This window comes from Alosa alosa, chromosome 16, assembly GCF_017589495.1.
Source record: "Alosa alosa isolate M-15738 ecotype Scorff River chromosome 16, AALO_Geno_1.1, whole genome shotgun sequence".
Taxonomy (NCBI): Eukaryota; Metazoa; Chordata; class Actinopteri; order Clupeiformes; family Clupeidae; genus Alosa; species Alosa alosa.
The window spans coordinates 15700486-15836977 of NC_063204.1; the positions used below are offsets into that span (position 1 = coordinate 15700486).

General features: G+C 40.2%; 2 protein-coding genes across 3 annotated transcripts in view; one reads left to right on the forward strand and one right to left on the reverse strand.

The window, feature by feature from the left end:
• cdh19 (cadherin 19, type 2) overlaps positions 1-856 on the forward strand; it is a 13675-nt gene extending 12819 nt beyond the window's left edge. Inside the window, exon 12 of the mRNA XM_048266890.1 lies at positions 1-856. This exon is cut by the window's left edge and continues 2010 nt beyond it. The gene's annotated coding sequence lies outside the window, so the exon portion shown is untranslated.
• Positions 857-21370: 20514 nt separating this feature from the next.
• On the reverse strand, positions 21371-97101 carry LOC125309716 (cadherin-7-like). 2 transcript variants are annotated; one of them, XM_048266795.1, is made up of 12 exons: positions 96890-97101; positions 89447-89981; positions 64463-64757; positions 58440-58559; positions 50022-50189; positions 48295-48482; positions 46100-46353; positions 44275-44411; positions 42836-42957; positions 35434-35551; positions 34407-34658; positions 21371-23277 (listed from the first exon to the last, which is right to left on the reverse strand). In XM_048266795.1, the coding sequence occupies exons 2-12, from the start codon at positions 89690-89692 to the stop codon at positions 22754-22756; spliced, it is 2424 nt and encodes an 807-aa protein (XP_048122752.1). In that variant the 5' UTR covers positions 89693-89981; positions 96890-97101; the 3' UTR covers positions 21371-22753. The 2 variants fall into 2 exon arrangements, with proteins under 2 accessions (XP_048122752.1, XP_048122753.1); XM_048266796.1 differs by lacking the exon at positions 96890-97101 and adding an exon at positions 94782-94795.
• Positions 97102-136492: the final 39391 nt, after the last annotated feature.

Here is a 136492-nt window from a genome sequence, read left to right on the forward strand (position 1 = left end):
CCCTTGGGTTTACAGGGTGCAGAGTGGAAACATCTGCCATTAAAGACACATAGTGAGATTGCATTGGAAAAGTAAGAGTCTATGTACACAGATATTCAACAGCTACACTCCCTTGAGTAGGTGTCACAGCCAAACACTCAGATAAGCAATGGCATTTGGACATCACCTGTAAGTTAATGCTGCCATTTGGAGCCGGTGGTATATCTGAAATAATTTGCATGAAAACACCAGTGGAGTGTGGAAATAAAACCGAACAAAAATCCAAGGCATTTACAATGGTACTGACAGAGGGTATGAACTGTGAGAGGTATGTTGCCATTGCTGTCAAAGAAAAGATAGAATAAGCAATTTCAATCGGGACTCACCCATTGTGCATGTGAAATGGTGAGAATTGGCAGTGAATACATTCCTCTAATGCCATTCCGAGGACTGGGGCATCTCAAGCTATTCAGGGAGGAAACCATTTAACCTTTTCAGTGTTCTTTTCCTTTGTATGTATATCCACTATGAATACCACGGTTAATTTAACATGAGAGTTCCTTTTCCATTGCACAATTATGTCCATTACAAGTGGTGAAGGGATTCACACCTTTGGCCAAACCGTGACTTAGGGTCATATTGTCAATTCAACTCCGGCTTTTCAAAGAGCCGTGAATCCAATCAGCATGGGCCATGACAGGCACAATACAAAATTTCATTAGGTCCTCCTCCAGTGAAAGACCTACGTGATTGAACTAAATCTGCACTTGACTGATGTTCATCTCTGTGTCCATCACAAACCCTGATTCTTTAAAAGACCATAAAAGCATGTCTGTGTGCATTTGCTCTGACATATAAAAAAATGAAATAAATAAATGACTAGACAGAGTTGATGTTCTTCACTAACCCACCATGTGTGAACTACAGGAGTGTGTACAGACAGAAACCAAATGAGGTTTGAATGCAATGCAAATAGGTTTTTGTCATCACTCAAACATGCAGAGATACAGTGCTCTGGTCTCTGAAGTGTAGCATGAAATGAGCAGTAATAAGCAGAGATGTGCTCTGCATGCATATGAGTGGAAAGCAGAAAAAAACATCTTTCATGTTAAGGCTTGTTTAATGGCTAATTACAGTGTAAATGCTGCCCTTGATATTTTGGCAAATTGGAGTGTGGTCGGTGTGGTCACAGTTTTAAATTATTACCTGTGTATGCTCCACTCTATTAGTGAAAAGACAATCTAGTGTAGGTAGCATACCGACTCTCGAAAGAAGCATATATGAGTAATGATAGAATGGCACATACACAACAACTGGAATTTGGATTCTTGTTAAGAAAACCTTCTTGATAAAAAGAAGACATGGTCAAAGCTTCTCTTTCAGATGCAGGATTGATGATTTTTCATTAGAGAGGCTTCTAGAGGGATCCGTAGGAAACCTCTTTGTCACAACCCCCTGACCCTTCCTCTTTGTTGTATGACTTTGGATATAAACTCTAACAAGGGATACTGTTCTGGGGGATGCAGCTTCTCTCCTGTCTCTGTACATCTTTTCGACAAGTTATGCTGCTCAGCAACACAAAAGACAGAATCTGTTTCGTTTGGGCCATTATTCAGAATGCAAGGGCTCTCACTTGACACTCAGTGGAGCAAGGAAATGAGAAATGACTCCCATTTTGACTCTTGATTTTTTCCTGCCTTAATACACAGACCTGCAAACCACTTTGCAGCGCCATGACACACACAGACACACACACACACACACAGACACACACACACACACACACACACACACACACACACACACACACACACACACACACACACACAGTTTCATATTCTATATTGTCTCTGTGGTTTGGAGTCCAGATATCGTTTTAAATACAACAAAATCAAACCACTTCGGAGTCACTATAATATTGTTCTCTCTCCCAGGATGTAGGTTTTGACATTGGGGAAAAATGGTCCTAGCTGAGAGCTAATTAGCTGCCATTCATAATTGATTAAAGGCTAAGCCTAAATAATAAATGGAAATCTAATTTTATTTGGAATGTTTAGTCATTTACAGATACCTTAGGCATTATACAGGCAATAGCTAGAAAACATGCCTCTGTAATTACAGCACAATTTGTCAATCACATTTAGTTCGTCTTGTTAAAGGGCAAAGATAGCCAGAATCATTTTCACCTTTTCTGGTTTGACTTTCCAGTGTTTTCTTGGCTGTATAAAGAGACAGGAATAAATCAATCAAATCTTTAATGAATGATATAAGGTCACAGATCTTTGGCAAACAGATGAAGAGTTTGTTTCTTTGAAATACAAATTATGTGTCAAATACGAGACCTCAGGAAATGTCCAATGTTTGCCCCAAAAGAAGTTAAAAAATATGAAAGCAGAAAAAATATGTGCCTGAGTTGCTCCAAACTGAAAATCCATACCCATCAGGTAAGGTTTAGCAACTGCATAACTTGTTTGCTTGGGAAGAAAGTTTCTGATCTGACACTCTAGAGAACAGTATAGCCACATTTAATCTCAAGTAACGTATCCACTCTCACCAATAGAGGCATGATAAATAAAAGCTAGTCCTTAAGGTTTGACAGCAATATCAGTCTCCATTGGGTATGCACATATTGTGAGGGATGGTCTGTGGTGAGGGAAGACAAAGCGTCGATGCAGTCTGCAGCAGTAGCACATCATTAATAACAGGGGGACCTTTGAAGATCCTGCATAAATGTCTAATTAGGTTTGGTAACCTTTAGGAAACTCAAGTGGGTGAATACTAAGCAGATCCCGAGATCTTGTTTTGCATGGCAAACTAAGGGCTTGACATGTCGGGGAGGGTGCAAGTGTTGACATTGAGGAGCACTATCCCTCCCACTTACAAAGGGCACAATAAAAAACACCCTCCCTGGTTTCCAACTCCATGCTTAACACACCTCTCTTTTCCCCATAGTATGATTGTGGAAAACATTCATGGTATTCCATAGCAGCATTCCAACACAGCTGTGATATACATTCTTTAGGCATTTGATCTAACCTCTCACTCCATATCTCTCTCACACTCTCTCTCTCTCTTGGGTCCCTCTCTTTCTCTCACACACACACGCATACGCACAGACACGCACCCTCACACACGCACGCGCACGCACACACACACACACACACACACACACACACACACACACACACACACACGCACACACACACACGCACGCACGCACGCACGCACACACACACACGCACACACACACGCGCACACACACACACACACGCACGCACGCACGCATGCACGCACACACACGCACACGCACACATCAATACTTTCAAAACATTGAGAGAAATCAGAGAGGCTCCAAATACATGTCGACAGCCTGTGAGCACTCAGAACAAGGGGAAACGCAGATACTGCAGTACCTCCTAAAGGAAGAGAAGAAATAGATCTGCTTCCCCAAGCAGCAACTCATAGACACAGGACACAACTGAACTTGCTTTAGATTTAAAATCACTCAGGACTTTCTTTAATGTTAGTATAGTCTTTGGATAAATATGGAGAAATGCATGCTGACAGAAAAAAAACAAGACTTTCCTGGACTATGACTGTCCCTCTGAAATGTTTGAAAGTAATGTGAATTCCCTCCCTAGTGGCGGTGGAGAAACAGTTTATTTTGAGCTTTTTCTCTTTGAAGTGGAAATCAATGGCAGGCACAGGCTAAGGGCTGAAATGAAAAGTAGTCAAATGTTCTTGGCTTTAGACAGTTTTTCCTTAAGAAGCCCGGTGCAAATCCCAAGAGTCATCCATGTGGGACTTTGATGGGAAAAAGATATGAATGTATGAGGGCATGGAGCCACAATGTTTGTTAGTTTTGATTTCAGCCATAAAAAAGCCAATATACACAAAGGTCATTGCTACTTTAAGATTGCATCACTGCAAAATGAATTTGTCTCATTTGTTGTGATTAAGCTCTTCTTTGAAGACCTGTAATAGTGCATGAATATCCACATTGTCCTGGTTGCAGTTCTGATCTGAGGAAAAAAAGTTGTGTCATTCAATAGGATTTCCAGTGGCCCAGTTATATCCTTTGTGGGTCTACTAGTCCCAATACCTAAACAATAAAACACAAACAACTCTCTGACATTTTCCATGAGGTGGTGATTTACAGCAACAACAGACAGATGTCCATTGCATTGCCACCTAGGCAGGGCAAATTTGGGGCGAGATCTATTTTATGCAAATCCTGAGTTACGTAACAATGCAACTACAAATAGGAGTGAGGGCAGCATGACATCCTTGGGCCTCAACTCCAAAAAATGATTGAATTCCTTGTCAGTATATGCCCAAAGGAAAATGTTCTTGCCTCAAAAATGTCTTCCCTCTGTCTGATGAGAAATAAATAAGCAACGTCTTTGCATTGTGCTTTCAAAATAGGTTTTTCTTGGTCAGTGGTGATATGATTTTCAGTGGAGTCAAACTAGCAATGTGTGATAGATTCGCCTGACCACACCTCGTTCATTTGCTATTTAGACAATGTACTGTATGTGCCTGATGGGATAATGAACTACGGTGGCCAGAACCTAGCAAAGACAGTTGCCACTGCAATGTGGCAGGCGTAAGATAGGGCCTTTTATGTTTCTTAAAGATTCGCATCGGGGTCCTGTTCACCCTGACAGGACTTGTTTTCTGATAATGTCTGGTGGACAATACATTATACAGTGATGGCCAAAAGTGTTGGCACCCATGCTAAAGTTGACTGAAAAGAGGAATATAAAATCATCTTTTGGAAATTGATGTTAATGCCTTAAGTGAAAAATGAGGAAATATCTAACCTTTAAGGACACCAATTTTCTTAGTGAATGAATAATGTATCATAAATAAATAAATGTTCTTCCTTAAAATACAGGGGTCATAAGTATTGACACCCCATGTTAAATTCTCATAGAGACAGGCAGATTTTTATTTTTAAAGGCCAGTTATTTCATGGATCCAGAATACTGTGCATCCTGATAAAGTTACCTTGGCCTTTGGAATTAAAATAGCCCCACATCATCACATACCCTTGTGATTTGCATTGAGCTCAATGAGCATCAAACCAGCTAATAGGCTAACTGAAATAACACCCATGCCAATCTATAGGTATGGTGAAGGGTATGTGATTGCTGTACTGTGGCACTGTACATTACTAAGTGTCTAAAGCTTTTGAAATTGTTTTCATAACTAGTTTAACTACTTTTTTTTGTGAGGAGGAAAATTTGATAAAACAAATGTTGAAAGTATTCATAAGAGCAAATATGTTGGCACTAATGATGCCAAATTTTTGTTATGTTTTGAAACGGAAGCTGCTGCAATGAATTGAGAAAGGTTTAAACATATATATAGCAAAGTTTGAATCTGTTGGTCTCTCCTTTGTTGTTTGCTAGTTTTCACAGAGGATATGTTATGTGCGCATTATTCCCTTCTAGAGGAAATCAGGGTCTTTGGGGAGCCCCAATTTTCTGAATGAGCAGTTCCAGAAAGAGCTAATAATATGTTAATGCAGCTCGGAAGACATTGGGGAGGCCTGGTGACAGCAATCACGGCAGCTTAGAGCTTTGTGTCCTTAGGGTCCTCGTCACACAAATAAACCCAGTAAACATAGATCAGGTATGCAGCTTGGCATTTGGGGCACTGGGACCCTCTGTCTAACTGAGGTACAAAGGAATGAGAGAAAGTGAAAACCACGGCAAGACATGCCACAGAGTGTAAGAGTATCTCCTGCCTTTTGAAGCGGACAAAAAAAAAATGTAAGACCCACCAAGCACTACTTCCAAGATAGCAAGAGGCTTGGTGGACCAGTGTCGGCCAACTGGGGGCAGATCTAGTGTCTGTTGGCGCTTTGCCATTGTGGTCTAAACATTTTTTCCTTCCTTTTATGCAATATTCATAACAGGTTAAATTAATGGTGATGGTCTGACATCGGACAAAAGGTGGCACGTCACTGGTGGTACGGTATCTGAAAATCTGTTTTTGCTATCTGGGTTGTATCAATAGTTCATTGTAAAATGGCATTAATGGTTAAACAAAAGCCTTAGTGTTTTGGAATTATTAAAACTCTTTCTGATTTTTAAAGCTATCCGATACTTATTTGAGGTCTGAACAAGAGCAGGCTCTCTCCGTGCAGTCTTAGTAAACCTCAATTGAACATTTTTGGGCATTTTAACTTTTGAAAAAGGAAAATCTAACTATAATATACTCTGGAAAAGGATAAGTGGAGCCGGGTGTCAATGTATAATAAGTCTATTTTTTTGGTTGAATTGCGCTTTATCTGACACACTAGTATTTTATACATTCAATTAACCTTTTCTCAATGACTTTCTCAACAAAAAAAAAAAACATAATAAACAAACATAATAAACTGTAATCACTGGATAGGACTGTTTTTCTTTCATCATACTATGTGGATATCCAGTGTAAATATATTTTGCAGAACACAGATAGGGAAGAACTGAATTATAGTAAGTATGCAACAGAGGCTTCACAAGATCCAACACTTCACTTACACTTCAATACATCACCTGTATTGAATTCAAAGACTAGATGTATTGTTCAAGTTGTTCCACAATACACTTTCTTGTCACAAGGTTTTCTGGTCATAAATATAATAAATGGAATACAATTCAAGTAGAAACAAAATTATAGAGTTTTAGTGCAATGGTTAACTCTGAGCTGACAAGAGAAACCTCACATATTTAGAACTGATTCCAGATCAGCATAAGATGGATGACAAGCCACTTACTGAATAGTTGTAGCTGTGTTAGTTTATCTGGCCCCATCTATGTTGGTTTATCTAGCCAAGGGGTCCAAACTCATATTACTGTAGGTAGTGGGCTGGATTTGTTGGAATGAGACCTCGTGGGTCTCATTGTTATTGTCATGATCATTATCATTTTTCTACATGGGTATCATACAGACAAGAACAAATAATGTACTGCTGTCCTACACTGCTCTTTCTCTCTTGAAATGCCCTACTTCCATGTTAGTTTTTTCCACCTCTTCCTTCCTGAGGATGGTTTGTAGTGCTAGGTTTAATCAATCTATCATATTATAGAGATATTGTTTACACATTGTTGAAGACAATGAAGGGAGGGGGGCATATGAAAGCTGCTGGTGGGCCTGATCTGGCCCCTGGGCCTTATGCTTGACACCCCTGATCTAACCCTAGCTACTGTATGCTGGTTTATCAAGCCCTATCCTCCCACTCCATGCCATATCCAGGTCTAAGTGCCCACTGATCCGATCTGCGGTCATTTCCCGATCCCATCCTATCTCTCTTTCCCACTCGCTTCCTGTCAATCTTCACTGTCCCAGCTAAATAAAAAAGAAGCCTAAAATATACACTTAAAAAAGAAACACAGTACAAATACAATACAAATCACATATACATATGAAACAAGCTGATCTCCCACCACTTTGACAAGCCACACGTGAGCGTAAAATACACTCACACCATTGAATTAAAACATGGTTAACTTCCATTCCAAAACCATTATTGCAGGCCACTGGCAGTAAGGACAAAACCTAAGCGAGGCAGGTGGTATTAGATCATAAATGGAGAGACAAGTGCCTTACTTACCCTGACGACATGTCCCTGATTCATACATTACAGGACCTGTGTTCAAAACAGGAAAAATAATGATAATAAAATTACATTAATATAAATATTTAATGTTAAACCATTTTAAAACACAGCATTACTTCCCCATGATTGTCCTCATTACATTCATAGTGGTCTAAATTCTTTTAATTAGATTTTTGATTGAATTAGTGCACCAGAAATGGATGCAGTTAAGAATTAAATTTGAAGTGATTGGATCGGACTATCAGAAATCAGCAGTGACACCGTGGTCTTCCAGAACTGGCTAGATAATGCTTAATTTTGATGATATCACATTAAGCATCCCCTTGCTTTGCTGATTGGTAGAATGCAAACACTACATTACTAAATGGCTTCCACACCACAGTGAAAACTGATCTGAGAGGTAGTATAACAGGGCTAGGCAGAAAGAAGTGGTCCAAGGGGGAAACCTATGCTTCAAAGACATAATGTCCTTTATAAACAAACATCCTGATTGCAAACTCTTAACTCTGTTCAGTGTTTTGTTCTTTATTTATTGCAATGCAATTTTGCCTCTGACCTCATAACATAAATACTTCAGTGTTAGGGACATGTGAAAATTACATAAGTAAAGATCCCAGGATTGTTACATTATTAGATTAGCCTGACAGTTTTACATGAATAAATGCTTATTGAGGAAAAGTTATCTTTTTTAACTACAATAGAAATTGGGTGCCATATCTAGGCCTTGTCAGGACCAATTAGCCCCCATTTTGCTCTTCAAAAAGAGATCAGAGTTTGCTCAGTGGCTCTGTGTTGCGTGTAACTGTTTTCCGTGTCAACATGATAAACAAACACGAACATGCCTCCCACACACTTCAGTCCAAGCTTGGCTGATGATGACGAACATCAGTAGAAAATGGCTGTTAATTAGAGATTGTCGATTACGCCTCATTTGAAGCAATTGCATAGTGACATGTTTAATCACACTACCAGTACGACTTCTATCTTTGTCTTTTTTCTATACAAATTAAACAATGCTTGGAATGTTATGTTTATATACTTATATATTAATATATATTTATATATTACGAACTGACCATGGCATGTGTAAACAGCTGTTCATTATTATTATTATTGTTATGGTTATTATTATTATTATTATTATTATTATTATTATATACTATTATTATTATTATTATACTAGTGTTAGTATTATAATTATACTAGTAGAAGTAGTAGTAGTATCTCTCATATGGCATTTGGCTTGGTCCAATGAATTGCAAATAAATACTTCTCCTCACAGTATACTACAAAACAGTGTTGGATATAAAGATATAATTATTACAGATACTAAACATATTTAACATATATTTCTTTTGATTTCGGCATGCACCCAGACACCATGCACTCTTGCTGTGTTCTCATGGTTTGTCACTCTATCTTTTGTATCATTGCTCTTTTTTGTTGATAGAGCAAGACCATCAAAAAAAAAAAAAACTGTACATATACTTATTGGAAATGGACTATAGGGTAGGTGACTGAAGACTTTCCTTTGTGTTGCCATGTGTGCTTTCATTCTCTAAAATTTCAAATTCCCTTCCCTAATGTAACCGAGCTTTAGCACTTATTACTATATTATAATAATTCGTCAGTCAGAAGTTGTTGAGAACAGTTTACTGCACGTAGTCATCATCTGTAACACAGTATCCAGAATAGCGCTCTCTACCGCGAGAGCAGGAATATCATTTCACTACGGAAAGCCCCGAGGGGATAAAATACATTCATTATGATACCAGTCTGTTACACTAATATTTCACACTTTAACAAATCGCAGGATTAGATGGCACTCTGTCCATTTTGCCAACACACTTCAAATCTTTTATTTATTACTTACGTATTTACTTTACAAACTGCTTTATATCTCCTGCTTGCTCTGACAGATGCATATTTTAATATTTGACTTTTTTTCCTAGGGTTACAAATCTGCCAACAAATGGTCACAAACACAAGACAAATGGCCCATCCAACAGCAGTATAGTATGCGGCATATTTGGGGTTATAAAGTGGGCACCCTCATTCACCGATGTTTCGTTAAATTAGGCCCACGACACCTCATGAAGGCTGAGAACATGCACAACATTTGTGCATTCGTAAACCCAAATGTGAACTAATGCATCTGAAGTTATACATCTGAAATATTTTCTCACAAATAAAATTATATAGGCTAGATCGCTATGACCATTGAGCATGTTCTTGCACGAATACAAGTCAATTGATACAACTGCTCGAATCTGCTTCTACGAGTTTCAGCTGTTGTTTTCCTTACTGATACTTTTGCAACACGCAAGGTGATATAAATGGTGCAAAAAGATTTGTGTGTGTACACGCCGAGCGAATCGATTGAGAAAACAAGGAGGCCGGACCTGGATCCTGGATCGGACATAGTTATAAAAACGTCTCACAATGAATAACTATCACTGTTGATAATGAACTTATTACTTGTTAAAATAACACCATGCCCGTCTCTTTTATAAACAACGCGCCAAGGGGTGTGGCAATTAACGACCTAAGGAGGGGTCTAGCGCATTATCTAAATATTGCTATGGTAAACTACCTAAAACGCATTACGCCACTGACCAAGAGAAACCTACATAGAAAGAAATCCATGGCAAGTTGTTTATATGGTGAAAAACTCGAGTGTACGATAGGAATAAGCTTTGCGTCGTGATGATTATATGCTCTGCGCCGCGCTTTAGACTATCATGATAGGGTGTAGGCATCGTTTTGGTGCGTTTATTTTTTTAGTTTGCTGACATTTCAATAGAGGACCTTTAACTGAGTTATGACCAAACAATTGTCAAGTTCCTTTTTTTACAAATGTATCTTGCCTCCCTGCTGTCTTTGACCTACTTTGGTCGACCTCATGTATCTAAAGATGCCTCCAGAGCGAGACATTTCACCCACACCTCACAAGAGAATTATTTATACAAAGCTAGTTGGGGCCAGACCCAATTTGTGTGGAACTGTATACAGCCCCTAAGCCTGAAACCTGTGTTGCCGTGAGCATGCATGAAAGCCACCAACCATAAATGCAGGAGGAGGACTACAGAAAAAAAACATGAGCAGGGCCTCTTTGATCTCATTTCTCCTCATCCTCATCCTTTTGAGTCTATGGAGGGAAAAAAAGTCACATGGGCTTCTATGGCAGAGGATCTCTCTGGCCATCCAAGAAAGGTATCAGTCTGATGGGAGGTTTTGTCAGAGGTGATCACTCTCCTCTCATCCTTCACAAGAAGTTCAGACCAGACTTTGATTTTTGAGTTTCTTAATAAAATATTGATAACTAAAATATGCAGGACTTCTTTTCTTTTTTTTCTTTAAAATTATGAACTGCTTTTTTTTTCAGAGTTGAATATATGCCTGAACCATAACAGCATAAGAGGCAGTGTTGGTGCTCTTGGTGCAAAAGCTCATTTTGCACAAATGCATAATGTCATTCAGAATAAATGTTTACCTTCTCCCTTTGGCCATTTTGTAATTGCCTTTTCCCACTGTGTGTGTAAAAATTCTAAAAGCTATGTTTATGAGTGACATGTTCAAAGACATTAACTCTGAATATTGTGCATGTAATTAATGGTCACAGGAATGCTAATGCAGCTGTTTCTCTTACCCTTTTAAACCTTGTTTTCACTTGCTGTGGCTTTGGTCAGAAATGGTTGGTCAGACATAAATGTTAACAATGCTAAACATTTGATTTTATTCTATACCTTTTAAATATCTCACACATATCTATATCTGATTTATGTTGTGTCTACTTTGAAGCCTCCTTTTATTGATGAAAAAAAAGTTGTATTCAAAAGTTTACCAAATAGTGTAACACATTGCTTACATCTAAGAATAGAAGAAAAGAAAAACATATCCTAGACACAAGAGATGTTGCATGTGATGTTGTCAGTGTAAGTTCCGCTGCTAAATTTGCATAAAGGCAAAATACAAAAAGTGTTACAACTTTATCTGATATCCACAGTAATAATTATTTTATATTAACTACCCATATTGTGTATGCTGACAGAGATACATAACCTGTGTGAGAGTGTGAACATTCCATCCTCCCTGGGCCACATCTGACCAAAGGTGGAAATAAAAATTGGATGGAAAACCTTCACTCTGTCCTTTTTCCAGTGAAGACCTCTCAGCCAGCAAGTGTAATCTCCTGGAGAGCTGATTTCAATGCTGATAAAGATGTCAACCTGATAACCCTCTCCCACCCTTAGGGTAAAGTGTTGCCAAGGCTAAAGGGTTGACTTGATACGGCTAAATTAATGTATATTCAGTGATGGACAGCTAAAGGCAAATGCTAAAATATAGGAACACATGGGGCTAAGGCAAAACATCTTAACATTTCATTGACAAGCATAACTGGACTAAGTAAGAATATTAATTTTAATTTTTGTATTCTTTGTTTTTTTTTTGTTGTTGTTTTTTCATTGGCAACCATCAATCTCATCTTCATCAGTTAAAAACCATTTTTATCTTACAATCATGACACTGTCACTGTCAATACTGGTGAATGTTATGTATAAAAAACAATACATTCAGGAAATAGTCAGAGTTCTTCACTTTTTTCACATTTTGTTACAGTTTGTGGTAGCTGAAATTGCTTCAAGATGCTACGTGGAGTTTTCGTTTCAAGTACTTGAGCTGAGCTGTTTTTTTAGTTTTTGTTTTTTTATCTATGACACAAGTCAGTACAAGTCAAAGACATAAAGTCCAAGTCAAGTTTCTCGTCAATGATATTCAAGTCCAAGTCAAGTATAAGGCACACATATTAGAAAGCTAGATACCGCATTGGGCTCAAGAACGTACGTAAATAGCGTCGCCATCTTGGTGGGGGCAACAATAACTGGAGGCCAATGGAGAAACATGTGACTCTGACTGGAAATCAAAAAGGTGTCTCTGATTGCGGTGTTGCTGTCACTCCCCCATAGACAGTTCACTAGTTCACATTCCGTAATTTGCAAACAGATATAATAGCATAATAGAAAGCATGTTTGGCGAAGTCTCTGGCCAGGGTCCTGAAGTGAGGATCGTGGGATCGTGCAGGAGTCAACTGCTCAGGCAGGAGTCGTGCAGGATTCCGCAATACACCCCCTTATTCTTGAACTAAAGATGGGAGGCGTAAGGGGAGGTGGTGGGTTGCAAGCGGAGTGACGCCAATGCTGCAACTTCGGCAGACAGAGAGTAGACTGCGAATAAATAACCTGTCTGATTGAAGGAGGCATGGCAAATTCCGTCATGCTCCTCCCGAACTTCCGTTTATAAACGCCATTAAACATGTTGCCCCCAGCAATATGGTGGCCGCGGTTACGTATGTCACCAAATAGAACTCGAGCCCAATGCGGTGTCTGGCTTTCTAACATCTATGGTTACAAATTCACAAATTCTGCGTTCCAGTTGTCTCGTAAGTGCAATTAGTAATTGGGATTGATGTCACATCCAGTCAAACAAAAAAGCAATTTGTTGTCTTTTGGTGAAATATTACTGAGTATAGATAGGCCTACTGTCTTCCTGTACCAGAATGTTCACATTCTGACATTTTGCCGTGACCATTTATGTGTGAGCATGCGTGACTTACGACTAGTTACAACTCACATCAGGCAACAACAGATGCATTCCAGTTGTAAGAACAAAATGCTAGGGTTTGTTAGCGATCATCTTTGTTAGCGATTGATACCAGATATAGCAATACCAGTTTGTAACAAAGCATTGCACAGTATTGTACACAAATCATGCACATCGTACCAACATAGCAAATGATATAAGAAACACTATTGTTTCTTTGACTGATTTAACACATAGGACAGAACTTTTAATAAACAGTGCATATCTACAGCTCTCATTTACTGTTAATGGGCGCGCGCAGCCATCTTGAGCCAGCTAGAGATAGTGTTAGTCATCACTGACAGGCTGGCAATCTCATGCAGCTGGCACAAATTTGTGATGAATAGTTCAATAAGTCCGCACTCGGTTAAGTGGTTTCATTATGACCGCAGCTAGCACCTATCCAATGATATCTTGTACTACCGGTACTTGTACTTGTCAGAGCTACAGTAGCTGGCAGAATGAATGTTGAATGAATGAATGGATTCATACTGTAGCTGTCTCTCGCAAAGGGCAAAGATTATACCTTGCTGCTATTAATTCCACCAATCAAAATACCAGAAATATGGGCTTTAGATAGGCATTCTAGAATATCTCTGGGCCTTGCTCTGGCTGGCTTGAGCCTTTGCGTGTAGGGTGTGCATCAACTATACGTTTGGTCAGTGTTTTCTTTCTTTCTTTTTTTATTTACTCCAATTTCATGTCTGTCAGTCACAGTGAAAACCGGGGACATTTCCGAAGGACAGCTCCAGCGGGGGACAGGTCACTGTAACCGGGGACATCAGGGATGTTTCAACCAATGAAATCAATGAAACAGACGTTGAGGGAATGTTTCAACCAATACAGGGGGAAAACAAACTTTGCAAACAATTGGATAGACCTAACCAATTACAGCAACAAAATAGCCTACCGTGAATCGTGTGAGAAGAGCCGAAACATTCTTCTTCTCTATAAATGCTTTACGCACCTCCTGAAATTCAGAAATAGCGTTTACACACCTCTAAATTGGGTTTATCCACCTCTAAATTGCTTTTATCCACCTTTAAATAGCAGATCGTTCATAAACAATTCTAAATTAAGCTAATGTCGTTTTACAATTGTCTATAGTTTCATATTGTAAGTTTCATATTGTTGAACCTGGCCTGCACAACAGCTTCTCGAGTGGTTAGTGGTGTTCGTTGATGTTCCAAAACAAGTAGCATAGCGAAATACAGTTTCTGTCGTGTTTTATTTGCCATTTTGTAAAATTTGATTTCTGTTGGAAGACTCATTGCACGTTGATATTACTGCACCACCGTCTATGCTTCAGGCTCAAATATTGAGCGGACGTTTATACGCAGTTGTGAGGTGTCTGAAAAAATAGTTCCACAATAGCAAATAAGACGGCTTATTCGCTGGGGCACGTGCCTTAGTAAAAGTCTCCAGTGCCCCAGTACAATTCTAGAGCTGCTCTCGCTGGAAATGGCATTCATGAGCGCACCTCCGTGCCTGCTTTAGTCATGACTCGAGCCTGTCACTTACCAGCCAATAAAAAAAACAAGGGGAAAAAGAAAGGGACCATAATAGCACAATTACAATACACAGCACATTGTCTCATGAGGAAGCTTCTCCAACACACATATTGCACACTGCCCTCTCCCCACATACACAGCACACTATCCCATCTCCCCTGTCATCCCCACAACACACACACCAAGACCCCTGGCAGTTGGGTTAGCCCCTTGAGCCGTGGGTCTGCCCAAGGTTTCTTCCTTGGTAAGGGAGTTTTCCTTGCCCTGTTGCTCTTAGGTGCTCCTTGTTGGTGCCCCCGCCCAATCCCAATCCTCCCCACCTTTCTTATGCAGCCCTTGCAGCCCCCCATTTCTTACTTCCAGTAACTATATGCATGTGACAATAAACTTCCTTGTATCCTTGTATGCCAATCAGGAAATAGCACCTCTAGCTGGGTTAGATTGAATGCAACAACAAATGAAAATAGCTCACATGATTCTTCCGAGTATTTCGTCCGCTGGAGCTCGTCATATCACTTTGAGCACAAAGTAAGTCGTCCCCTGTTTTAATGTTACAACAAATTCACAACTTGTTTGACAGAAAAAATGACAAGTTGATCGCTGTTAGAGAATGTTGCCCACATAATTAGCATCTGTTTTTCAATGCTTAGCGTCGTAGCCTACATTTAGCAACAGTTTACCAGCTTGTGCTCTCTCCCTCACACACAGACTCACACCATGCGTAGGCTGCATGCACACATGCGGACAATTAATAATAATTTATACGTATACTGGAGAGAGAGTCCTGTAAAAGTAGCCTATACTGTTTGTGAAGCTGTCCTACTGTAAAACTAAACATAGCCTTTTGATAAACTATTCAGAGATGGACATCAGACAATTCTTCCTGAGGCAGAGGGAAAGGAACAGTGAGGAGAGATGAGGAGGACGAGGGAGGTATGATAATTGCCCATATTAAAGGTAACATTTATGCTGGTAATAGCCAGTGCTGTGATTTGATCAATGGTTTAATGGTAAACTTAAATAAGTTTGCTGCATTTGTAAATGTAGCCTATAATAATCTACACAGAATCAGAGTACACAGAATCAGACTCTGATTCTGTGTAGATTATTAGGCTACATTTGCAAATTATCACCAAAAGTCAGTATGAAGGCTTTAGTAGGCTATTTAAGCTACAACGAACTGCAGTATTGCCAGGATGACTATAGGACCCTTGCCTGGGAGGGAAGTATATCTCAATTTTGACTAAAAATAAGCTTCTCTTGTGTATGAAAGCCTTATAAATTCATGCAGTGAGTATACAGTAGGCCTACTTATGCCTATGTGTTTGGATGTTGCTGGATAGTGGCTGCTACAACAATTGAGGGAGAATGCTGGAGGAGGAGAAGGAGGAGGAGGAGAAGAGAGGGGAGAAAGAACACCGTCTGGGCAGTCCAGTACCAGGCAGGAGAAGGAGGAGAGAGACAGGCAAGAAATGGATGAGGACATGATGGGGGCTAGACGTAAAGCCATTAATTCATATTGCGCGCACATTTAAATGTTTTTTTTATATATATTGGGAGTTGGGGGCCTGTGCCCCAGGCAAGCTCTAGGTCTAGAATCGCCCCTGGCTGGAAATCATACATTGCGCCAATATATTTTTTATATACAATTATATACGAACACCACTAACCACTCGGTGAGTTGCACAGTTTTGAAAACGAACGTTAAGGGTTGTTTTAGGACATGTTTGAGCATGCCTGTTGGCAGCCACTCTGACTAGTCAAAGGTAATTCAAAATGAGTCAGAAAAGTCGAGACGGGACCAATCGTCAAAATTTCGGTGTCCACCACTCTAGTTCATCCAAAACAAACCAGAAAATGGACTTGAAGTGCTAAATACTGGAACATTTTTTGTCACATACAGCAAACATTACCTCACCATACACTAGCTGCCTGTGCCCTGACACTGTAATAAAAAACATGGTCTCTGTGGACAGCCCAGGCTCCAAAATCGCCAACAAAAACAACTTGGTCCAGCCTGGACCATAAAAACATAAACTGTTTCAGCCAATCACCTACGAGATGCACGTTTAGGAGAGTTTCAATTGCACGGGAGAGAGGGGGAGGGAGTAGCGAGCAAGCTCTCTTTTGTTTGAACGTCAACAGAAGTAACGTTACCCAACATCGCTTAGAGCACCTTTAACAATATACTTAGATTAATGTAGGAATTGAATAGTGATTGTGTGGCCTATGGAGGAACACCCAGTGATACCCTTGGTACCATCAAATGGTAGCCTATAGCGATAGCCTATAGAAAGTTATATATACTCTATGTATAGTCTAATAACCCTTTTTCAAATCATATCCTGTTGCCTTTTAGTATGGCGGGGCTCTGAACATCCGAGGCTACTCATGCATGAATTTAATTAGTTTGTTCTTATCACAACAAAGTCAATTGCCTTAGGTGGTATGGTAGGCCTAATGTTAGAACATAGCTGGGTCTCTACTTGCAGTCGCGGTTAAGATTATGTGAATTCATCAACTGTACTCTGTGAATATTCCCCCATTGTACTCTGCAGCAGGGTCTGTCTAGACTTATCTGCTATTGTCATGGTTACCATTGTTGCTCTTGCTCATTTGGCGTTATCATTTTACTCCACACCGTTCCACGGAAACTGGCATTTTTCTGGCATTTTTACAAATATTAATTTGAGAGACTAAAAACGCTGTTTATCTGTGGACACCTCTCTCATCAAGACCCTTCTATTCTGTTTGCTCAGTTTAATTAGATCTTGAACTCTAGAAAGAGGTTGTTTCAGACTTCTCCATTCAAGAGTTATGGAGGTCAGACTGTACGGTACTCTTAAAAACCTTCAGTACAGCAGAATTTTATTGTTGCCTTGCCTAGATCTATGCTTTGACACAATCCTGTCTCTGACCTCTCATGGCCTATTTGTTTGCTCTGATATGCAATGTCAGCTGTGTAACCTTATATACACAGGTCAGTGCTTTGCCATATCATGTCCAGTCAACTGAATGTACTACACTAGTGCAGTAGCCCAATTACATGTCTGCAGGTAGGCCTGCTTTAAAAATAGGATGATGGGGAAAACATCATTCCAATTAAGCATTCAATAATGAATACTGAATATAAAATATTGTAAATGTTCAGTGAGCAGAATGTAAACAAGCACATCTTTTCCAATCAAAATGGAATAAGCCTAACAGCTGTTTCGAGTCAAGGCTATATGTTTAGCCTATTGAATAACTTCCTGATAGAGAAGACAAACCATTTTGTAGAATGATGCATCATCATGAAATTTGCAATGATGTGACTCAAAAACAGTCTCTGGTAGCCTATAAGTGACATCACGCTGTCTGCCACTCATTGTCTGTAGCTGGTTCTGCTTTGCATGTGTGGCATTCTGAAACGTCCTTAAGTTCTGGACCATTGCAGTCTGAATTGTTTGTTTATTCTCTAAAGACAGTCCAAAGTAGCCTGGGCTATTTAAAGTGTCAGTTTATTGCACATCATTTTTACGTGGTTTTGAATAGCACCTACTGTATTTTTGCATAAATCATTTTATGCACACTAACCACATACAGTCTTTACTGTTGAGGTCAGACATGATAATTATCCACACATCTTGCAATTGCTTGACTTTTTACTCGTGTAGCCTACACTGATTCAGTTCTGCCAAAGCCCCGCTTCTATCCTCTCTGGTAGCCTAAAGTGCTGTGTGAGAGGGGGAGTGGCTAGAGTAGAGCGGTGAAAGCCAGGGTGTGCTTCTTTTACCGATATATTTAGCCTACCAATATCTTTAAGATAGATTAGATATACTTTGCATTTCTTATCCAAACAACATAAAACTTACCACTGTACTTACACGTGCCCATAGCAAAACACTTGCCAAGTTTGAAATCAGTTGGAATAACAGTTCGACAGATATGCGAATAACACACACACTGACACACAGACAGACATTCCTGTAATTTATAGATAGATGTGTTTGGGCCAAATCATGTCCAGTCAACTGAATTTACTACATGTGTTTGCTTACATGCCAGCTGATGACAAAGTGTAGCATTTGAGTTCCACTAGTGCCCAGTGTTCTCAAAATGACAACTACTGAAAATCATGCCACACAGAATTATTTCTTAAAACTATGCAGAATTGGTTTAGTAAAAGTGGAAAAAATCTTGTCAGACCTGCTCAAGAACAGCTGAGCACACTGTTGTGTGGAATATTCAAGAAGCTGTCAGACATTCCGATAAAGGTTATACTGCCTATTCTGTAAGAGAATCCATGAAACATTGTACAGTCTTTTGAGCACTCTGCTGAGCTTGTCATTCGGACATGTCTCATGGCTGAATAGTGACAGCTGTGTCTTGTTAGCTCACCACACCTTCTGCTCTTGTAGTTTTGACAGGTTTTCCGTTTCCATGGCTGTGTGTGTTGAAGTGATATCATACGCATCTATACTGGAGTATACTGAAATGTAAAAGACAGAGGACAAAATGCCCTTTTATGTGATTAAGAGTAATGTGCAAGACATCTATATCAATCTGTCACTCTTTGTCATTCCTTGCAACATGAATATTAAAGTGGTCCTCTTCAACTAAATGCTGCTGGGCTCAATCCTAAGAAATCTTACAGAAAACATGAGAGAGCACATCCTTTTGCTGCTGGGCCATACATCACTTTTTTCATCAAAAGTCCTTTATTGTGTGTACCATTTGCCCACGTTCAAAGCAGTTGAAACAGAGTCAATACCTGCTAGCGTGAAGTCTGTTGCGTCGTCTGGGTGAAGATATGTACGGTTGTCTTGCATATTCTTGCATCAGAGCTCTTTTAAGGAAGCATCAGCTTCATTCACACACCTTAGTGGAGTCAGAGTGAACCTGCATCCACTCCAAAATAGTGTTGCATCACAAAAATAACTCAATCTTGTCCTTCTCTGCACTGATAGGGCAAAACAGTAGAATGAGACAAGGTTGGTAATGTTTATGCTGCATGGGCAGTGTGACACAATGAGGGTTGATGCAATGCAATGTCACCATAGTGAATGTAACAACACAGGATTCAGAATAATACAAGTTGGCTTTTTTGTTTTAGAAAAGTATTAATCACTCATGTCCATACCATACATTCTAATTCAAAGATTGGTCAGATGCCGGGTCACAAGTACACATCTATCCTTAATGCACTAAAAGCTTCTGTATAAATAACATGTCTGTTTTACTTCATTCATCATATGCATCGACTATTTTGAGTACTTACAAATAACACTTTCCCATTTAACTTTATGAATCACATGCATTGACAATTGTTGAGTACTCGCAGGACTATGTCAGACTATTCCCAGTAAAATATTGTACTTCTGCCACAAATACGATGGTCATGGTTATGGTTATGTATTCATAAGTGACAAAATACATACATAAATAAATACAGTACTGCAATGTATTTGTCCAGACTAGCCAACCATTTGAATATCAGTATTCCTTTGGTGGTCATATATGGCTGAATCTTAGGAAAAACATCATTCCAACTAAGCATTCAATAATGAATACTGAATATTAAAATTGTAAATGTGCAATGAGCAGAATTTAAACATGACACATTTTTTCTGATCAAAATGGAATAAGTCTAACAGCTGTTTTGAGTCAAGGCTATATGTTTAGCCTATGATCGAGAAGACAAACCATTTTGTAGAATGATGCATCATCATGAAATTTGCAACGATGTGACTCAAAAACAGTCTCTGGTAGCCTAAGTCCAGACTAGCCGACCATTTGAATATCAGTATTCCTTTGGTGGTCATATATGGCTAAATCTTAGATTGAGAGGAGTGCACGCACATCTACAACATTTAAACAGGTGCTGGGTATAAGGCTTAGCTGACAATTGAAAAATAAAAAGATACCCGCACACTGTTCTATAAGCTCCCAGAGTGGTTCAACCAGTCTGGGAGCTTATAGAACAGTATGCGGGTATCTTTGAATCTTAGAATCTCCCTATTTAGATTCTTAGATCTACATGTTGTACACATAATTAAGACATCTGAGAGATTGTAGGGCCATTTTTGTGTCCACTCATCCATTCCTTTAACATTTCTTTACATTTTGCATTAACATAATTGTGTGGGATTTTCACAAGATATAGAGGATTGAACGTATTGGGAGAATGTTTAGGCTATTATTTCCCCTGGGAAAATATTTGGCTGGCTCCCTGTGTGGAGGGCTGATCTTGACTCAAGAGGATGGCTTGGCTAATTTGTGAGCCACTGTATAACAGGTCGCTGGCTCTGGAGCCATTCATCACACGCCTCTGCAGGCGGATGGGCTCGACGCTTTGTCTCCTGCTCGCCTTTCAAGTACAAAGCCACATGGAGAGGCACGAACCGTCAGAAAACTCTCTCTCTCTCTCCTACTCCTCATTGTCTGTACGCTCTGGATAGGAAAGATGGTCGCTGGTTTTCATCTCTGAAGATGCAGCTCCCAGCCCTTCCTGGCTGGAAAAAAAAGACAAAATGCCTATTTGTTCCCCTTTTTTCCCTTTAGAAGCCTATCTGGTTCACCTTGATAAGATAATTAAACACTGACATATCATAGCCCTTTCCCTATGTTCAAGGAATTAAAAAAAAAGTCCCTACAGTCTTTGGAGGAACTGAATGTCCCTTTTATTGACATTAAAGAGAATAAAAACATCTGGCACAAGTGTTTTTGCCTATTCAAAATAAATAAGAGTTTTTTTATTAACATGTTGAAGTTCAATGGCAACAGTTCAAAAGGCATTTTGTTTTAAAATAGAGATTTCCCTCATCTCATCCATACTGTATAAGTATTTTTTATCACCACCACACACGACTTCCAAGGATGCCCTTGATTTTGCTCCTCTTAAGAAGCACAGTAACACTTTTGTATTCTGTTTAAAAATGAGAATTTTAGAATCCCCTTCACAATCCTATCTGAAAACTGCAAACACTAACCGTTTAAGTCACACATTTACTGCTGAGTTCAACAAAACATCAGAATCTTCTGTCAAATGTCTATTTGAAGAGTAAAGGGTAAAATCACCAAATCTTTCCCGAACAGAGGAATGAGAAAGAGACAGAAGATTACCATGTGAGGTTTATGCCTCATTGTCCAATTCTCTGAAGGTTACATGACACTGAAACTGACAATAATGAGAATCAGAACTTCAGGTAAGCACCACACATCACACTCATGTTTCACTGTGCCAAATCATAACATCAAAATCTCAGCAGCTTTGATCTGTTTTCATAATTCTCCAAAAGAGCAAATGTACAACACTGGAGATAGAACAGCCTTTTAAGCAACATAATGGCACGGTCTTCACTATAGCTAACTTTAGTTCTTAGCTGCATTGCACCTAATGATTGAACCAATGTTGTTGTTGGTTCTTTCAAGTCAAAGATATTACAATTTGATATAAGGACTGATTTTAAAAATGGAACAAAACTGTACACCAATACATAAGAAATCGCTCCAAGCAATCTCTATATTGACCAATGTGGACAGAGCACTTAGGGCAGGAAAAGTTTTGTTTGTTTTTGAGAACAGCAAAAGCAAAAGGAGGAGAGTGTCAATGCAAAAATGACTGGCTTATGCCCAAGTGTCACTAAGAGAGAGAAGCAATGACACAGTTGTACATCCACACTGCTCCACAAAGGCAAGTTCAAGTGTTGGCCACCGGCCCAAAGTCAAATGTGCTGGTTTCCTCAAAGGTTTTCTTTGTAGTCACACGCTATTTGAAGTTCTTGTGTAAATACCACCAGAAGTTGTTCTGTTTGAAAACCCCAAAGATGGATGTAAACAAACATATCACTTTGATGATAGAACAGTCCCTCACCTCACTGACAGACACTGACAGCATCCATATCTGCATGCTTGCAGATCACTATTATTTACCAAGCAATAAATGAACATTGTGTGTCTCTTTCAGCAAAAAGCAGGGTTTACAAAAAACCCTGATTACCAACAACAAGCAAATGTGTGAAGCGTGAGGCTATGAGAAGAAGCCATTGGCCTCAATGTTGCCGTAAAGATCGGCGAGCTTCTTGAAGCGTGGGCCCCAGCTGCTGAGATAGTCGTAGTTCTGTTCCGAGTCTGTGCTCAGTGACTCAAGCGAACTGAGAGATTCGGCCACAGAGCCGCTCCCTTCGAACGCGTACGTCTGCAGGGAGTCATACGGAGGGGCCGAGGGATCAACATCCGCCTCCTTTAGCCGATCCCAGATGAACTCGCGGAACAGCAGGTTGTCCGGCAGGGTCTTGTAGACAGGCCGAGGGCCCGAGGAAGGGGCCGGGTAATGGAAGAAAGTGGGCGTGTCCGGAGTCACGTCGCGTCGCGTCTTGGGGTCTCGAATGATGTTGAGGTTGCGCAGGGCGACCATGTCGAAGGCCTCTGTGTCTTCCTCTCCTCCGCCCTCGTCATCATATCGGACGATGTTCTCCCTTATGTCTCTCTCATCCTCCAGGATCAGTGGCTCCTTCCTCCTTCTCCTCATCGTCACGATCAGCAGGACCAGTACTACAGGGAGGGACACAAACAGCATTTCACAATGAATTTCATCTGTTTGCTAATGACTGTGTGAAAATAAATATGAAGAGACCGATTATCTTCAGCTTTGCTTATGATTAAACTAAGATGCTGCTATTCAACAACCAACATTTGAGTTCAATTACTCATAAAATGTAAAATTATACAAAAAGTATAATTTCATGGACAAGATGTGCTTTTCATAGGCAGACACTGTTATTTTTATGAGCAATAATTAGGTATTATGCATGTTACCTTCAGGTCATTTTAAAACACAACACTGGATCAATGATAGAATAATATTGCTCAGAGTGTCAAATTATCCCTGCAATATTCATACACACACACACACACAAACACACTCACAGGCTCTTACACAAACGCCCACACAGAACAACAAGCTGTACAGGGTTGCCCCCACAAATACACATATGTGGCCCACACTTCAGATTCTGTCAAGATCTTTAAGAAAATATCAAGAACATGACAGTTAGCTACAGCAACTATACAGAAACTATTCGTGGAGAAAACACAATACAAATCTAATCATAATTTTAGATATTTTAGAACAGAAGATATACAATACAGACCATGTTTATGTCTCTTCTTTTGGTCTATACTTTGTTCCTTTATCCATTAATTACATAAATACAGATAGAACATATCTTTATATTACATAGAACATGTGCCTCTTTATCAGGCATAGAGACCCTGAATGCTTTTTTGACAGAACCATCCCTCTATAACCCCTCCAATCCAGGGATCCCTCTCATCTATTAGGGCTGAAAATAACTATTCGCACCCAGGCAAACTGGCAAACGTCTAATGATCCGCCATCCATCAACGTCGCTCTGCAGCTAGTAAAATATCGCTCCACAGGTTCAATATTTCTTTCCTCGCTCGCGCCTGGCTCCCGTGCCGCTTGAGGAGGAGGCCAGGGAAGTGGAGGCGAAAGCCGCTTCGCACCTCATAATGGGCTGGGAGAATAGCGGGGGTGGGGTGGAGGCTTTGCCATTTGAAACTCTAATGTCAATTGTTGATGGATGGATGCCAAGTACTCTCCCCTCCATGTTTACTATATGCTGTCGTTCTACCAGTTAGAGTGGCACGCAAGGATGTGTGAACTACCCCACCAAATCTTGGCTTAGGATCGATACATGAAGTGTGAATTTGCCCTATGCCTATTCTCACACATTGCTTTTGCATATTCCCACAAAACACTTGGTAAAATTACAGTATATTTATTTGATTTATTTGATGAGGAGGTTAATGATCAATTACTGTAAATGTTTTAATCCCTTTTGAAGCCCCCTCACAGATGGGCTCAAATTTTATCTTGAAAATCCTGCTTTGATCCAGTCCAATATTTTGTCCCAGATAGGCCTTTAAAACAGAGGCAAAACATAATATTTTCTTTCTTATTGTTTTTTTTTATGAAATCGAATAGGTAAGGGCTGTCTGTGATGGCTTAGCTTTGTGAACAGTTTAATAAGGCATTCAAACAGTTTACCTACATTGCCTAATAAACTTTCACCTCTAACATTGGGAGATAAAGCAATGATTCAGTTATATGCTTTGTTGGAAGAGCTGAAAGCTCAAACTTAAAGCTTTTGGTATGAGCTTAAAAGATTTGACTGGTATAACTAAGTGATGTCAACAAAAAAACATTCCCTTACAATTACTGGGAAATCTTTAATTAGTATAGGCACTCAGACACAAAAATTATATCGCCCATATTTGTGTTAATAAATTGACCATCACAAATCTGTCATTGCAACAGACAGACATAATGGCACTCTATCAATCTTCTGAATATACTTTGTAGAAACTAGATGTACCGCAGAGCGGTACAAAATATGACCGCCGCCCAGTCCAGCACATTTTGTCCACAAAAATAAGTCACGCTTGTCAAATTGTGTTAATTTCCTACTTTGTTCCTTTTTTCTGTTTGTAATTGAGTGTGTGCAAAGTGTGTGGTTGTTTTCGTGTATATGCGTTTTGTGTGTGTTTGTGTGTGTGCGTGTGTTTGTGTATGTAGGTGTGTTTGTATGTGTGTTTATGTGTTTGTGTGCGTGTTTGTGCGTGTCATGTGTGTGCGTATGTTTGTATGTGTGGGTGCATGTGTGTATGTGTGTTTATGTGTTTGTGTGCGTGTTTGTGCGTGTCGTGTGTGTGCATATGTAGTGTGTGTGTGTGTTTATGTGTCTTTGTGTGTGTGTGTTTTTATGTGTGTGTGTATGTGTGTGTGTGTGCATGTGTGTGTGTCTTTATGTATGTGTACATAAATAAAGCAAATCAGGGAACCTACTCTTTGCGATAAGTGCCATGGGATCTTTAACAACCATGGTGAGTCAGGACCTCAATTTTACATTCATGCAAAGGAAAACATCTCCTGCAGTACAGTGTCCCTGTCACTGCAATAGGGCATTGGGATTAATATTTGTTTGGTGGCTTTTAGCCACAGGGAAGAGTGCCACATACTGGCCAGCCACCAACACCACTTCCAGCAGGAACCTACTCTTCCAAGGAGGTTTCTTTTCCAACTACTTACTAACTAAGCCTGCTTAGCTTTAGTAATTCAGCAAAGTCAGGGTATCTGCTGGTCTGGCTGCTGACTAAAAACAAAAAGTGAAAGGCATATATGATTCAAACTGATTCTCACTGGTATCTGCTAGACAACAAGTACCAAAACATGATTAGTTCATAGATTTCACACCCATTAGTTCATAGATAAAACCCCACCCCCATCTTGCCTGTTCATAATTCTGAGAAATTCTTGAATTGTGTGCATGTGTGCGTGTACGTGTTTATGTTTATATGTGTGTGTGTGTGTGTGTGTGTGTGTGTGTGTGTGTGTGCGTGCATGTGCTTGTGTGTGTGCCTGTGTGTGCGCCTGTGTGTGTGCATGTGCATGCATGCGTACATATGTCTAATGTGTGTGTATGTGCCATATGTATGATTACTGTGAATGTACTGTATGTGTGTGCATGTGTATCTGTTTATGCATATGTGTGACCCCTGGAGGCAAACATATGCAAACAATTGGTCATCCTAGGCCCTATGGTTCTCAAGATATTCACAGAAAACTCTGTTGGTGTACAATCACTAAATGTACACATAAATTAATTTATTGTATGGCCCCCCAAGAACGAAAGTCCATGAAACTTGGCATGCTTTCAGAGGGTGTCATAATGATCCTATACTTACAATTTGTGCAGTTTTGACCATGTCAGCCAGAGATATTGTGATTACAACACCTAATTATTTTTCTTTTTAATTTTTAACTAGGCGGCGCTATAGATGAAATGAGTGGTTAAGGGATGGGTTGACATGGCCCCTTAAGACCAACATACAAAAAATAGTTGGTCCTCCTAGGCCCTACGGTTCTCGAGATATTCACAGAAAACTGTGTCTGCCCTACCCTCCTTTCGGGGGGTCCAGTCCAGCGGGGGGGCTACAGATCAAAACGAAAAACAATGGTTTCATGCTATCCTTGTGGGGCTACATGCCCACCCAGTCTTTCAGTGTCCCGGGAATCCTTGATGGAAAATTGGCCATGCGGAAAAAAAAAGAAAAAAAAAATTGCTGCGCGGCGGTCATGCTAATATTTTAGGAAGCAGCTCTTTTAGGGACCACAGATGCAAATAACAATCGATTCAGATAATAAATCCTGGATCCATTGTAACTGAATTCTGTAAACGACTTATCAAGTGAAATCAACGAGGAATGATGAGCATCTATTGCACCTTTCTTTTCTTCCTTTTATGTTTGCTTCTAATGAACTGAATTTAAGAATGCAACAGCACTCCAAGTTTAACATGTACATTTGTTAGCTTTCTTCCTTGTGGAAGTGGTACTCATGATCAATTTGCAAGAGTCAGGATTTTGTGTGTTCCTGTTAAAGGACTAAAGCAGTCTTCACATTACTGTATTCTTTCAGCTATAATTTTTGTAAGCTGCCCGCCCCGCGCCGGACATTGACACTACAGACCGCAACTCTCCATGGAGAAAAAAAAAACAATGGCTGCGAAACTAATTGAATCACCTGTCACACTTATTGACCGACAACATGCTTTTTTATGACATTTGTTTTCTAGTACAGGGGTCCCCAACCTTTTATGTACCATGGACCGGTTTGTTTCCTATTTTTTTTTTTCAGGGGGTTCCATGTTCCATATGTGTTGTGCATGCATTAGCCTGAAAAGAACTAGCTCCAGTTATGTATGAACAGTGAAGGTAACGATCTCTTAAGCATGTGAAAAACGTGAACTTGAAGAAGTGAAAATTGAACAATATTAACTATGAATATTGAACAACTTGAAGCTACATCTATAAGTGTGAACATGCTTAACAAAATAAGGGAACAAAACATGGGAACTAAACGTGCATTACGAATATAATCAGTGGGAGCCCTGTGTTTGTTTCCCTGCAACAAGAAGGTTCCATCTGGGGGTGATGGAAGACAGTGACACCCTCAGTGTGTTTGAAATGTCCATTCGATTGCGCAATTTGGTCTTAGTTACAGTCATTGCCGAAAACCTGACCTTGCATAGATACGTGGTGGGAAATGGTAGCAACGTTTTCAGCCCTTTTCGGCTATCTCGGGATATTCTGCTTTGGTTTTGATCCAAAAACCCGCCAGAGAGGTTTCCTTATACACACTCTTAAGACCACCGTCATTTGCAATTTCGATCAACTGCTCTTCCTCCTGCGCTGACAAGTTAGGACTATTCGGAATATTGACAAATGGGTTGCGGACCCACTCATTGGTTTGCCGATCTTTGGAGGATGGGAAGTAACGCTCAAACTCATTTGAAAGCGCAACAAGGTGATCGCGCACCAGCTGCGAGAGAAAGGGCCCTGCCTCAGTCTCTCCCAAAACCCCCACTACTGTTTGGAACATATCAAATACACCCCGGTCCACTTGTTGTCCCCACAAATCAAGCTTGGCTTTAAATGCAGCGACTTTATCTGCCAGTTTAAAGGGACACCAGGCAATGTTTTCGTGTTAATTACTCATCTTTGTAAGTCGGTATATGGTTAAATGACTCATTACAGGGCGAATGAAGACTCTCTCGCCCGCCCCTACTGCCTGTAGGAAGAATATCGCGCTTGCAAGTTCAGTGTATCGTACCCGGCGACCAAAGCAATTTCAGTTTCCATCCCGAATGTCACAAAGGTAAGCAAGTTTTGACACCCAGTCCTCATCACTAAAATGTGCAGCTAACTGTGACTTTTTTTCTGTAAGAAATCTCTGCAGCGGCTCTCGCAACTCAAACACTCTGGCCAGGGACCTGCTAAAGATGCTTGTTTTTTGTTGCTCATTCTAGCAGTTTAGCTAACTTCGTGTGACACTACCATTCGCTAAGAAGATGAAGTGAGCTGACCTGAGGCTGCGCAGCGCTGAAGGCAATATGTAAAAGTGTTAAAGGCGGGACAGGCAGACGTAAGAAAATAGACCTTGCAAAATGCAAACATGCGTGCAATCAAACAACTGCATATAGGCCTATGCCATGTAAAAACGTGACATTATTGCGAATTAAATTTAATTTAGTTTGCATGCATTTTTTTTAAACTCATGTCGTAGGCTACGGCCCGGTTAGGAATGTCCCGCAGGAATGTCTAGTAGACAGTGGTAAAATGTGAAATTAGCAGCAGATAATTCTGAAATTGAAATGAGTGTAATGCTTGTTTATTGCATAAACAATAGCAAGACACCTTTCCAGATTTGTCAACTCATGTGGACCTCTGTCAGAATTGCACCACACTCATTTAGACCCGTTCACATACAGTCTACGATGCCACATAGGAAATGAATGACTTCCGGTCGTTTTGGAGCTGAACCTATGGACTATGCACAAATGTAAATGTGACTTTACTATAAAATAGCATGTTGTTACATAAGCTGGCAGGTATCATATTGTCTTCAAGCTCAGGTAGTATGTACCTTTAAAAGAAGATACCAGTAATATATTACATTAGAAACAAGTACATGATGTGCAAACAAAAATTATGCCTAGAGAGGACAACACAGTTACACTTGAGAATAATATAAATAGCAATGTACAGTATAAATAGATCTCATTTCAATGCCAGGCAACACAGGACAGCTTCACAATGGGAAACATTCAGTTTTAATGCAGATGTTTGTTTTCAATGTCAAACGTAGAAGTCCCCATCATACACTTCCATCATGCCTCCCCTGCAGACTGTGCCCACCCACTGGGCAGAGGCCCTGTGATGGTGCACTGAGGTACCAGTCATCCTCCATCTCTCCTGTCAGCCCAAACTGTTCAATCACACACCAGCTACAACGACAGGCCCGCAAGTGAGAAAGTTATGCAAGGCCTAGGTAAGTGAGTGACACAAAGACAGAGAAAGGAGAGAATGTGTTGTGTGAGAATGGTGAGAATGTGTGGGTATGCAGGAACGCATGGAGGGGGCTGCAACCAAGGGGAATGGGTAGGAGAGAGAGAAGCGAGGCAAATAGGCGCAATGGATAAGAGAAATTGGGTAGAGGAAGGAACATGTGGAAAAAATGAGATAAAGAAAGAGATAAAAAGGCAAAATAAAATCAGCAGAGACAAAAAAGGTAACAAGAAATTGGGAAGAGCAAGGAACAAGGGAAAAGAATGAGATACAGAAAGAGATGAAACGGATAAATAAAATCAGCAGACAAACACAAAAGGGATAGCAAAATGAACTGATGTGAAACCCAAATATAGAAATATGCTTTTTAATTTCACTTGTCAGATGTTGTTGTAGGATCCCTCCACATTCTTGTACATATTAGGACATGTGATAATATGGTATTGTTGGCCTGTTGGGAGCAGTATAACTGCATTTGTACTCACATTGCCTAAACAAAGGTACTGAACAACTAAGGGTTCATTTGCAGTGTGAAATAACAAGTATACAGAAGTCATTGTTTTTTTCTAAAAATAATATTTTATTTATACAAAACAAAAATAATATTAACCACAAAACTAAATAAAAACTATGTAAAATAACTGGTGTCCAGTCATGTTAATTTGCTGTGACAGTCCCAAAAACAGTTCCTTTCCTCTGAAAAGCAGAGACAGACATTGCACTTTGCATAGTGAATCCTTTCTTGCAGTGTCTGCAGCATCCTCTTGTCTTGTTGTCTTCACGAAAAATGTTCGATCGTGTCCTTGCATACATCTGCTGAGGGTCCAGGTGGCCTCTTAGCTCCGACCCCATTTGGTGGACACCTGCGGATGGTCTCTTCTGAGCGGTCTAAAGGCTTTGTAATGTCACCTGTGTTACTGGGCTCCCATTGCTAGAAGACTGTTGCCTGACCTGTCTTTGGTGTGTTGACAGTTGTGCTTGTCTAAATTGGATTAGAAAAGTCTCAATTAAGAGAAATGCAAGTCAGAAACTGTATAATCAGTTAATTATTAAATATGGTAAACACCATGAATGGATTCTTACCAGGGGTGCGTTTCCCAAAAGCATAGTTAGCAACTACTTCAACAACTAACATGGTTGAAACTGTAAGTACTGTACGACACAATTGTTTCCCAAAACGATAGAACTATGGTGGTGCAACTTACATAGTCCGTTCTATGCACATCGTAAAGCATCGTACGATGCTGCACTGATGTTTGTCCTTCTTTACGCTTCTCTCATCCTCTCAAAGGAACCTTGGATCTCATTCCTAGTGACCACTGGGACCTTGGTTACCTGTCTGACCAAGGCCCTTTGTTCTGGATTACTCAGTTTGGCTGCGCGGCCAGATCTAGGAAGACTGTTAGTTGTTGTTCCAAACTTTTACATGAATGATTGAGGCTACCGTGCTCTTGGGCACTTTCAATGCTGCAGAATTGTTTTTGTGTCCTTCCCCAGATCTGTGTCTTCACACAACCCTGTCTCGCAGGTCTACGGACAATTATCTTGACCTTGTGGCTTGGTTTTCACTCTGACATTCATCAACTGTGAGACCGTATATAAAGAGATGTCTACCTCTCCTAATAATGGGCAATGAATTCATTTAGGCACAGGTAGACTCTAATCAAGTTGTAGAAGCATCTCAAAGACCATTGATAGAAGTAGGAGGCACCAGAGCTCAATTGCAAGTGTCATAACAAAGGGTCTGAATACTTATGTAAATTGAATATTTCAGACTTTTATTTTTTATAAATTTACTAAACACTCCAAACACCTGATTTTGTGTTGGAGTATTGTGTGTAGATTGATGAGAGAAAAAATGAACTGAATCCATTTTAAGATGAGCCTGAAACATAACAAAATGTGGAAAACTTGAAAGGGTCTCAATACTTTCTGGTTGCACTGTACTGTATATGTACTAGCAGTGTGATTTCAGGGGGAACTAGGATTTGGCTGCAAATGAGTTGAACAAGCCCACACCATCCATGTGTTTGTTGTCGCCACCCACAATGTAAAGCCTCTCAACTTCAGTGTGGGACACTGGGTGGCTTTATTCCAGCGTTGACTCTTTTGCACAGGTTCTGGGCCTTGACACACATCAAAGTCACAAAGCATGCCAGAGATTCCAGTTCTTACCCACATTTTGAAGCCCTATGGCCTATATTTCTTAATGCCACTGAATTTCCTCCGCATCATCATCTGATCCACAGAGGTGTGTTCGTTGGGTGCCACCTGCATGCATTTGTCTCTGAATGAGTCAAGCCATGGTCTGAGTTTCCACCAACCACTTGTCTTTCTTCTCTTGTCACTTCTTCTCTTTCTTTCATCTCTGTCTATACTTTAACCCTGTCAGGTTGTTTACAAAATGTACTGATGCAACCAGAGATTGGAATCTGTTGCATGACATCACATTAGAAACAGGGGCACAACGTGTGTCTGACTTATCCTGGGTGTTCCCATGCTGCCTTGCGCGCGATTTGATTCACGCTGCTAAGGCAGCCTGGAGACCATGGAGCAAATTTTCGCCTGAGATAGGGGACCAATCACAGAACAAGGGGGAAAGCAAGACGATGATGAGCAATGCACAGACGCATTTGATAGACATCCGTGGCACCCAATAAACGGATCTGGGCATTTTTTTCAAATACAAGAAAATTAACGTTTGGTTCCCAGACCACGTCTCATTGAGAAGTGGTGGCGCTAGCCAGGCTATGTCTGATTCCCAGTAGATACGGACTCTAGACATTTGCATCAAGCCCATCTTCATGCCAATGATTTGCTCAATTGCCTTTTTCTATTAGTATTTATAGATGTTCCATTCTTTTGAAAGCTGTACTCACTTGTGTTTTCTGTCAAAGCCTTAGTCCTGTCTGGAAGTCCACCAGTGGTGGAAGGAGGAAACAGACCACTGGTGACTGGACCAGAGAAATCAGGAGAAGTGATCAGCGCCCAGCGATATGGTCTGTGCAGTTGGGGCATGGTCTGATTACTTGGTTGACTTGGTTCGGGTGGCTTGATGTCCACATAATCACCAGCTGGGAAATCAGTGGGTTTTTGATTCCCTTTGTCCACTTCACTGGCATCTTCATCTACATCCCCATCACGAGAATCACTGTTTCCTTTGAGACTCCATCTCAAAATCATTCTTTCTGTTTTGGATTAATAACATCCTGTAGATTGTAGAAAAAAAACCCCTGCTTTTTGCAGATGGCACTCTGAAATGGAAAGGATGGTGGTTAGAGTTAGAGTAAAAGTTCAGGTCAAATTATTCCATCATTTGCATCAACCATTACAATGCAAATTAATCCTACATTCCAATGAAGTCACACAATACTGTCTAGCTCTCATAATATCCTCTCTACTTAACATACGAAAATGCAATATATATGCAACTCTCCATAACATTTACATTATCACATTCCAGACCATGGACACCTGCTCCTTAACAATGCAACCTACAGATAAACCCCCAGAGCACTTGCATCTCCACATTCCAGAACTTGTGCACCTGTTCTTGAACCCATGCATTAGCTCAGCCATCTTCTGAAATATTACACAACCATGTTCTGCCTCCTGCAACAATCAGATGCACCCCCAAACACACACACCGCCCCTAAAAAAAATGACATGATATTTTTTTTTACTGATGATAACATGCAGGTAGTTTCTGATACTGCTACAGAGAGAGCTTGAAATACTGCATTCATGTACATTCATGGTATTCATTCAGCACAAATCTATCTGCTCTAAAGTCTAATTATAACATATAACCCACAATTGGAAATTGTGAATCATCAAAGACATTCTACTTCTATAAGCATTTTCCTTGTGTGAAGATGTGAGGTGCAATACCCCCATGTAATATGAAATGTAACAAAAATATAACAAAGACATGCTGAGCTGGAAATCTGATTTGATGCCTTCATTCTCCAACAACTTTATGTTCAAAGTATTCTTCAGGTCACAAAAAATATTCCAGGTAATACTTACTTTGAATGTTGATCCAGTCCAGTGAACCAGAGAGATGTGCTTCCAGGAAAGTTTGCAGCTTGTGTGAGCTCATGGCATGATGGCAAGAGTCAAGACCTATACATGTACTATTCAATAGCATTGTAAGGCTATTCTCATAAGACCCACCAAAAAAACATTGCAGAACTGTCTTTAGGAGAGCTTAAAATGATGTTATGATTCTACAACACTGGGATTTACAGGGATAGGGAGACAATGAAACAGGGAAATATTATTGATGGGCATGGCCTTGAGGAGATTGATAGGCCAAATAATTGTACAGGTCAACATACTGTATGTATTTCCACTTCACCATTTTGAGCAATGAAATTGCATTTAAAATGTCATCTATGAGAGAGCCAAGAAAGTGTTTGGTTTCTGCAAGTTTCTTTCTCTGGGTCTAATTGAGAGAACACCACTGGTCATCTCACAAAAAAAGCAGATCGTGCTTTGAAGAGAAAGTAAAGACTTTAAGAGAGCTTGTATGATTTATTTTAATCTTGAGCATTTTGGGTAATAAATTACATGTATTCAGACTGTATATCACTATTTTAGAAAGCGAGTTTATATTGACTTCTATCCAGACCATTGCATTTTAGGGATGCTATCAGTATGTGTCCTCCTTGGGAATAAAAGGGAGGCCCTTGGCAGCCCTTTCCGCTGTAAGGGCGCGTTAAAGGTCTGATCCACAGCCATTCTCTTACCTAGTAGTGTGAGAATGCAGCCCAAGATGGCCAGCAGAGCTCCAGTGCTGAGACCGGCCGGTAGAGAGTAGGCCACCGCCCCACATGCCTGGGGCACGCCGTCCGCATCACAGTCGCACACCTGCACCGACAGCGTGTTGGTACTGCTCAAGGCTGGCGTACCGCTGTCCACAATCAGAACCGGGAGGCGGTACAGAGACTGCTCCCGACGGCGGAAGCCCCCGCGCTTGGTGAGCACTGACGCCGTGTTATCTGGAACACAACAAGTTTTGGGCATGGCTTGAAGGACACCAACGTGATATCAAACCAGTGATGGATGAATGAATGTCAAAATGAGGTGTTAGATCAATAGCGAACAAAAAGAAATTGCTGGAGGTCTGATAGACTTTCTCATGCATTCCAAATCATTCTAAACTTGATCAAACTAAGCCAACATTATTCCGGTTCTTGTTTCTTTTGAAATTCTCTGTCATGGTTCAGGATTACAAAGAGCCAAAACAAGGCATACAATTTAGGCAAAATATATCTTGTTCCTACCAGCAAACATGGGTGAGGGAGAAATACTTTTATGTACAAATGGAGATGATACGTTTACAGATTAAATTATACTTTCAAATTGAGCCATTATACTTAAAAGATCAGATCTTTTTGTGGCTCTCCTCTGCTAAACCACCAATTAGCATTCAAGGGCATTTTAATCCATAAACGCTATTCAGAGGTGAAACAAACACATTTAACAGTATCCTTCCTAGTCCTATTCTCTACCTCCCCACAATGATAGCCTCTTAGACATATAACACCCTGCTAACACAGCACAGACTGGGCTGAACATACTTTTAAATGTATGTATTTGTATTTAAATGTATATTGAAAATACTGTCTATTTTCTAAGATATTTTCCAGGGCTATATATATATTTTTCTTTTCTTTTTTTTTAATCCATGGTCTTTCAGATATTTCCTATTTCCCACTGTGCAGAATGCCCAGTCTGAAGATATGAAAGCTGTGGCTGCTGAGATATGAAAACCTTTGTTGTCCCGGAGGGTGAAGTTCAGATTGCTAGTGGCAGGGACAGGCAAGGAGAAGTAGAACCTGTGGCCACTGGGTGGCTCGTCCTTGTCCACAGCACTGATGGTCTGGATGACCTGAAAAGATTCACAGGCGTCATCGGTCAATCAAAGTGCTCCCCCCAGAGATAAATAAATAAAAGAAATCGATAATACACAAAATGTGGTATCATCTCAAATGATATAGGGTACAAATCATCCTTCAAACATATTAAACACTGTATTTAAACTTTAACATATGAATTCAGGAATGTCTGGCTCCTTTACACTCCAGGACAACCAGGAGCAGACTGGACACTAAGGACATCACTGCAGCTCAGCACTTGTATTTCATCCCTGACAGTCATAAACAAAGCATATAGAACCCAACAGAGCTAATGGCAGCAAATAAACCTGCTCTTGATTTATGTTGCATATTGAATCAGATTCTTTTTATAATACTGGCCTTAGATTTTAGTGTGGGCTACATCACTTATCACTTGTACTTGCAGTAAGTGCTTATTTGGCAACGGCATGGCACTGTTTTCAAGATGAGATCTTTTTTTAAGGGATAAATCTCAGAGAAAGGCCAGGGATTGATTTTTTGTGATTAACTTATGGGGACATTATCTCTCCCTCTGGTTGCACCACTGGGTTAGCTTGGCATTGATTCCAATAATAAAGCAATGATAAAATGTGATACACACAGGAGATACACCCATTGAGTGTCATCTCAAACAACCCCAGGGGTAAACCACAGTGACCCCAGAGATATCTACAAATGTACTAATCCAATCTACCTTGCTTCGGTATGTAATATAGAAACCCCCTTATCACTAACCCAGAGGCTTGAAAGCAATGCTTAAGGCCCCATCCAGTGAACCTTTGCTGCATGTTGGGCATAAGCAGATATGTATGCCCAGAGACACACATCCAGCTCGTTTCCTCTATCGAGGCTTTTCCGTCTTTACTTCTGTTTCTGGTTGTTGCTATGTCTGATATATTTTTGTCATTATGTTTGCAGTTCCAGTTCTTCGTCACCTTCCTCTGTCAAATGTGTCCAAAAAGGACACTCAAGGGATAACTGTACACTTTTTGGCAGTCAGGCAGCCTTGCTTACGAGCACATTAAGAGACAGAGAGGAACGTCATCCAAAGGCTGGCTGGCTATCGTTCGCATAGAGGTGATGTTCAAGAAGATGTGTATCCCATTACCCAAATGTTGCAGGATAAACACAATAGGTCTTGGGTGTGGCTGTAAGTTGTCATTTTCGTCCGTAATGTCTACTCATAACTCCCTCATTCTACCTCTGTTTTCTTCTAAAACCAACAAGCTTACAGCCAAAAGAGGGAGGCTCAAATGCCTAATGATATTTTGTTTGCATTATGTTTGTCGGGAGTTACTGTTCAAATAAAATATACAGTTTAAGATATGTCCAGTGTGCTGTTGGGGAGGGAAGTAATGACATATTAACTGTCAAATATAAACACTGTGCCACCACTTGAGAATTCATATAAGCATACCTATACATACATACAATAAGAGGCTGCATTCAGAGTCTGAATTTCTAGGAAATAGCTCTGCAGAGACACTGAAATGCTTTTGTTATTGTAGTCATTATTTCAACAAACAAAATTGAGAAGAGACCAAATGTCCTCCTGCATCAGTCTGCACACACTACCACCACATACTACTTTCATTACATTAATATAATATTTTTTCTGTCTGTGTAGTTTTTTTATTAATATTATTTTCATCTTTTGTGTTAATTTTCATTGTTTGCTGTTTACAGCTATATCACTTTGTAGGATAGGGTCGTTAGTGTGAGGATTCGGAAACTCTGCATCCCCTGACATTCACATACATGGCAATGGCACAATCTGTTGAGTACAGGCTGAGTCACCTTTACAGTCTGATGTACTGTACCAACAGAATGTTCTACTTCAGACACAGTCGTATCTGAATATGAAAGAGACAAATAGGCTTTTAAACACACACACACACACACACACACACATACATAATGTACATACACACACACACACACACACACACACACACACACACACACACACACAAACACACACACACACTAAAATGTAACATCCACTTCACCACTTACAGTCCTTGTAAGACACACATACTCAATATGATATCAATATTGCATAAGGAATATATCGATTTATGTTTGGATCCCCACTGCTGGTGAATTAAATATAATGTACAGAACAGTGTTTGAGCAGATTAAGTACAACAATCAGTATGCCTGGAGACAACCATATAGGAATATGGTTTAGCTTTGGGTAGGATTGATTGGCAGGAGTGCAGTGAATGGAGGCTGGTGGATATCCAGGGGAAAGCCAGCCTTGTTTCAAATGACCCAGCAAGACCACAATTTCAAGGAGCTGTTTGCACAGTGTGTGCTTTATTCCTGAAATGTGCAACTAAGATTCTGGGCACAAGTTTCGGGCTGACAATATTCATATGGTTTGACACATAAAATATTATAACAATGTTCACCAGTAGACTAACAAAAACAAAACATGTGATACATTGCTGGATGCTTTTCTGTTGACAATACACACACTGCAGTTTGTCTATTTGGAATTGTGATAGTGAGTTAATTGGTAGATAAGTGAGCCAATGGGTGTCCAACTAAAGAACCCCCCCCCCACTTAACAAATCAGCACAAACAATATCGAAATGAACAAACCAAGGCACACACATTTTCATCACAGCGATGCTCAAAAGTTGTGTCGATTTCGGGACATAAGGGACCTGTTATTTTATTCTTTCTGAATCTAGCCATCTGTTTTTAACAGCGGCAACAAAGCCCTGGCTCTGTCAGTATAATTAATGCTTTATTGCAACTTAATGTCTGCACTGTGCCTTCTTTGCCCTGAATGCTCTCAAGAGTATGGCAAGAAAGGGCCACTGTCACATAAAAGTGTCGTTCCGACAGCAATTAAACTCCCCCTTCTGACTCACAGAGTTGACACAGACAATCACGCTCATTAATTTGATACGGTCCGAACGTTTCCAGACCAAGGCAAAGTCTTTCATCTGTCCCATCTCCTCCACTTTCAGATGGAGCCAATAATGCTCCTTTCAGAGCGACGCAACAAGATAACAGCAATAATTGAAAATTGTATAAATAATGTCATCTTAATGGCTGCTGGCACAAAGCTGTTACTATGGTGACAGAGGGCATGAGAAGCGGGCCCTGTCACCCTAGGCCCCAGATTTCCAGAGTTTATTCCCAAGGGAGTGTGGCGGTAATGACTTAAACAACATCAATGGCAGGGAAGATACACAGCCATGAAAACAACAGGCATCTCAACGACCGGCCCGTGGGGTCCACTTCTTCTTTGGCTTCCAGACTAAATGGCTTCTCATTTCTGAACTTGTTTCTTAGGCCCTGTTTACACTTGGTTTTGAATTTTGCTTCGGGTGACTGTCTCAAATGGACAGCCAAGACACATCAGCATTTACAACTGTCTATCATGCATCTCCAGGGTGAACAACCAGAGAGGTTCCTAACAAAATATGTTTATATTTTAACACATTTTAAAACCAGGGGTTTTACTGTATATGCTTAAACTGTAAACAAACCGCTAATCAAAGTGCTAGAAACCAATGAGAGATTACAACTAAATATTCTTTATTTTCTAGTATTCTAAGTATTTGCAGTATTTTTTTTTTAATGTCTAGTGTTGTTGCACTGTTCTGTTTTCCAATTTCACTTAACTACACAAAACTACACTGCATTACTCTTTCCATCTTCTCCTATACCTCACTAAGCAGCCATGGGGCATGGTGTGGTGGATTACAGAAAGGGTAAATGACAGTCTTGCAAGAGAGAGAGGCAAACCACTACGTGAATGTGATTTTATGGTTGTTGTTGTTTTTATACCTTTTCTTTGCACCATAGATAATTTGTCATGTGAGGTGTTCATTGATCCCAGGTACAAGTTTGTAGAGAGAGTGAATGTAGTGTATTTTTATTTATAGCCTTGCTCATGCTTTTTATAGCTATTAACTATTTTATGTGGTCCTAGTCATTAACTCTTAGCCGCTAAACTGATGTGCTATTTTCATTTAGTTACCACCCACTCTTGATGCCTTGGCTTACTAATTGTCCATGACAATGATGAAAAAAAAATCCCCTTAGCATACACATTGTTTGAATGCGGATAAGAGGACATAGTTATCCACACAATGACTCTAAATATGATAGCAACAGCTCATGCTTTTAATCCAAAGCCAAGCGAAAAGCTCTGAAAGAATAATATCAATGAGTTATGATTTGGACAGCTAAAGGGAATTAAAGTCTTGCAGTCCAACACTACAAAACAGATTGTTTCTTTAAGAGTGATCATTTTTCTATTGTGTCCTAAAGTCTATGAAACACCAACGGCTAGGAGCTTCAGTTAACATCTCTACTGTCACAATAAGCACAATCAATTCCATATAAACCTCTGACAAGGAATCAAATGATTCTGTAATTCTGTTTTTTTTTTTTTTTAAGGGCAGTGTCCAGAAAGCTGAGCAGAGGTTGCATGAAGTCTCATAAGCCAGCCATGCATGAAATGGCGATGACGACTGCTATGATCACAGTGCATGACCCCTCCTCCTCCCTCGTCTCTGTCACCCTCCGCCTCTATCCCAAGCAGCCACCCCAACCCTGCTCGCCTCGACATAATATCAATTAATATTATGGCAGAAGACAGACGCACTGGTGATCCGTAACGACTGGCGTCTCCATTGAGGGGGCCTCGTCGCGAGATGGCTTTTAATTAGGCTCTGAAAGATGGCAGGTTATTACGAGCCCTGGCCCAACCCGTAAATCTGCAGCATCACAGAGCCACAGAGCAGCTCGAGCAGGGCAAACATTAGTATTTCATCTCTTTCTACACTGACCCTACAGCCATCACAGGGGACTGTGGGATGGGATTCATAAACGTGCTACCCAAACAGAAGAATGTCTTCAATTACTTACACATACACAGTATATATGACCGCTGTGCATTTAAAACAAATAATAATTTTGTCACATTTCCAAATATCAGTACAGCTCTGCTTCTAGTTTCCATTTTCTATAGCAATAATACAGAATCTTGGACTAGATGAATTTGTCAGATTTTGTCTTACTCTATGGCTTACCTTTAATGATCAATAGAATATGATGATGATCAATAGAAAACAGAAACCATAAAATCCAAGTGAAGACCCAAGATGAGGCAAAAACACTGAAGAGCGCACTATAATAATGTGCCTCACATATAAGTGTTTTATTGTGTAATTCTGATGCTTCAGAGGAATGAAGACACTACCATTAATGTCATTTACACCTTTCACTACACTGAAAAGATGCTATAAAGAGCAAAGGCAAATAGCAACGGCAAATGGCACTTCATCCAAAAACAAAACAAAACATAAAGCCGAAGTTCATACGCTTTCTCCGTGTAACAAGCAGCACGAATCTACACTGACAAATAACCATAAAAGCACATTTAAGGCTGCCTAATGGCCATTTTCAAATCAATATATCATTTTGATCAATTGTTCTTATTTGGTTTTGCAATCTGGCTTTCCCTCTCTCCCCCTGATTGTATTTTCCAAATGCCAGGAGCAGACAAATCACCATCAGAGACATGTTTAGTCATTTAGCATAAGGCCACATGCTAAACAACCCCAAGGCAATATAATGTGATGCTCTCCAAAGATATGCTTTAATTCCAAGAAACAGCCTTGCTGATTTGACAGCATGATGCCATGATGCATGTTTATGTACAGTTGCCCTTCATGAGGAATCTCTGGCCAGCACACACCCTGAATGTGGAGTGAAACCTGGCACAGCCACTTTTAAAACTATAAACTGCGATTACAATTAGGCACTATCATTCAAAGCAGTATATTACTCTTGATGTTTTACAGTTTGTGATTATATATTAATTAAAGTAAAGAAAAGTTGGCAATTAGATTTTCACTCTGATTGGTTATAAATGTTGCTATCATAGATGGTATGCCAACTGAACGAGTTAACACTATGGATGCCAATTAAAATAGCCTGGGTTTTCCTATGCTGCCTTACGCACGCGATTTTATTCACGCTGCTAGGCAGCCTGGATTCTATGGAGCAAATTTTTCGCCTCAGTTAGGGGACCAATCACAGAACGGAAGGAGGGCAGCAAGACGATGACGACACACCGAAGCCATTATGAGCTACGTACAGACACATTTGATAGACATTCGTAGCGCCCAATAAACGGCTCTGGGCATTCGTAAACTACGTTTCAAATACGAGAAAATTAATGTCTAGTTCCCAGACCCCATCTCAATGAGATGAGGTCTGACGTTAGCCAGGCTAAAATTAAAATGTATTTATGCCAAATACAGGTGTTCAAAGTGTAACTGAAGGACACATCATAATGAAATATATGCACCAAGAGAGGCTAATCACTTGGGTAATTGAAAAAAAGTAGTTTAAATCAATGCATACAAGCTGTAGCACAACAGTCTGAATTATACATTATATTATCAGTAAATAAGTGCACTGCACAAATGGCTACATCAGGGGTGTCAAAGATAAGGCCCGGGGGCCAGATATTTTGGGTTGGAAGGGGAGAAAAAAGTAGAAATTCACACCCAGTGGTCATGGACTATGTGTAATAATTAAACCTAGAAGTACAAAAAAGAAAATGTTGTTTGCTGCACTTACAATTACATTATGTTGGTGTAGCCATTTGCTCTCTATGCTGGTGAAAAAGAGAAAGACTGACATGGAAGGTAGGGTATTTCAAAAAAGAAATAGCAGTAGCCTATATGACAGCAGCACACGATTAACCTACAGTATTCCTTGTTTGCTCATAGGTGGGTGTAGTAAAGGAGTATATCATCAAACAACAATCTGACACCCATGGAGAAGAATGATCATGACCAATGATCATGACAATGACGGTCCCCACAAGGTCTCATTCCAACAAAGCTGGCCCACTGCCACTGTTGAACACCCCTGGACTAAATGGAGAATTCTTAATGTCTGTAAGAATATTTTGTCAATATGTTAATTTGTCCTTCACATATTATTTTGTACACAAATGTGACCCACATGGTAGCTGATTTCCGGGTGGACTACACATTATATTCACCTACACCACACAAGCTATTGTGTATTCTCAATAATTCCAAGCAGTGAGCCATAACATCCATACCATGAGCAAATAGCCTACCGTTATATCCTTAAATAGTGGAGCAGCTATCAAGCTGACAGCATAGGCTAACATGACATTTTTTTTTTTTTTTTGAAAATATGGTTCAAATACCTTGGATGAAGTGATCATAAATAGAAACGGTTGTTATGAACAAGTGATTGAGGCTTACCTGCCCCGGTGCTGAATTTTCGCACAGAAGAGTTTCATACTCAATAGCAAACATGGGGGCATTGTCATTGATGTCCATCACTGTGATGACTGCCACACCTCTCCCTACTTGTGACGGGTCCTCTAGAACAAGGAAAGAATTTTGAGACAAAATAAAACATATTTAAAAAGTGCACTGGATTCTGACTTGGGGGAGAACACAAGAGGATAATGGTCCTCAGGAATTCAATCATCCATTAAAAACGACGGTGTGGGCAGAGATGACAATTGTCATGGCAACCTGTTATTAGCAAACATATTATTAATATACATCATGTCCGTAAGTGCTAAAAATGGCTGATGTCAGGGGTAATGATTAGAATGGGCCTTCTGGACAAGAATGGTGGATGTTCAAAAGCATTTCATTTGGTACAGTCAAATTAACCAATTCCAATGCCAATGACACATAATAATAATAATAATAATAATAATAATAATAATAATAAAAAGTATCAAGAACGCAATGATCGACCATGGGGCCCTTTGATAAGGTCACTTGTTGTTACACATATAGATTCAGTACTTGTGGAGGTAATGGGCAGACGAAGAGCCGAGATTAGAGCGTGTTCTTGCCCAAAAAAGGTAAAAAGGTATCAAGACCTGAATTCAAATCAGCTGCCAATGTCATGCCAATAAATAACAGAAAAGGGAAAATGTTATGACTTCACCAAGACCATATCATATAAACCCAGTTAAGTCTTTAGTGCTCACTGAGAGAAATGTTTTATTGTAGAGCTCAAACGGTATGGTGCATCTAAGACAGAATTCATATTCAGGGCAACCATTTGTAAGGTAATGAAAGGCAATTTGTAAAGTAGCATTAACCATGGAGTAGTAACAGTCTAATTGGCTGTGTTCCACAGAGCAATTATGATCTGATTTGTTCTGACTTTCAAAAAAGTTAACTTTCCAACCCTGAGGTTAAGGAGAGTACAGTATGCACACATTTCAGATGAAAAAAAAGGTAGTTGTGGAGTCTATACAGTGCCGAGGGTACACAAGGAACACTGTAAATGCTGCATGAAAACAAAGAGAAGGGAGAGGGAGGTCCTCTGTCCTTGAGACTGGTGTCCTTAATGTTGAAGTCACCTGCCACCTCAGGCCATCACATTTACATGAACAGCGGGTGAACACGCCCCTGTGGCCTGACTCAGCATCTCCCTCATTGAGTGCCACTCAACGAGGCCAAGGGGTCAGAGCCAATCCCAAGCTGGAGAATTAACATTCCCCAACAAACTCATCATGACCTAAATGTTAACACAGGCGGAGGGCCAAGTGTTGCATGACAATAAACAGAGGGGTGGAAGGGGGGAGGTAAAAAAATGCCGTAGACATTGAGACCTTTATGATAAATGCTTACAAAAAAGTCGGAGCGAGAGGGACACCTGGATGTGTACTTACGGCTCTCCATAGCGAAGATAGTGATGTTATGGACGGAGTTCACCTCCCGGTCCAGGGGTTTTGCCGTGCTGATGACTCCTGTTGCAGCATCCACATTGAAGAAGCGTTCCAGGTCAGTGTTTCTGTCGATAGAGTACCTGCAGAGCCCAACGAAAATTAAAAAGTGAATAGAAGTGATCACGGGACAGGTGTAGCGTTGGTTTTGGAAATCTCGGATTCAAAACAGGCTTTTACTTTATAGCAAAATAAATGCCAAACGAGTTAATTGTACTCTTGAATTCAGTTCATTGGTGTCATCCCAAGGAGCCATTCCAATAGCTGAGATGAGCTTTTGTAGGGAATAGATGAGCATTTGTGGGGGGAACCCGTTTAAAATCACAGCCCATGCATTACTCGACTTTTTCAACAAATGCTAGTCAGTTCTCATTTCTTTGCCAGAAGTGACAGTCATTATGGTGATTCATGCCACAAACAAGCTTTAACATCAATACATTTACCACTTTGAGCCACTTTTCAAAATGTTCAAAAGTTGTTTAGCAACAATGTTTCTAAAGAAATTCTGTCATTGCACAAGTAATAATGTATCAAAAGTATTTTCAAAAGCAGCAAATAAATAAATAGCCAATTAAATAAATAAATACATAAATGCACGCTTCTGACAATTAATGCTATTAATCTAAAGCACATTGTTTCATGCCGTGTGCCCCTAGAGGCTCTACAAGTTCCTGTATTGTAATGTGATTTCAATCAGGAGAATGAAGCGTGGGGTGAAGAAAGTGCATAAGCAAAAGGAGGCAATTTACAACCACAATGGTCGAGTAATTTGATTTTCTGATTAAAATTACAGACAATCATAACAGCCCAAGTGAGAGCCCCATGCAATATTCTTTCAATTAGCACACAATTTGAAGAGGTCCCCAGTGTAAATGGGACCATGTTTTTAGCAGAAATGCACAGATTGTGATTTGGAATGCTACAGGTCTTTATCACATATCCCTCAGTGGGACCCCACCTGCGTTTCAGTTTCCCTATATGGCAGGGCAACATGCCAGCTGGTCTTAGTTCGCTACCACAAAATATCAACAACAAAATATAGAAGCTGCAGAGAAGACAATATTTTTTATATCTGAATACAATTATGTGGCATTGGATTAATTAATCTCTTCTTATTTGGTTGCAAATATAAGCATCAATTCTGACCTTTACTTGAATTCCATTAGAATTTACACAACCTGTGTGTGGGTGAAAGTCTTGTTGAAGATCACATCTGATCTGGCATGCATTTCTGGTGGTTATTATTACACCACTGGGGAGTTCTGTCTCTTTCTCTAACAGACTATCAGCCATGGCCAGCAAATATTGGTAATGTCCTCTATAGTTGTGGAACATCATTGCTGATATGCTTCAGAGAGCCTTGGAGAAGAACTGTAGCCAGATTAACTGTGAGAAAGCTGAGAGCTGTTTTGAATGCTGGTACCTACACTTCAGAAAATCATACAAGACAAAAATTGTCCAGTCTAATAGTGATTTGTAGTCACTACAGAGGTAGAGATGGAAAAGAAGTGATTGTCTCTGTGTGTGTGTGTGGTGTGTGTGTGTGTGTGTGTGTGTGTGTGAGTGTGTGAGTGAGAGAGAGAGAGAGAGAGAGAGAGAGAGAGAGAGAGAGAGAGAGAGAGAGAGAGAGAGACTTGCTATTCCACTACTCACACATCCTCCTGCCCTGTCTGTGAACAAATCCACTTAATATACTTATATATTATCATGTCAATAAAAGAGAGGGGGGTCGTAAGGAATTATTGATTGATTGATTGATTGATTGATTTACCTGATACCACTGTTGGTAACGTCTGGATCATGAGCTGAGACGCTCCCGATTATGGTGCCAACTTTCGCAGCCTCTGATACCACCATTTTACTGAGTGGTGTGGAGAAGATGGGTGGCTCATTGATATCCTCTACTATGAGCTTAATGATGGTTGTGTCACTGAAAGGACCATAGGTCAGAAACTGAGGGTCAATGTAGCGATTGGTGGCTTCCACTTTGAGGGTGTAGCTGCTCTTGGTTTCAAAGTCCAGAGGCTGTGGATGAGAAATTCAGATTACAAAGTGTCAAAGTTTAAGTGAATGGTGAGAAACCAAATGTTGTGCAGATGACACATCAAGTGAGTATACAGGAACACACAGTATAAAACATGCAGACTTGAGCGCAGAGACACATCACTAATGAGAGCAGTATGCCCACATATCCACATATTCCAGTTAAACGGAAATAATATGTTTAAAAAAATAAATTAAAAAAATAAAACAAAGTTCATATCAACGGTTGATACGGTTGATTGACCACCATCACTCACCCCAATTTAAACCTTCCCTACCTTCCCACTATGTCTCATGTTACAGCGTTGCCCCCCACCTCCCCACCCTTTCTCCTCCATTTCACTAGTAGCTCTGAGCTCATCTTACCCCTTATCCATATAGGGGTAATATAAGTCAGTAGACATCACTTGCATGGATTTCCACTATTGGCATTCCAGTTCATAGCAAGCAACATGATGGGCAAACTAGTAAAAGACCTTCAAAAAGAAGGACCTCCAGCAAATACCTCCAAGGCTCCTTCAAGCTGTACTGATTATTTTGGTACCTATTAATCACTAAATCTATTACATACAAGTAACCTTCTGGACGATAAAAATAAACATCTTTGCTATAGTTATTGTCTGTCACATGGAGACAGTCATTCAATCCGAAAGCTGTCAAGCATCAGACAATATTGCTACACTTCACTTATTATGCAGGGAACTCTACATCTCCAGCAAGATTTGAATTGTCAAAAGAGGATGGGGCGACTGAAGTGATAGCTGTGGTACATCCCTTACAATTTCAATGTTGGACATCAATTTATTTTTCAGTGGCAGAGTAAGGCATTGGATGAGGCATTAAGAATGTTCTATATTTTAATTAGTAGCAACTACTTTATTTGAATAAACACATTGATCTCTACTGTACAATCAATTTGAGGACATCTGTTACTTTCTATATTTTTGCAGATGACATGCTGCTCAGACAAACTACAGCACTCCATTCAAAAGCTTTAAAATTATTGTCACATTTAAAATGAACTTTAGAAAATCTATACTGATGTCTATAAATTGACTCTTGGTTGATTTAGGCTAATGGGTTTCCCGCCAAATGGCATTTTTAATTGAGATATATTGAGACCCTCTGAGTGATGACTTAAAATCATGGTCAAAATAATTAATTACAAAGATTTTGAAAAAACAGAAATGGCATACCAACTTATACATTTTAAAATTAATTACAAAGATTTTGAAAAAACAGAAATGGCATACCAAATTGTAAATTTTAAAATGCACAACTACAATCTGTAGTGGACATATTTTGGCGCCTGCTAATTTCTTATGAATAACTTTTACTTATGAAAAAGTAAATGTAACAAGTGTCCAGCCACTGCGGTTCGCTCGTAAAACAGGAGGATAATTATGAGAATGAAAATCCAAAATAGCAAATCAGCTCCCTCAGTGGTCCACGTGACAGAAAAGCAGCACTAAGACATTCTTTATCTTCTTCAGCAAGATGTGGCTCATCTCTATAGATTTTTATGTCCATGTTCTCTACTGGCTGTTGTCAATTTAACAGCAACCTTGGCCCTCTTTGACAACACTGGCTGAGCTCTACTACAAGCATAACCCGATTAGTTGTAAGCTCAGTGATACATGCTCTTCCTCCCTCCCTCAAAGAGCTGCTTCGCTGTATTATTTTTTCCATCATCTGATACATAGTATGTCAGTGTGTCAAACTAGGGACTACAGAAACATGCATCATATTCGCCCCTAATATAATCTGTCCTTGAAAACAAAACCAGCTGTTACCATTACTTTTACTCTTCTCTACATGAACCCTCTCAAATAAAAAAAAAAGAACTTTAGATTCATAGAATCTTAATTCATAGATGAATGAATATAATAGTCATGGTGAAATAATTCATTCTTGACGATCTACCTTTTGCAAAATGATAACTCCCTCCTGAGTCTCTTCGTCTGTGGTGATGTTGAACATGCTGGGGCCGTCTCCATCCACGATGCGGTAGTCCATTTCAGCATTGGAGCCCTCATCATCATCTGCTGCCCTCAACTTGGCCACCACGGAAGCCACAGGCAGAGATTCCAACACAGTATACTGATAAGACTCTGCAAAGATGAGGAGTGGCTGAGTGTACTTATTCAATATGCTACTTCTTGCCTAAGATGCAAGTAGTACCCATAGGGCTATTATTACCCATAGGTGATAATTCACAGAAAATGTCACGGTAGCTGTTGAAGAAAGTATTTTAACACATTTCAGAACTAAATAGGTGGATTAAAACACAGGTCTCATATTGCAGAGGTGTGGAGCTTTGTGGAGCTTTAAAGTGAATCTGTGCAAATATAGTATTAAGAAGAATTCAAGACCTTGATGAAGTATGAAAGGATAAAACTGCAGAATTGTTGCTTGAGGTTATTGTTGTATCTTTAATAATTCCTTGTGTCTTGAATGCATCTGTTTTCCGAGCCCCTTCAAATTCACACACCTTTGTTCCCAGATGTCCCCACATGTCTCTAAACCTTCAGTAAACCTAAACTCATGATGCTTTCATAACGTTCTGATGATTTGGCACATCTTAATTAGGTGGCCGTGGCCTACTGGTTAGGGCTTCGGATTTGTAACCGGAGGGTTGCCGGTTCGAACCCTGACCAGTAGGAACGGCTGAAGTGCCCTTGAGCAAGGCACCTTACCCCTCACTGCCCCCTGAGCGCCGCTATAGCAGGCAGCTCACTGCGTCGGGATTAGTGTGTGCTTCACCTCACTGTGTGTTCACTGTGTACTGAGTGTGTTTCACTAATTCACAGATTGGGATAAATGCAGAGACCAAATTTCCCTCACGGGATCAAAAAGAGTATACTGTATTACTTCATCATGTGGCTGCACAGTCTCAGTCTCATGGCAAAGCTATAGACAGGGAGTCAGCAATGGTGTTGACTGCATACCTGTTGTAGAAAGCTAAAGTTTGGTGCGTCTCCCCGCCCTTCCAAACCCCCTCTGGATTCCACTCCCTTCCTTTCTTAGGCTCAGCGAAAGTAAGCCAACTTCCTAACAGTCCGATGGGCAGCATTACAGAAACAGAGCTGCTGGTCGCCAGACTATCAGCGGCGAAAACGATTACAGGAGCCTGGGATTATCACACTAGGCACCTTCGCCCTCCTGAATCCCTGAGCCTCGCCTGAAACCCATTAGCAAAGCCGTGAAATAGGCTGATGATGAAGGTGGTGGTGGTGTGTGTGTGTGTGTGTGTGTGGGAGACATAGGAGAAGAGTAGAGCTTTTTGGGCTCTTCATATTTGATGTATTTGGGAAGGTTTGATAATAAATGAGAATGTCCAACAAGTCCTACCATAAGCAAATGTAAGAGAGAGGATCAGAGGGATGTGGCAAATAAGAGTAGCTTGGGACACTGTTGTGTTCAAAACCAATGTGCTTTCATGCATTTACATGTTGGAAGCACTGCAGAGAGAAATATCCTGTCACTTTCATCTTACAATATTTACAATGCACCTCATTAATTTTTACACTCTCTCCTGTGAGTACATTCACATTTGATTTTGTCGTCAAATTGATGGGATGCTAATTAAAATCTGCAAAGACTGTGTAATGTAACACTCAAACAAACAAACAACACAAAGGGTGCCTTACTGCGTGAGAAGCGCGGTGGGTTGTCATTCACATCTGTCAGCAGGACCGTCACAGAGGTGGTTCCTGACAGGCCTCCCATCTGACCAACCATGTCTTTAGCCTGGATCACTAACAGATACTGGTCCCGGGACTCACGGTCCATGTTGGGAAGGGCTGTCCTCACAATGCCTGCAGAGCAGAGATTTTTCAGGGAAAGATTACTAGATCCATACATATGTGTTTCCCTAAAACATTCCTAAGATTAAGCATAAATGGTGTCTGGTAAGTCTTATTTGGCATATTGTGAACTGATTTCATGAAATAGACACATCAAATTTATTTTTTTTTTGCAAATGGCTGTTACAATACCCAACAAAGATCATTCATCATAGGAATTCCACTGAGGAAATGTTATACAAGGATACAAGGATACAAGGAAGTTTATTGTCACAATTAATGTCTAGTGTGCAGTAAAAAGTGCAGTAGAAGAGGGGTTTAGTAGATTAAGTGACAAGGGCTGCATAAGAAAGGTGGGGGAGGATTGGGATTGGGTGGGGGGCACCAACAAGGAGCACCCAAGAGCAACAGGGGCAAGGAAAAACTCCCTTACTAAGGAAGAAATCTTGGGCAGATCCACGGCTCAAAGGGCTAACCCAACTGCCAGGGGTCTTGGTGTGTGTGTTGGGGGGATGACAAGGGAGATGGGATAGTGTGCTGTGTATGTGGGGAGAGGGCAGTGTGCAATATGTGTGTTGGAGAAGCTTCCTCATGAGACAATGTGCTGTGTATTGGGGGGGGGGCAGTGTGCTGTAAGTATGTTGGGGATGTGTGTTGGAGAAGCTTCCTGATGAAATAATGTGCTGTGTATGTAGGGGAGAGGGGGGGGCAGTGTACTGCAAGTATGGTGAAGGGACTTACTATTGCAAGCAGAGTACTGTATGTATGATATAAAACAATGGATTGGTATTAATATAGACCTTTGATAACTCAAAAATGAGTTCCTCAAGCATATCTTAATACAAGTTTCTTTGCACATAAAAATAGTTTTTTAATACCTGCTCCACTAACTTTCTTGTAGAAAAATGCCTTTTATTACAGAAGACCACTCTCTCCGAATCACACACATATATCAGGCAGCTGGTACATAAAGTAATTACAACAGGCCCTTGGACAAAATTGCTTGTGAAAGAATATCTACTCTAATGAAATGAAATCATAACTTTATCTCCAATTCACTGAAGATGAAAATCGGAATAATCCCATAAAATTACTGAAAGGCTTTAATGCAAAACATCATTCTAATCCCCCTTCAAGCAATTATCATTGGATTCAAAGTTAATGAGTTTCAAATATTTATGCAATTTATTTGCAAAGTATTTAATGTAAAATCTCATTGAAAGTGGGAGATTACTATGCATGTAAGAAAGCGCACATTACTCTTTAATAAAATGTATGACATCCTCTCTTCGCTATTTTCCTTCTCGTTTCTCACTGTCAAAATAGACATGCTTTCATCTGCATTATGCATTGGTCAATATGTGATTAAACCATTGTTAGTGTATGATCTTGATTTCATGTTTAAGGCTACTACAAAATTTCACACAAATCAGTTTTAGTTCATTACCTCACAGTGAGAAATCACCAAAATGGCCAGACAGATGCTGTAGGGCACAGCAAACGTCATGACCAGAGAACCAAAGGTAGCGAAAGTAAGAAATGACAAACAAAAATAAACTACAAAATGCTTTTGCAATGCACTATTTGAAAGGCCAACATATTGATGTAATGAAATACTAAAAATATCTTGGCATTTCACTTAATTAGAAATGACTTTTTAAAAATCCTGTTAAGTCTTTGACAACAATACAAAATTAAGTATTGATAGACACATATACCCCTCTCTCCCTCTCTCTCTCTCTGGTTCACACACATTCCATCTTTTCACTATAATAATAATACACTATTTTTAGATTTAGGAAAGCTTTTTTCTACATTTGCCGTAAGATCTTTGTGCACATGGCCTGTCTCTCTTACACATGCCAAGCCTAATGCAAAGACTTGGACTCCATGGTTACTTTTTAATTAAAAAAAGCTCTTCATGTGTTAATTTGAAATCAAGGCAAATATCTATTAATCTTTACCTAAATTCCTTGAACTCAAGCCCACCGGCCCCCTCTACAGCAATACAACCCCTCTTGCCAATTACTGCCCACTGATGTGAACCCAAGGTTTTCCTTCAGTGAGACCTGCAAGCCCTGTGTCCCTTGCGCTTCAGGAAGGGTGCCCTCATCACTGATCAAATGGTCATGGTGCAAGTGCAAAAGTGGGACAGATTCAGAATGATATCTCAGAAGACCTTGATACTGTACCTTTTGCAAAGATTTATACAGGACTAGAAAGAGACTGAGATATAGCACATAGGAAAAGTAGTAGTAGGTAATCGATATACTGTGATGTAGTATTAGCTGTAGTGGATAAACTGTGAGTAGTTAGCTGTAGTGGGTATACTGTGATCAACCCCAAATGTTAATACGTATCCTTGCCTATTTTAAGTAGTTGATAGTGATAGTGATGCTTTTTAAGTGGGTATACTGTGTAGTCCTGCATATCACATAGACTACACCACTTTAAAGACCTGCAGGTTTACTAGGGAAGAAGACTAATGTGAACTTACAAAATCCTGATTGCTATAATGATGTTGCTAGACATACCGGTATACACATGCTTGATCTTGATATTCATTTTTGTGATTTCAGTGTGTTAAAATTAACACAAACAGTTTATTTTAAGATCAGATAGACATAGACTAGCTACATTTAAAAAAAAAAAAAATAGTTTCAAATCTTTAAATTAGCGGCCAGACCTGTGAGTGTGGACTATATGGCAGAATTCTGATGGCGCTAAGGGCGCAGTACATTTTCAATGTGAAGAGCATATGCAAGTGGAAACATAAAGTGAATGCCCCTATTAAGCCAATATGCCTCTCATATATCGTCTTTATTCAGTCTCAGTGCACAGTTTCTGAAGAGTGCAGGTTTAATAGTCATATGAATTCCTTTACCAGTGTATTGTATTCCCTTTCAGCCTCCCTCTCTCTCCTTTCTTTGTCTACCCTCTACCTGAAAAAGCTCATATTTCTCACAGTACGATACTGCTAATCCCCTGCCATGACTTTTTCTTTTTTTTTTTTTTTTTGAGGAGACACCATGCCCTGCTGTCCACTGTCCTTCTCTCTTTGCCTCTCTGTCTATCCTGTTCATAACCTCTCTACATACCGCTGCTTCGGGCTTCTCATTTAATTTTCTTCCTGTCCTTCCTGTATATTCCTCAATTCCTCAATGCATAATCCTCTCTCTATCTTTCTTTCTCCCTCTCTCTCTCTCTTTTTCTCTCTCTCTCTCTCTCTCTCTCTCTCTCTCTCTTTCTTTCTCTCTTTCTCTCTCTCTTTCTCTTCCCTCTGTATTATCTCTGCATCTTGTGTGCACCGGTGTCATTCAAGGAAGTGGGGGGAGGTGTCTCAATGATTAGAAATCCCAGCATCGGCACTGCAGTACAGGCACCCATGTCATGCCATCACACTTCGCCTTCGGCACACAGCCAAACACAGTGCAGCCAACATGCATTTATCTGCCTGTCTCCTCCTTGCCAACGGTGGCCAACTGGAGAGAAGGGGGGGGGGGGGGCTCGCGGTGAGAAGGATTTCTCTGGAGGAAGCACACCATCCTTGACATTTGGCTGAGAGAGGGGAAGCAAAGGAGATGGGATGTGTTTGAGAGCAGCCTAGGGGTCTCCGTGTGTGTGTGTGTGTGTGTGTGTGTGTGTGTGTGTGTGTGTGTGTGTGTGTGTGTGTGTGTGTGTGTGTGTGTGTGTGTGTGTGTGTGTGGGCAGCTGGGTAAGGCCACTTGTGGGAAGCAGGACATCTCAAACATGAGAGCTGCTCTTTGCCCGTGCCCCTAGGCAGTCTGCTTCCGTATACTTTATCCAGTTATTGAAATGCCAAGGCCTCAAACTGGGAAATCCGTGCTCAGTTCAACTGGGAATTTACCTTTGCTGTATGTGAGAGGACCTGAACATGTCCTGGAGAGTATGTATTTATCAGTGCATGCGTATCAGTGGGGTTGTGGAGGAAATCCAATTTTTCTGACAAACACCATCTGTCAGGCACCGAGTCAATAAATAGCCTCCTAGTTAAATCGAAACTTGGGAGAACCCAAAATAATATGTCAATTAATATTCAAAATCCCAGTAAACCATAGAAAATATATAAATAATAAGATAATACAATTGAAAATATTATTTCTGCCTGCCTCAATTATAAAATACAATGTACTGTACATAGACCTATTTAACTGCCCTTATTATAAAATATATAAAACCCTTTATTGAAGGTTACACATTATCATCTGAAAGTACACTTTCATGTCAGTTGTGACAAGTCAGACAAGATCACTTTGACTCAGTCAATACATACATTAAAAGAATTCTAAAAGACGTGAAAGAAACATACTCTGTCATGATGCCTCACTGAAGACATGCACAGTGTCATCAGAATGACAGTGGCCTTGTTCAGTATAAACCATATCTTTAATAAAAACTGTGGAGGCTGGATGCCCAGAGACTAGACCTATATTTTAATAATAGTGACATTGGAAAATAGATACTCAAACTATATAACCGGATATCAGTAGGGCTGGGTCTTTGCCTTTCTCTCTGTACTCACACTGAATTCAAAACAGCTTTCTTTTTGACGAGAGGAGCCCCAGAGATAAAGGTGAATCATTAAACACCCTCAATATGAAAAGTATCAGGTGTGTCCAAATTGAAATGCTCCTCTTTACCTTCATGTGCAGGCATAATGACTTTTACTTGAGGCCTCCATGGCCTCTTCACTTTACGCCATCATTAAGAAATGAGAGGTTGATCTAAATCAACCTTGCCAAAGCACATGATGTGGGATCCTTGTCCTTCTCTAAGTGGAGGAGAAATGCTATAATTGTGTGTGTATGAGTGTTTGGATTCTGAATATTCTTGCTTTGTTACGGCTGTCTGTATGGAAAGAGATCTCTTGAGTGAGTCTCTGCTCTTAGTTTTTCCGACTGCTAACATAATTTGCTAAACAGGCACATTCAACAGGAGTAACTGTCCCCTGGGTTCTCTAATAAATTCATACCGTTGGCCAGTTAGTGAAGTGAAGCTTCCCAGGATTAAGCATTTTTCCCAAGGACACCTTGAGGATTCAATTTGGGATTAAGGACTTTGGAAAAGAGACTTGCTGAAGCAAAGAGAGCCAGAGACACACAACTTCAACCTCTGGGTCACAAGCCCCCTCCCCTGCCCAAGTCCCTTTCCACCATACCTCATCCACTTAATCACTTTAGAGCTGCACCAGTCTGGGCATTAGGTCAAGCTACCTAGACTTGGCACTATGTCAAAGACACCAAGGGGACCATTCCCGTTTTCACTTCAGAGTCCACTAATTTGTTATCAACATTAACATGTAATATAAATATATATAGAGAGTACCTTTGTGGGACTAATCTAGAGAAATATGAGGGGTGCATAATAATAATAAAGCCATATTTATTTTCATTCACGGTCTTACTTAACTTTGGTTTCTATGGCCTGTTCATCATCATTCAACAAGGTGAGCTTAATATGGGGTTTGAAGCATCAAGCAGTTGAGACAGCCAAAGGGTAGCCATTATTAGAATGAAATAGGATAAAGAGATCACAGTCACATGCAATGTTCAAACACATGCTGTTTCTTCCATGAATCATAAAGTCAAGTAGGACTGTTAATTGCATTACAGTGTGTGGAGGGCTTACTCAGAAGATGACCATGCCAGCCATCAAACCACATTACTGTCTAAAGCTCCTCTCATGTGGCAAATTACTACTCTAAGAAGGCAATTTGGACCCCACACTGGTTAAACATCTCTCAATCAAATGCAATTGAATATTATATAATACCTCTAGACCTCTACTTTTGTGCCAGGTATATCTTCACATGAGCAGACTTTCTTGGCAAAAACTTTGGCAATGACTTTTTTTAACTCTATTCAAAGCAAATCACTTCTTTGAAAACTAGCTCGCCCTGGTCTGGCTATACATATGCTTTGATGGACTGTGAGCTTATCAGCCAGAACTATCCATATTGATTTCAGGCAGTCAATAAACATGCATTTTGATGAATACTCTCTGATCTTTTTATGCTGTACTTCATTGTTTTGACTGCTTAGATTAAGGAAATATGTTCCAATAAATCTGAAACCACCCTGGATTTCCAGGCAATAGTAGTTTCACTATGCTTCATGAATTTAATACTTCAGCTCAATATATTGTGCTATGGAGCCACATCTTAATGTATGGAAATGTTGTTGGGTGGTCTACAGGAACATAATTTGTTTCTTGTTAACATGTCTCAATATTGGAATGTTCAATATTGATTCATATGCATTTTAATTGTGTTTTTGCATATGAGATTTTCTGTGAAACAGAAACGTGTGTGCTGAATCTAGCCATGGTAATACAGATTCCCGGAGACACCACACTGAGCCCTTGTCAGACTGTACTCTTGTCAAAATGTAAAGTCACTAATGTGGCAGTGAGCAGATTGGTTTCTAGAAAGACGAATATATTAGCTGGCAAACCTTCACCATGGATCTGTTCCTGGGAATGGGGTTAAAAAACAGTGTTGTGCATGCATTAGTGGAAACATTTGGCCTTCGTCTTTGACACACAAAACCTTTATTTTGGCACAGAACTACTGGAAAAGGTACTTGAAGTGAGGGCACTGAACGTGATCTTAGCTGATAAATTGCTATATCACTTGCTGAAGAATAGTAAAAGTCACCCATTTAAGCCCAATCCATTGAAGATAACAGATAGCTCTGATCAGTGTCCATATTTCTATTTCATATATTCAACAACAGCACAAACAGCACACTGTTGTACCTACACAGCCATGGTGTTCCACAGCATCACAGGAAGACTGCCTATGACAGTGTATATGTAAGGGTGACAAGTTGCTCCGTAACAAAAATGACGTACCATCACTTGTACACAAAACAGTCTCGATATGATTCTGAAAAGATAACTGAGGTTTAGAGTTTGTTATGTTATCTGAAATACCCCCAGCAGCTATTCATTCAGAGAGGCATGTTGCACATGCTCCAAACATCTATAATGCACCCAGTCTGTGCAATGAGCATGCTTGATCTTATACTATTACTCAACCCTGGCAGCCAAGGTTGAGCCATCGCACTTCAATAAGACAGGAGAAACAGCACTCTGCAGCTGAGAGACAGCACATGACCTTTACTTTCCTTGGACTTGTTTTCTCACATTTTCCCACTTACTCTGACTACCTGGCCTAGCTGGCGATGGATGTAGACACCTTCATTATTTGAGGATGATTTCAAAGAACATTTTACACTGAAAATGGCAGAAAACTAATATTTGTATATCAAGTTTGAAAAAATAATAGAGGAAAAAAGGGTCTGTGCACGTTTACACTTTAAGGCGGCCCAATAGTGTCCGGAGATGAGAAACATTTTGGCTGGAAAGGTTAAGCACATCTTGAACGTTATGGAACAGAACGATGCTACAGTGGTAAACATTGTGATGAAACTACCATTAATCTGACTCCATTAAATTAATAAATTGACCTCCAATATCACCAAGTAGTTTATCAGGTAGTGGCCAAATAATGTCCTGGCACTCAAGGAGATATAATGGTGAACTAATTAACAATTCATTAGTATTTTACTGGTAGTAAAGCATAAACTGAAATATAACCAATACCAATTAAACAAGGTGCAAGGTCAAATCAAGTAGGCAAGTACAAATACAAGTTAGATGTCAGATGGACAAAGTAAACTTCCCAAGTTAAATGCCAAATCAATCAGACAAATCAACAGTGCATAAAATGTAAAGGAATCAAAACAAAATCCAAATAAGAGAGAGAAAGAAAGAAATAAAAAAAAGAAAGAAAGAGACCAAAGAGCAGAGGGCCTTCACTCAAGGAGAGTCAGGAAAGAAAGGAGGCAAAAAGCAAGAGCCTGAATCTCCCTAGATGGATATTTGTATCCTCCAACCCATCTACAGTACATATGCCCTAGACCAGTCACAATGCCCTCCTACCCAACTGGTCTGTGATTGGTCAGCTGGTATGAAAGACTGTAATTAGTTAAGCTGAGGCCAGGGCCTTGGTATGGGCCTTTAGGTATGGGAGGCTAGACTCACAATGACCCTTTCTGTGTCCAAAGATAAGAGCATGGTCTGCTGATAAGATACTATTCGGCAGACGCTTGGGTAAATCTTGAGGATTTAATGCAGGTTTCAGTATTTTCCAGTCCTACAACTCTATTGCCTACTAAACTCATAACCATGACCATTCAATCATAATAGCCAGATGCAGTCAGTGGGAGTTGGCATTACCTGTCTTTGGCTCCACTGAGAAGTATGGCTGGCCCTCGATAATGCTGTAGATGACCCTGGCACTGTTCCCATATGTGGGGTCATCTGCATCCGTTGCGGTCACCTGGACCACCTGGGTACCTGTATGGGCAGGACACGCCATGTGAGTTTCTGTTACAGCACAAAGAATAAGGGCAAACATTTGATCACATGCGCATAAAGAATCAATTACAAAGAAACTAGTTAGTAATGGTCTTAAATGGTAGGCCTACACTAAACTGGCAGCCATTACTTCAGAATTTAACCATCAGTGCAAGTAGGATTCCACTTTAAAAGAGGCAGTTAGAGATCACCAAAGACAGAAACATAACCTTGGGCTGCATTCGCTTCCCTGGGTGCTATGTTTCCAAGTGTGACACAGGCCGATGAGCTAAATGTTTACATATTTCACTTTAATATCCACACCATCCAACTCTAGCTGTGATACAACGGCTACTGTTTCACATAAAAGGCACTGTCATCTTACAAATTGGTTACATTTAATTTTACAACTACCCCCTGTTGCAATCTAATATAAACTCAAGCTTTCCACTACCATTTTTACAGGCTTTTTACCAAATGAATTGGTCATAACATGAGATGATAGAAATCGTGAATTTAAGTCGTAAAGCACAATAAGTAAGGTCATCAAAAGTACTGTGGAATTGAGCATAAATCTCTCTATAGACCATTTATGGGTGATTATAAATCAATTGAACAGTACAAACAAGGACAGACACAAGCTGAGCACAGTCGTATGTTTGTCCAACTGTAAAATGTCCAACCAGTATTATGATAACTGGATAAAACTGTAAATGACTGTAAAATGATCTCAGCTCATCTGAGCACATGCAGCATTGCCCATCATTATTAAATATATTTGTTTTAAGAACATGCACAAGAACATAAGCTTCACACAGGTTCTGACAAAACACATTGCAAAGAATAGAAAAGCATTAAACTGATGGACAGGTAAACCTTTCATCATAAATCTTTTGCTGACTGCTATAATATGAATGCTTTTAGTTTGATTACAGTTAAGTGTATCACATAAAAATAAGTGAAACTTCCTCTTTGAAAGACTTTAACAGTGTCAGAGGTGACATTTAAGCAAATGCACAAATTAAATCAAGCCTTCAAACCCAGCAAAATCATTTCAACTTCACTCCCACTCATAATTTCAACTATTTGATTCTCTAAAAAGACTGTACGAACACACCCACAGGTTATACCAGTGGCAAGCAACCAACAACTAAACTCTAGCTTCTCTGAGAAAGAATGTGAATGTGAAGAATTCTGTGTAAGGAGTGAGTATTTTAGTGTACTGACAGAATGTTAATCAATCAAATCAAGTGACTCATACTGTACATTGTAGCCAATCTAAAACCCTTTTTCAATGCTCTTTTGTCAGTTAATTAGTTAAAGCATTAGTTAAAGCATATTTTGAGGACATACAGTTGTGCTTCAATACAGGTATCGTAAAACCACTAAATACCAACCCTTTCTTTCGTTAAAAAACAATGTGTTTTAATACTTCAAAATAACATTTGATAAATGAACCGTACATTTTTCAGTAGCCATAGGTGTGTAGATTTGAATAAAATCTAGTTTGGTCCTTACCGGGGCTTTTACTACCTAAAATATACGATTTTGTTTACCACGCTCGGAGTTTAGTGCTGGGCTGGTGGGTGCCTATTTCCAACCTTTCTCACGGCACATGAACGGTTAGGCCGAGAATTCTCATCGCAAATCAAAATTCCACTGGAGCTCCAAGCGGATTTGTACGCAGCCTTACAACACTGTTTACAGCTCTTCGAGTCACGGTAAAATGTCATTTTTGGTACATAGCTAATTTAGATACACTTATGGTGTGGGTGTTTTGCTTTCTTTAGGAACTACCGCCTTGGTTTGAATATTAAGTGACACATACACGTAAGGGGTTGGAAATACGGGACGGTTGGTAATAGGTGACGTTCCTATAAGTATACCACATCCTGGCAGCATTTGGAGGTTGGCATCATGGTACGATGTAGGCTACCCTATCACCATTGGTTTTCACCTTGGCAATGGAGGTAGTTATATGCGCATCAAAAGGGGTTGTTGGAGGTGAAAGACTAGATAGATAGATAGATAGATAGATAGATAGATAGATACTTTATTGATCCCCAGGGGAAATTCAAGGAAGACTGCAGGATGGCACTCATCTACTCCCATCTGAGCCTATATGGATGACATGACAACACTGACAACAAAGGCTCCATGCACAAGTTGAATGACATGTCTGAAATAGGCAAGGATGAAGGTGAAACCTAGCAAATGTTGAAGTTTATCTAGGGGGAAACTGGTGGAAAAGTGTTAGGTAAGTGACAGTGGACAGATCTTGGGGAGCAGTGGGCTATGGATGCTAACCGCATGAAATTCATTGTCATTCTTCCAACTCCATAGAACCTCAATCAATGGGTGGATGTAAGCTATGAATGGCTCATGACTCTTTAAGGCATAATTTCTCTGGTTGTAAAACTAGCATGACCCAGGGTTGCTACACCATGGGACATAATCAGGTTTTAAAATTACAGGCGGTTTTGCTTGAGAATAAGAGAGTTAAGGATAACTCTTGCTGGTGAATGATAGGAACAGTAGACTAAAGTTTGTGAAAGGCACAGAAAAGTATCCATCAGGCAAATACAAGCAATACAGGAAAATGGGGCAACGCACAGGATTGTAAACACCTGGTGAATTTTGGAAGGTAACTGCAAGTTCAACAGTGTATTTGTGACTGCTTTGACACCAAATATGGTATCGTTTTCAGAGAGTGAGCACATTGTCTACTACTTTATTAGGCTAACTTTTGCCTTTGAATGTGTGATTGAAGAAGCCTTTGCCAGGAAGAAGTTTAAGTATGCAGGACTTGTAGCAGATAAGGGGAAGTAGCTGGCAAACACACACAAGACTTAGCTCTGGTGTACGTTCATTTCAAATAGAGTTGTGCAACCTTTATACAAAATGTATAATAAATGTATGATTTCCCCCCCTTAAATGACTCTCAAAGTTCTCTTATAATAACTGGTCTCATGAGTGCATGCCTCTACTCACCTGTCCATTCTCATTTCTAGGCTGATCAGACATTTGCATTTTTTAGAGATGCACTATTGTTGAGGAGGCGGTGGGGAATTTCTAATCAATTCCGCATCTTGGGGGTAAGCAATTGTCATCAGACTGTAATGAGAATGAATAGGCCTCCACTAATTCCTCATGGCATGTATTCATCAACCACATCCAAACAAGAGCTGACTGGGAAGAATGCGACTGGGAATATCAATTACCAAGAGAGAAAGAACACCCACTAGTACCAAAATGTGTTCCTTTCTGTGTAAATCAGAAGGCAAGTCTACTAATACTGAACTTTTGCTGCTGCCGTGAGCTATTTTATATTCTTTTGTCAATAAATATATCTAAATAAATAAATAAATAAATACATAACTAAATAAATAAAAACATGTTCTTGTATAAACTGCTTAAACTATTTTACTGAGTGTATTTTATTATATCTTACAGAGAGGGAGAGAGAGCAAGAGGGATAGAGAGAGGGGGGAGAGAGAAAGAGAGAGAGATATGATTAGATTAGATGATATTAGATTAGATTAGACACATGACCAAGGCTGGACAAATTTGAAGTAGTAGACCTTTCCCATATTTTCACTATAGAAACATATTCCATACAACCACAAAGGCTACACCGATGAATGGTAGACAGCAGTGAGGAGAGGACTAGAGGACATCCAGCTTTGCATTCCATAAAATCTCTGTGCATGCAGAGATTGATAGAAACATGCACAGATGTATGTTGTCCTTTTCAAAGCTTTCAGAAATCTCAATGAGCACGTTTATTTCCCTGATTTTATTAATTTGGTTAAAAAAACGTGTTAGCGATGAGGATTGTTGCTCAGAGTGATGCAGCAGTCTTTCATAATTACTGCAATGAAGTGAATAACAGATATCTGTCCTTAAATAGAACCGACGTTTCGAACGTTTTGAAAACTTAAATCATACCATGGCTTGAGAGCAAGAGAGATGTGGTTAATATTGGGAGAGAGAGAGAGAGAGAGAGAGTTCAGAAAAGACAGCTATTTCACCTCGATCGGAGCATTCATCACACTGAAGAGGGTGGGGATTCACGTCAGGGTTGGATCTAAAGGAGGCCTTCATTTGACACTGCGCCATTTCCATTTGTAATGAGTCAACCGCCTGCCCTGATCAGATGCCCCTTTGCATGCCAGACCCCTCGGAGGCTCCGTGGCCTTGTCCTCAAGTCCTCACCTCTTTGACACAGCCAGAGTGATGAGGACAGAAGTCTTTGGCAGTCCTCACAGCCAGAGGATCTTGGCACGTAAGGGTCTCAGCGCAGAGCCTAATTACTTTAATTAATTAAATTCATGATTTCCCCTTAATTGAGGTCATTCATCAGCCTCGCTGCAGGTATTTGGCCATTAATGATTTAAACACATCCATAAAGGAGCTATAAGGTACGGGAGGTGACTGGCCAATGCGCCATAATGTACCACACTGTAAATCACACTGTGCAAATACTACAGAGATCAGGCTGATGAATTACCAACAGAACTCCACATAAACCATGTTTGTGGTCTACTGTGAGGTAAATAAAACAAATAAACTAGAGAGTGTAAATGCAGGGTGGACTCTGACAAGACGCTCTAAGCACATTGCCTGTAGAGGTCCTGCTTTTGGAGGGCTCTCTCTGTCAGTCTCTGCCCCTGGGTGTGCCCCTCTCCCTCCCCTCTTTTCTCTCTGTCTCTCACTTGCTCACTCTTGCTGTCTGATGCCCATTGGATCCGTCTAAAAACTCTCATTCTTAATCCACTACTTATTTACTTCAGAGCTGGGTACCCCTTGCGGACCCAAGCCTGGGTAATCCTCAAGAAATCTCAGTGCTGCCGTGTAACTGTGCTGCAACTACGCGAGAGGAAAAAGTCATTGCAAACCCAATTATGTGGAGACAAGGTCGTTCACTCTGGAGTGGGAAGAAAGATGTCAGTTGCAGGTGCACCAAAACCTTCAAGCCCACTTTGCATGAAACTATTCTTCCTTTTGCCAACTCCCTTCTCCCACAGAAACAGTAAAATAAAGGGCAATGTCTGTTTTGTCTAGGGAGCACTGCGACTATGAAGTATCAGAGCCTGAATGTATTTTCAGCTGTCATATCAGTTATCCCAGACGTTTTGTGACACTGTCTGCCACATAGTAGCTGTTACACCTTCCAAGGCAGATTGCCACATGAATTTTAAATGGGAGCTTAATCCAAGCTCCCTGTTCCGACAGGATTGGTTCACAGATCCCCAGGCAAAGTACATTAAGCTGCACCTTGGGAGGTGCTCTGTTAAATGTCCCATCAGATTTGAATAATCTTTGCTGTGAACTTGAATTCTCCAATGTTCACTCCGGGCTTCCCTGATCTTTGTTTTACTTTCCCCATGGTTCAAACTCTTTTTTGCCGTTTGTCTCAGTCTCTCTCTACAAGGTGAGGATGATAAATTCAAACTCCAGTTAAAAGTTATTAAGTAAAACACAACATTACAGTGTTTTTAAAGTAATATTGTTATGGGCTACTTTAGTTGGCTGGATTCACACGCTTCTCACTTTCACAGATGCTTCATGGGAAAAACAATATTATTTTGGTCCTCATTGATCAGCAATTAGCACAAATAAGCTGCTGCAGCCAAACAGGCTACTTCAAAAGAATCGGCATTCCCTGCGTGGTTGGAGTCTTCATGATCTGATGAAAGTTAATAAAGCACTACTAAATGTTGTTCTAGGTACATTTAACCTGCACTCAGTGCTGCTGTATTCAAAACTATGCATTCCAAATGGTCCTGTTGCTCCTGTTCCTATCACTGTAATGCCATAAGAACTAATTTCAGTTCTGCAGTTTACAAAAAAAAAAGGAGAAAGACTATAAAAATATAAAAAAGGGTGAGAGAGAAACTTACCAAGAGGAGACATCTCAGACACACCAGCTGTGTAAGGACCGTCAGGGAACTTGGGTTCGTTGTCATTGATGTCTTGGACTTTCACAACAAACTCGGACTCAGGTTCAACTGGCCGGCTGGTCAGGCTGTCCACCGCCTGGGCCCTCAGTGTGTAGTAGGCCTGAACCTCCCGATCCAGCCTTTTGGTCGCATGAATGTCTCCGGTGTTCTCGTCAATGGTGAATATTGAAGAGGCTCCCTCTCCCGAGAGAACATATTTCACATTCCCCTCCCCGTTGTCAACATCCGAGTGAAGCTAGGAGAAAGGGAAGACACAACCACACAATAGATAAATATGCTGAAAAGTCGACCATACCTACTGCATAAGGAGTAGTATTGAATAAAATTCCAGGCATGGATTACCATGGGGAAGTTTTTTTTCCCCCTACAACCTCCAACCTCTTTAAAGAATATGCAGATATTCAACTGGCCATTGATGTGAACACTGTAATAGGGCCGAGGGCTTTGCAATGAAAACGGCAAAATGTCCAGCCCTTGGGGCAGTTTGTGGCTGAAAACATAAAAGGCTAGCAGTTAAGATAAAGGAGCACCACGAAAAGAAAAAAAAAAACACCCTATTTTTAAAAATACCTGACTTAAGTACATAAAACATAAAAAGTCAGCAGTGAACAGGTGATGTGTTATGGTAAGTGTTGTGAACTAAGGAATGTACTAATAAATTAACTAATGACTTAAGTAAATATATTTTTTTCAGGGTTTTAATGCTAGAGACCATTTCCAAGGTTTAGTCAGTGGTGCACAAATGTTTAGAGAAGACACTCAATTTTTCTAAAATGGTACAACTGGAAAAAAAATAGTTGACATTGTTTGACAGTAATTGGGTTGAATGAATACTCTGTTAATTAGTTAGATTGGTTAACTCTACCTTGCATGATGAGAATGACCAGATAATATATATATCAGTTATTGTAAGCCTAGAACACAATATACTACTATGATTTGATTGGATTACATAATTCAAAATGTTTGATTACACAAAATGAATGGCACTTGCATAATACACCACATACTGTAGGTGGGCTGTTTGCTAGCATCAACAGACTATCCTGTCTGAATTTAATTACAGGAATACATTTGATGCTCATGGTCCGAATGATCTCTTGCAGGTGAACCTAAACCAGACCAGGAAGTTTTGGAGGAAAAAGTCTTGTCAGGGACCTCTGTGTAGATTTAATTTTTATCATTATCATGGGTGTTATTTCAGTTAGCCTATTAGCTGGTTTGATTTGCATTGAGCTCAATGAGCATCAAACCAGCTAATAGGCTAACTGAAATAACACCCATGCCAATCTCTAGGTAGGGTGAAGGGTATGTGATGATGTGGGGCTATTTTAATTCCAAAGGCCAAGGTAACTTTATCAGGATGCACAGTATTCTGGATCCATGATATAACTGGCCTTTAAAAATAAAAATCTGCCTGTCTCTATGGGAATTTAACATAGGGGTGGGAATACTTATGACCCCTGTATTTTAAGGAAGAACATTTATTTATTTATGATACATTATTCATTCACTAAGAAAATTGGTGTCCTTAAAGGTTAGATATTTCCTAATTTTTCACTTAAGGCATTAAGATCAATTTCCAAAAGATGATTTTATATTCCTCTTTTCAGTCAACTTTAGCATGGGTGCCAATACTTTTGGCCATCACTGTAGATGGATATTCGGATATATAATCAGCAGATTGAACATTCTCAGATAAACCAGCTCAAAGGAAGCAAGTCAAATCGAAGTCATCATTTAACCCATGTGGAGGTAATGTTTTGAGGTAGTAGATCCAGCACGCTTCACACTGAAGGATCATCTGTCCTGTACAGCTCCTCCTACGGGTAGAAGAGACTCTACCCATTCCTAGATAGATTTCTAACGTCATTGTGTATGGTTTGCACTAATGAAGGTCTGAGGACCGAAACGTTTGTACATCACCTCACTTGGTAGCACATTGGTTGATGGATTAAACACTTTGTTTATTTATTTTTCAACGGCAAACAATGGTGTGCAAGTTTTTTTTCCTTGGTAGTCTACTTTCTGATCACTCAACAATAAGGAGGAAACCTTCTAAAATGAAGTTCATTGTTTTACATATTATCCTAACACAAACAAATGTGTTTATGATTCATTGATCAAATTTGGCTTATCAAATTGGGACCACTTGACAGCAAATTCCCTGGCTGTTTTTTGCTCCAATCTGCCTCTGACAGACTGAGCCATTTCAGATGGTACATTTGTTTCTGTGTCTGTTCACTCGAATTGAATGTCTATTAGTAAAACATGAGTAAGGGATGGAGGAAAAAATGGCATGTCAACGGCCAGCAATTTTAACCACAACATTTCTTGGACATGACATTTTGGAAAGGATGGAAGTTAGAGTTGGCTGTAAATGTCAGCTGACACTGTCACCCTTTCAGGAGAGTTCCATTATCAGCATCATAGTTGGCCCCACAAGACTTCCTTTTTAACATTCCATATGTTATCTTAATGCAGAGGAAGTAGATTGGGGCCCAAATAGAATGTTGAAGCATTGTTTGTGTTTACCTTGTTGAAAGGGTCCATAGAGCACATGCTTTATTCAGGAGGATTCCAATGATCCAAAGGCTATTCATTATTATTATCATCTCCATACTGTAACTCATGTTGCTACTTGTTACAATTAAATGCAAATAAGATACCAATTGATCTTTATACTTCTTGCCCTATGGGCTGCTTTTTTTTTTTGTTTAAATTGCAGACAAAAAGTGTTCAAAGACAATTGGGGGATGTCAAGATGCTGTGTGAATACAGATGATGATCATTCTCTATACTAATACCACTGTACTAATTAATGTGGAAGGTATTAAAGAAAGTACAGACATGTATCTTCTAATCAGGTCACTTCTTAAGCCTAATGTTTTCCAATCTCTTGTCCATCTAGTACATTCAGAGTTCCTAGGGGTGCCGACACAGTGTAATGAGATGAGAGCAAGTTTGCTTGAGGAACACCAGGCTTGTGGTGGGTTTATTTCATTCCTGCAGAAAATCCATAATATCTCAAAAGACTAAAGTGTTAAAATGAAATGAAATCAGACAAAAAAAGTAATACTTTTCTGTTCTTTTTCCATATACTGTACTGTATGTATGAGTTTTGAGAAGGAGAGAGAGTGTGATGGCAGATGTTCCGTGATATCCAGTCTATGAGATTCTGGGTTCCATGGGCGGGCAGAGCATTGGTTGTCGTGCCTGCACACCTAGGAAGTACCGACTATTAACCGAGGTTTATCCATTGATTTTGCAAACTTTCTTCAGGTATAAGGTTAATACACAGGCCCAGGCTATACATGGGAATGAATTTATTTAATTAATTCTTCTTTCTTATTAAATCACAATCTGATTCTGAGTCATTATAAAATAATGTTTCATAAAATAATATACAGGTGAGGTCAATACACGGTTTTGTGTTTTTATTTGCATAAAAACACTGCCCTGCGGTTTATAGGCGAGCAGATAATACTCAGGAAATTATTGTACAAGGAATCTGAACGGTGGAACTAAAAATGTCAGTGTTAACCACAAAAAAAGTTGAATACTTTTTGGATTATGATGGGTTGCTCATCAAAACAAAGGTTATTGCACAAGTATTTCCAACCAGTTATGTGTGAAAAATGTATGTCTGTCTGGTGTCAGAATTAATAGCCACCCCACCAGCCAATCAGAAAAAAGTATTTCTTCTCTCCGGGTAAAAAAATAAGTGTAACCTACGGCCTCTCGGGGCTTATTGCATTTAAATTAACTCTAATCACCATCCAAACAGCATTTGTTGCTCTATTCAACCAGAATGTATGTTCCCCTTGTGTCTCATTTGGTTTGGTCAGTTATTTGAGTTCAGTTGACCTCGTCTAGGTCCAGAGACACTTTAGTTATATTATTCTTTACTTGAAGATTTTGCTTTTTTTTGCTTTTTTTTATTTTGCTTTTTTTTTATTTTGCTTTTTCATTGACTCAGCTTTTTGTGAATGCTTCTTTGAATGTCTATATCTGTGTTCTGACAGCGATACTTTACTCTGCTGAATGCTTCTTTGAAAGTCTATATGTATGTGTTCTGACAGAGATACTTAACTTTCCTGGCTGATCCCTCACATGGAACTGGACAGGGCAGTAAAGAACCAGACGGCTGCATTACAGTTTTGCTGACATGTCCAGGTGGAAAACTTAATTCTGCCATCACTGTCAGGTTAAGAATTACTTACAGTTAACTATTTTGCAGCTGTGCTGGAGAGGCAGCAAGTGGAAGGCATGCAGAAAAAGAACATCTGGCACAACTTCATGGAACCGTCACCACACACAACTCCAGATGGCTCTAACTTTTGTTGTTTGAAATATATAAGGATTAAAAATTAAATAACGCATTATAAAACATCATGAGCGTATGTATATCCTTGCGTGTGTTTCCTTTTTTATTTTAATTCCCGGGCATACTGAGAGAAAATGTGAAAGGGCAACGTGAACCAAAGACACGCTGAATCAATACTGACACTGATTGTCACTTTGTATGCAAATGTCCTCTCAGGGCTGACTTTTTGCTCTTTGCCTTAACTCATTTTCCAAGTTACTGAGGAAAGATTGGGTGAACTTTATTTATTTTGCATCAATACAAAGGCCTTCTAATCTTTGTACTGTAGTACATGTTAAGTACTGGCATTTACTGGCAGTGCATATGTCAAAAGAAAACACTTTTATTTGCAGCACAGTGTTTTGTGGTATTTATTTTCTGAAGTGTTGTTGAGTAGCTACTCCAAGAGGCTGCACTAGGTACAACGTTTTGAAATCAACAAACAGCACAACATACAAAGCCTGAAGCAGCCTTTGAGCTACAGCAGAGGTCTCCACTAACTGACAAAAAAAACAAATAGATTGATTTTATCAACAATCGAAGGGTAGAAAATACTACAAGAAGTTTGATTTGTGTGCATGGCAGAATGCTGTTCCTGTCTAAAGTGAACCTTTTCATGTTTGTTTGTTTGTTTGTTTTTAATGTTGTCACCAAGACAAACAAATACATTCATTAATTGTTCATATATCCATGTATCAGTTCAGTGTGCACGGAGCAAATTCTTACCGCATCACTAAAACCGTGCAAATAAAAAATTATAACCCCAGGGTCACAGTTCATAAATAGCTGCAAGTAAAAAGCCTTTCCTCATTGATTGAAATAATACCTCTGATAATGCCAATGTGAAATACACACATAAACAGCCTACAGTCTCATAGTAAGAGGGTGGTAGGTGTGAGAAGATATTTCTGGCTGCTATCAGAATAAAACATTTAACAAGCAAACTTTACTGCCTTGACCCAGAAGCTTGGCTTCTGCAAAGCTCGATGCTGTCAGAGCAAGGTTGGATTAGCCATTACAGCAAATGTAAAAACCCAAGATAAGTCTCCTCAGAGCATAACCCTGAGCGAAGTAGAGACAGATACAGATGTTGGCAAATTGATCGTTAGCTGTGGAGTCTGTTGAAGAAGACGTTACTGTAATTACAGCAAAGCTCTGTGCTAAAAGGCGTGAGCTCTTGTCTACTTTGTAATGTGAAGCAACATGAAAACCAACCCGTAAAGAGTTCCCCGTCATAAAATTTCAATGTGTCATCCAGCAAACAGTGAAATATCCGGTGGGACGGAGTGGTGGCTACATAATTTCCAATTAGATATTCTCAGCACATAATGAATTGATAAATAGTTCTGGATATGGAAATGTGGAAGTCGTAGTCAGCGTGTTACTTGATCAATTAAATAATTACCTATTTTGATTGCATACCAAGTACCAAGAGATAAATCCATGATATCCATGTTGACCTATTAGCTTCTTTTGAGCAATAGAGAAATTAATATATTCATATAATTTGTCCTGTGGATGCATTAAAATGGCATGATTTATGTAAATGTATGTATGTATGTACATGTATATATATTGTTATGCATGTGTGTGTCAGTAAAGGATAAAGGGGACTGGGGCTGGGGCTCTGAACCCTCATTGTGCCTTTAAAGCGGTCACAGGAAAATTAGTAGTCACCACCAGAACCTGTGTCCTCAGCTCTCCCTAGCAAGTCTGTGTGGGTTGGAGCTTCAGTTGGATACACTGATATCGTTAGCAACTCCGTATCTTAGTAATTATTTACATGTGTAATATAATTAAGAAACAAACAAGCATTATATGTGTAAGCATTTTTCAGCACATGGCTCACAGCAACCAATACACCATTAGTTGTTTGTAAGGTGCAAAATATATTTTTTAGGATTGACATCATGATCACTTAAAGGGAAATCTAAAATATGTTTCAGCACAGACAGATTCCCCTTAGTAGCTATGATAATAATGGGAAAGCATTCTGTGCACTGCCCCAGACAGCATCCTGCCTAAAAATATGTATGAAAGCCAGTGGGGGGTTTGGTTTTGAAGTGCATCTTGTAGTGGGGTAGAGAAGGATGCATCATTCGTTTATTCACAATGGTGCAGAGGGCGAGAGAAAGAACCCATAAGAGAGTAAGAGAGGGGGTGGGGAGAGAAGGAGAGACAGGGAGAGGTCATAATGCAGCACAAAGGAGCTAAAAACAACAGCAGCAGACACATCAGCACAGCTGTCCCACTACTCCATCACTATGCAAGATTGTGCAGTTTTTATTCATGCAGTCAGCACTGTTTCGGTGATCAGCCCCAGGCTCCGGGGTGTATAGGCCACATACAAGAAAGCCTGAAATATTTAGAGGGTTTTTCCATTTAATTGTTTTATTTTACAGTGGTACAGTATTTTTCTGTCCACATGGAAAGATGAACTAGATGTACCGCATAGCGGTACAAAATATGACCGCCGCTCAGTCCTGTACATCCGATCCGCGAAAATAAATCACACTTCAATTTGTCTCCATATTTTACTCCATCCTCCACTCTTGAAACTTTTGTGTATGCTTGTTTGGCATGCCTGAGTGTGTGTGTGCGGCTGCACAGAAAGTAGCCTACTGGTGCTGAAAAGGTGAATAGATTGTAGAATAGCCAAAGAAGATGTAGCATTGTTATAAAACCTTTAAAATCTCTAAACAATCACAAGTAGGGCAGTTCATCACAGTTCATCCATTGCAACTGGATTGATGAAAGGTCACTTACACCTGTAGGCTACATTGTATTTGGGAAAAGCAAAAGGTATCAGCATAATGTTATTTATTTATTTATTTATTTATTTTTTATGTATTTATAAACAAAAACATCTCTGTCAGTTCCATGCCGTTTTCAACAGCTATCAAAAACAAAGGTCATTTTTGGATGGATGGATGGATTTTTTGTGAATATTTCTTCTTCTACATAAGATTTTAGTCATCTTTAGTTCATGTAATACTTTATTGTCAATGCACAAATTAAGTAACAGTAGTCTGAAACGTTATTGTTAATGCACAAATTAAGTAACAGTAGTCTGAAACGAAATGCTGTTTTACATCTAACCAGTGGTGCAAATAACTGACATGTCCAAATGGGCCTTGATGAAATGCGCCGCTAGACTGTTCATACACATTTTAACGGGCCAAAGTTGAAGAGCTTTTGTCCGTTATTGTTAAATTGCAAATATAGGCTGATTCATGTTCCCTTGCATTGTGTAACTGAGGTCCATGGCTAGTCTGGCTTTCATCAGACCAAGCTCAATCTTTTAAGAAATCAAAAATAAATAGCGGGCAGATCAGGCTGGGTTCACCCAGCCTAGTCCATAGGCACCCGATATTGTTTAATTTTCAGATTGAGATATACACGCTCTGGCTATTCTAAATGCAAAAATGCATTAGGGAGTTATGACAAAACTGTAACTAACAAACTAGATCCTAATAGAAAGCTGTTAGCTTCCCTAAGCTACAGGTAGGATTATAAGGTAGGCCTATTTACAACATAAATTGTCAATAGGCTATGCTGGCGACACAAATAAAATCTCCTTTGGAAACCAATGGCTTACGACTTACAGTATCAAGCGGACTTAAACTGCCATATCGTGGCGAAAAGTTGTAATAACATTCACGCAGCTCCATGAGTCAAGGAAAGCGCGAATGAAGTAGCCACTTCTAAATGGGACCCACTACACATAGCTTAAGGTGTTTTGCTAAAGCAGCCATAATGAAATGAAGGTGTCATTGTTTGGATACTTCACACACACGTGCTTTTTAATTTCACAGACTACAACTACCAAGCTGTAATCAAAGCACATCGATTCCCCTCTCACACCCTGCACGCACTTAAAACTAAATAAACAGGCGTCTCAGTCTCACGCATGTATAGGCAAAACTGTATCAGACCGGTGTAACGTTGGTAAATCTTCCATTGCACAGAATGATTTTGTAGCACGTGCAATAAATGACAGTCGAAAGATACAAACAGTGCTGCTATCAATTTGCTTGGTATAACCGCATTTATAGTTTTCTACAAATGCAATCAATCAAATGGGCCTCTACCACTCAACCAACGCTAACGGTAACATTACCTAGGTCCTTATTGATATTACAAGATTAACGTTACCTGCAGTAAAACCAAGCATGTCCGATAAACATCCTCAGATTTATTTCGGCTTCAAGAAGAAATGGGAATTAAACTTCATGTGAACATCGTCCTGTCCTTATTAGATGTTAAGCTGCTGTAAATTACAGTCCTTGTAGGAAGTGTCCATTGTTTTCCCCAACCCACTTTTAACTTCCAACAAAATTACGTCTCACTGCAACGATCGCCATCTAGTGGACAAACGACTACTTATCGCCAATACTGAAAATGCAGCCATGATGATGATGATGAATATTTATTTTGGCTTTCTTTTGATCCTACTGAATTTGTAATTATGTATCGGCCGTTCTAATACCGATAGTATGTGGGTGCCTGTGTGTGTGCATGTTTATATGTGTGCACCGCCATTTACAGGCCAATGAGTGTACAGTCACTAAATGTACACATAACCTAATTTTTAGACCCCCATGGATGAAATTCTACTGAAACTTGGCATACCCCCAGACCCCAAGAGAATGCCAGGTCAATCATACACATAAAATTTGGTGCAGTTCTGAACATCTTAACTGAAGATAGGGGCGATTAAAGCAGAATAATATTGCATTTTCATTTTTTACCGGGGGGGGTGCAAATCACAAATGAGTGATTATGAGCCAGGTTTATGTGGGCCCTTGAGACCAACATACCATAAAAGAGAACTGTGTCTGCCCACAGAGAACTGTGTCTGCCCTACACTCCTTTCGGGGGGTCCAGTCCAGCGGGGGGGCTGCAGATCAAAACGAAAAATGACGGTTCCATGCTATCCATGTGGGGGTACATGCCCACCAAGTTTTGTGTACCCCGGTCTTTCAGTGTCCCGGGAATCCTTGTTGGTGTACGTCACTAAATGTACACATACGTTATTTTATTGTAGGGCCCCCATTGACCGAAAGTACACAAAACTTGGCATGCATTCGGAGGGTGTCATAATGATCCTACACTTTTAATTTCGTGCAGTTTTGACCTTGTCAGCCAGAGATATTGTGATGAAAACACCCTAATTTTTGCTTTTAATTTTTAACTAGGTGGCGCTATACATGAAATAAGTGGTAATGGGATGGGTTGACAGGCCCCCTTAAGACCAACATGCAAAAAAAAGGTGGACCTCCCCAGGCCCCTACGGTTCTCGAGATATTCACAGAAAACTGTCTCCGCCACCTACAGGCCAGTTGGTGTATAGTAACATAAATTAATTTATTGTGTGGCCCCCAATGAACGGAATTCCACAAAACTTGGCGTGCATACAGAGGGTGTCATAATGATCCTACACTTCCAATTTCGTGCAGTTTTGACTATGTTAGGTCACAGATACCTACAATTACAACACCTCATTTTTACTTTTTTGTGTTTAACTAGGTGGCGCTATACATGAAATTAGTGGTTATGGAATGGGTTGACATGGCCCCTTGAGATCAACATACAAAAAAAAAGGTGGTCCTCCTAAACCTTACGGTTCTCGAGATATTCACAGAAAACTGTGTCTGCCCTACCCTCCTTTCGGGGGGTGCAGTCCAGCGTGGGGGCTACAGATCAAAACGAAAAACGATGGTTCCATGCTATCCATATGGGGTTACATGCCCACCAAGTTTTGTCTACCCCCGTCTTTCAGTGTCCCGGAATCATTGACGGAAATTTGGACATGCGAAAAAAAAAAAAAAAAAAAAAAAAAAAAAAAAAATCTGACTAAACCTATATGACCGCCCGCCCAAGGCCGGGCGGTCATAATAAGGAGAAAGGAGACAACCAACCAATATCAAAAACCAAATACTGTCTGTATCAGAAAACAACCCTTACAAACTACAGTATAGTCATGTCCATTGTGTATACTGTAAACTGCAGGACAGTGTTTTATGCAAAAAAAAAAAAGTATTAACCGCAGTGCCCAATAGCTCAATGAATCAGATTCAGATCATGCTTTAATCATGAAGAAGTAGGTAGAAGAAGAATGTATAGCCTGTTCCTGTGTATTAACCTCATATCTGAAGAAATTTAACAAAATCAATGTATTAGCCTTGGTTAAAGGTCAGGAAATTGCACTAGGTGTCTGACAGATCAGTTAGAAGACAATTAAATGTATTAAATTGAGCTAATGCTTTAATGGAATGACCTGTCTTTGGGGACATTTTGGGGGTGAGGGCTCAACAAGACATCAGGATGGAAGACCAGGGCTTGGTCTTATCAGTCAAAGGGACACCATCAGGGTTATCACAGGAAACATATTTCCGTGTGATATATAAAGCAAATTACCACTGGTGCCATAACGTTGCGCCTGTAGAAGAGGTTCATTTGTCTTTTCCCATCACAAGACAGCAGGCAACTATACAGATTAGAAAATGGCTGCATTGTGTGCTTGTTTGTTGTGTCTCATGCCATCATCATCATAAAACACTGTGGAATGCAAGAACTGCTATGAACTGAATAAGTCAAAGCACAAATTCAATGCTATGGTGAACCTGGACATTTTCAGTTAAGCTCTTTGTTGACCCTGATGTGCCATTGAGATCTCCTCATCAAGCCACCAATGGTGCATTAAGCCCTTCAGAGAGGGCTGACTAAACGCACTATGGAAAAGACATTCAGGGCCATATTTGCAAGTGGTCTGTAGCTTGTGGAACTAGTCAACATCTAAGACTTAAACACGTGTCAAACATAGCTTCCACACATCCCAGAAAGTGGCCCAATTTGATGGCATATTCCAACTGATACAATAAGTTTATCAATCAACAATTAATTCATTGTAATAACAAGCTTCAGTTATTACAATATTATTCTGATTTTTTAATGTTTTCCTATGCTTGTATGTACATAAAAAAATAAAACGTTAGTTTAGTCTTCATACTGTAGAGTTATTGCAAAGCCTCACTGGATTTCTGATGCTGGTGATACAACATAGCTGGTGATCATAGGGACCTACAAAATATTGCAGATAGCCTACAAGGATTCAGTGGTGTACTAGTGTTGTTCATCCACCCTTCCACATCGATTTCTAGCATGATGTGGTAGCTCCTTGGTTAGCCTGAAGGATGTCAATGGAGAAAAAATAATATAAATGCAAAATTGCATTATTTTATTGTACATTGTGCTCCTTGTAGACATGCATTTCTTCTGTCAGAAGTATCTAGGATCATTGATCATATCCCAGTAAATAGATAAAAGGGGGAAAAGCCCCTAAAGAAAGTATCTAGGAGGCCAGTTAGAAGACAGAAAATACATGTACACTTTTGTTTTCCTCCCTCATAACTCTTTCGAGAGAATGTCTGTTGAGGTCCACTATATTTGTGGCAGACGCTGGGAAAATAGAGATGTGCTGTTGAATGTGTGTTGAGCACACAGGGACATAAAACGAGATGTGTGTCGTGATTGCCTGACTTTCAGCTGTGACAGTGAAAAACCGCCATGGGAGAAAACATTCCCCACCATGATGAGGTATATGAGCGAGGATACAGACTTGGGGGGATGGAGGGCACAGGGGGTATTAACGGAGCCATGAGGTGGGAATACATGTGTGAGGGCCTGAGGGTCTATTCTCATGTCTAATTAAACAGCACATGTCACTGCTGTTTACTCTCATATTTGAAACAATTCCTTCAGAATCAGGGCAACAGTTCAACCCTGTCTTCTGGGCAAGGGTGGTAGAAGTGGGAGTAATTATGAATACGACTAGATACAGTTTTTTACTTCTTCGCGTATCTTTTTTTCTCTTATCACAGTCTCTAATTTGTGTTTCCAGTTTTGTCGTTTCGTACTGAATGCAAACATCAACACTCACTGGCCCTTCTACCGCAAATGATTAGGCTCTTTAAAAACATGAGGATATGAAGCAGTGTTTATGCAAATGCAATGCTGTAACTTGAGCTAAAGTCCTACTTTGCGTTACAATTACCACACATTTTCCATGCTCTTCAAACTAAACATTGACACTGTTGGACAGTGGCCCCAATTTAATGAATCTCAACAAAAACAATTTGTATGTAAATACCTAATGAACTTTCACTGCAAAGAGACAAACAACTTGTAACAAACTATTGATAGTAATTTACATAAGCTTGCATGTCCCATACTTCTGACATGATTGAGTGGTGAACTGTATAGTAGGCTATGCTGTCCTGATAAGCTACCTGTGTACCAGAGAGAGTCCTCATCATGTTTGCACAGCTACAAGAGGACACTCCAGGACAATGATATCAGCAGTGTCCTGCTGTACCCCTCATGCACACTCATGGGAATAAAACAGATGAAAACAAACAGCTTTTAAAGTCAATGTTTCTGTTTTTCTGCTGTCTCTCAGCATGCCACTTATTTCGCTCCTGTATATCACACGTAAACCTGTGTTGATTTCTAGATTGTCTTCCTAAGAGGCATAATTTTAATATAATTTAATTAATATAAACTCGCTCTGCTCCACACTGACCTCGTGTCTAGACGAGCTGTGCCCTCTTACCACAAGGCCAGCTCGATCCAAACATTCTCATCCATGGCTAAATGATACCCTCCGATCGCAGCGCACCAAACTCAGAGCCGAGGAGAGGAAATGGCACAAATCCAAACTAGCTGACGACCTCAAAAACTACCAGACACTCCTGACCTCCTTCTCAGCCAGCATCACTGCTGCTAAGACTGCTTTCTACCATGACAAAATCAACAGCTACAGACACTTTCGAAAACTTTTCTCAACCTTCAAATCGCTACTCAACCCTCAGCTGCCTCCTCCTCCATCCAGCCTTAATGCAGATACCCTCGCCTCATTTTTTTACAAACAAAGTGGCGGCAATCAGCAGTCAATTCTCTACATGCCCACTCAACGCATCTGACTCAGATACCGCGACTCCTACAACCTCTAGGGACTGCTGGAACATCTTTTTTCAGCATTCACGCCTCTCTCCGAGTGAAGTGTCCAGACTCCTGACATGCAGCCGTCCTACCACATGCTCGCTGGACCCTATACCTCTGAGCCTACTTCAGTCCATCAGCCCGACCATCGCTCCAGCTATCACACATGTGATCAATGCCTCGCTAACCTCTGGCACATTTCCAACAGCGTTCAAAATGGCCCGGGTAACACCGTTACTTAAGAAAGCTTCTCTCAACCCTGCTCAAGTCGAGAACTACCGCCCTGTCTCACTACTGCCTTTCCTATCCAAAGGCATTGAACGAGCAGTCTCCAAACAGGTCTCTGACTTCCTTTCACAGAACAAACTTCTGGATCCAAATCAGTCTGGGTTCAAAAGCGGCCACTCTACCGAAACGGCTCTGCTGTCTGTAACAGAAGCCTTAAAAGAAGCCAGGGCGACCGCTCGGTCATCAGTACTCATTCTGCTTGACTTATCGGCTGCCTTTGACACGGTTAATCACCGTATCCTTCTCTCTATACTCGTGGTACGTTTAACGTACCATGGCTTGGTCAGCTATCCGCACCTCACCATCTCACCACAGGGGTCCCCCAGGGCTCAGTGCTGGGCCCCCTCCTCTTTGCTATCTACACCACCTCCTTGGGACAGATTATCCGTTCGCACGGCTTCTCATACCACTGCTATGCAGACGATACACAGCTCTATCTGTCCTTTCCACCTGACAACCCCCTGGTTTCAGCACGGATCTCGGATTGCCTTTCAGACATAGCTACATGGATGAAGGCACACCACCTCCAGCTGAACCTCTCAAAGACTGAACTGCTGGTCATCCCAGCTAAACCTACCATACACCACGACATCAACATCAAATTTGACTCCCTGTCTGTTTTACCGACCAGGACTGCAAGAAATCTAGGAGTTGTTCTTGACAACCAACTAAACTTCTCAGATCATGTTGCCTCAGTCGCCTGGTCATGCCGTTTCGCACTCTACAACATACGGAAAATCAGGACTTACTTGACTCAAGATGCTACCCAACTTCTGGTTCAGGCAATAGTCATCTCACGACTCGACTACTGCAATGCCCTCCTGACAGGTCTCCCAGCCTGCGCAGTGAAACCACTTCAGATGATCCAGAACACGGCGGCGCGCCTGGTCTACAACCAACCCAAAGGGGCACATGTTACCCGCTGCTCATCCAGCTACACTGGCTACCTATGGCGGCCCGCATCAAATTCAAGTCTCTAACGCTTGCCTACAAAGTAGTCTCGGTTCTGCTCCCACCTACTTGAATTGCCCTCTTACAGACTTACACTACCTCCAGACCGCTCGCGCTCCTCTGACCGAGCGGCGTCTAGCTCTACCACCCGATGCGCTCAAGCCAATCAAACTTTTCTCATCTGTTGTTCCTCGTTGGTGGAACACACTTCCAGTTCCTACAAGGGCAGGGACATCCTTTTCCACTTTCAAAAAACTCCTGAAGACCCAGCTCTTTAGAGAACATCTACTCTCATAGCAACACTTACAACAAGTCTTACTGATCCTAGCACTCACCAGCCGTTTTAAACTGACAAGTAACTGTTAAAAACAGCACTCACCGACGCACTTATTCTTACTGTACTCTAATGTTCTTTTAAACTGTCCTAAAATTGTGAGAATTGTTCTAAAACTTACTGTTTACCATGTTGTTAGTCGCTTTGGTTAAAAAGCGTCAGCCAAATGTAATGTAATGTAATGTAATGTAATGTAATATCGCTCCTGAGCTTAACAATAATGAGTCATGTGTATTGGAATATTTGTTTTGCCGTTTTCTTGTGTAGTGTGATGATATCTGATGATGGCAGAAGTACTCAAACCTCATCACTCCTCAAGTAAAGAACTGAATTATCAGAGGAATTCCAGCAACTATAAAGGACATGACCGTGTTGACATGCCCTTTCTGTGTGACACAGATACTAAACAAACCCATGGAGAGACATAAAGTATTAGTGTATATGGTTGACACCTCATGAACTGCTTCACAACTGTGAGCCATTTAAAAGTGAACAGAGCACACAGAAGTGCATATGACAAATAGATGTACAAACATATCAGCAGAGTGCTCTGATTGTTTAGAATACCTGATTCCAATCACAGCTCTATTCCTAAAATAGAGAACCTTAACACGTATGTCACTGCACTGAAATTTGATCAACGCTTAGACTGTTTACCAATGTTTGCCGGTTGACATTTGCTGAAAGTGGCCTTTAGTAAAAGTCACAGCATAGCCGTGGATAGCCTTGGTGATGAGGCAGTGTGTAATCTGTATTTTGTGTGTGTGTGTGTGTGTGCGCGCGCGCGTGTGCGTGTGTGTGTGTGTGTGTGTGTGTGTGAGAGAGAGAGAGAGAGAGAGAGAGCAAGAAATAGAGAGATAAGATAAATATATGCTCTGTGTGTCATTTTTCTGTGGTTTGTATAATTAGTAGTAGGACTACACATATTGATTTTGATATTGTTGATCTTGATAGTCTTCATGGAAATTGATATTCTATTATCAATACAATTGAAATTGATATTCTTGTGTATTTCCACTATATGCTATATATTGCCATCTGATAGTAAGTGACAACAGCAATACCATGACTTAATAAACTGGAGACACCTAGAGTTCTGATTTGTAGGACACACAACACAGCAGACAAGTCCATCATGACATGACCTAAAGCTAATTTCCTTGCTAGGCAAAATCACTTTGCTTATTTAATACCATTACACTGAGGGTGGGTCAGCACAACACTCGGGTGTATCCGCATGTAAATGAGGTGGTCCGTAAATGAATTACTTCAACCCCGCACTATTTCTGTGAAACTTCTAAGAAACAAAGGAGACCAACTCTCATTGACAGTCAACCTCCGCCATGGTGTTGCTCTAGAAGTGCTACTAATTACTCAATCTATTTATGCTTGATTGTTCCCAGTGTCAATAAATTAGCAAATATTGGTCTCATTGCTTGTTCTAACTGAGTGGTCACCACACATTGCAGTGGGTTTGGGGTGCACGTTGTGGTTTCCAATTAGAGCCCTAAGTTGTCAATGGACACAAAATGCTCTGTATGGCTACAGAGGAAATATGCATAAAAGTCATGTATGTAGTATTGTTGTATGTTCAGTGATGTTGAAACTGGGATCAAACATCACCAAATCATCCAGGGCAGCCCATTTTTGAGTTTAGCATGGAGTGAAATTTTTCAGTGGGGAATCAAATTGCCCACTAGAGATTGGGGAGCTCAAGACGCTCAGACTCAGAGGTCCAGAAGCAGAGCTCTCTCTAGCTCCCCCACAAATTAAACCCTGATAATATGTATTTGTAGAGCATTTATCAGGACCTGCTATCTGGCTCACTCTTTCACTATCTTATCTCCTTTCCCTGCCTTCTTTGGAAGGCAACCTCTCCTAAAAAACTGTTTCTCCTGTCTTCCTTGTGTTTTTAATCACAATCTAAATAACAAGCCCATGAGTTGGTATTATTTGATAAAATCAGATTCTGAGTCAGATTACAGTGTCCACACATCACGAACAACCTATATTCAAACACTTGCTTTCAAGTTGTGCAGCAGACCTCCAATCAAAGATCTACAATATCCCATCTTAATCAATATTGATCCAAATAATATTTGTGATATTATCAATATTTTTGCTAAAGATTTTTTGCAAACTAATCTATTTGTTGTGAGTAACACATTGCAAAGTGATGCAAAAGACACTTTGAAATCCTATTTCAATAGCCAGAACATTCAGATTGAAGGCCATTATACAGAGATTTCACAATAATCATAAGATGCCATTCCCTTGTGTAAACAGAGGTGACGGAATGCATGCATCATTATGCTGTTCAGACTATCATCAATCAGATCAAATCTGAAAATTCTATAAATCAGATTAGCGTGTTAAAGGGTAGTTTGCACATAGCCTACATCCCCATTCAAAAAATTATTCCAGGCTACAGTAGAAAGTTAAATAAGGTAGCAGAAAAATAACTAAAAGAAAAGTACTCAAAAGATACTGTAGCATGTATCCTGGCTTCTGACAGTGGACTATATATGCCATAGAAGGCTGATTCAGCCAGCACATCTACTTCCTGTGGAGAGTCAGTAACGACATCTTCTATTATATTCTGCTCCTTTCGTGTCCACTCCGACACTAAACATCTTGTTTATGCCCAACAGTGCAACTCTTTATTCAACTTCGACACAAGCATAGGTTCTTCCCAGGAACAATGCAGGTCATGGTCCATCGGAAATGCTTGTGCTGGCTGAAAAGCCTTACAGGAAGTGCATGGCATATAAGCAGTTGCCGACAAAGATTCAGGAGCGCTACGATTGCTGATTAGAGCTAAAGATAATGGAGCATTCCCCAAAAAGAGGAACATTAAGAGGAACATCAACATTAAGACAAGTCAGTTTAATGGCATGCCTATGTAGGCGTAAGGTTACTGTAGGTCTATGTTCAACTTCCATGAGAAGCAGTTTGTGGAACGAGAAAAAACCCCATCAAGAATAATGGGAGTATTTCAGGCAAACTTTCTATATTATGCAGTAAAGCCGTTCCCTTTGATTCCATTTGACTCCAACACTAAAGTGCCCCCTCTCATAATGAAATACCATAAACTTCACAGTGAGAGAGCCAGTAATGTTATTACTAACTGAGAAAATGTAAACTTATATACAGAACTCAACAGCATTGATTGATTTTGTGATATTGAATCACATATTTATCTCACCTCAAATAAGAGTCAAATAGGCCTACAGGCAGAGGATTAGAACAGGCATAGACGCCAGTCCTGTGAAAACACACAAATGACTCATCACCCACTCGGCTTTCTATTTGGGCAGTATGCCACTGATAAAGGGGAAAGAGTGTGCTTGTTTCACACTTTCAGAAATGGACTTCTGGGTACTACACCGTTTATTGCCAATACTGCACCAATTTGTTTGTGAATAAACCACAAAGAAGTCTTGAGTTTTGCAGAATTTCAAATAAATTACAACCTCCAGCCTCTGAGCTTCGTTCTTTGCAGGTATAACCCTGATATATAAAAGCTGGAACAATGTCTGAGAACTTAACATTAATTATTCAGAAACAGATGATCTCTTTAAAATTCTGTGGAATCAATACAGCTATGGCTTTGCCCTAAAGCCACGGAGCAGACAGCACCGAATACCTGGCTTGCACCAATGAACTTGTCACATGATTCCTTTCCAACTCAACTATCCTGACAACTTAACAGAATTTTGTTGAAGCAAAGATTAAAGAAACTGGTTTTTTTTCCTGATCTGTTACCTAGCAACTCACACGTTCGAAAAAGTTTGAAACCTGTGAGAATGTAGTGTCCTTATCCTTCAGAGAAGCTAACAAAATGTATGCAGACTGAAGCCCTGGAGTGGATCCCAGAATAATTCATAATAAGAAAATCAAGACAAAGGTCAGCATTGATTGGTCAAAGGTCAACAGTTACTGCAAACTAAGCAAAATCCTGAATTTATCAAATTTGTGCTGTAGGCTACTTAATATTATGAATGACAACTGCTAATTTAGACACTGTGCTTCAAGACACTGTGCTTCAACCAAGCTGCATGCCTTGCTTGTGATAGTTTCTTCCTTTCAGCAAATGTATTCTTGGGGATACTGCACCATCCTTCATGATAAATCTATACAAGACTCAAAACCTACAGTGTACTGAAATCACCATACATCAGGTTCAGGCTACACTGGACAAACTGCTATTGGAATGTCAAACAATTCAGAAGTAAGCAGTGATAATTTAAAATTTAAATGTGTGTGAAAATGAGACCATAATCATTTACCGAAACCAAAGAAGGTTTAGAACTGAACTAATAGATAGAGATAGATAGATAGATATTTTATTGATCACCAAGGGGAAATTTAAGAGAATGCAGAGAAAGAATGTGTGACTGTGATCGGTGCAAGCTTTTAAGATTCCACAATGATCTATTTGAGAACTTCCCCACCCTTCAAGAAATGTGGGAGTGGTTCACAAGGATGAATGGCATGTCAACTTTGATTTAGCTAAAGTTAATTTCTTTGACTCCAGGCTGTATGGTATTTTTGTTTTATTTTATCTGTCTTAATTATTTCTACAGCTACTACAGTCTCTAATATTCAAGTATGAATCAGACCATAACTGTGAGTCCTTTTGGGAGTAACCCAGTTGAAACTGATTGAGGATGCATTGAAAAGACTTGTTGGCCACTGACTGTGTATAGAACCCATTTGAAAATAAAGTGCGAAGGCCAAGGTCAGCCCTGTTTTCCACTCCTGCCTGCCTCTTTCTTGATGTGAGTGAGTGTTCTGCCCTGAGGGTTGATGGGGAATGCTCTGGAGTTACTGAAACGTGAACACAATGGAGGGAGGCATCTGACTCAACCAGGAGAGGAAACATATTATTAGGCATACAAACATATAAATAAATAATCTTTGACCCATTGAAGTTTGTGTTCTGGAAATCATCTTTCTAAATAATTGCTTATGCAACATCATGCATATCCTTCATCCATCTCCTTTTTTAGATACATCATCATAAAGGTTTTATCATCATCACTTTAAACTTCAATGTGTAATCTGAAAGTGTTATGCAATGGCATTACTTAAACCAGCTGCTGCAGAGTTTGGGTTTGTAAAACTTTTTTGGCAGGGTCACATGACTGAATGAGATGGCAATATGCTCATATCAACATGTAAACAAGGCATTACTGTGTGCTCCTATTCATTTCTACATATGTTATGGTATTACTAATCACTATCCATAAAATAGAATGGAATCCCATAGGAAAGTTTAAGCCTTCAAAGATGGATATTTCATAACTAAGGAGACCTAAATGTAATCTCATTACTGTTTCAATTATGAGTTAATTTAATCAGACATATTTCTTCTAAAATTCAATAGCAAATGAGATTAGGTACTTAATTGTAAAAAAAAAAAAAAACACCTCAACAAGATCTCCTTAGCCACCACTCTCCACAACAGTTTTGAACAGTCTTCTTGTCATAGGGTAGTTAAATCTGAAATGCAGATGTTTTGCTCTGCACACTTTTGTGTCCTGCCTTTGAGTGGGTACTGTGATCTTTGGAAAGTTAAGACGGCGAACTTTGATTTCCCAGCTTCTCTAGAGCTAACATGCAATGCAACTTGTCATAGGTAGTTAGCTTCAATTAACACCCGGATCTCTTTATATGGGCAAAGATGGCAGCGTTAGTTCCTTTTTGTAGGCAAATTTCAGAGGTATATTTGCAGCTGTGCCAGTCCACGTACTACTATACGTCATTAACCACCTTAGTCCAGACTACTGAAGTTTGGAAACTATCATGGTTCAAACTTACAAAGTACTATGTTAGTACAACAGTTTTGGGAAACAGCCGTAATTTTGATGCTGGTTAGTTGAACGATGCATCGTACCATGTCAGTAAAAAGCTAACCTCCATATAGTTGCATGGGAACCGCACCCCTGGTTGGCAGGCAAAGAGTAAGGCACTGATCTCAAAAGAACGTTGGATAGAGTCAAAGTCCTTTTAGGCAAGTCCCCTCACTCGGCGGCCATCTTGCAATGCACTTTGGGCTCGTAATCAGGCAACCGCACACCGCACGTGTGCAAGACTTCACAACACCAAGCTGTGAGATCATAACACATGATTGGCACAATGTATTCATAATATATCACATGACTGTCTGGCACAGTGTATTCACATGTCGACTTTTGGTGGCAGAAGGTGTGGGATATGTATAGATAACATACCTTTCTGTGAAGGATTCTTTGAGTGCTGTGTCTCCTCATTAGAACGTTTCTCTTATTCTAAAACTGACACCACAGAGGCGGCCATGTTGGGACCACTTCAGTTATTGCCTATTTACTTAGAGGCCAGTGCACAAGTGGAATGTTCATACGTGTATGGGCAGAACACTGGTGAATTACAGACAAAATCCCATTGTTTGGCCACTGAGGTCAAATTTTTTATTTTGTTTATTCATCTATACTGCTTCCTTCATTTTGAAGTTTCTTTAAAGATGGCATAAAATGGAAAGCCGTTTTTATCTTTGCTTTGTTGAATAAGGAGAGTTCAGTGCATGGCCACATGCAAGCCATCATGAACCGGAAACATTTGCAAATTTTGGACTTTGAAATTACCACAAAAAAACGGGTGAATCTGAACAAAGACAGACTGTGACACAAATACAGACTGTGATGTAATCCATTCTTCTGACTATCACCCCCTCCACATGTTACATTATCACTTTGAGTTGGAGATTCAGGTAGAAGTTGCTGGAGGCATTTGTGAATGGTCTTTGGCCACAAAGAAGCCAATCAGCATAAAGCTTACTTAAAGGTGCTCTAAGCGATGCTGGGTAACATCACTTCTGTTGACTTTCAAACAAAACAGAGAGCTAGCTTGCTCTTTCCTCCCCCTCCCTCCTGTGCTGCTTCCGTGCAATTCAAATTCTTCTAAACGCGCATCTTGTCTGTGATTTGCTGGAACAGTTTGTTATGTTTTTATGGGCTAGGTTTGCCCAGGTTGTTTTTGTTGCCGTTTTTGGAGCCTGGGCTGTCTACAGAGATCACTTTTTTTTTTACAGTGCACACAAACAATTTACACCTGTCAAAAGCAGCCAATCAAGTTACAAACCTCCCTTCAGCAGCCTACAGCATGAAAGTAGCATGTAGCATGAAAGATCAAACCAATCTTAACATTAAAGGAACGGAAAGTAAAATTGCTTCAATAAAATAGAAGATAAAATATAAAGCTTTTGTGTCACTTAGAAATATTACAGTTTAATTTTAAAGGAGAATTCCGGTGTGATATTGAACTTAAGTGTGTTGAAACATGATACCGAGTGTGAACGTATGTCTCATAGCTCACCTCGGCTTGTCCCCTGTACTCAGAAATCTGCCGCTAGTTAGCCAATGCTACCAACAGGGTTTCGTTGTGGTGCCTCGGGCATCGGCCTAGCCATGAAAATAAATCACTGTTTTACACCATTTACGAGGCTCAAAGTAGCCTAATAATTCAGTGGAAATGCATGGATTCCAGTTGCTGCTACTGGAAGCAACTGAATCCATGCATTTCCACGGAATTCGTTTTGGAATCTGACCCCTTATCAGTGGCGTAACTATAGTAGGTGCAGCAAGTGCAGTCGCACCAGGGCCCGTGACCTCCCGGGGCCCGTCGCTACCCCCGCAATGCATTTGCTGGAAAATTCTATACAGGTCCTTTCTGACTACCGGCGTGCCTTTGACCAGGCCAAGGCTACAGCGCAGACGCTCGCAAACATTTGAAAATGTTAGAGCACGGAGAGTGAAGCGTCACTTGACGAACTATCGGAAGATGAGCGCTTAACCGATGCAGAGAGATACTTCAAAGTGCAGGTATTTAATGCAACTCTGGACATCTTAATCAGTCAGCTCTCCCAAAGATTTGCAAGTATGCGGGAAACTTGTCATGTGTTTGAGTCTTTACGTCCTATAACCCTTCAACTCGCAGGTGATGAACTGCTTGAAAAGGCAAGACGTTTGTCAGACCATTATAGCAGGGACATTGCACCGACATTCTCAACACAACTACTCTAATTCAGGTCTTGCTTTAAAACAGAGATTTCACAGAAGTCATCTATTTTTCCACTTGCCAAAATGCTGGTGGTAGATTATGACAGTGTAACATCCACATTCGGGGAAGTGTGTACTGCTCTCATGTTGTTTCTGACATTGGCTGTGACTGTGGCAACAGTGTGGCGATCTTTTTCCAAACTCAAACTTATACCTACCTAAGGAGCAGCATGGGGCAGGAGAGGCTCAGTGGGTTAGCTATCCTGTCCATTGAAAATACGAGAGCCAGAGCATTAAATATTGCGAACATCGTTAACGATTTTGCACAACGAAAGGCTCGTAAGATGGCCTTCTAATAGCCTAGATCACGCATATTGGGGATTGTATGCATATGAATGATTTTATTTGGTTTCTGCACGGTTAAATAAGTTAGGCTACATTAAGTTTTGTTTCTGCGCAGTGTGAGTTTATAAGCAAGCAATCTACGCTTGCAGTTTCAGCAGAGTGTTGAAGAGGCGCATTGAGTGCATTGAGTGTTCCCATAATTCCATGCGAGTTGATGTTAATGCAGTAATATTAGATTACCCTGGCCTGCAGGCTGTTAATAAAATAATTTTTAATGTTTTTACATGTAATGGATCCTATGTAGTCGTGTGTTACTACTATGTAGTCGTGTGTTACTAAACTACTTCGGTGCCTCAGGCCCTTTGCATTAAACAATGGAAGTCACCCTGGGCCAACCATTGGTTTGTTACGCCACTGCCCCTTATCATTCCCTGTTTGTTCGTACTCGTCGCTCTACTTATCGTGACTAAATTCAAGATGGCGTCGAATGATAAAATTCCTTAAGGTACTGTCTGTATAAATCGTCTTGTAAAGCAATCTACCAGTGGTTTTTCAAAGTTCTCCATGTCCCGTTTTAAATGTCAAGGCCCTCGGAAGTCTACCAATGAAGTATGGAGCTACTTTGAGCCTCGTAAATGGTGTAAAACAGTGATTTATTTGCATGGCTAGGCCGATGCCCGAGGCACCACAACAAAACCCTGTTGGTAGCATTGGCTAACTAGCGCCAGATTTCTGAGTGCAGGGGACAAGCTGAGGTGAGCTATGAGACATACGTTCACACTCGGTATCATGTTTCAAGACACTTTAGGTCAAAATCACACCGGAATTCTCCTTTAAGTAAATTATTCCAGCAGATGCTAGAAAAAAGCATTTTTGCATTTTTGTTTTTATTATTTAAATAAGTAACACAATTGTTGGAGACAGTTTCCTTAATTATTTTCAAAGATTGATTTGATATGATTTTACCCTATGTATTAATTCTCTAATCTCAAATTGGTTATTAGACAACTTCATACATTAACTAGATAATTACATTAGACTTATAATCAAAATGGACATGGCATAAAAAATACAATTCACTTCACATATTCAATCTACAACTTTCTCCTCTATCTAAAGGAAAGTGTACAAAGGCATAAGGATTGGCCAGGCAGTTAAATTAAGGGGAAACCATGTGATTTCAATAGTTTCCAGATATTTTTGTTGTGGCATTGATGGATATATTGTTATTATTATTGATATATAATTGTTTTGTTCAAACTGGTTAGTATCAATTTGTAAGTTATTAAGGAATGAATTAATTATAATATTAATCCCATGTAATCCCTTTTAGATCCATGTCTATGGTAAAAAAAGGCTAGCAGAATCTGGATGACCAACAAAATTACTTTAGTCAGTTTCATTGCTTCAATATTTTTGCTCATTAGTGCCACCTCAATGTCTCTATTACCCACCCTGCTTTAATTTGTACACAATCCTTTTGAAAGTGCTTTCCTCTGAGCATACTGTTTTATTTAGATCTTTACTTCAGTCTCATCTGAGTATGGCATCTAATGAAGACAGATCTTTGCATAAAGATGAAGATAAAAATATCTTACCTTGCCAACATAAAGAGGATCATTGCCTGTGTACTCCTCCAGAACGAAGAACTGATTCCACACCCAGCTTCTTTTCTGCCTGTGGTGTGTTTCCCTAGAGTCCTCATCTGCTTGTGGACCTGACTGAAGAGCGTCAGTATCAGAGGTCAGACCCCAAGACCCAGTGTCCCTGAGCGAGAGCAGTGCGGCCAAAAGCCAGACCGCTCTGCACACACAAGGTCCACAAAATCTCATCTGGTGGTCCATCAGCAATCACCACCACAGTTGAGTAGTTCAATAACAGTGTTGACTGTCTCTGCCCCCAGAAAGAAAAATCAAGGGGAAAGGACAAGATAGGTTGATGATTCTGTGACTGCTTTAGATGGTCTAGACCTGGGAGTTGCGGAATTGTCACTCTGAGGCTTTGATTGTGGGTGACAGCAATGAAAATATTGCCCGCTTTGAGAACAGGAGACTGTCATTGAGTGTTGAGACAGGGAACGGCCACTGATGAGAAAGTCTTCCTTCTTCACAAGAGGGGTGTAGTAATTGGCACCTATCAGAACAGAGACAGAAAGACAGCTTGTGTGAGACAGAGAAAGTGGGTAGGGTGCGGTGGGGGTGAGGGGGAAGCTGGGTACTGCCATCAGCAAAATTGCCACGGTGACCGCAGTCACTTTATACAAGTAATATGCCTGCTGATGCAATGATAATGGCCTTTCCTACTACTGATGAGGGCTGTGAATGAACAGACAGTAGGTGTGGTAAATATAGTCAGAACACTGTCCTTCAGGTATAAGCACACGCCCCCGCTCTCTGACTTTGACATCACAGAATTGATTGAGGTTAAGTGTTAATAAGCATAAGCGAAAATGAACCACCGTCTCAGTGTACACAGCACAAGCAAAGTGATTTGTGTTATATAAAAACTGGTGCAGGGCACAGGTGTTTGGAATACAAATTGAGAGACGTTCAGCTGTTTCAGTGCCTGAATACCCCCATTACCTGAGAATTACCATGCCAAGGTCATTAGCTGTGTCACATTCTCTCTCCTTGTTGAAGAGCAGAGAGGAATGGCAGGTTTGCCACTCAAGAGTAACAAGGCACATGATCTCTCTGTGTGTGTGTGTGTGTGTGTGTGTGTGTGTGTGTGTGTGTTTGTGTGTCCTAGTCCATGGGATTAAAAATAAATCTGAGCTGTCAGCAACATGACGGACTCTCCCTTGACATCTACACGGACGTTCTCCCTTGACATCTACAGGAGTGTGTCAGTGTGCTCTAGTGTTGGCTGCACTGTTCCCATCTACAAAACACACCATCATTAGACACACATACTGAGAAGGTTGCAGGCCATATCATTGGTTTGACAACTAACTTTAACACAACTGACTAGTATTCAGTGGTCTCTTCATTCCACTAAGCTACAATATATATGACAAATGGCATGTATAGGATACATTGCTTTTCACAATGGATTTTGAGTGAGGATGTTGGTTGTTCAGCACATACTGTACACATCATTTTATAACCAGTTCACAAGTGTTTTTACCCTGTTTCTCTTGTCAATTTCTTGTCAAGTTTCAAATAACTGCCTTTCCTTGAATAACTGTCAGAAGATATGGCCCAGAACTGAATGATTTGGCAAATCATAATCATTTGGTAATCATTACTTGAACAGATTTCGATGTTTGATGACATTTTGATACTATTTGTTTTCTTAATATTAATTCAATTTTATTATATATAATGTATACTCCCCTCTATTTTGCAAGGAAAGTCAACATGATAAAAATTAACAAAGCTGCAGACATTCTCACCAATGCAGTGTTTATTGCTGTCTTTGTAAAGTATTTAGCAGGTTGCACAGATTTCTGAATGAATGAATGAGCTAAACATTTATGAGAAAAGGCTCTAACTGAAATGAAAAGATAAGAGTGTATAATCAAACCTCCCTTTTTTATTTACCACCCCTTGCCTCTGTTGAAAGAAGAACATGAAGGAACAGACCAGAGGCCAATTTAAGTCAACCAGAGAAAGAGCACTCAAAGTTCACACAAGAGAAATCCCTGGAAGGGGGCTGTATTGGCGGAAGCTCTGTGATGCCCAGCTCTCATTTATTTCCTCCCTGGCCTCTCTTTTTCACTCCTCTACATATTGGCAGGTGCCTGGGCCGTGGAGATAATTGCCTCGGCATAAAGTGACCCCTCTCTACCCACACATACACACGCTAGCTAAGTCCTTTCTGCAGTTTCCTGCCCCAAGCTAAGCAGAAAACAGCAAACACCACATCCTGTTGAAATTTATATGGACATGCTCTTTTTGCTTTGCTTAAACACCTTATATTATCATATTCTCCCAATTAATCCTTAGATGCATGACATACCAACACCTACACTCTTCCATGAGTGGGGTCAAAAATAACCCCAATTAGAATGAATCCATTTTATGCTGTAAACTTAAGAAATTTCTTTCATTTTGGCTAAAGATGATGATTTGATGATGATAATGATGAGAACAATAATAATAATAATAATTTTTATGTTTTTAATTTGGATATATTTTTAAGATTGCCTCATGGCAACATAACGCAACATACCATAACGGTAAAAAGTGAAATAATTCCTATTTTTAAGAAGCTAACTTATTATTTTAAAACACCTATCCTTATAACTTAACACTAACACAAACATATTTATCTGGTTTCCAAAGCATTACAAATCTCATACTTAACAAAAATCTCATTTTAAACTCAGTTTTTGCCGCCAGACAACATTGTACCATTGTGGAATGAAAATCAATATTTTACAGATTGCAGTTATAATAATACAAATTATCATATGAAATCATCAAAATCACTGTTATTTACTAGTTAAAAGCTCCATAAATATCCCCAAACATTCTCAGGTACAGTAAACATATACACACACAACCACACACACACATCCATGAGTTTGCATACTTACTGTATGCATGTACTGTATGCGTACTGATGCACACTCATGCACACACACATTACAACATCCACTTTCTCTCTGAGATCTGCACCTGACTTTCTGAAAGTTTAGTAAGCAATTTGTCTCAAAAGAGAAATACAGGGGGTAGGCCTATAGCAAATAGAGGGATCAGGCCTCAAACTTGGGGCTACAGGATAGCAAGTCTGCAGTTTCACCGCAACACCAAAAAGGCATGCATGTTGGTATGATAGTCAAGGCACATACTCATGACATTCTATAAAACTGCATTAAGCACACTCATGCACTTCACATATACAGGTGCTTCCCTATTTAGTATATTTGGTATGGCCATATGTGAGTCCGTTATGGTTCAATGTTGCCTCAGGGCAACATGTAGTTTTTTCTAATTTCCTATGACACCTACATTGATATGTAATGAAAAGTTGATGATAATACATCAGTAAAAGTATACCTGATAGTCAAAGTTGATAAAAATATTCCTAGGGTTAACCTTTGAAATTCCATAGAAAATGCTTGGGGTCATTTTTGACCCCACTGTATGGAAAAGTGTGGTACTGATACAAAAAAATGCACCAATTAGATAAAAATCTAAATGGCCTCATGTCAAAGACAACCTATTTGAGGAATACATGGAAGATTAAACGATAACAATTTAAAATTACCAAGATATTGCAAAAAAAACAACCGCTGGGGTAATTTTTGACCCCACTTTTGCATCTAAGGGTTAACAGGCGTATCAACATTTCCAACTGGGGGTGAATGTGTGTTCTCAGAGAGAGAGAGATGATGTGAGCTACAGTGTTAGTGCACCTCCTCAGGGTTGTAATCCTTTCTTATCAACCTGACTGCCGCTGCCCTGGCCAGAACTGTCAGTATTTAGGACACACATGTTCCTTTTAATATTTTTTAAGACAGTTGCTCCCAATTCCCAGTCCACCGATTTTTTGACCTGCTGGAGACTTTCAAGGTTAGAGTTGTATCACACGTTTTCTTGGTGTGAAGACCAAAAACTCTGTGGCACAGTGTGGAGGCGGGCCATTTTTCAAAAAAATAGACACTCATAAAAAAAAAGAGGCAAACTTTCTGATTTGGCTTCGACATGTAATGATGTGGGTAGAAAGTGGAGCAGAACTGGCTTCAGGGCACTGCAAGCCCACTGAAACAGTCCATGGTCTGGGTTTCTGTATCAGAGCATTTATAAGGACGTCAAACTTACAAAAGCCAGTGGTGTATTGGCCTTATGCTGGACCTAGTCAATAGGATTGTAAACCACATGCCAATGGTTTTATTGTCACATGTTGTTTCTCAGTGTAAAAATAAATCTTGTATCTTAGCAAAAGATAAGCAAGGGCTTTCAAACAAGACTACAGCATAATTAACATAATTAACTTTGGGTCTCATGGCAGTGAAAGAAAAGTGTTCCTATACATCTCATCCAGGCACGATACTTATCGTCATTAGTCATTTATCCAGATATATGACCACCCTAGGTCTCACATGTGTACACAAAACAAGACTTGAACTCCAAACATCGGTGTTAATGAGATTTATAATTTCTTATTTGCAACAACCTTGTAAAAAACACCAGTTTGTGAATTTTCTCTCAGCAAATATAAACTCAGAACCAATAAAAGTGTTTTATATAAAAAAAATAACATGATAATGAATTGTTAATGCTGTGCCCTTGCCTTTAAGGAGAGTCCTTGATGGAAGCTGAACACATTCTGAAATACATGTTCTGTGAACCACTGGCTTGGGAGTGAAGGGAGAAAAGATGAGATGTAGGCCTATCGTAAGGGAAAAGAAAGAAATGAGAGTTGAATATATAAAGAAAAGGAGTAATAAACTCCAGAAAAGCCCCATATTCCTCACACCACTCTTTCCCTCTGCTTCCTCCGTTCCCCTCTCACTCTTCTAATCCCATTCGCCAGCTTCACAACGGGATTACTGGTGCTTAGTATCCGATGGTTCATTTTCCCTCTTTCATGTGCCCCTCAACAAGCTTGCTCATTTCACAGTCTGAAGGCAAACAGTGCGAGGAGGGACCATAACCAAACAAAACAAATGTACAGTCAAGAAAGGCTAAGCTTAGCTTAGCTTGTCTTACTGTCAGCTTCAGACCCTGACATATTCATATGCGCTCTAGGGCAATGGAAAACATAACATAAAATCCCGCTTTAAGCAGAGCGGAGGAGGGACTCCTTTTCATCATTAGTCATTTCATGGCACCATATAAGTCACCCTGACACCACCTGTTCTATCAGTCTCTCATCAGTCACTGTCAACATGCTTAAATTGGAAAAAGCAATGGATATCAGGTCAGTTTCATCACAGAGAGAATTCTAGAAACAGCCGCACAACAAAAATTCAAAGGTACATACTTAGGGTGGCTCCCCTGCTACTGTACATATTCTTCTGAAATCTACAGTGAGATCAGTGGAGAGAGAAATATTGTTAGGCTCGGTGTTTCTTCACAGACTAAGGTTGCATGTGATGATTTATGATCTCAATCACTCCAATATAAATATACCTTTAACTTACTTGTTGCTTCTTGTCGTTACTAAAAAGTCACATACAAAATCAACTTGGATCCATCACACATTGTAAAGAGCAGGCTTTCTATCCTTAATAATGAACAATTAGCTCACACTTCAGCTTTGATAAACTTGGGCATTTCCTAACCTGTCTATTGCTCTATGAGTCTATTGGCCATTTGCCAGAGGTCATTTACCACATCATTCCAGCAAATTCACCAACAAGGCAGACTGAATGGAATCCAATGAACCAATGAACTAAGGCATTGCCTGTCCATAATGACCTGTTCTCATCAATGGATTGGACATGGCAGTCCTTCAAACATGGATTTCATTAAAATCAGTAAATAGATAAAAAAAGAGGTGTCAAAGTAAAATGCATCAGTCGTTCAAATGGGGCAGATTACATATATATGGTCAAGATGAAATCCTTAAACGCCTAAGCAAGATACCGCTAACACTGCAACTAATGAAAGTGAAGAAGAGTGTATGGAACCTTTCTGCACTATATCAACAGGACAGGATCAATAAACAACGTCTGAGTGTGCAAAGCCCTTATAAGAGCTATCTCTCCTAAACGATGAGCTAAAAATATAATATTTTATATCACAAGTAGGATTAAGGAGGAATAGGCTACCCATAAATGAAAAGTGGTTGAACCTTCTATTAGGAGGCACATAAATAAAGCTGAATAAAGAAAGACATGTTGGTTAGTCTCTTCAATATGAAACATGCACATGATGATATTCAGGCAGATGTTGATTAATAGTTAACTTAATTCCTGACCATGGACAAGATTATTACCTAATCTTCTTCGAGTGTTTCCACTAATGCCTTAATTAAACAGACACAGATGAAACTGATGAAGGGCATTGTAAAACAACTATTTTTTTCTATTATTATTTGTATGCTACGCTACTCTGTATGGTTAGAGGCCAAGGCCTACACTGAAATCATTAGGTACCATCTGTTCCACATGTTATCATAACTTTCTTTTCCAAAACTGAAATAATATGTGAACTTTTCCTCTGAACATATAGTCTGGGATCATCATATGCCTATTATATCAGGAAAAAACTAGTCAGATATATTAAAACTACAAAGCCCTTTGACCCATAATTCCACTGCCTGTGATCTGCCTGAAACTGGGTGCAGAGATTATATAGTGCCCTATTCTGAGTTTGCAAATGGGCTACTACACCAACTCATGGACGGGATGCTGCTACACACACACACTGAGCAATGTCGCAAGTCCACAGGCTGTTCCTTCAGTAAATTGTTAGACTATGTGTAAAATGCATTTTCGAAATAATGTTTTGGAAAATATGTTATGTCAACAACAAGCGCGCTATTTTGGTGATTCTTGTGACGACTGCGTTAAATATTTTCTTTATTTTATTCCAGGGTAGACAAATGTTGTTCAAGCATGCTATTGATTCATGACCGATACAGCTGCCTGTTGTTTCAGATGCATTTTAAGTTGTAACCTATTGGTACATAACACACACGTCTCCATGAAGGAAGTTGGGTTGAATTCGACGCACCTGTTCAATGTTTCCGCGACGCTCGGATATATTATGAGGGCAGTTAACCCCAAAAATAGTTAAAATAGCCTATACAAGCGGATTCGACAGCGTTATATTATCTACGCTACTAAATGGAGAAATATACAGAGGATAGGCTAAATGATCAGTTCAGTACTAGTCTCGCTGTAAAATAAAATATTCTTGTCCGGAGCGAGCAACTTCATTCTGCAACAGCCCCTGATAAACCACTCAAAAAGAGCTGCAGAGATACCGCCATCCACAGAATACTAATTGTATAATAAGTCACCAATCACACCATGTATTAGCCTACCCTTGAAAATATTTCGTAGAAACATCTTCTTCCGGCAATACCTCGAAATTGAGCTGAAGGCATTTGCTACAACAAACTCCACTTGATTAGGAACTTACCTTCTGCCACAGCGTCGGGTTTAACACTGAGAAGTTGATGGGAGCAAGATGCTATAAAGTTACGCTCTTATGGTCAGTCCTCCTTACAAGACGCACTGTTGCAAAAACATGTCTGATACTACTTTAATCGCCAGATAATCATGAATTTAGAATAGAAACAGGACGATAATGGAGTGCTGGCAGTAGAAATCAAAGAGGGTAAGCGCAGCGCACGTTCTGCTTCAGCCAATGGTGTGTGCAATGTTCAAGTAAACTACTCTCTCTCTCTCCCTGTCTCTCTCTCTCTCTCACTCTCTCTCTCCACGCCACATCATACCACCGCTGTACGCGACACAATGTTTATTGTACATTTTGAAGCTGTGGGACCGTTAGGACTTCCGTGTCTCAGGTTTACACATTTTCAGGTTACCTAAGTCAGCTGTGTGATATGTTGGATTGAAAAGGGAAAAAAGAAGGTGAACGGCTTTTTCCCTTTAATGACACTTTCATTAACAGACTTCAATTCTATCTGGACAGTTACCTACTAATTTTCACAGACCTTAAAACTGATCAACAAAGGTACATCCATGTAGGCTTAGGTGTGTATCTTGTTATCCCATTGTCTGTTTTTTGTATCATTAACAGAATAATCCACTTTACAATAAGAGAGGGCTACCTTTGGTTGTGCTATTTGTTCTTCAGGCTGCAATCTAATGATCAATAAGTTGCAGTTTATAGTAAAATAACTGATATTATGAAAGCACACCTTAGAGGATGTGCTTAACGCATGTGATCACTCATTAGTAGGCTACCACTGAGCCTTTTAATAATTTAGTTGTGTCATGAAGTAAGAACCTCTGTACTGTTAATACCATCAATATAACAGCTTTAAAGACAAATTCTTGTGTGTCTTCTAGAAGACTTCAATATATCTATATTGTATCCACAAGTACACACCTTAATTTCTGAACTTGTCTATAGCTGAGAGTATTCATTTCAAAACAGAGAAGACACTTCTTCTTTTTAGTGTGCAATGTTGCTTTAGTGCTGCACAGCACATCACTGAAGTGACCCAAACCAGAATGCAGAGCAGCCTCTGTCTGTCAGAGGGGGTAAAACAGGCAGGACAGAGGAAGACACAGAGAAAGGCTTGGTAGAGAAAGAGTGATAGGTAAGGGCAGGATGGAGAGAAAGAAGGGAATGATGAGGCCAGAGGAAACAAAAATGGGGTTAGACTGAGGGCAACAGAAAAAAGGGGGCAGACAAAATAAAAATAGATAAGAGAATGAGAGAGAAACAGGGGAAGAATGGAATCAAGTGGAAGAGTAAATGCTTCCCTTAGTGAAGAAGGAGGGCCTGTGGGACCAGAACAGAATGAATGACAGAGAGGGAAAATAAATTGCTGCTGAGGAGAGTGAGAACACGGAGGGAGAGCTGAAAGAAATGGCCGAAGACAGCTAAAGACTCGGAGTGAGAGAGAGGTGACATCCTTGGAGAAAGATGGAAAGAATGGAGAGAGAGAGAGATGAGAAGAGAGGGGGAGCACCAGGTCAGTGTTGAGAGTTATTTAATTGTAGGCTGACATTGGGAGCACTGCTGCTCTGCTCTCCCCATCAATCACATGTGCTCGTGGGGTGGCCTGCAACAGTGACTCCCCCCCTGCCCTGTCCTCCCCTGGGTCTTGCCACTCCCTCCATCCTCCATACCTCTCCCTGGCACCACACCTGGCTTGCCGAGCCGGCTCAGACACATCTAGGATACCCCTCTCCCTGGTCTGGTGGTCTGTTAAGTGGTCCCAAACGTACAGTTGTACTGTAGTACTATTTCCCATCATTACTAAAATAAGTTTTCCAAATATTCTCCTTCCAAGTGTCCCCATATTGTCGAGTACAGCACAAACTATATATATTTGTAGTGTACATATATAGCACATATTGAATCAATCTTAAACCTTACCTTGTTGGACAACTTTAGTGAGATAGAGCTTAGCCTTCACAAGAACACCATGTTTAAATCGATCTGCTGCTGGACAAATGACAACAGGCTTTATTTTTTTATTATTATTTTTTATTTGATTTTTTTTAATAACCGCCATTTAATGTCAGTGAAAACAGATGATTGTCACATTGATTGCGCAATTTAAACTCCAAATAGAGTATTGATTTCCACCAAGGGCAGTTCATATTTTGTTTGATTGGTCCACTTGTCTGTTTTTTCAGTGTTGTTCTGGACTGCCCCTCATTTTAATTCCACAAAAGCACATCAAAAAAAAAAAAAAAAAAAACATAGACCCACTGGCAGATGCCTCCCACAAATAATCATATTCTCATAGGGTCAACATCGAAGTACGACAGAGGAAGAGCTTTTATAACCAAAGTTCTGGGATCCACAGGGAATGAGTTTGATTGAGCATCCGTATGGTAAAGTAACTTACTTGATTGTCGCATAGATTTGTCTCCCTGGGGTAGGTATTGCTGCAGTAGACACGTTCATGCACTTGGGATTATGGCATTATTATAATACATTCAGTTTCATGTCTCAAGTGACTGATGTAAGTGGACCAGAGTAGTATCAGACATAGAAGTAATGTACTGCTACTAGAGTATGTCTTTCAATTTGGTCAGTAGTACTCTCAGTGGACAAAATATAACAAATGAATATAAAATGAAATCTACAATAGAAGTTAGAATCGCGTATTGAGAATGTTTCTGTCACCAGTTGCATTCAACTTTTCTTCCTCACAGTTTTTTCCTGTTTCCTAAACAAATGTAGACCTTCTTGGAGTACTGCATTTGTGAACTATTCTAATTTGTCATAAATCATACAAACGTAAAACTTTACAGCACAAGTTTAGATCTGATAGAAATTGTTAACTCATTCATACCATTTAAACATTGACATGTCTTCAAAGGCATATACTGTATGTGTCTAAAGAAATTGCTCATCAAAGAATTACATCATCATCTATCACAGTGATGGAAGTTGCAATAGACTTGCAAAAGACTAAGAAAAGCAGAGAGAGAGAGAGAGAGTCTGCTATAGGTTTTTGTCAGGGTGTTCTTTGCGCTCACAGGGGTAAGATGTGTGCCTACATGGTTCAGTGATTGGGCTGAAAGGTCCTGGCCTGTTGCATTCATCCTTACACATCCGCGATAGTCATGTCTGGTTTCCTGGCAAAGGAAATGTTGCCCTCCTACCGCCATTATTTCTTAGACTCTTTTTTGTCTCTTACACTTCTCTCACACCTCTGGTATTTCCATTTATTTGAGTTTTTTTTGTATTATTGAAGCAGACTAAGGTAATTCTGTGCAGTGTAAAGAAAAACAAAACAAGCCATCCCTCTTTCTTCCGATTCCATGTTGTTAGAAAAGGGGAATGACAAAAGGAAGCCAAGAAAAAAGAAAAAAAAAATGAGCTGAGTTTGCCCATGGTGAGCCTCCCTTGGACAAACACTGTGACAGTTAAGAGTTCTGCTTCCTCTAAAGGATTGAGAGCACTGGGATGGGAACAGAATGTGTTGGGGAGGTAACCAAAGATGAATTCTGTTAAACTTCCTCAAAGCAGGACAAATTCAGCATTAAGCTATTCAGCATCAGAAAGGGTAAAACACCATATAATGAAAGTATGAAGGGAATACTGCATAATAGGAACTTCCTAAGCTTTGTATATCTCATTGTTGACATATTTCATGCTATTATGATAGGCTCGTAGACAAGTTTGAAGTGCAAATTGAAGTTCAGGAAAGTGGCATGACAGAAGTTAACTAGAAAATGTAATTTCGAGGAAATGACCAGTGCATGAAAATGCAAAACATACTGTATATTAACATAAAATGCAAAACAAATTTTATTTGGAAACAGTTGTGGGCAGAGGAAACAGTTGGCAGGAGTCATAGTTGATAACTGACAGTTAAAATGGCTGAACAGTTAGTTGAGTAGTTTAAATAGTTACATTATTTAATAGTGAATTATTGTAGTGAGGACATTTATTTTTAAACAGTTGTGGGCAGAGGAAATAGTTGAACAGAGTATATAGTTTAAATGTAGATAGTGTAATGGATGTTGATAGACAGAAAGTTCAATGGATGTTGATAGGCAGATTGTTTAATGGATGTTGATGGGATAGTTTAATGGGTGGATGAGTAAATGGTTTGAAGAGGATGAATGGATAGAAAGTTGGATGGAATGTGCCTTATATCCTTGTAGAATGGAGATACACAGAGAGAGTTGGCTTAATTGAGCAGAAAGCAGTTGATACAGGTGCAATCAGTTTAACTGGCTTTTTAGATAGATAGATAGATAGATAGATAGATAGATAGATAGATAGATACTTTATTGATCCCCAGGGGAAATTCAAGATGGGACCTGAGCAGCTTGAAGTTGATACAGGTGAAAATCAAGTTAATTAGCCCATTGTGATGTCATAGTATAAAGTTTACAAAAGTGAAAAATACATTCCTCAAGTGTCCTTTTCAAGACCTACGTTACAAAGTTTGAACGAAGTTTCTACGTTAAATGGTTGAAGCTGAATTAGACACAGAAATTTGGTGGGAAGAAGAAGAAGAAGAAGAAGAAGACTTCGGATAACAGAACAGTGCATTTTCATGCACTGTAACTAGTAAAGTTAGAAACTGTTTGTGTGCAATATCTAGAGTGTTGCTACAGCTACAGTTAAAAGTGTATTCCACGTTCCTTATCCTTATCACTTTTTTAATCTGCTCCTCAAACCCGATCTATTGTCTGTGCTTAAAAAAACTGTGTATACACACTCTTCTGTAAATGGAAAACAAAGTGGGACCTAGTTGATGGACAAAACAGATGGTGGGAAAGGCAGCACCCATTCAAAGGCATGTTTCCCCTCAAATATTTGAGTCTATTTGTTTGTTCTTGAATTAAATACTCAGTCAAAAGTTGACAAAGGTCATCCATGATGTACTGTAAATGTACAGTAGGCCTATAGTGTCATTTGTCTTCGCTCAGAAATAGTCAGAAGGAAAAATGCCAATGCTACTAGTGCATTGCATGCATGTGTTGTTCACTGCTTCTCTTTTTGTTTTGTGCAACAGGGTGCATGAGCTGCCATTTCCACCTGGACCCTAGTGGCCTGGTGGCCCAGGTGGGTTTGTTTCTTTTCGGCATTAATGAAATGAATCTGTCTTGGAAATCCTTGAATTGACATGTACAGTACAGTATGCTGGCAGGCTTTAAACAAGTGGATAACATGTGTGAAGGGGTTTAACCTTTTAAAACATTTTATTCTTTTTTTAGAAAAAAAAGGATATGTGTCAGCTTCAAGGATATCCGAGATAGATTAATTTCATTAACCCACAACACAGGCTTGCTCTTGCTTCCTCACTAAAACAGTAAAACAAAAATAGGTTGAATAGGCCACTAGGGTCCAGGGGCTTGGAAAAAGCCATAAACAGGGGTGCACAATCAACCCGTTACTTTAGGAGCACAGGCGAGAGGGCTGCAATCTGTTTGCCTGTTGAACTCGAATAACAGCCATTCACTAGAATCACAGACTGCATCTTAAAATCTCCACTAAAACATGATACAAGAAAACAACAAGGGACCAAAAAACAAGCAGACAGACAGATAACTCAACTAGGTCACATAAGGCTAGACATGAGGTTTAGCATTTGCTTCAACAAAGGTAGCATAATGCAACTTAATTTTCCTTAAAATAATGTTAAAATAAGCTTTATTTATCATTGTCTCTGTACTTGTACTCTGCACAATGATAATAAAGTGGAATCTAATATAATGTAATCTAATCTAATCTCATTTATAACTTTTGCTGAACCAGAAGGGTCAAATGATCTAGGCTCATCTAAAATATGAGATGAGATAATAGGAATACTTGTGTCTTTGATTGGAGGAACTCAAAACACAACAAAAAACACAAAACTTAACTACATAGTTCTCAGTAAAACATTTTTGCCTGGAAAAAAAGTTTTTGCCTGAAATTGCACTGTGCCTATTTACAAGGGCATTGTTCCCACCTCTTTTGGGGTCAACCATCAAGTGCTGGACCTCTATAGAAAGCTAAGAACCTGTAGCTTTCGTAGTAAGCAGACAAGATAACTGTGTGATGTACTGACAAAGAGCTACAGAGGCTAGAATATAGTTTTTTCTTACTGCCGGATTACGAGCATCTCTGAACTGACCACATTTCAGCCCTCTAGGTCACTTGATATCCCTTAGAAACACAACTGAGCCCTAGCACCAGGTCTTGTGAAGCTGTGTGCAAAAGTTGATCAATATAGAATGAAAATATAGATAGATAGATAGATAGATAGATAGATACTTTATTGATCCCCAGGGGAAATTCAAATATGAGTGCTTTAGACTATTATTTGCCAAGGTATGCCCATGCGTTTTGTAAAATGCCTATGGATACTCCCCATAGGACTTTTTGTTATCCAAAATGCATACTGACAATCAAATGCTTACTGCACATGAACCCCTTTGTGTAGAAGCATAATCCTTGTCTCAAATGAAAGGTAACACTTTGAGGTTTCTTGTGGACTATTTAGATTGTATGTCAGGTGTTCTGATATAGACTGACTACACAAAATATGGAATAATTACAAAAAAGTCTCTATTTTTGCATTTACTTTGTTGGTTCAATGAGTGTGTATAAGATAGACTATACATCTGTACAACTAATATTGGATAATAAAACATTCAAGATTCAATTTCTATGGATTCTTGTGAATATTTCAGTACCCAATATGAGGCATCTACTTATTGTGCTGCAGCTACACTGCAGCCAGAAGTCAGGGTATCACCAAAAGTGGAGGAGGGGGAGGGGGGCATTTTGGATCAAATTTAATTGAGACATAATAAAATGTATCTGAGAATGTAAAGCACTATACAGATTGTACATGAAAAAAGTTGTCATTTTTGGATTCCCAAGAGCCAAAGCTTTGAAATAGTGTATAACATTACTATGCTACATAGCAATATGGTGCATACAATTGATGTATAATGTTGGGGGGAGGGGGGTAACCGTCCCACCGGCGGGACACTGAAAGTTATTTGTTTTTAAGACAGTATGTTATTATAGTATACTTTGTATTTTTATGGTTGGATATAAAATGCATAAAGAAATAAGAGTGTTGTCTGTTTCAATCATTCTGACCTTCACTGTGTCAGTGTCACCCGGCCCAGGTAGTCACAATTTTGACATTCTTTTTCTCCCCATATCCAGCAGTTAGACTAAAACCAATGTCAATCATTCATCCTAAGTGTGTGAGATAGATGGACATATTTGCCTTTATGGAGCGGAGTTGGCCCTAGTGTCTGACCTTCAGGAACTTTCGAAAGACCATGTCACCCAGAGTGACAGGGGTTGATGGTCAGTCATGGGGCAGTCACCACTATTTCATTTACTCTGTCATGCTATTGATTCACCATGAACAACATAAAAGCAGTCCATGCTCTCGTTTGCTAGAAAGGATCCTTAACTTTGAATCTGTGTTTGTATGTACGAAACATTTAAGATGTCAAACATTTACGGTACTGTTGTCTCCATTTTAATAGCATAAAACAAAAAGAACCATTTCAATGTTTTCTGTTACACTGTCAATTCTATACTTGAATAAGCAGGGGCGCCTTATTACCACCTGAGGCCCTTGGGCTATATGTTTTTAAGCCCCCCCCCAACCGCAAATATTAATTATGATATAATGATACCCGGCCCGCGATCTGACACCGCCTATTTACATAACGTGCGCTTCTGGTTAATATAGCCTAACATGCAGTGTAGCTTATCATTATTGAGCCTATGTAAAAGCTTTACATAAACAGGAACAGAAAGCCCTCCTTAATCACGTCAGCCCATGACATCGCTTATCAAAAAGGCTAGCCTGCTGCATGAAAACAAGCGTTGAACTTTTACAACACTGGATGGCTAAGTTAAGAGATGGGTTAGGCTACACATATGGACGTTTCAAGCTTTTCAAAAGTGCATGTGTTTGTCGTGTCAGGGGTTCCACACACTCTTAAAACAAATGTGTTGTCCCTATCTGGACACAGAAATGTGTTAAAAATGTGTTATTTTCAACCCATATTCGGTAACAAATAAAAAATGTCTGGACACAGAGATGTGTTAAAAACAACACAAGTTGTGTTGTTTTCAACACATTTGTTTTAAGAGTGCAGGAGGTTTTTTGAAATTCTGTCCACTTAACACACCATTTTAACGCAGCGGGAGAGACAGGAATACTTTTAGCCTACAGAACAAGCAGCTGGCTCATGTGACGTGAACATATTGGCTACCTTATGCATTATCACTATCTACCCTACATGGAGCCATATCTCACGTTAACAATGGAGAAAACATAGGCTATTATTTGTGCGAATGGGTTAGCCCAAACTTAGCTTTTGGTGAACGGAGATGCAGATCACTAATTCATTTCTTTGCGCAACAGCCCATGTTCTGCGTTCACTCCAGTGAGACAAGTGAAATACATGTTTTTAAAGCCCTTTCATTGCCAGGCTATTTGCTACGATATTTACCTGCTATGCCTTCTGTTTTCATGGACAGTTACAGGAATCCACGTCATTCGTTTATCGTTGCTTCAATCCTACCCACGTTATCTCCAGAGTTTGTAAGTTTGTTAGTCAGTTTCAGCCTCTCCTCTAGCTCCTCTACACACCCGTTGGGATTTATTAAGTTTTGTTACATTTTGTTACACTTTAGAAGAGAAGACAAAGGGGGCCTCTGCATGGATGTCATTGTATGCAGTGCGATGTGCTCAATTAGGCTATAGCTCCAGAAGCTATGACTGACCCCGCGAATACGGACACGGCCGTTTATTATTAAGGATTATCATTATTATTATTAGGAGGCCCCTGATTGGTCAAGGCCACTGGGCTGAAGCCCAGGTAAGCCCCTGCATTAAGGCGCCAGTGTGAATAAGGTCATCTAAAGTAGGTATTGTACACTCTAAAGTCCTTTCATAATCATCTAGCAACCCTATTGACCACTATCATCCAAAAAGTTTAAAGGAGCTACAGTATGTGGAATTCTGTAGGCTTTAAGTTGTCCTGAATGCAGCCATAGGGCACCCTTCGATTGACTTTATTGCAGCCACACGTGGCAGAACCTGGAACTATATGAGACCGGGGCTGGCGTGAGCCGGTATAATAACCCAATTGTGGGTTATTTCTGGATGTTTTGAACTAAAAGAAATCTCCAGATAGCTTCAGATAGATCTTCATCAAACTTGAAATTTGAGGGCCCAAAGGTCAAGGACACGTGGGATCCTAAATGTCATACAGTGTTTATGTGACATCTCCTAAGGGAGTTGAAGGATGTTCATCAAATTTTACACAGCTAATCACTTTGCAGTTATTAATTACTTAAGATCAATGGGTCAAAGTTCAAGGTCACACAGAGGTCCTACATGTAATGCAGTTCAAGGTCTAGTCCACTTGAGGGCCTACAAGGGCCTTGTTTTTTTACATGTTCAGTTATCTGTCCTGTATTTTGTATCTTTTATGGGATTTTTTTTTTCAATTATCATTACTAATTTTATACACCCAGTGGCAGTTGCTCAATGTTTTCTCCAATGCTGGAATCAGTTGTCACACTGATGGCATCTACCCACATAATATGTGTAACTTGGCCTTTTCTGCAGACTTGAGCAGTCCTGCGTTGGTTTTCAGATGAATGGCACAATACAGAATTGGAAATGTCAACTTTCAACCAGCTTGACATGCTGTAGCAGAGCAGAGCGAGCAGTAGTTTGTATCTGTGACAGTACGGGCTCACTTTTGGTGGGTGAAAATGAGAAGTCATTGTGAGAAAGTGGAAACTAATGTGGGCTATCAATTTGCACCCGTTAAAAAATGTGACATATTTCAGGATGACAGATTTTAATTAGACCATCAATAGTCTGGCTACAGTAGCTAATGATGCAACTGACATGGCCTGGTCACTTTTTAAAAGAACATGCTGGTTGAGATGATTCTCCCCCTCTCATATTTTAATGTAAGTACATATTTATAGTTTACTGAGTTTCTCAGTAAAAGTTCCTATTTTATATGTAATATGTAGCATTTGATATTATATTCATAATGCAATGTTTAAATATATTGTATATTATTTGTGTGTGAACTAACCTTGGTTAGGGATCTGGTCGTCCAAATGTAACACCTAAAGGTTATGAGTTAAATCCCAGGGGCTGCCATCGTTTTGCCCCAGAGGCGCTTGCCAACAAGTTGCTCCAGTCCCTGTAGGATATCCTTTCAGCTCTCTGATACTATCTATCTATCTATCTATCTATCCATCTATCTATCTATTTACTATCCATACATTCATCCATGATGCCTACCACTCCTTCATTAGAGAAGTGCTTTATATACTGCTGTGTGTTTGGTACTTGTTGCCCCACATGATAAGGAAGGTAAATGAAAGCATGCATCATTCAATGGGGTAAAGAATCATTTCACTCCCCAGTCTCCCCCTTTTCCTGACAGCTTTACAACTTTGCTTGGTATTTTATTCTAATTGGCAATCATGAATTAAGCGAACGAGGGGGCTCTCTCATTTTAGCTGTCTCTCTTGTCATGGCTTTTAATTGGTCTGACTTGATGAGTTTCCAAGATAAGAACAGACAATACATCCCAGTGATTGGCAATTCATTTGTTTCCCTGTAATTAGGTGACTATGGCAGTAAACTGATGACTGGTACTCCTTGTCATTCTTCTTCTCTAATCAGGGTTGACTCTGTTATGGTCAAGTATGGAAAAATCCATGGAATAATAAAAATAACCAGATAAGCCAGAGATAGCAACAGTGAGACTGCTGGAACTGTTGTCATTAACTGTTTGGTTCTTGAGTTGCTATGCTTGATGGAATACATTTTATTGCTCAGTAAACATACCTGTAGAGTGTGAGTGCTTCAGCAGTTGCAGAGTTTAAATAGCATGTGCTGTATGTATAATAGTTTATTTTGCATTCTCACAAGCATTAGTAGCATTAGCAATTTCACTGATATTTGGTGGATAATGTTTGACACGCACAAGGCAAGGAATATCAATCTGGTACCCAACAGCCCCAAAAATGTACCCACCAAAGAAACTCCTTCACAAAAGGTACAAAGGGTAAAACGAAACGCAAAATCCACTCACGCTGGGCACTCGCACATAAAATCAGATCAAGAAAAACTGGCAAAGATTGTGGAGTTTGACACAGTAGCATGCCGTGAAGTCCAAGGCAAAAAAAGGACTTGGCAAAACACGACAAGAAATGGATTCACTAAGAAATCTTACATGAGCTTATAATCTCTGACAAGAAATAGCTACAAAAAACACATAGCTTGCCTGGCATGAGCATGGCTAGAGAAATTCACTTCCAAGTACACCATGGAAGACTCATAGAACACTGTCACAAGCTGCTTTCAGACCTACAGTACTGCATGTGTAAGTCTGCATGTTCTGCGGATGTCAAGCGGTTGGGCCGCTTCTAATGGCACTATGAAAAGGATTGCTACTCGATAGACTGCACATTCTAGACTCATCAGCAACAATATTTTGGTGGTCAGTAGCAGACTGATAAAAAAATATATAAATTATTCCCACATACATTTTCTTGATGCAATTTAATTTTAATTCATTCAGTCTGTGTGAAAAAGTCTGGTGAAATCTATTCATATTTTGGGCAGTTAGTTCTTTGTAGTTTTTTTTATGTTGATTAGCCTACCCATGGGCATTTTATATTTACATACACCTATACTTACTCATATGCTTCAAGGGTTAATTGTTCAAAGGCCTCCTTGCTTAAGCTCAATGTGAAATAAGGGAAGAAATTAAACTTTAATGTGGCAGTGAATAAATACCACATCTTCTCATTACTCAGCACTTTCTTTGGTGTTCCCATTGTACAGTGAGTTTAATTAAGACTTCCTGGAGCTCTTTTGCACAAACACATTATTTCCCTTCCCCCAAACCCAACCTGCACCCTGCACTCCTCACTACATCCTATTCTCCTCCCCTTTACTGTTTGCGCTGAAATCGATGCTCAGATTTCGTAATGAGTGATAAGGGTAGAGATAAGTCACTGAGAAAAGAATGCTTTAGACGCCTCTGGGTCACCAAACTTGCCTGTTTCACACAAAAATACTTTCCACATATATTGATAAATATGTTTATGTGTCTACATGATGTGGTGTGCATTTCTGCATGCATGCCTATGCATGTTGTTTGTATAAAATCGAAAGGCATTGTTCAGGCGGTTTTGTTACCCCCTGTAAATCTTTCGAAGTGTTTATCAAAAAAGCTCAGTATGATAAAGGTGACTTGAGCCTCAGAGTGACCTGCTCCCTTTCACTCGCTTATTTTCTGCTTTGTGCGGCATGACAAATTCTCATGGTGCCCTTCTGCTCACCTTACATTCTCCTCTCCATCATCAACACTTTGGAGAGCAGCATCTATTATTGACGCAGGAGACTCTTCAGGTGTTGTAAGGGCCAGGTTTGCTCAGAGCCACATGCTGCCTCAACTGGCTTCCAGTGAAGAGGAAGTGACATTTTTTCTTCAGAATGTATATATTTGTTTTAAACGTTTATAAAAAAAAATAGTGACCAGAATGACAGGCATGTTTTGATCTCATGTTGTTTCATCAGTGTGTTTCCATGAGCCAATTGTTTTCCTCCTTGATTTATTGCTTTTTGCTTTGTTTTGCCGAAGACAAGCAATGAAATATGGCAATCTTACTAATAGAGAGACAGTAATGTGAAATGGTTTGTGTGTGTGTAATATGTTATGCCCCCCCCCCCCCCATAAATACACAAATAGGCTGACACCAGACATAATTTCACTGCATTTCTTACTTCCAGTAACTATATGCATGTGACAATAAACTTCCTTGTATCCTTGTGTCCTTGTATCCGTGTATGTTACAAAAGGGAAAGAGACCAAGGGCAGACTAAACAACTGGACTGGCTAATGTTTAAATTGATTACAATACAAAAACAGCTGCTTAAAGGAATTATCCGGAGTAAAATGCACTTTAGATCGATTTACGGATGATTGGGAGTACATACGTTGAGTTGACATCCAAATCATGTCATTCGGATGTGTTTTGAGAAAGTTTGATGTTACCGTTTTTAGTCAAAGCTCGTTAGCGTGGAAGTGAGAAGGGCATATTATTTCGCCGCTACAAAACCCCATTTTTTTTTACCTCTTCTACAGTTCCAAACAACATTGCACTTACGCAGTAGTGAGTAGAGGGTCCCTAAAGCCAAACCGAAGTATCCCGAGGTCTTTATGTGGTCGGATAGAGAGTCCAGAATGAATTTCATCAAGCCAGTACCTTTCCGGAAATGTTGCCATCTTTGCTGCCATCTTTAGGGGGAAGTCCGTAGGAGTCGATTGCCAAGTGTGCTCTGGAAATTCACAATTTCGTCGCCGTTTAAAAAAAAAAAAAAACATATTTTTGGACTATGTTTTTTTTTTTTTTTTAAACGGCGACGAAATTGTGAATTTGAGAACTTTCTCAAAACACATCCGAATGACATGATTTGGATGTCAACTCAACGTATGTACTCCCAATCATCCGTAAATCGATCTAAAGTGCATTTTACTCCGGATAATTCCTTTAACTACATGGTGCACAATACAAATGTCAAGTTTTTGCCTGAAATTGCACTGTGCCTATTTATGAGGGCATTGTTCCCACCTGTTTTGGGGCCTACCATTAAATGTTGGACCTCTATAGAAAGCTGAGAACCTGTAGTTTGTGTAGGAAACAGTCAAAATAACTGTGTGATGTACTGACACAGAGTTACAGAGGCTAGAATATATTTTTTTCTTTCAGAGATGCTTCTTACAAGCATCTCTGAACTGACCACATTTCAGCCCTCTAGGTCACTTGATATCACTTAGAAACACAAGTAAGCCCTAGCACCAGGTCTTGTGAAGCTGTTTGCAAAGGTAGATCAATATAGATTGAAAATATGTGTGCTTTAGACCATTATTTGTCAAGGTATGCTCATGCGTTTTGTAAAATGCCTATGGAAACTCCCCATAGGACTTTTGGTTATTCAAAATGCATACTGACAATCAAATGCTTATACTGCACATGAACCCCTTTGTGTAGAAGCATAATCCTGGTCTCAAATGAAAGCTAAGTCTCACTGTGCCACTATGAATTCATAAAGCAAATTCATTATGGATTCTCAGTATGATATAGATACTCTAATTTAGACAAAGATTCCTGGTGGATATTTGAGTAAACCATGCATCTGTAACATACACTGTCTGTTTAATGTTTAATATTATAATAGTCTAATTCTGTTTAATATTCTACACATCAATCCTAGCCCTCTAATAACAGAAAACATGGCAAATAGGTTTGTAAAATCATATACCCTTTCCAGCTGTATTCTGAACATTCACTAACTACAAGGCATAAAAGATTGCTACTCCAGCCCTTAGTGAATGCAAGGTATACTGCATATTTGCTGGATATACATTGTTGTGTAATTATTAATTATCTGTTTTTACATTGTTTCAAATCAAATTACACATCCTATTTACATATTATTGAGTTTGATAACTATACACCTGTAACATAAGAGTTACATTATTTATTCTGAATATTTTCATTCAATGTTGGATTGGCACATGTGTAACATGTAGTTTGTTGTTGAATAGAGAGGATTGTGTATTTGTTACCCAGCTGAAGAACATTTTCACAAGGACAAAAACAAAAACATGCCTTTACAAGTGCAAAGTAAAAAAGGACAGAAGCAAGATGGAAGAGCAAAAAAGAACACGACATATGATACTACAAAAGAGGAATTCATCTTAAATCTGCAAATGCTCCAAAGCACAGTTCACACACAGTCTTCACACAGTTAAATGTGTGATTTATCGGTGAGATACCTGCGCTTGGGCCTCTGGGATGTGTGGAAGGGTCAAACATGGCAAGGTCAACAGCAGTGGTGCAGCGTAGCACGCCTCAGCTCTGGGAGGATATAGCTTTGTTCTGCATGTGAAGTCCTGTTGCCAGTGGTGACAATTAGGAGTAATCGTTGTGTGTGTGTGGGTGTGTGTGAATATCTTTAGAAAATATTACGACATTGCGCCTGTCATGATTTGCTGCCTTAATTAAATGTTTGACGTGTCTTGGCTGTTCTATGAACTCTTTGTGCAAATGTCCAAAGTGTAGTTTCAAGAAGTTAATTAGCGCTTACTTGCATAACTGCATATCATGCTATGTACAGCAAAGAAGAACAAAAGTATCAATATTGTGTGTAAAAAATGACATTGGAGAAATATGATTGTAGACGTATGTTGTATTTAAATTATATTATCAAAAACTCTTTGCAATGTCATGGTCAGCCTGAGTGACAATGATGGAATCTGATGGGGTCAAACATAGGGTGGTATACTCAACCATGCCCTTCAAAGGCCACTGATAAAGGCATGGAATAAGAGTGGCCACACATATACATGTCTAGTCCACTGATCCAGTGAGCCTGCCTGCATTGCCTCTGATCAATTCCATTCCAATTCATCTGTTTGCTGACTGAGGTCAGAATACTTAAGAGTTGATATAGACTCACGCTAGCATACACAATTACAAAAACATACAATCTTAGTAGTAGTAGGTGCCAGTGTATCAGAGTGGTACCATGGTCTTTCATCTTGCTGTAGAACTGAGATCTAGAATGGACAGTGAGAGGGAACTGCGTTCGCCCTGTGATTAATTCCATGTTTTATTTTTAAAATAAAACATGATAGCACTACCAGATACATATAATGTTTAGGGCCTATATAATATAATTTTGAGGGGTGCCCAAACGGCTTACCCCTGAAAGTGGCACCCTACTATGCCTAGAAACACTCCTGTGTGCGAGGAAATGACTAGTGAAATGACTAATGATTTAGTTGATGTTTTATTTAGACACCAATCAAAACTATAATATCAGATCATCCAATAAGCCTAAAAGAACAGATGTGAAATCAGCCAAAACCCCTCAAGCAGTCAGTTGGGCTCTTCTGTTACACTTTCCTGAAGCACAGGGAGCCCTCCTCACTCTTTTCTCCCCTGTGAACCCTGCAAATAAGCAGACAAATGAAAATGCTGAATTCTTAACAAAACCAAAGCCACCTTCCCGTATCAGCCAACTCTTCGGTCTAAAGGCCTCTGATAACAAGAGCAGAGAGCCAGCCAGGCTTTCTTGCAAGAGGGGGAGTTCAGTTTGTATCACTGTGGATAATAGTAATCAACACTGGCCTGCTGCTGTGTTTGAGCACATAGGAGTATACGGTATATGCCTTAGGGAAAACGGAAATTACATTTCAGAGGGTACAGGGCAAATGGGTCCTAGTTATTTGAGGCTTAAAATAAATGAAAGCCATGCCAACTTTTTGGGAAATTACCTTATTTGTGGTCTCCACCAGAGTTAGATAAGAGGATACTTGCCCTTCTCTACTCTGTGCGTGCAATAGCCCAGGCTGACACCCCCACTGTGTTGCTTTATGGAAATTTGGACATCAAGTTAGCAACCCTTTCCCAAGCTGACAAAATGGCAATATCATCTGAGTACTGTAAAGGCATCCACAGTGTTCTCAACATCAGAAATAAAATCAGGCTTATATTAAATTATGGGACAGTAGAATACACTATGAAGGTAAATACTGAAGAAATATATGATTAATCTAACTCCATTAAATAATTGAATGACCTCAGTTTATTGATGCAAGTTCAACAAGTAGGCTACTGCTGATGAAAATATACCCCGTTTTCTAGCCTCTCGGGGTAGGCTACCAGCTATCAGAATTACACGTCCCCCATGCAAAACAGTTTGACCATGGTTATCCGTCGGGGTTTTTTGAGTTAATAAACTCCATAAATAACCATTAATTTGTCGTTTTATGCCTGCTCCCTGTTGTTTCCTATGGAGTTGTCCGAGCTGATGTCCGAGTCCCATTGAGGCTGGACTGTCATTGGCTCATCAGCGTTCTAAGTGTTAGCGACAGGTCAATTGGTGTAGGCCTAGACTAAATGTGTAGACTAAATACATCTGTGAGCAAACAAATCTGATAAAACAAGACCTCCTAATTCGGACCGCCTTCAAAGCCTCCACCCCCAAAGAAAACATAGGCCTACATTTTAGCCCCCAACTTTTCATCACCAACATTCACAGCCACACTTCAGCACCCACCAATCCCCTGAACATAATCACCCCAAACTTGGTTTAGGCCTATGCAAAGGTTCACCTTTCACCTTACTTTCACAAACTCTACATGGGTGAAACTGGTAACACATCACGCACACGACTGAAACAACACTTATACTACACAACATAATAAATATAACAGACATATCGTACAACATTTTCAAACACACAACATTACTTACCTGAAGGTTGTGCCCTTGATGGGAATCAGGCTGGACCACCCGAACAAAGAGCGCAGAACCTTTGTGCATTTTAATAACACTTTTTCCGACAGGATTGAATAAGAAATTAAATTAATAAAGATAACAATATGTTTTCAGTCTTCATGGGTATTTTATCTAAAATAACAATATATTTTACTGACCTACTTACTCCTTTTATAGACTTCACAGTCTAGAGAATCACCTTTTTATCCTCTATTTCTATCTTTATTCATTATTTATTTATTTATTTCTGGCACAGTACTATGTTTTAGGACCAGTACCTTCCTTTTTTTTATTTACTTTAATTAATAAATATTTGACCCACCTCACACGACTTGTATCCATGGTTGCAGTGTTTGTACTGCCTTTTGTACTTTGTGACTTTTTATGCACTTTATGACTTCTTAGCACTCATTCACTTTATAATTATAGCACTTAAGTACTGGCTGGCCCACACATTTTACTGAGTGAAGACTGCTTATGAATTTCCCTGGACCCCACCTCCTAACCCCCCCCCCCCCACCCAACACACACACACACACAGACACATTCCTCATCCGTCCCTACCATGCTACTGACCCTTACTATTAAAGCAAGGGGAATCAGAGGGGGTACCAATCGGCTAGTGCACTTAAAGGACAATATTCAACCCATTCAAAACTATCCTTTACTAAACCTAACCCATTTACATACCTCTGAAATGTCAGAAATAGAGTTTATACACCTTTTATTAGAGTTTATCCACCTCTCAAAAGAGTTTATTTACCAATTGCAACTTTTAACATTAAAAAATTCCACATTCACAATATGTACACTCATCAACACTCTAGAAGCCATTACCCCTGGTATTGTTATAAACATTGGACAATAACCTCCACCATCATCAAACATGTTCTGAATGCCGCAATGACGCAGTCTACCTCACCGAGATCACAGAATTCATAGTTTACCCACCTCTTATTTTACCACTATCCCTGATTTCACCAACCCTAACTCTTTGATTGACAGACTGGAGCTGAATAGGATACAGGTGTCAGTGAGGCTGATTACTATGTAGAAACTAAATCTGGTCTCAGTTAAACAACTTTACAATATACATAGATTTTACAATTGACATCACTATCATTGGACTACTAACCACATTGTCAGTATCAATTAAAGACTAACATCTGTTGAATTACCATTTGTTCCTAAGGTCAGACTTTGGACATTTTTATACATTTTGACTTTGACAAAACCCAGGGACTCTTGTTAATGGAAATGTGTATCTGCACTGTGCTGTACCTTGGTTTGTTTCTTGGGCGATTTTGTAAAATGAATGCAAAGGTAACAATAGAGATAGTCTATGTGAGTATCATAGGATATTTACAATCGGAAATATGTCAGTTAAAGCAAAGATTCTGGAAAAAATATGCATGAGAAGGATCTGATTGATTTCACCATTCTATGTTCAAAGCTTTGATGGTAGTCTGCAAATGTTTGATGTGGGTGAAGGAGAGAACTTTTCACTTTGTTTGTATATGAAAGCACTTCAGAATTTGATGGCTAGAAGACACCTTCGATGAAAAATGCTTATTCTTTGATTCAGGCTTTGTGCTGTGTGTGACAAACGTTCCCAGATTTAATTGTATTCATGCATTAATTGTCTCTTTTCATCTGCCAGATTTCATTGTGCAGTTTGTTAATGAATGACAGTGACTTCTCACTGAAAAGGGATTGTAGATACACTGCACTCAACCAAACAGAATCTTGACAGAGCTAAGTAGCAGTTTATGCTGATCAAGGGAAATTGAACATCAGAAAAAAAGAATAATCTATAACAGCTTTTCATTAACATGCACTGAGTTTTTCATAAGTGAATAGTTTTTTTGTAAAAATTCTAGCGCTGGAAGAAATTAATCTGTTCAATTACAAAATATGTTGGAGGTTGACATGTGTGATAACAGGTTATTGATCAGCACCATCAAAACAGCTATTTGTTTTATGTTACTTTAGATATAAAATACAGTACCTCTCTACTCTTAGAGAAAGAAATGCAATCAGGTATGGTCAACTTGTCTCCATAAATAACGGAGAATCCTCTAATGAGTTGATCTTTGGCTGTCTCCATCCAACTTGTTCACATATTTATGCGGATTCATGGAAATTCAGCCAAAGGAAATGCCTGTGCACGTTTCCATCAACTATGAACTGATTAATTAACAGGCACTCAAATCAAGGGAGAGTGGAGAACAGCAATGGGTCAAAACATGAGCTGTCCAGGGAAACATTAACAGAAACAGTGCTGATACAAATGAACCCGTTTCTGTTTACTATTACCATATGCCAGTCAGGTATGAATCCACCTGCATGCTTCTAGTATATAATTATTAAATATAAAAATATTAAGTTTTATGCCAATTTCAAGCATTTTCACTTTGCATTCAATAGAAATCATTTCAATGTATCATTAGGTATGATAACAAGATATTTATGGTATATGCTAAAAATGTATGAGAATTACAGAGATCATGTATGGTGACCTAACCTTTTTATCAATAAAGCATCTAATTTTCACACATCAATATGTATTCTTTCATTTTGGTTCTACCTTACCTCAGTCTTTCCTAGGCTTACTGTTAATTAGTCCCGAGTCATACTCGAATCAGATTCTTGGTGACACTGCAGAAAGGATCCATCTTCAGTGAACCCCCATGGCAGAGAACCTGGGAACGTTAGCAGAACCCAGAACAGCACTGGAAAGCAGCACACACCAGCATAGAATTAAGGCAATTGGGCAAAGGCCATTTGGGCAGTTTTACTCATCTCCAATTAGCTGGAAAAGGCCTTTAATTAAAATGCAGCCCTATATGTGTCCCTTCCCCTCATTATCCACAAGCCTAATTTTCCAATAGAGCTTGTAGGATCTCCCAAGATATGAGTCTGGGATTTTAATTGCCACCGCAGTGCCTTTGCCAGATAATTTTTGAAGGACAGGAAAACAGAGGATGGATGTTTCAACCTGGGATGTAGAACATAAAAAGGTAAGAATGAAGCAGACAAACTCTCTTATACCTTTGTATTATTCTGTTTAAAGAATAAGCGTGTGCATGATGAAAATGAAATGGCACATAATGAACAAAACACAAGGTCAGGGCATAATGAAAATATCTTGCTGTTTTTTCTTTGAGGTATAAAGGCTTCAGGAAGGGAGGGAAAATTGAATGTTAGCCTTACAGATAATCATAAGGACTGTCATTTGCTTTTACCAAATAATAGGGAAAGTAAACTGTATTCTTTATCAGTCTGTTTCAGTTGATTTGTAGGTTCTCATACAGCTGAAAGTCGAGAAACTACTCTATTATCAGGATAACAAAGACTGTTTGCAATGTTTTTCTTACAGGGACAATAGTGTCTATGCCACAAAATGTATTAATTGAACACTAAACACAGCAGAGTCTTCCTTTTTCAGTGAATGCATTTGTGTTGAAAGGCTTCTGAAGAATGGTTTTGGATCAATTTTGCAAAAAAAAAAAAAAAAAGCTCAAGCAATCAACCTCTTACAAATGCAATAGCTTAGTTATGTCATTTAAAATTTCATCACAGAGACATCAGAGAAGTGATGAGACCTCATGGTGACAGGTGGATGAGACAGGCAAACAAGATATTTTGGCAACCAGGCCCCTGAGACTTCTATGGGTATGCCCTGTCTATATAACTGAATGATGAAACATTTGAGTACATTTTCTGGATTGGAGGGTTCTTGGGAAAATTATGGCTTCTGTGGATCCCAATACCCCATCCCTTGTGACAAGGTGTTGTCCTAAAGAGGGAACATAACCTGGAGACCAGGACATAAGGATGCTTGTGCCAAGAATAAGGTGGTAAGCCTTGTCTTCAGGTCAATGTTGTCCCAATTGGCTCTTTCCCAATCAAGCCCCTGTGAAATGACTAACTTCTACAAAATGAAAATCTGTGCTGTCATATTGCCATTGCAGAATTGAACTTGGTGCTACCTTTAAGGCGGGGATCACATTAGTCAGCGGCAGGGGCGCAGGAGATATTTTGAAAGTGAGGGGGACCAAATTGTGAACACAAACCCATAGTGAGATGAGATTTCCAGATATCGGATCGTCACCTCTGGCCCACTTTCGACCATAAACTTGCCAGAATATTAAGATAATACCATTGATTGATTTCAAAATATTTTTTGATAAAAATGGTCAAAACTGTGTAACTCCACTATGTGTTACAACTATATGTTTATGCAACATTAGAACATGTTGGCTTAACAAGTTACCAGTCCAGAACACACAGAAAATTGCAACAGAAAGTTGACCTTATAATCAACTACTATTTGTTCCAACAGCAACAACAACAAAGCATTTATAAAAAAAAAAATAATAATACTGTTACTGTAGTAACTGTACCACATTATCCCAAGCTTTAAAGAGCTCCCCACGTCTGTGACAGGCAGACGTGACACCGCTAAATTCTCAGCTTGTTTATACCCCACACTAAACGTGTAAGAATGCTATAGGCCCATCACTCTGGGGTGTGGTAGCCTGCTCTCTGGGATGTAAGCACAAAGGTAACTGACGTATCCAATTTGTGTCTTGAAATTATGTTTGAAATAAATGTCTTAGAACAAACGTTGGGTATAGACTAGCCTAGTGAAAACGAGTTGATCAGTGGGCTAGTTCAGTTTGTTATCAATAAACATAACAGCTAATGTCATGTTGAGCATGAGACTAGGCAACCATAAATCCTCAAATTATGCCCGATTGATTCTATTTCTAGCCGGACAAATAATGGCAGGTTCCCAAAGCCTATACAAGACGGGGTAACAATTGCCTATACCAACAATTGCCATCAGTCCACCAGCACTAGAAGACATTGTTTCGATTTAAGTCAATGAAATAACACCTCTTCTTAATATTTTATTATATTGTTGGTTGGATTAATAGCCTACGGTTGGCAAAGAAAAGTCGTTTTCCTACCATGGGTCTCCAACACACGTTCTCAAGCTCACTCTCTTGCCGCCCCTTTGAGGTTATTGCCAGACTGAAGCCTAGGCTACTACATTTAAACACAATTGTTGCGCGAATTTTACGAATTTAATAAAAAGTAATAAATCATGCATAATTAAACAATAACTCAATTTAGGCTACTTGGCTACGCAAAAAGGTTTCTATTAGGCTACAGCACAACCCCTATTCAATGAATGGCTGCCTTGTCTCGCAATAAACAGTGGCACTTGTTTCACTTCAATGTCACAATCCCGACACTTTTTCAATTGCATGAAACATAACAGTGAACCTGTCGTGACTTTTATTGACATATATCCTTTAGTTTATATATCTTTTATGTAGTATCTTCATTCTGTGTAATATCACTGTTTTGTGAAACTGAAGTCTGTAGTATGTTCAGTGTGGGAAAGGAAGACTGGTTTAAGGGAAAGAGCAGATCTGGCTGACAGGGTCATCAATAAGGTTTGGCGCCAGGAAATGTGATCAAAACCTAAAGAATGTAGGAATAACAGGATGAGAGGGCAAAGGTGAAGAACCATATATTACTTGGTCAGTTATCTGTAAACAAAGAGTGTCTTGTCTGGGATGACTTGAAGGGGTATAAAGGCTGGACAACAGCCAGAGGATGCTAGCTTACTGAGCTTACTTTGCTCACTGCTCACTTTCTTACTTTGCTTAGCTTAGCTTGCTTCACTAACTAATGCTCCGGAGTGCATTAAAGCCATCATCTGCAGTATACATCCACAGTGTGCGGACTTTTTTTGATGTTGTATTATTTAATGTGGATTTGACACCACAAACCATCAAATATCTCCCAGATTGCAGTGCCCATCAGTCTTAACATTTTCAAATCAAACAGTCCAAAAGTAAATTAAATCCCAAACCAAACCGAAAATGTTATGCTTTTGATAGCCTACCGGTATGCCGCTCCAAACGAAACGCATGTCTAAATGCAGGTTAGAAATTAAAAAAGCCTCGAATAGCCTACCAGCTTGCCTCAAATAAAGATGCTGTGCTTTGCAAAAGACCCCAGCCATAATTTGAGGATTTACGCTAAGCAAGTAGCCTGGATTCTTTTACGGAGTGTCTATTCTTACCCCTTGGCCACACAACTGGGCTATTCACACCCTGTTACATAACAACAAAAACATGTTGCTCGCGTGCCCAAAAAACATGGCCGACATTCGTTTTTTCGTCAGCAGAAAGTGAAGAATTCTGAACGGTTTCAGCACTAATATCTGTTCAAATTAAACTTGAGATGGAATAGTTGTGTTTTATTTTCAGTTCAGTTTGTTAGCTAACAGAAATTTTGTGAGTATGACGTTCAGTCCTATAAACTATAATTTTACCTGCAAACCTCAATTCCTTGTGGAAGCGGATAGTGCAGTGGTCACAGCCAAGGGCTGGCACGTGGGAGACTGGGATTCGAATCTCGTGTGCTGCGTTTTGGCAGAGTGAGTGTGCATGTGTACCAACGTCTCTGGAGAAAAGGCGCGCAATTTGAACAAGAAATCGGTTCTCAAACGGAAGTTTTGATTGCAACAATTAGCTAGTTCATGCACCAGGTTAAATAGCATGCAGTACTATAAACACCAGGGTACGAATAGCATCCACTTCTAACTGTACATTGATGCAAACAGCATACCTTATTCAGAGTGTCTATTACACAGCTGAACACTCTGTTATTCACACTCTGTTATGTAACAACAAAAAAACATGTTGCTTGTTTTAAAAAAAAAAAAAAAATATTATTACATTGTGTGATCAATATGCCAGATTAAATGCACAGGGATGCAGATAGCATACACTGATATTTGTACCAGACAAGGTACTAATAGAACACATTGCTGTGTGCACCGGGGTACGAATAGCATACATTGATATTTGTACCAGACGGGGTACTAATAGGACACATTGCTGTGTGCACCGGGGTACGAATAGAATTCACTTCTTATTGCACCAGGGTACGAATAGCATACACTGCTAATTTTACCAGGGGAGTCTTACCCATTATTTTATGATGGTTGTTAGTAGACAAACTGGCTTCAGATATCCAACAGAGTGAATATGAGATTGTGCCGTTTTACACTGTAGATGTTAATGGGGAGCTTTACATAGTTAGCACAAATCCTATATGTTATTATTTATTTAGCTTATCTATAAGGCTTTTTTCCCTTATCAAAAGAGAGGGGGACGACGGCCGTCTCTTCAGCACTGTGGGGGACATATCCCCCACGTCCCCCGAGCCTCCTGCGCCCTTGGTCAGCGGAACGGTGGCAACGCTGGCGTAATGCTAGCATTGAACAAGCTGAGCGTTGAACTTGGTTCAACTTTCAAAGCGCAACGCGAGCGTATTCAATTGACAATTTGTTTGTGTTGCTTAGGAGCGAGATTATGGTTTTATTACGGTGTGAGCGTTACATTACGTTTGCCGCTGTCGCTTGCCGCTGGCTAATGTGATCCCCGCCTAAGTGGTGAAAAGATGAGGCATCCTATTAAATTAATTGCTGTAGTATAGTCACTGTCTCAGTATTTATTCTGTAATGTTGTTTTACCCATATTTACCCATATTATACACATATGTAATCTGACATCATAACTTTCCTCAGTTAGATGTCAGATAGGAACATGAACTCTATTTTCTTAGAATATGTCTTATCTGTGGAATTATGTCTTCCAGTCATTTAAGAGTGTTATGAATGTTGTGTGTAATGTCTGTATGCTACTGAGACCTTGAATTTCCCCTTGGGGATCAATAAAGTATCTATCAACAGAGACCAAAGCAGTTGCCCGCCTAGGGATTAATAATGTTACCTATCTGATCTGTTTTACATATACACACTTACACACACATATGCACACATAATGACCTTAATGAACTAGTAATTTCATTCAAGCACTAGTAAAGTCATTTCAATATATAAGTAATTGCACAAGTCATTTTGCAGTCATGGACTCCTTAATCTTTTTAGTTTTTACAGCAACACTGCAGGATTTTGTTTTCATCCTCTTCACTCTGAGCGAAGACTGCATCTATACTTGTTAAAGGGAATCGTTGTCCAGAAATGACTGCCAGTCTCCCTGGCCCTACTGGGAATAGGTGTTTCCCTGTTGGACGTGGAACTGCTAGGAGGCATCATGGTTTGACTTGCATAATTTAGATCAAAAACAGGTGGTGTACAAGAGAGGCTAGACTTTGTGATCCACTGTCTGCATCACAAGGTAATCAGGCTCTGCTTCCCAGTTGATATTGTAGCAACCAACCTCAGACCTGAACTTGTGCTGTGGTTGGTCTCACTGTGTCTCATTTGCATTATCGGAGGATGCAGTGGAGAAGGCCCTCTATGAATCTAAGGTACACTGAGTTTATAGTTGATGCCCAACAGCTGGCTGGACGGCAAAGGTCTGACTGGTTGACAAAGGCTGCAGTGGGTGTGTAGCCACATCAACATCAGGTTTACTCTACTAGTGGTGGGAGTTCAAGGGAAGGCCCTGCCCCCAGCAGTCAGTCTCTGCTCAGCTGCTGAAAAGGTCAGTTAGTGGTCAACCTGGACCCTCACATTTGTAAATGGCAGCTTCAGTCCTTATAGCTTTGATGAGGGTCCCACAGAATAAACTTTAACACCATGAGAAAGATCCTCAGCACAAACATCAGCTAAAAGCTGTCTCACACCAACTTTTCTCATAGACTGCACTTTTCTCATTCAAATTAGGGCCCAATATATATAAGCAACTTCACTTTGTGCACCACCCTGAGAAGGGATGCAATGTGACAGATATGTATATTTGTGGCTCACAGTCACGGCAGTCTGAATATTAGCAATAGGGATGAACATTTGAATTGTTTAGAATAAAATTAACTATTGTGCATGGTTCAAAACATGCCTGACAGATTCAGACATGCAGTTTGAGTCCTTCCTGCAAGTTACAAAGAATGCTACCAACAGTAGTTGTGCATGCAGTCCTGGACATAGACGTTAGAGGAACAGTCAGTGAGCAAGAACAGCAGATACAGTGACTTTGTGAGTCACCAAATTGCAATCATAAGGTAATAACACCAAGCTCTATTCCTGTGAAGGTGATGGGAGTTAGTTAAACAGTTTGAGAACAAACGCTGTGAAAGTAAAGAAAGGAGTACCCCTAAACACTTGTCAGGTTGAAATGGCATACTGCTTCCCTCAGAAGAATGGTTTTCCATATTTCATGTGGAGCTGTCTCGCAACAGCACCCAATCCACATCTTGACGGGAGGAGACTTTTTAGATGTTCTTTTTCACGGTGCCCCTACTTTGCAAACTATGTCAGATGAACAATGTCACTCATGCATACAGAGTTTATTTTTTCACTATATAGGACATCTACTCTGTCACCTGAATAGACATCAATATTAATGTGCGTGAAATACAGAAAAAAAGTATGAATAATTAAATAAATGTTTCAATGGGACCCCAAGCTTGCCCCGTGTCGTCTAATGGGTGAGTGTGTGTGGATGAGTATTACCATAAACATGATGTTCCATGGGCATATGCAAAACACTACACCCCTGCATAAACACCTCTAACCCCAAGAGAGTTTTCATTTTTATCACACACACACACACACACACACACACACACACACACACACACACACACTTACATTACATTTTCACATTTCATTATTTCATTCAAGTCCTCTCTTTACATAACATCAAAGGTGTCATATGATTAAAACATATGATTCATATATATTAATATAAATTAATGGTTTTACTGGATCTAGTTAAAATAATGAATACTGGGGAGAAATCATGAAATGTTCATTTCTCTAGTTCACAGACGGAGAAAGTACATGGTATGTCATGTCAGAACTTGACCATGACATGATAAGAACTGTACCATGGACAGAAATCTCAAACAGAGGAGACTGTTTCAGTTGTCTGATGCATTGAGCCCTAATGTGTCAGGATGGATACATTTCAGCTATCAGATGTCTGAGCTGATGTAATTTTTTATCTTTATTTTAACCAGTCCACATTATGAAAAGGCAAGAGTCTAGTAGCCTTTGAGTTGCATCACCTGTGCACAATGTCAGAGCCTGAAAGACAGTCTAATGTTACACATTGTCTAGCCTACAAATGTCACATAGCCTTACATCTTTACACAAAGACTATTGCTTAAGCTCTACATTATGACAAGCACAATTTGTATCGTTCTGCCTTGCTCCAGCAGTTATATTCAAACTTGATCAAACTCTCTTGTATCAAACGCAACATAGAATAGAAATGTCTTATTGTCTACTGGGGGAATGCTGTGCAATCAGAAGCATTCAAATACAAGCTTTGGCATTTTGCCAGAACTTACCAAATAGTTGACAGAAGGCCTTAGTATAGTGTGTAGACCATAACTGCAGCTGCTAGGGCAGGTTTCAATGGTGATCTTTGTATGGCAGTACAGCTCACACTTCTATAAAACATAGGTAACATGTAATGAATTAATAGGCCACCTTATTGGACCTAATTAATCCATACTGTTTGGTGGTATATGTTATTCATGTTATATACACATAGATCTCAGAACAAATTTCAAGTTTTTGCCTGAAATTGCACTGTGCCTATTTACAAGGGCATTGTTCCCACCTCTTTTGGGGCCTACTATCAAATGTTGGACCTCTATAGAAAGCTGAGAACCTGTAGTTTTCATAGGAAACAGACAAAATAACTGTGTGATGTACTCACACAGAGTTAGAGAGGCTAGAATATAGTTTTTTCTTTCTGCCGGATTACAAGCATCTCTGAACTGACCACATTTCAGCCCTCTAGGTCACTTGATATCACTTAGAAACACAACTGAGCCCTAGCACTAGGTCTTGTGAAGTTGTGTGCAAAAGTAGATCAATATAGAATGAAAATATGAGTGCTTTAGACTATTATTTGCCAAGGTATGCTCATGTGTTTTGTAAAATGCTTATGGAAACTCCCCATAGGACTTTTTGTTATCCAAAATGCACTGATAATCAAATGCTTACTGCACATGAACCCCTTTGTGTAGAAGCATAATCCTGGTCTCAAATGAAAGGTAACACTTTGAGGTGTCTTGTGGACTGTTTAGATTGTATGTCAGCTGTTCTGATATAGACTGACTACACAAAATATGGAATAATTACAAAAAAGTCTCTATTTTTGCATTTACTTTGTTGGTTCAATGAGTGTGTATAAGATAAACTATACATCTGTACAACTAATATTGGATAATACAACATGAAGATTCAATTTCTATGGATTCTTGTGAATATTTCAGTACACAATATGTTGCATCTACTTATGGTGCTGCTGCAGCTACACTGCAGCCAGAAGTCAGGGTAGCACCAAAAGGGGAGGAGGGGGAGGGGGGCGTTTTGGATCAAATTTAATTGAGACATAACAAAATGAATCTGAAAATGTAAAGCACTATACAGATCGTACATGAAAAAAGTTGTCATTTTTGGATTCCCAAGAGCCAAGGCTTTGAAATGGTGTATAACATTACTATGGTACAGTACATAGCAATATGATGCATACAATTGATTTAGAATGTTGGGGGGAGGTGGGGGGGGTAACCGTCCCACCGGCGGGATATGAGGTTTAAACTGTCAATAGTCAGATTATTTAGCTATCTATTTTTGAATAGTGTTGGAATTATTTTAGATGCCTCTGGCGGAATACCTAATAAAAAGGCAGATACTTGCACCAAGGTATTTATACCAGCCTATATTTACACCCAGAAGTATAGGAGACATGCAGAAGCATGACAGAGACAGAGACATTAACTTGGGTGTCCATTGCCAGCAATGTTACACCTGGGCACAAAGATAAACATTTAGTGCATATCTGTGCATTAAATGCATGCATAAATCTATACATATATAATGTAAAAGCAATTATGAAAATTCCTGTCTTTGATGTTACTGTAAGTCCTCCTCACTTACAGTAGTGCTAATAACTGGACATGCTTATTCGATCACTTCTACTCTGACCTTCTTCCTTATCCTGACTATCCCTTTTCACCTTCCCTTGACTTATCTTCGCATGAACTTTCTTGTCATTCTTTCTTTGTGAGTACAGTACTTATTGCTGCACTAACATGTCCTAGTTGCACTGTACCTTGGTTGTACATTGATTTTGTAAGTAACTATGGATAAAAGCTTCAGCTAAATTACTATGTAAATGTTAATGTAAATGTAAGTACAGTCCCAGGCGCCTGGTTGATAACCCCAGTGAGATGCTCTTGAAGGCTGCTCTGTTGGCAATGTTTTTGTCCACAAAGGTTGCTTTATTGGTGATTTTGTGTTTGATGGTAAATAGACCTGTGGGAAATCCCCTACCTATAGAACACATTGAATGGGTGTAGATAGCCTCACTGTGTGTCAAGTGCTATTGGTACCTGGGTGCAAATTTCATCACTTGACAGTAATAAAAACCTAACTGAGGTGTGAGAGTGCTGTGGTGAAAGTTGGTGGATAAATTGGTCAGTTTTATTGCACTATGAATGTAATGTAGTGCAGTAGAATGTGTTACATGTGTCAGTGAAAAACGTTAAGTCCTATTCCTTCTTGTGACATGCATCTTGTCTAGCTGTGCAAATATCATAATTGAGCTGAGAGGCAATCTGTGCCAAAATGAAAGCAACTTGCAAAAACATTCTAAGCCAAAACACACACATAGCAAATCACCACACAAGAATGGGATACAATATATTCCCAAACACATATTTCACTCAATATATCTCCTTTATCAGGTCATGGGTCACCTACAATATTTTCTTCTTTCCACACAAACATTATTTTCAGAAACAGTATAACACAATGTGAGAATGATGGAAATGTTGAATAATGCAGGAGAAAGCACCAGTGTCTCCCTTCAGCTGTTAATGTGCAAATCACTGTACCTCCAAAACCCAGATTACTGCTGAAAAATCTTTGAATTTATGAATATGTCTTGGACACATGAGCAAATGGTGAAAAGAAAAACTCTTGGCAAATAAGTGTTTCAAAAACATACAAACACAGAGAGAGAGAGAGAGAGAGAGAGAGAGAGAGAGAGAGAGAGAGAGAGAGAGAGAGAGAGGATAATTCATCTAAACAGATAATAAAACAGCCAATTGAAAGTTTAATATATTCATTTTTCAACAGCATATATTACGAACTGGAAACATGACATTTTGATTTCATTATATTCATCTTATATTGATCAATACATAACTTACAAAAACATTATTTTTTGCATTTAATACTGCTTCAATAAAATGTGTTGATAGGAGACATATGAGACCATGAGATGAGATATACATGAAAATCTCTCCTTGTCCAAAAATAGCCACAAAATGCCCCTAAACCCTGCACCCTGTGGGTCAGGTATTCAGTTTCTAGCAGGCATTGTCTACATATTGTAGAGATTAAAATCTGTCCATCAAAGAGTGTCTTGCAGCTCACTGGCGATTAAACAGGATGAAGCAGTTGGAGTAGAGGCTTGATTTATTTCCTCTGAGGACACTAGCAGATGTTTCATAATTACAGTTACATGGGTCCTACGGTTAGCATAATCCACCAGCAGCAGCATGCATCCCAGGGTGCTCCAGCACTAGGATATTAGCTATGGTCCCCTGGGAAAGAGAACACAAATACATGTGTATGCTTCAGGAATGGACCACACAGGGATGGGAGAGGAAGAGCAATGTTGTGCTCTGCAGTTCAGGTATTCTAAGAAAAAGAAAATATTTGTTTTTGACTAGGTTTCATTACACATGTAAATCTTTTCCAATGCAATAGAAAGATGTAGAGCTTCTTTCTTATGAGCAAAGACTGCAAATAATATTTATTGATCTCAATGAGTTGATATACCAGACTGGAAAACATGGCTGAGTGCAATTGTGCTTCTGAATGTGGTTTCAGCTGTGAATGATATCAACTATTTTACACATGAACACACATTTCCATTTGTTCATTTAGCTGATGCTTTTGTCCAAAGCAACTTACAAAAAAAGAGAAATAAAATAGAGAACAAGGTACAATGTGAACAAACATGTAATAATAAGTATTACCTTGAATAAGAAATAGAATGACAATTCAGAGTCAAGTTAAGACAAGTTCAGAGTTAAGACAAGGAATGTAGATAAAATAGACAGACAGGATAGAGAAGAAGGTGTAAGTTAAGTGTGTTATAAGTGTGTTAATACATGAACACACATGATTGCATTAGCTACAGTGATGTTTGTTTCATTTTCTCATTCCCATAAAATAGTTCTTTAATAAACAGACAATTATCTGTAGTCTTGATTTTATATGTGTTGCTGCAGCATGTTGAACAAATATCTTTGCAAGTCAGATGCAGGCCAGTTCAGGCTTGAACATCTCATTTTATGATGGTACTCCTAACCTCTGTGACTGTGGGAATAGCTGCAGTAGTACAGTTAGAGCAGGGGTGGGCAAACTGCGGCCCGCGGGTCGGATCCGGCCCGCCAAGCACTTTCATCCGGCCTGCTGAGCATTTCATTTAGTTATCAGGCTGCTCGCTATTTTTTTCCTGCGATATAGACGACGTTGGTTAGCTTTACTGCAAACTGCTTTTCACTCTCCTTAGATAACGTTTACAATGTCAATGTCAAAACATCATGTTAAATAGAGATAACATCATGTTAAACTAAGTTAACCCTTAGTTATCTCCTTTGCAGCAGATCTAACGTGAACATTATGCAATCCATTTAATTGGGAACGCGTCTGCACTCACGAGAGGGAGAGGGAGCCGCAGGTTCCAGCTGGCTTGTGATTGTTGATAATTGATATCTCCTTCTTATAATAAAGTTTTAAAAGGAAATCATGACGGCAACAGTAGTTCCCACTACTGACCATTTAAAAACTGTGAGAGGGCCCAGCCGTAGGTACAGCACTAGCCATAGCGGAGCAGGTAGAAGATCATTGAGAAATAAACGTGAATTAAAGCGACTGTCTTAAAGCGACAGTGCACAATTTATACATTTGTTAAACAGCATAAAATTAGCTAGCCTGGGTGTTCCCATGCTGCCTTGCGCGCGATTTGATTCACGCTGCTAAGGCAGCCTGGAGACCATGGAGCAAATTTTCGCCTGAGATAGGGAACCAATTGTGACTGGATCAATAGTGGAGATTGTTTGTGTCGACTACGCCACCCTGGACCTAATGCCCAGGGACCCTAGAACAATACACCAGGTATCCTGAACCCAGTTTAGTCATCAATATGCACAGGTTCAAATACAAAAAGGCAGACACGTGGATTCCAATCAAATCAAATGTCCGTTTATTGAAAGCACTGTTGGGGAGAGGGAGGGGGGAGTGCGGTGTGATCTGTTGCTGAAACTGAAAATAACTGGCAGGGGTTAGAAACATATAAAAATATACTTTATTTTAGTGTTCTTATTGTATCTTTCTACTGTCGTGTAGGATGCATGACATGAGTTAAATAGCACAAGCACACATCAGCTGGGAATGTTGCGCACACCAAAATAAAACAGAAGACTATACTGGCAGGCGGGGCTTACCTGGATGGGGGGGAAGCAGACTATCAAGGAAGGTGTCCACACGTGCACTCTCACTGCAGAAAAGTGTTACACCATTGTCACAGCAAGCCACCACCGATATTCCATAGTACACTCCAAAGTAAAGTTCACAAGCCCGCCACCAGGTGACTAGCTAACCCCCGCCGAAGATAACCCACAGGCCTGCCAACACATAAACTGATCAAAAAAAGGAGCACAGCAACCAAACACCAGCATGTAGGTTATACCAATTAGAGATGTAAAGCTTGAGCCAGGGAAATAATCCTCGCTGGGATAAAAGCTAGGCATGCAGACACACTACAAACTCAGAAAACACGATCACACACACACACACACACACACACACACACACACACACACTAAGGCAAAAGCACAACAGACCAGCAAACAAAAAACAAACAAACAAAGCAAACCCGCCTGGGAAATACCAATCAAGCAAAGAGCAACACAAACAGGTCAGCTACCGCGACACGGAGGAGCTGTGATGACGTAAACATAAAAATAAATGAAAACTAATGCTATGGACAAGACAGCAGCGTGACCACACTAAACAAGCAAACTTGACGGGCTTCATGCTACCTGTAACATAAATAGTCAACACTTAGAGTGTATCAGTGTCTCAAATGCCACACCAAAAGCTACAACATTCGGTTTCATACATACCAAACACTTGCAGTCACCGCTTAGCCAGTAGGCCTAAAGAACGCTTAAAACACACGCCGCCATCATCCATAAGCTGCAAGCATACATAAACAAAAGAGCAAATTAAGACCCGTAAGGCTAATAAAGGGAGATAATAAATATTTGGAAATGCATACCTGCAGGGAGAGTTATCTAATGCTAGACAGGTCAGGTTCCATACAGCCACGGCAGAGTAAGGGAAACGAGAGCTACAGATGGAAAGAGTAAAGTATTAAAACTAGGCATGAATAGCTTAACCAATGCAGCTTAAATTGCAACATACCTGGCGATTGGCTGGCCTGCGAAAACCCAGGGACAAACCGAAAGGAGAGACAGAGGGGAAGACAGTCCGACCTACTAGGCACCTTTATACCATGGCCTAATACCAGGATCTGAATGAATGGCTAGCTACATGCCTGCCCCCCCCTTCGTTAGAGACCAATGTGTAAGGTAAGCAGGAGGAGACAGACAGAGCGAGAATGCAACTGGCTACAATCCACCTCCCCCCAGTGTTTTGTCGTCGTCCCGACGATAAGCCATGAAAGCGGGGGGGGGGGATAAGAGGCACAGGTCAAGCAGAAGTTGCACCCCCACTACTAGATGGACATGCAGTCTGGGGCAGGTGATGCACATTGGAGTGGTGCCCAGCTGTGGCCTGGGATGTTCGGCCGAAGGGACGATCAGCAGCACTGCATGGAGAGTCCTCTTGCACGCATGGGGATGCGGATGCAGGTGGGCACAGCGACTCAGTGGTCTGGGCCAGCAGATTGCTGGGGAAAGTTCAGCGGCTTCCACTGTAGGTAGAAGCTCCTGGAGACAAGGTCTGGGTTGGTCACCTGTATCCATAAATCTGGTTCAGGGTCCTCATCTGGTAGGAGTGAGGGCACCTGTGAAGCTTGAGGGAATGAGGGTACAGGTGTGGCTTGGACCGAGGTTCCTAGTCTAGCTTTGATCATGGTGCGATGCACCGCTTTACTCTTGGTCAAGTCGCCCACAGGTGCAATTGTGTAAACTGCTCCTTCTCCTACTGGGGCCCTCAGAACTTGGTAGACCGGGGGCTCCAAAGGTCTTGGATCTTCTGGCTTCTCTTATTCCGCCAGGTCTTTCAGAAAAAAAACTTGTTGGCCCACGCATCAATCTGGCCTCTTTCACGCCAATTATCATGATGTTCCTTGGCGCTCACGGCGCAGCATTCAGACGCTCCTGGGCCCTTGTGAACGCCACCTGGAGACGAAAGCACGGTAGTTCATGGACCCAGTCATGTACTGTGCCCATGTCTGGCTCTTGAACTCTCTACCCAACAAGTCGGGTTGGCAGTCGGGCCCTGCCCAAACATGAGAAGGTGGTAGGGGACTCACCCGCTGACTGATCTTGAGGCTGTTGTAGCAGAAGACGAAGCGCTGCGGAAGGTAAGTGGCCCACTCCTTTTCCTTTGTGTTAGGCAATGTGCGCAGCAGATTATGCATAGTTCTATTGAACCGCTCGCATTGTCCGTTGCCAGCTGGATGGTAGGGCGTGGTCCAGGACTTTGTGACGCCATACAGGTGGCAGAGTTGTTGAATGACTGATCCTTCAAAACAACGTCCCTGGTCAGAATGGAGACGAGCTGGTATTCCGAATTTGAAAAACCACTCGTTTGCCAGGACTTGTGCCACAGTGGTTGCACGCTGATCACGAGTGGGGATGGCCAGAGTGTATTTGGTAAACACATCTGTGAGGACCAAAACATTTTCCACCCCACTACGGCATGGCTCTAGAACCGTGAAATCCACTGCCAGAATCTCATTTGGCCGCGAAGCTAAAAGGTGGCCCATGTAACTCTGGGGCCCCACAGTAGAATCCTTGGACACCTGACACCTTTCACACTCCATACACCACTGCTTTACCTCTGCCGCCATGCCGGGCCAAAAGCAACGTCGACGGACCAACTACGAAGTTCTCTCTGCCCCCTGGTGGCCATGGTCTTGGTGAAGCTGGGTGAGCACTGTTGACTTCATAGCAGCCGGCAAGACAAGTTGGAGAACCTCCTCCCCACCATTAGAGCGGTAGGTCCGCCGATGCAGCACCCCCCCCAGGTCAGTCAACCTCTGCCACTGCCGGAGTAGTGCTATGGAAGAGGCAGATAGATGTTGGCGTTCCCTGAAGGTCGGTCGTTTGTCCTGCCTCCACAAGTTCAGGACAACCCTTATATCAGGATCTTCTGCCTGCAAAGCACGCAGATCAAAGGCAGCCTGAGAGGGAAAGACAGGGGTGCCAGTTTGGCTACACTGAACGGATTGTGATGGAGCTACTACCTGCTGTAAGTGTATGGGGAGAGGGGTCCCAAGGACTTCAGCAATTTGAAGGCCAGAATCAGAGTCCAGACGTTGTCGTGACAAGGCATCCGCATTGCCATTGCTTTTGCCAGGCCGATATCTGAGCTCGTAATCAAACAGGGCAAGTTGAGCCTGCCACCGCTGCTCTGTTGCACCCAGCTTTGCAGTTCCAAGGTGGCGCAAGGGATTATTATCCGTGTAGATAATACATTTGTGTCCCAGTAAGTATTCACGGAATTTTTCTGTGACCGCCCATTTCAGGGCTAAAAACTCAAGCTTCATGGAACTATAATTACTCAGGTTTCGTTCAGGAGGCCGCAAACCCCGGCTAGCAAAAGCAATGGGCCTAACTTTGCCTTCCTGCTCCTGAGAGAGAGGACTGCCCCAAAACCCCCATAGCTGGCGCCAATCTCCAGGATGAATGGTAAAGTGAAATTGGCATAGGCCAGCACTGGGGCAGTGGTAAGTTTGGTCTTCAAACTCTCAAAACTAAGCTCAGTCTTCTGTCCATGCCTCAATAAAGTCTCGTCCGGTGCCCCTCCTCTTCTTGGTCCCAACCAGCTCTGCCACCAGCCTGTGCAGGGGGTGCCGCCTAATTTTGCAAAGCCCTCCACCTAAACGCCGGGTAGTAGCTGGGCGGCCCCAGAATAAACGGTCCGACACCTGGTTTGGGCGACACCAATTGGCTACGGCTTCAATCTTTTTCGGGTCAGTGGAAACGCCAGCCCCGGAGATAACATGACCCAAGTACGCCACTTCTGGTCTGCAAAAGACACACTTTCCAAGCTTAGCCTTCAGTCCTTCCTTCTGCAGCCGCTGCAGGACCACCTCGAGTCGTTCCACGTGCTGTGAGACTGTAGATGAAAAGACCACCACATCATCCAGGTATAACAGCAATGACTGGAAATTCTGGTCGCCAAAGATCCGCTGCATGAGGCGCTGGAAAGTGCTAGGGGCGTTGCACAACCCAAAGGGCATTCTGTTGTATTCGAAAAGGCCAAAGGGTGTGCAAAATGCAGTTTTTGGTTTATCCCTCTCCAACACAGGAACCTGGTTATAACCACTAGCCAAGTCCATGGTCGAAAAGAGGCAAGCCCCAGAAAGCGCATCCAGCGTCTCCTCAATACGAGGGAGGGGAAAGGCGTCCTAGCGGGTCTTGGTGTCCAGTTGTCGATAGTCTACACACAGCCGTGGAGTCCCATCTTTCTTGCGAACAAGGACAATAGGGGAGGCATAGGGGCTACAACTTTCTCTAATGACCTGTGCCTCAAGCAACTGGTTAATATGTGCCTTTACGACATCATACTCGGAGGGTGGCAACCGCCTATAGCGCTGCCGAACAGGAATCTCATCCAGCACCGGAATCTCGTGCTCGATCAAATTAGTGCAGCCTAAATCCCCATCGTGGGTTGAAAACACATCATGGTATTTAAGCAGCAGAGACCTAACCAATGTCTGATTGGAGTCATCAAGGGAGGATAGATCAAGTGATTCGATCTGAGTCTGCATAGGACTAGATTGGGGCTGCGCTACCATGATGGCTCCTACTGACTGGACTTCAGCAATATCCTTGGGGAGACTAGTAACATCCACACAACTCAAGGTCCCTAGTACCGTGTGTGGGTACAACATAATATCAGTAGTCCCTACATTTACAATAGGTACGTAAACCGTCCCCCTAGAGACTTGTACTAGTGCCGGAGAGGACAGCAATCCATCAGGCAAATCGGAATCAGGGGGTTCGAACAGGACAGGGACTCCAGCCAGCCCATCAGAGCAGGTAGCAGCGACAAATTTAGTTGCCCCCCCTGGAATGCGGGCAGACTGTCGTCCACGCAACTTCGCTTTACCCACTAGGCTAGGAGAAACCAGAGCAGACTGGTGGCACTGCTGCAGGGCATGGACAAGGGTGCTCGGGGCCTGGGAGACAGGTAGATCAAACAAGGATGCTCCGTGTTGCACAAAAAGGACCTCATAGCACTTGCTGATAACGTTCATTCCCAGTACACCGGGAACCCTAGAGCCCCCAGGAGGGTCTTTGACAACCAAAATACCACATCCAGGGAACGCCTTTCCGCATAGGGAGACCTCAAGTTCAAGGTAACCGACATAAGGGATCGCTAATCCATTTGCCGCCCTGAGTTGCAGCCAATGACAGGACTGTAATCGGTCCTGGCCCCAAGGTTTAAAATGCTCCAAGAAAAAACTCTCAACTAAAGTGGACACCATTGACCCAGTATCCATCAAACAAGCAACATTAACCCCCCCAATATTAACCTCTAAGTGTGGGCATGATGACATGAGCTTAGCCACAGCACCCATCCCTCTCAGATTATTAGAGCCAAGAGCTGCCCCACCTGAACTGTGGCTCTGCAATTCAGTGGGCATTAGTTTCCCGACTCTTGGTTGGGATTGGAGGGCTTCCGTACAGAAGCTAAAGACATGGATCGAGGGCAGGAAGGGACTCTTTCACCATCACATTCCCTTGCAAAGTGACCAGGCTTCAGGCACCTATTGCATATTAACGTGTTGTCTCGAGGGGGTCTAGCCTGCCTCTGGCCTGCCTGAAGAACAGCCATGCTCTCTTGACTGGTTAAGTTGCTCTTGCTGCCGCTTCAAAATCTCTTTAAGCTCAGCCATTTCAGATACCTGGGGCCCACCCGCATAGTGGGATTCGCCAGACACCTTACACTGATAACCATGAGCTGATGACAGAGTGGCTACGTCCCCAGGTACCCCCTGGCATGCCCTCCCGCTCCCACCGTAAAGCCTCACTACGGACTTCTAGTAGAGTTGCTGCGGGTTGCCGCCGTGCTAGTTGCTGTAGCTCTCTACGGAGGGAACCATCATATACATGTTCAATGAACTGATCTCGCAACATTACCTCAACATTAAGAACCTCACGTGGTGCAGCTTGTTTGACCTTCCCCATAAGGTGCATCAATGCTAGGGAAAACTCGAGTAGACTCTCTCCCTCTTGCTGTTTTCTTGAGAAAAACGCTTCCTGTAGGGACACATAGGATTTGGAACACCCATACAGTTCATGCAATATTTTCAAAATCTTTTCTGGGTCTTCCCGCTCTGCCACAGGGCGATATTTAATCTCTTCCCGTGCTTCCCCCTCTAAATGATCATAAATAAAGAAGGCTTGGTCTGCTACGGAAAGATGACGGGCCCTCATACATGCACGTACTTCTTCCCACTCATCAATTAACATACCGGACCCACCCCTAAATGGACATTTACGATCACGGGGAACAAATACCAGCCTTTCGATGGATGAACCCCGAGCTGCTGGTGTGGGATCTGTAGGCGCTTGTGATGGATCAGAGTCGTCCTGCTCAGGTTGTCTAGAAGGAGAAACAGAGATATTAGCATTTGCTGCAGCCCGCTCTTGGCGGAGCTGTGTATTCTCAGTCTTAAGCTGATTAATCAGTTCTCTCAGTTGTTGCATTTCCTCCTCCATATTTGAGCAATTACGCAATGTTGTTGAAATGCTGAATAAAGTAGTTCGTTCAGCTGACGAAAAGGCACCCCTACAAGTCCAGAAGATCAGGAGGATCCTGGTCTGAGGTCTTCAGGTCAGCTGCTGTCTTGTCCGCTTTTTTCTAGTCTATTGTACAACACTCACAAAACATTCACAAATTGCAATGTCCTACAACAATAA

Coding starts and splice junctions, on each gene's coding strand:
- LOC125309716 (XM_048266795.1), bottom strand. CDS start 89,692: ATGGACCACCAGATGAGATTTTGTGGACCTTGTGTGTGCAGAGCGGTC. Junction 42,958..44,274: donor TATCTTCGCTATGGAGAGCC/GTAAGTACACAT, acceptor TCCTTGTTCTAG/AGGACCCGTCACAAGTAGGG. Junction 35,552..42,835: donor AAAATTCAGCACCGGGGCAG/GTAAGCCTCAAT, acceptor GAATCTTTTCAG/GTCATCCAGACCATCAGTGC.